Source organism: Oncorhynchus clarkii, chromosome 20, assembly GCF_045791955.1.
Source record: "Oncorhynchus clarkii lewisi isolate Uvic-CL-2024 chromosome 20, UVic_Ocla_1.0, whole genome shotgun sequence".
Lineage (NCBI taxonomy): Eukaryota > Metazoa > Chordata > Actinopteri > Salmoniformes > Salmonidae > Oncorhynchus > Oncorhynchus clarkii.
Window position 1 is genome coordinate 1,674,542 of NC_092166.1, and position 106,021 is coordinate 1,780,562.

The 106,021-nt window shown below is 44.2% G+C and overlaps 2 protein-coding genes across 3 annotated transcripts in view; both read right to left on the reverse strand.

Moving 5' to 3' along the window:
• Window positions 1–2,406: 2,406 nt before the first annotated feature.
• LOC139377205 (macrophage mannose receptor 1-like) lies at window positions 2,407–74,872 on the reverse strand. Its single transcript, XM_071120206.1, has 33 exons — window positions 74,763–74,872; window positions 72,855–73,190; window positions 69,469–69,642; window positions 68,803–68,958; window positions 68,460–68,573; window positions 61,132–61,269; window positions 59,596–59,772; window positions 59,326–59,468; window positions 59,086–59,199; window positions 54,645–54,760; window positions 53,400–53,548; window positions 50,474–50,673; window positions 49,027–49,148; window positions 46,813–46,888; window positions 45,227–45,380; window positions 42,922–42,960; window positions 42,085–42,248; window positions 41,387–41,451; window positions 37,970–38,070; window positions 37,492–37,634; window positions 37,158–37,266; window positions 35,890–36,017; window positions 34,257–34,290; window positions 31,793–31,836; window positions 29,673–29,708; window positions 29,391–29,484; window positions 29,017–29,249; window positions 26,888–27,053; window positions 24,387–24,560; window positions 23,219–23,335; window positions 6,939–7,103; window positions 4,379–4,405; window positions 2,407–3,884 (listed from the first exon to the last, which is right to left on the reverse strand). Exons 1-33 carry the CDS (start codon window positions 74,827–74,829, stop codon window positions 3,610–3,612), a joined length of 4,350 nt encoding a protein of 1,449 aa, XP_070976307.1. The 5' UTR covers window positions 74,830–74,872; the 3' UTR covers window positions 2,407–3,609.
• Window positions 74,873–100,901: 26,029 nt separating this feature from the next.
• The window catches only part of LOC139375771 (E3 ubiquitin-protein ligase RING2-like), a 42,455-nt gene continuing 37,335 nt past the window's right edge, over window positions 100,902–106,021 (reverse strand). The window contains exon 8 of one of the 2 annotated variants that reach the window (XM_071117603.1): window positions 100,902–104,194. In XM_071117603.1, the coding sequence (XP_070973704.1) occupies window positions 104,093–104,194 (102 nt within the window). In that variant the 3' untranslated portion in view covers window positions 100,902–104,092. The remainder of the gene's footprint in view (window positions 104,195–106,021) is intronic. The other variant, XM_071117602.1, reaches the window with a different exon arrangement.

Sequence of the window (106,021 nt, forward strand, 5' to 3'; positions counted from 1 at the left end):
TGACCACTCTGGGACCTACAGTGCCACCAGTCTGACCGCTCTAGGAACTATGGTGCCACCAGTCTAACCACTCTGGGACCTATGGTTTCTCCAGTCTGAGCGCTCTGGGACCGGCCACCAGTCTGACCACTCTGGGACCTATGGTGCCACCAGTCTGACCACTCTGGGACCTGCCACCAGTCTGACCTCTCTGGGACCTATGGTGCCACCAGTCGAACCACTCTGGGACCTATGGTGCCACCAGTCTGACCACTCTGGGACCTGCCACCAGTCTGACCACTCTGGGACCTATGGTGCCACCAGAATGACCACTCTGGGACCTGCCACCAGTCTGACCACTCTGGGACCTATGGTGCCACCAGTCTGACCACTCTGGGACCTGCCACCAGTCTGACCACTCTTGGACCTGCCACCAGTCTGACCTCTCTGGGACCTGCCACCAGTCTGACCTCTCTGGGACCTATGGTTCCACCAGTCTGACCACTCTGGGACCTATGGTGCCACCAGTCTGACCACTCTGTGACCTGCAACCAGTCTGACCGCTCTGGGGCCTATGGTTCCACCAGTCTGACCACTCTGGGACCTATGGTGCCACCAGTCTGACCTCTCTGGGACCTGCCACCAGTCTGACCACTCTGTGACCTATCTCCAGTCTGACCGCTCTGGGACCTGCCACCAGTCTGACTGCTCTTGGACCTGCCACCAGTCTGACCACTCTGGGACCTTTCACCAGTCTGACCACTCTGGGACCTGCCACCAGTCTGACCACTCTGGGACCTATGGTGCCACCAGTCTGACCACTCTGGGACCTATGGTGCCACCAGTCTGACCACTCTGGAGCCTATGGTGCCACCAGTTTGACCACTCTGGGACCTGCCAACAGTCTGACCACTCTGGGACCTGCCACCAGTCTGACCACTCTGGGACCTATGGTGCCACCAGTCTGACCGCTCTGTGACATAGGGTGTCACCAGTCTGACCGCTCTGGAACCTATGGTGCCACCAGTCTGACCACTCTGGGATCTGCCACCAGTCTGACCACTCTGGGACCTATGGTGTCACCAGTCTGACCACTCTGGGACCTGCCACCAGTCTGACCACTCTGGGACCTATGGTGCCACCAGTCTGACCACTCTGGGACCTATGTTGCCACCAGTCTGACCACTCTGGGACCTATGGTGCCACTAGTCTGACCACTCTGGGACCTGCCACCAGTCTGACCACTCTGGGACCTGCCACCAGTCTGACCACTCTGGGACCTGCCACCAGTCTGACCACTCTGGGACCTATGGTGCCACCAGTCTGACCGCTCTGGGACATACGGTGCCACCAGTCTGACCTCTCTGGGACCTGCCACCAGTCTGACCACTCTGGGACCTGCCACCAGTCTGACCACTCTGGGACCTATGGTGCCACCAGTCTGACCACTCTGGGACATATGGTGCCACCAGTCTGACCGCTCTGGGACCTATGGTGCCACCAGTCTGACCGCTCTGGGACCTATGGTGCCACCAGTCTGACCACTCTGGGACATATGGTGCCACCAGTCTGACCACTCTGGGACCTATGGTGTCACCAGTCTGACCACTCTGGGACCTGCCACCAGCCTGACCACTCTGGGACCTGCCACCAGTCTGACCACTCTGGGACCTACGGTGCCACCAGTCTGACCACTCTGGGACCTACAGTGCCACCAGTCTGACCACTCTGGGACCTGCCACCAGTCTGACCTCTCTGGGACCTGCCACCAGTCTGACCACTCTGGGACCTGCCACCAGTCTGACCACTCTGGGACCTATGGTGCCACCAGTCTGACCACTCTGGGACCTATGGTGCCACCAGTCTGACCACTCTGGGACCTATGGTGCCACCAGTCTGACCACTCTGGGACCTGCCACCAGTCTGACCACTCTGGGACCTATAGTGCCACCAGTCTGCTCGCAGTTGTCCGTTATCGTGCACCTGGCTCTCGAGACCAGGTGCACAAGAAGATTTTCTCAAAACCTCAAAAAATGACCAGGGGCACCCCATATTGACTTAGCCCGGGTGTGGGGTGCTCCCTACCCAGTATTGGACCCACTGCACCCCCCTAATTGCATTTGTTAAATCCACGCCTGGTAACCCGTTTAATCACTAGGCGCACGACCAAACGGTTGGGACTCTGCTTTTTTCTGAAGATTTTTCGAAAACCTCCTAAAATGACCAGGGGTGGCCCCCATTGACTTGGCCCTGTAGTGGGTTGCTCCCTACCCAATATTGGACCCACCAGCAACAATGAAATGTAACAATGAAAGCCCTGGAACCCTAGAACGGCAGAGACAAGATACTTTCTATCAGCGACTTGTTCAGAAGGAAAATGTTATTGCAACCTCTCTGCAATAAGGAATTGAGACCAAACGGTCCAGAGAAGTTTCAAGTGTTTAATACCAAGGATACAGTCAGTGCATACATTTAGAAAGCTCACAACACATCATATACTCTTCCCTCCTCTTGTAGGTGTCACCTCACCAGCATTTTATGACCCCAATGAGTTTCCCTCCATTCCCCTGTAGAATGTCCATGGTCCTCTCTTTGTTTAGCTAGATGTCAGAATCACAACCCGTCATTCTTCCATTCTGGGCTTGACCCTGCTCTCTGATCCTAGGCCATTTCCTCTTATATGATTAGGTCATGTTTTTTTAAACTAGCAAACACACAGTTTCATGACCTAAACTCCATTAATACTCTCGGTAATCATTCACTAAAGAGGATACAAACAAACTACAGTTTATTAACTTGAAACATGTTACATTTGAACAGAATCCATCAGATTCAAACAGAAGTGCATTGAACCGGGCCCGGCAGAACGTTCAACTCGTAGTAAACAGCTGATCTTACCGTAGAATATACTACAACATACTGGACAATCTCAATGTTCAGATGACAGCCAGGTTTGACCACCTTCCAATGATGAGATGGATGTTCTTCTTCTCTGGTTTTGTTTTATCATTTCACTGCCTGTGTTCGATCTTGTTCGATCTTGTCTATCCATCGATGGAAATACGTCCCAGACTTTATTGTGTTTTATCCTACGTGATTTCATTCATGCATTTATGGCTTTTTCGAGTTTTATATGTGCTTGTTTTTTAAAATGGTCGAATTAATAATAATTGTACATTTCACCAACAAAGACAAATCACCTAGACAGCTTCTCGGCTTCTTGTTCCAGCCTGACCTGACACACACTGTCCCCAATGCGAGAGAGTTACTGCAGCTGGTCCAATAGAAAGTGCCTAACCGGCCTCAGACCTCACCGCACATCCCCTGATTCCTAGGTGCAATATGTGAAGGTCGAGACATGAGGATTCTAATATCCCAGAAGTCTTTGCATAAATGGGGAAAAATTCAAAACATCAGCGAAGCTAGTTAGCAATGGCGCTGCTCCAATGAATTTGTTGATTATTTTCAAAATCTTGTGCATGTAAATATGACTTTGTCTAACCTGGGTTGGATCTTTAACCTTCCTCCCCCCTGGACTCCCCCCTTGACTCCCCCTTCGACTCCCTCCTTGACTCCCCCCTCGACTTCCCCCTCGACTCCCCCCTCGACTGCCCCCTCGACTCTCTCCAATCACAAAGTGATCATTGGCTGAGTCTCCATATGGTTAACCAGCTGGCTAGTGTCCACCATGCTGGGGTCGACCTTGATGACGGGCTCCGTGTAGAGGGGGTTGTCGAAGGTACTCCGGCCTGCGCTGAAGACCAGGGGGTTGGTGAAGGAGGGCAGGGGACGGCCGGTCTTCTTGTAGAGCATTAAGGCTGTGAGGCCCATCAGACACATGGTAGCCAATACCACCACCACTGCCAGGCCTGAATACACACGCCTCTGACCTGCCTTCAGAGACACTGCAGGATCACAGGAATAAATATTACAGTATGGCTATGGGTTGACTGGTATGACTGATTGGTTAATTGAATGAGTGGTTAATCGACAGAGTGGTTAATTGACCGAGTGGTTAATCGACAGAGTGGTTAATTGACAGAGTGGTTAATTGACAGAGTGGTTAATTGACAGAGTGGTTAATTGACAGAGTGGTTAATTGACCGAGTGGTTTATTGACAGAGTGGTTAATTGACAGAGTGTTTAATTGACAGAGTGGTTAATTGACAGAGTGGTTAATTGACCGAGTGGTTTATTGACAGAGTGGTTAATTGACAGAGTGGTTTATTGACAGAGTGGTTAATTGACAGAGTGGTAATAGACTGATCATTGATTAGTTGATTGAAGGATGGATGATGGGTTGACAGATGGATGGGTGGGCTGGATGATTGATTGATTGATTGATTGAAGGATGGATGATGGGTTGGATGATTGATTGGCTCATTCATTCATGACTCACCATGTGTTGGTGGTGTTTCTGGTAGAACTGGAGGTGGAACAGAGAGGATTAATAACAAGGTATTATTAAGAGGTCCAACGCTGTCTATTTATTTATTTATTTTTTATTTCACCTTTATTTAACAAGTTCTCATTAACAACTGCGACCTGGCCAAGGTAAAGCAAAGCAGTGCAACACAAACAACACAGAGCTACACATGGGATAAACAAGGGCACAGTCAATAACACAATAGAAAAATAAGTCTATATACAGTGTGTGGCGTGAGGAGGAGGCAACAAAAAAAAGCCCATAGTAGTGAAGTAATTACAAGTTAGCAAGTTAGCACTGGAGTGATAGATGAGCAGATGATGATGTGCAAGTTGAAATACTGGTGTGCCAAAGAGCAGAAAAGAAAATAAAAACAATATGGGGATGAGGTAGGTAGATTGGGTGGGCTGTTTACAGATGGGCTATGTACAGCTGCAGCGATTGGTAAACTGCTCAGATAGCTGATGTTTAAAGTTAGTGAGGGAAATATAAGTCTCCAGCTTCAGGGATTTTTGCAATTTGTTCCAGTCTTTGGCAGCAGAGAACAGGAAGGAAAGGCGGCCAAAGGACGTTGGCTTTGGGGATGGCCAGTGAGATATACCTGCTAGAGTGCATGCTACGGGTGGGTGTTGTTATCGAGACCAGTGAGCTGAGATAAGGCGGAACATTACCTAGCATCAACTTATAGATGACCTGGAGCCAGTGTGTCTGGCGACGAATATGTAGCGAGGGCCAGCCGACTAGAGCATACAGGTCGCAGTGGTGGGTGTTATAAGATTATTTGGTGACAAAACGGATGGCACTGTGATAGACTGCATCCAGTTTGCTGAGTAGAGTGTTACTTTCCTTGCTATTTTGTAAATGATATCGCCGAAGTCGAGGATCGGTAGGATAGTCAGTTTTACGAGGGTATGTTTGGTACCGTGAGTGAAGGAGGCTTTTTTGTGAAATAGGGAGCTGATTCTAGATTTAATTTTGGATTGGAGATGCTTAATGTGAGTCTGGAAGGAGAGTTTACAGTCTAACCAGACATCTAGGTATTTGTAGTTGTCCGCATATTCTAAGTGAAGAACCATCCAGAGTAGTGATGCTAGTCGGGTGGGCAGGTGTGGGCAGCGAACGGTGGAAGAGCATGCATTTCGTTTTACTAGCATTTAAGAGTAGTTGGAGGCCACGGAAGGAGTGTTGTATGGCGTTGGAGGTTTGTTAACACAGTGTCCAAAGAAGGGCATCAGATGTATACAGAATGGTGTCGTCTGCGTAGAGGTGGATCAGGGAATCACCAACAGCAAAAGCGACAGAGTCGGCCCGAGAATTGAACCCTGTGGTACCCCCATAGAGATGAAGATGGCTGCACAGTACTATCTTTTATAGATGGCGGTTATGATATTGCTTAGTACTTTGAGCGTGGCCGAGGTGCACCCGTGACCAGCTCGGAAACAGGATTGCACAGCGAAGAAGGTACGGTGGGATTCGAAATTGTCAGTGATCTGTTTATTGACTTGGCTTTTGAAGACTTTACAAAGGCAGGGCAGGATGGATATCGGTCTATAACAGTTTGGGTCTAGAGTGTCACCCCCTTTGAAGCGGCAGCTTTCCAATCATTAGGGATCTCGGATGATACTAAAGAAAGTTTGAACAGACTGGTAATAGGGGTTGCAACAATGGTGGCGGATAATTTTAGAAAGAAAGGGTCCAGATTGTCTTGCCCAGCTGATTTGTATGGGTCCAGGTTTTTTCAGTTCTCAGAACATCTGCTAACTGGATTTGGAGGAAAGGAGAGCAGGGGACGGCCGGTCTTCTTGTAGAGCATTAAGGCTGTGAGGCCCATCAGACACATGGTAGACAATACCACCACCACTGCCAGGCTTGAATACACACGCCTTCAGAGACACTGCAGGATCAAAGGAATAAATATTACAGTATGGCTATGGGTTGACTGGTATGACTGATTGGTTAATTGACCGAGTGGTTAATCGACAGAGTGGTTAATTGGGCAAGTAGCCGCAGGGGGTGTGGAGCTGTTGACCGGTGTTGGGGTAGCCAGGAGGAAAGCAAGGCCAGACGGTGAGAAATGGTTATTGAAATTCTCGATTATCGTGGATTTATCGATGGTGACAGTGTTACCTAGCCTCAGTGCAGTGGGTAGTTGGGAGGAGGTGCTCTTATTCTCCATGGACTTTATAGTGTCCCAAAACTTTTTGGAGTTAGAGCTACAGGATGCAAATTTCTGTTTGAAAAGCTAGTCTTTGCTTTCCCGACTGACTGCGTGTATTGGTTCCCGACTTCCCTGAAAAGTTGCATATCGCGGTGACTATTCGATGCGAGGGCAGTTTGCCACAGGATGTTTTTGTGCTGGTCGATGGCAGTCAGGTCTGGAGTGAACCAAGGGCTAAATCTGTTCTTAGTTCTACATTTTTTGAAAGGGGCATACTTATTTAAGATGGTGAGGAAATTACTCAACCTCGTCTTTCCTACAGATGTATGGTCTGTCTCAACCTCGTCTTTCCTACAGATGTATGGTCTATCTCACCTTTGGGCTTCTTGCAGATGTATGGTTTATAATACCACCTGGGGGCAGTGCTCCAAGTCCCATCGGAGGATAGCATATATCCATAGATATAGGAAGAGTCCTGAGGCTGTCCATCTGCCCAGTTAATGTAGTCCAGCACTGTTTGGTCCAGCCACTTCCACTGGCCTGCAACAGGGTCTGTTGTTAGTCATGTAGTTACCTGCACACTTACAAAAAAAGGTTCTATCTAGAACCTAAAAGAGTTCTCCCATGGTGACAGCCGAAGAACCATTTTGGAACCGTTTTATTATAAAGGTGTAGGTGTGTGTTGTAAAGGCCTATCTATAAGGATTGGTAGTTACCTAGGTGTGTTTTGTAAAGGCCTATCTAGAAGGATTGGTAGTTACCTAGGTGTGTTTTGAACAGGCCTATCTAGAAGGATTTGTAGTTACCTAGGTGTGTTTTGTAAAGGCCTATCTAGAAGGATAGGTAGTTACCTAGGTGTGTTTTGAACAGGCCAATCCAGAAGTATTGGTACTTACCTAGGTGTGTTTTGTAAAGGCCTATCTAGAAGGATTGGTAGTTACCTAGGTGTGTTTTGAACAGGCCAATCCAGAAGTATTGGTAGTTACCTAGGTGTGTTTTGAACAGGCCAATCCAGAAGTATTGGTAGTTACCTAGGTGTGTTTTGTACAGGCCTATCTAGAAGGATTGGTAGTTACCTAGGTGTGTTTGGAACAGGCCTATCTAGAAGGATTGGTAGTTACCTAGGTGTGTTTCTTACAGGCCGATCTAGATGGATATGTAGTTACCTAGGTGGTTAGGTACAGGCCTATCTATAAGGATTGGTAGTTACCTAGGTGTGTTTTGTAAAGGCCTATCTAGAAGGATTGGTAGTTACCTAGGTGTGTTTTGTAAAGGCCTATCTAGAAGGATAGGTAGTTACCTAGGTGTGTTTTGAACAGGCCTATCTAGAAGGATTGGTAGTTACCTAGGTGTGTTTTGTAAAGGCCTATCTAGAAGGATAGGTAGTTACCTAGGTGTGTTTTGAACAGGCCAATCCAGAAGTATTGGTACTTACCTAGGTGTGTTTTGTAAAGGCCTATCTAGAAGGATTGGTAGTTACCTAGGTGTGTTTTGAACAGGCCAATCCAGAAGTATTGGTAGTTACCTAGGTGTGTTTTGAACAGGCCAATCCAGAAGTATTGGTAGTTACCTAGGTGTGTTTTGTACAGGCCTATCTAGAAGGATTGGTAGTTACCTAGGTGTGTTTGGAACAGGCCTATCTAGAAGGATTGGTAGTTACCTAGGTGTGTTTCTTACAGGCCGATCTAGATGGATATGTAGTTACCTAGGTGGTTAGGTACAGGCCTATCTAGAAGGATTGGTAGTTACCTAAGGGTGTTTTGTACAGGCCTATCTAGAACTCTTGGTAGTTACCTAGGTGTGTTTTGAACAGGCCTATCTAGAATGATTGTTTTATGTGTGTGTTGTAAAGGCCTATCTAGAAGGATTGGTAGTTACCTAGGTGTGTTTTGTACAGATCTATCTAGAAGGATTGTTTCTAGGTGTGTGTTGTAAAGGCCTATCTAGAAGGATTGGTAGTTACCTATGTGTGTTTCGTACAGGCCAATTCAGAAGGATTGGTAGTTACCCAGGTGTGTATTGAACAGGACTATCTAGAAGGATTGGTAGTTACCTCGGTGTGTTTTGAACAGGTCTATCTAGAATGATTGGTAGTTACCTAGGTGTGTTTTGAACAGAACTATCTAGAAGGATTGGTAGTTACCTAGGTGTGTTTTGAACAGGCCTATCCAGAAGGATTGGTAGTTACCTAGATGTGTTTTGAACAGGCCTATCTAGAAGGATTGGTAGTTACCTATGTGTGTTTCGTACAGGCCAATCCAGAAGGATTGGTAGTTACCTAGGTGTGTTTCGTACAGAACTATCTAGAAGGATTGGTAGTTACCTAGGTGTGTTTCGTACAGGCCTATCTAGAAGGATTGGTAGTTACCTAAGGGTGTTTTGTACAGGCCTATCAAGAAAGGCTTAGTAGTTACCTAGGTGTGTTTTGAACAGGCCTATCTAGAATTATTGTTTCTATGTGTGTGTTGTAAAGGCCTATCTAGAAGGCTTGGTAGTTACCTAGGTGTGTTTTGAACAGGCCTATCTAGAAGGATTGTTTCTAGGTGTGTGTTGTAAAGGCCTATTTAGAAGGATTGGTAGTTACCTATGTGTGCTTCGTACAGGCCAATCCAGAAGGATTGGTAGTTACCTAGGTGTGTTTCGTACACGCCTATCTACAAGGATATGTAGTTACCTAGGTGTGTTTTGAACAGGCCTATCTAGAAGGATTGATAATTACCTAGGTGTGTTTTGTAAAGGCCTATCTAGAAGGATTGGTAGTTACCTAGGTGTGTTGTGTAAAGGCCTATCTAGAAGGATAGGTAGTTACCTAGGTGTGTTTTGAACAGGCCAATCCAGAAGTATTGGTAGTTACCTAGGTGTGTTTTGAACAGGCCAATCCAGAAGTATTGGTAGTTACCTAGGTGTGTTTTGAACAGGCCTATCTAGAAGTATTGGTAGTTACCTAGGTGTGTTTGGAACAGGCCTATCTAGAAGGATTGGTAGTTACCTAGGTGTGTTTCTTACAGGCCGATCTAGATGGATATGTAGTTACCTAGGTGTGTTAGGTACAGGCCTATCTAGAATGATTGTTTCTATGTGTGTGTTGTAAAGGCCTATCTAGAAGGATTGGTAGTTACCTAGGTGTGTTTTGTACAGACCTATCTAGAAGGATTGTTTCTAGGTGTGTGTTGTAAAGGCCTATCTAGAAGGATTGGTAGTTACCTAGGTGTGTTTTGAACAGGCCAATCCAGAAGGATTGGTAGTTACCTAGGTGTGTTTTGAACAGAACTATCTAGAAGGATTGGTAGTTACCTAAGGGTGTTTTGAACAGGCCTATCTAGAAGGCTTAGTAGTTACCTAGGTGTGTTTTGAACAGGCCTATCTAGAATGATTGTTTCTATGTGTGTGTTGTAAAGGCCTATCTAGAAGGATTGGTAGTTAACTAGGTGTGTTTCTTACAGGCCGATCTAGATGGATATGTAGTTACCTAGGTGGTTAGGTACAGGCCTATCTAGAAGGATTGGTAGTTACCTAAGGGTGTTTTGTACAGGCCTATCTAGAACTCTTGGTAGTTACCTAGGTGTGTTTTGAACAGGCCTATCTAGAATGATTGTTTTATGTGTGTGTTGTAAAGGCCTATCTAGAAGGATTGGTAGTTACCTAGGTGTGTTTTGTACAGACCTATCTAGAAGGATTGTTTCTAGGTGTGTGTTGTAAAGGCCTATCTAGAAGGATTGGTAGTTACCTATGTGTGTTTCGTACAGGCCAATTCAGAAGGATTGGTAGTTACCCAGGTGTGTGTTGAACAGGACTATCTAGAAGGATTGGTGGTTACCTCGGTGTGTTTTGAACAGGTCTATCTAGAATGATTGGTAGTTACCTAGGTGTGTTTTGAACAGAACTATCTAGAAGGATTGGTAGTTACCTAGGTGTGTTTTGAAGAGGCCTATCCAGAAGGATTGGTAGTTACCTAGATGTGTTTTGAACAGGCCAATCTAGAAGGATTGGTAGTTACCTATGTGTGTTTCGTACAGGCCAATCCAGAAGGATTGGTAGTTACCTAGGTGTGTTTCGTAGAGAACTATCTAGAAGGATTGGTAGTTACCTAGGTGTGTTTCGTACAGGCCTATCTAGAAGGATTGGTAGTTACCTAAGGGTGTTTTGTACAGGCCTATCTAGAAGGCTTAGTAGTTACCTAGGTGTGTTTTGAACAGGCCTATCTAGAATTATTGTTTCTATGTGTGTGTTGTAAAGGCCTATCTAGAAGGATTGGTAGTTAACTAGGTGTGTTTTGTACAGGCCTATCTAGAAGGATTGTTTCTAGGTGTGTGTTGTAAAGGCCTATTTAGAAGGATTGGTAGTTACCTATGTGTGCTTCGTACAGGCCAATCCAGAAGGATGTAGTTACCTAGGTGTGTTTTGAACAGGCCTATCTAGAAGGATTGGTAGTTACCTAGGTGTGTTTTGAACAGGACTATCTAGAAGGATTGATAATTACCTAGGTGTGTTTTGTAAAGGCCTATCTAGAAGGATTGGTAGTTACCTAGGTGTGTTGTGTAAAGGCCTATCTAGAAGGATAGGTAGTTACCTAGGTGTGTTTTGAACAGGCCAATCCAGAAGTATTGGTAGTTACCTAGTTGTGTTTTGAACAGGCCAATCCAGAAGTATTGGTAGTTACCTAGGTGTGTTTTGAACAGGCCTATCTAGAAGTATTGGTAGTTACCTAGGTGTGTTTGGAACAGGCCTATCTAGAAGGATTGGTAGTTACCTAGGTGTGTTTCTTACAGGCCGATCTAGATGGAAATGTAGTTACCTAGGTGTGTTAGGTACAGGCCTATCTAGAATGATTGTTTCTATGTGTGTGTTGTAAAGGCCTATCTAGAAGGATTGGTAGTTACCTAGGTGTGTTTTGTACAGACCTATCTAGAAGGATTGTTTCTAGGTGTGTGTTGTAAAGGCCTATCTAGAAGGATTGGTAGTTACCTAGGTGTGTTTTGAACAGGTCTATCTAGAATGATTGGTAGTTACCTAGGTGTGTTTTGAACAGGCCAATCCAGAAGGATTGGTAGTTACCTAGGTGTGTTTTGAACAGAACTATCTAGAAGGATTGGTAGTTACCTAGGTGTGTTTTGAACAGAACTATCTAGAAGGATTGGTAGTTACCTAGGTGTGTTTTGAACAGGCCTATCCAGAAGGATTGGTAGTTACCTAGGTGCGTTTTGAACAGGTCTATCTAGAAGGATATGTAGTTACCTAGGTGTGTTTCGTACAGGCCTATCTAGAAGGATTGGTAGTTACCTAAGGGTGTTTTGTACAGGCCTATCTAGAAGGCTTAGTAGTTACCTAGGTGTGTTTTGAACAGGCCTATCTAGAATGATTGTTTCTATGTGTGTGTTGTAAAGGCCTATTTAGAAGGATTGGTAGTTACCTATGTGTGCTTCGTACAGGCCAATCCAGAAGGATTGGTAGTTACCTAGGTGTGTTTCGTACACAACTATCTAGAAGGATATGTAGTTACCTAGGTGTGTTTTGAACAGGCCTATCTAGAAGGATTGGTAGCTACCTAGGTGTGTTTTGAACAGGACTATCTAGAAGGATTGATAATTACCTAGGTGTGTTTTGAACAGGCCTATCTAGAAGGATTGGTAGTTACCTAGGTGTGTTTTGAACAGGCCTATCTAGAAGGATTGGTAGTTACCTAGGTGTGTTTCGTACAGGCATATCTAGAAGGATATGTAGTTACCTAGGTGTGTTTTGAACAGGACTATGTAGAAGGATTGGTAATTACCTAGGTTTGTTTTGAACAGGCCTATCTAGAAGGATTGGTAGTTACCTAGGTGTGTTTTGAACAGGTCTATCTAGAATGATTGGTAGTTACCTAGGTGTGTTTTGAACAGGCCAATCCAGAAGGATTGGTAGTTACCTAGGTGTGTTTTGAACAGAACTATCTAGAAGGATTGGTAGTTACCTAGGTGTGTTTTGAACAGAACTATCTAGAAGGATTGGTAGTTACCTAGGTGTGTTTTGAACAGGCCTATCCAGAAGGATTGGTAGTTACCTAGGTGCGTTTTGAACAGGTCTATCTAGAAGGATATGTAGTTACCTAGGTGTGTTTCGTACAGGCCTATCTAGAAGGATTGGTAGTTACCTAAGGGTGTTTTGTACAGGCCTATCTAGAAGGCTTAGTAGTTACCTAGGTGTGTTTTGAACAGGCCTATCTAGAATGATTGTTTCTATGTGTGTGTTGTAAAGGCCTATTTAGAAGGATTGGTAGTTACCTATGTGTGCTTCGTACAGGCCAATCCAGAAGGATTGGTAGTTACCTAGGTGTGTTTCGTACACAACTATCTAGAAGGATATGTAGTTACCTAGGTGTGTTTTGAACAGGCCTATCTAGAAGGATTGGTAGCTACCTAGGTGTGTTTTGAACAGGACTATCTAGAAGGATTGATAATTACCTAGGTGTGTTTTGAACAGGCCTATCTAGAAGGATTGGTAGTTACCTAGGTGTGTTTTGAACAGGCCTATCTAGAAGGATTGGTAGTTACCTAGGTGTGTTTCGTACAGGCATATCTAGAAGGATATGTAGTTACCTAGGTGTGTTTTGAACAGGACTATGTAGAAGGATTGGTAATTACCTAGGTTTGTTTTGAACAGGCCTATCTAGAAGGATTGGTAGTTACCTAGGTGTGTTTTGAACAGGTCTATCTAGAAGGATTGTTAGTTACCTAGCTGTGTTTTGAACAGGCCTATCCAGAAGGATTGGTAGTTAGCTAGATGTGTTTTGAACAGGCCTATCCAGAAGGGTTGGTATTTACCTAGGTGTGTTTTGAACAGGTCTATCTAGAAGGATTGGTAGTTACCTAGGTGTGTTTTGTACAGGCCTATCTAGAGGGATTGGTAGTTACCTAGGTGTGTTTTGAACAGGCCTATCTAGAAGGATTGGTAGTTACCTAGGTGTGTTTTGAACAGGCCTATCCAGAAGGGTTGGTAATTACCTAGGTGTGTTTTGAACAGGTCTATCTAGAAGGATTGGTAGTTACCTAGGTGTGTTTTGTACAGGCATATCTAGAAGGATATGTAGTTACCTAGGTGTGTTTTGAACAGGCCTATCTAGATGGATATGTAGTTACCTAAGGGTGTTTTGTAGAGGCCTATCTAGAAGTCTTGGTAGTTACCTAGGTGTGTTTTGAACAGGCCTATCTAGAATGATTGTTTCAATGTGTGTGTTGTAAAGGCCTATCTAGAAGGATTGGTAGTTACCTAGGTGTGTTTTGTACAAGCCTATCTAGAAGGATTGGTAGTTACCTAGGTTTGTTTTGAACAGGCCTATCTAGAAGGATTGGTAGTTACCTAGGTGTGTTTTGAACAGGACTATCCAGAAGGATTGGTAGTTACCTAGGTGTGTTTTGAACAGGCCTATCCAGAAGGGTTGGTAGTTACCTAGGTGTGTTTTGAACAGGTCTATCTAGAAGGATTGGTAGTTACCTAGGTGTGTTTTGTACAGGCCTATCTAGAATGATTGTTTCTATGTGTGTGTTGTAAAAGCCTATCTAGAAGGATTGGTAGTTACCTAGGTGTTTTTTGTACACGCCTATCTAGAAGGATATGTAGTTACCTAGGTGTGTTTTGAACAGGCCTATCTAGAAGGATTGGTAGTTACCTAGGTGTCTTTTGAACAGGTATCTCTAGAAGGATTGGTAGTTACCTAGGTGTGTTTTGAACAGGTCTATCTAGAAGGATTGGTAGTTACCTAGGTGTGTTTTGAACAGGCCTATCCAGAAGGATTGGTAGTTAGCTAGATGTGTTTTGAACAGGCCTATCCAGAAGGGTTGGTATTTACCTAGGTGTGTTTTGAACAGGTCTATCTAGAAGGATTGGTAGTTACCTAGGTGTGTTTTGTACAGGCCTATCTAGAAGGATTGGTAGTTACCTAGGTATTTTTTGTACAGGCCTATCTAGAAGGATTGGTAGTTACCTAGGTGTGTTTTGAACAGGCCTATCTAGAAGGATTGGTAGTTACCTATGTGTGTTTCGTGCAGGCATATCTAGAAGGATATGTAGTTACCTAGGTGTGTTTCATACAGGCCTATCTAGAAGGATTGGTAGTTACCTAGGTGTGTTTTGAACAGGCCTATCTAGAAGGATTGGTAGTTACCTATGTGTGTTTCGTGCAGGCATATCTAGAAGGATATGTAGTTACCTAGGTGTGTTTCATACAGGCCTATCTAGAAGGATTGGTAGTTACCTAAGGGTGTTTTGTACAGGCCTATCCAGAAGGCTTGGTAGTTACCTAGGTGTGTTTTGAACAGGCCTATCTAGAATGATTGTTTCTATGTGTGTGTTGTAAAAGCCTATCTAGAAGGATTGGTAGTTACCTAGGTGTTTTTTGTACACGCCTATCTAGAAGGATATGTAGTTACCTAGGTGTGTTTTGAACAGGCCTATCTAGAAGGATTGGTAGTTACCTAGGTGTGTTTTGAACAGGACTATCTAGAAGGATTGATAATTACCTAGGTGTGTTTTGAACAGGCCTATCTAGAAGGATTGGTAGTTACCTAGGTGTGTTTTGAACAGGCCTATCTAGAAGGATTGGTAGTTGCCTAGGTGTGTTTCGTACAGGCATATCTAGAAGGATATGTAGTTACCTAGGTGTGTTTTGAACAGGACTATGTAGAAGGATTGGTAATTACCTAGGTTTGTTTTGAACAGGCCTATCTAGAAGGATTAGTAGTTACCTAGGTGTGTTTTGAACAGGTCTATCTTGAAGGAATTGTAGTTACCTAGGTGTCTTTTGAACAGGTATATCTAGAAGGATTGGTAGTTACCTAGGTGTGTTTTGAACATGTCTATCTAGAAGGATTGGTAGTTACCTAGGTGTGTTTTGAACAGGCCTATCCAGAAGGATTGGTATTTAGCTAGATGTGTTTTGAACAGGCCTATCCAGAAGGGTTGGTAATTACCTAGGTGTGTTAGGTACAGGCCTATCTAGAATGATTGTTTCTATGTGTGTGTTGTAAAGGCCTATCTAGAAGGATTGGTAGTTACCTAGGTGTGTTTGGAACAGGCCTATCTAGAAGGATTGGTAGTTACCTAGGTGTGTTTCTTACAGGCCGATCTAGATGGAAATGTAGTTACCTAGGTGTGTTAGGTACAGGCCTATCTAGAATGATTGTTTCTATGTGTGTGTTGTAAAGGCCTATCTAGAAGGATTGGTAGTTACCTAGGTGTGTTTTGTACAGACCTATCTAGAAGGATTGTTTCTAGGTGTGTGTTGTAAAGGCCTATCTAGAAGGATTGGTAGTTACCTAGGTGTGTTTTGAACAGGTCTATCTAGAATGATTGGTAGTTACCTAGGTGTGTTTTGAACAGGCCAATCCAGAAGGATTGGTAGTTACCTAGGTGTGTTTTGAACAGAACTATCTAGAAGGATTGGTAGTTACCTAGGTGTGTTTTGAACAGAACTATCTAGAAGGATTGGTAGTTACCTAGGTGTGTTTTGAACAGGCCTATCCAGAAGGATTGGTAGTTACCTAGGTGCGTTTTGAACAGGTCTATCTAGAAGGATATGTAGTTACCTAGGTGTGTTTCGTACAGGCCTATCTAGAAGGATTGGTAGTTACCTAAGGGTGTTTTGTACAGGCCTATCTAGAAGGCTTAGTAGTTACCTAGGTGTGTTTTGAACAGGCCTATCTAGAATGATTGTTTCAATGTGTGTGTTGTAAAGGCCTATCTAGAAGGATTGGTAGTTACCTAGGTGTGTTTTGTACAAGCCTATCTAGAAGGATTGGTAGTTACCTAGGTTTGTTTTGAACAGGCCTATCTAGAAGGATTGGTAGTTACCTAGGTGTGTTTTGAACAGGACTATCCAGAAGGATTGGTAGTTACCTAGGTGTGTTTTGAACAGGCCTATCCAGAAGGGTTGGTAGTTACCTAGGTGTGTTTTGAACAGGTCTATCTAGAAGGATTGGTAGTTACCTAGGTGTGTTTTGTACAGGCCTATCTAGAAGGATTGGTAGTTACCTAGGTGTGTTTTGAACAGGCCTATCTAGAAGGATTGGTAGTTACCTATGTGTGTTTCGTGCAGGCATATCTAGAAGGATATGTAGTTACCTAGGTGTGTTTCTTACAGGCCTATCTAGAAGGATATGTAGTTACCTAGGTGTGTTTCATACAGGCCTATCTAGAAGGATTGGTAGTTACCTAAGGGTGTTTTGTACAGGCATATCCAGAAGGCTTGGTAGTTACCTAGGTGTGTTTTGAACAGGCCTATCTAGAATGATTGTTTCTATGTGTGTGTTGTAAAAGCCTATCTAGAAGGATTGGTAGTTACCTAGGTGTTTTTTGTACACGCCTATCTAGAAGGATATGTAGTTACCTAGGTGTGTTTTGAACAGGCCTATCTAGAAGGATTGGTAGTTACCTAGGTGTCTTTTGAACAGGTATCTCTAGAAGGATTGGTAGTTACCTAGGTGTGTTTTGAACAGGTCTATCTAGAAGGATTGGTAGTTACCTAGGTGTGTTTTGAACAGGCCTATCCAGAAGGATTGGTAGTTAGCTAGATGTGTTTTGAACAGGCCTATCCAGAAGGGTTGGTATTTACCTAGGTGTGTTTTGAACAGGTCTATCTAGAAGGATTGGTAGTTACCTAGGTGTGTTTTGTACAGGCCTATCTAGAAGGATTGGTAGTTACCTAGGTATTTTTTGTACAGGCCTATCTAGAAGGATTGGTAGTTACCTAGGTGTGTTTTGAACAGGCCTATCTAGAAGGATTGGTAGTTACCTATGTGTGTTTCGTGCAGGCATATCTAGAAGGATATGTAGTTACCTAGGTGTGTTTCATACAGGCCTATCTAGAAGGATTGGTAGTTACCTAGGTGTGTTTTGAACAGGCCTATCTAGAAGGATTGGTAGTTACCTATGTGTGTTTCGTGCAGGCATATCTAGAAGGATATGTAGTTACCTAGGTGTGTTTCATACAGGCCTATCTAGAAGGATTGGTAGTTACCTAAGGGTGTTTTGTACAGGCCTATCCAGAAGGCTTGGTAGTTACCTAGGTGTGTTTTGAACAGGCCTATCTAGAATGATTGTTTCTATGTGTGTGTTGTAAAAGCCTATCTAGAAGGATTGGTAGTTACCTAGGTGTTTTTTGTACACGCCTATCTAGAAGGATATGTAGTTACCTAGGTGTGTTTTGAACAGGCCTATCTAGAAGGATTGGTAGTTACCTAGGTGTGTTTTGAACAGGACTATCTAGAAGGATTGATAATTACCTAGGTGTGTTTTGAACAGGCCTATCTAGAAGGATTGGTAGTTACCTAGGTGTGTTTTGAACAGGCCTATCTAGAAGGATTGGTAGTTGCCTAGGTGTGTTTCGTACAGGCATATCTAGAAGGATATGTAGTTACCTAGGTGTGTTTTGAACAGGACTATGTAGAAGGATTGGTAATTACCTAGGTTTGTTTTGAACAGGCCTATCTAGAAGGATTAGTAGTTACCTAGGTGTGTTTTGAACAGGTCTATCTTGAAGGAATTGTAGTTACCTAGGTGTCTTTTGAACAGGTATATCTAGAAGGATTGGTAGTTACCTAGGTGTGTTTTGAACATGTCTATCTAGAAGGATTGGTAGTTACCTAGGTGTGTTTTGAACAGGCCTATCCAGAAGGATTGGTATTTAGCTAGATGTGTTTTGAACAGGCCTATCCAGAAGGGTTGGTAATTACCTAGGTGTGTTAGGTACAGGCCTATCTAGAATGATTGTTTCTATGTGTGTGTTGTAAAGGCCTATCTAGAAGGATTGGTAGTTACCTAGGTGTGTTTGGAACAGGCCTATCTAGAAGGATTGGTAGTTACCTAGGTGTGTTTCTTACAGGCCGATCTAGATGGAAATGTAGTTACCTAGGTGTGTTAGGTACAGGCCTATCTAGAATGATTGTTTCTATGTGTGTGTTGTAAAGGCCTATCTAGAAGGATTGGTAGTTACCTAGGTGTGTTTTGTACAGACCTATCTAGAAGGATTGTTTCTAGGTGTGTGTTGTAAAGGCCTATCTAGAAGGATTGGTAGTTACCTAGGTGTGTTTTGAACAGGTCTATCTAGAATGATTGGTAGTTACCTAGGTGTGTTTTGAACAGGCCAATCCAGAAGGATTGGTAGTTACCTAGGTGTGTTTTGAACAGAACTATCTAGAAGGATTGGTAGTTACCTAGGTGTGTTTTGAACAGAACTATCTAGAAGGATTGGTAGTTACCTAGGTGTGTTTTGAACAGGCCTATCCAGAAGGATTGGTAGTTACCTAGGTGCGTTTTGAACAGGTCTATCTAGAAGGATATGTAGTTACCTAGGTGTGTTTCGTACAGGCCTATCTAGAAGGATTGGTAGTTACCTAAGGGTGTTTTGTACAGGCCTATCTAGAAGGCTTAGTAGTTACCTAGGTGTGTTTTGAACAGGCCTATCTAGAATGATTGTTTCTATGTGTGTGTTGTAAAGGCCTATTTAGAAGGATTGGTAGTTACCTATGTGTGCTTCGTACAGGCCAATCCAGAAGGATTGGTAGTTACCTAGGTGTGTTTCGTACACGCCTATCTAGAAGGATATGTAGTTACCTAGGTGTGTTTTGAACAGGCCTATCTAGAAGGATTGGTAGCTACCTAGGTGTGTTTTGAACAGGACTATCTAGAAGGATTGATAATTACCTAGGTGTGTTTTGAACAGGCCTATCTAGAAGGATTGGTAGTTACCTAGGTGTGTTTTGAACAGGCCTATCTAGAAGGATTGGTAGCTACCTAGGTGTGTTTTGAACAGGACTATCTAGAAGGATTGATAATTACCTAGGTGTGTTTTGAACAGGACTATGTAGAAGGATTGGTAATTACCTAGGTTTGTTTTGAACAGGCCTATCTAGAAGGATTGGTAGTTACCTAGGTGTGTTTTGAACAGGTCTATCTAGAAGGATTGTTAGTTACCTAGCTGTGTTTTGAACAGGCCTATCCAGAAGGATTGGTAGTTAGCTAGATGTGTTTTGAACAGGCCTATCCAGAAGGGTTGGTATTTACCTAGGTGTGTTTTGAACAGGTCTATCTAGAAGGATTGGTAGTTACCTAGGTGTGTTTTGTACAGGCCTATCTAGAAGGATTGGTAGTTACCTAGGTGTGTTTTGAACAGGCCTATCTAGAAGGATTGGTAGTTACCTAGGTGTGTTTTGAACAGGCCTATCCAGAAGGGTTTGTAATTACCTAGGTGTGTTTTGAACAGGTCTATCTAGAAGGATTGGTAGTTACCTAGGTGTGTTTTGTACAGGCATATCTAGAAGGATATGTAGTTACCTAGGTGTGTTTTGAACAGGCCTATCTAGATGGATATGTAGTTACCTAAGGGTGTTTTGTAGAGGCCTATCTAGAAGGCTTGGTAGTTACCTAGGTGTGTTTTGAACAGGCCTATCTAGAATGATTGTTTCAATGTGTGTGTTGTAAAGGCCTATCTAGAAGGATTGGTAGTTACCTAGGTGTGTTTTGTACAAGCCTATCTAGAAGGATTGGTAGTTACCTAGGTTTGTTTTGAACAGGCCTATCTAGAAGGATTGGTAGTTACCTAGGTGTGTTTTGAACAGGACTATCCAGAAGGATTGGTAGTTACCTAGGTGTGTTTTGAACAGGCCTATCCAGAAGGGTTGGTAGTTACCTAGGTGTGTTTTGAACAGGTCTATCTAGAAGGATTGGTAGTTACCTAGGTGTGTTTTGTACAGGCCTATCTAGAAGGATTGGTAATTACCTAGGTGTGTTTTGAACAGGCCTATCTAGAAGGATTGGTAGTTACCTATGTGTGTTTCGTGCAGGCATATCTAGAAGGATATGTAGTTACCTAGGTGTGTTTCTTACAGGCCTATCTAGAAGGATATGTAGTTACCTAGGTGTGTTTCATACAGGCCTATCTAGAAGGATTGGTAGTTACCTAAGGGTGTTTTGTACAGGCATATCCAGAAGGCTTGGTAGTTACCTAGGTGTGTTTTGAACAGGCCTATCTAGAATGATTGTTTCTATGTGTGTGTTGTAAAAGCCTATCTAGAAGGATTGGTAGTTACCTAGGTGTTTTTTGTACACGCCTATCTAGAAGGATATGTAGTTACCTAGGTGTGTTTTGAACAGGCCTATCTAGAAGGATTGGTAGTTACCTAGGTGTCTTTTGAACAGGTATCTCTAGAAGGATTGGTAGTTACCTAGGTGTGTTTTGAACAGGTCTATCTAGAAGGATTGGTAGTTACCTAGGTGTGTTTTGAACAGGCCTATCCAGAAGGATTGGTAGTTAGCTAGATGTGTTTTGAACAGGCCTATCCAGAAGGGTTGGTATTTACCTAGGTGTGTTTTGAACAGGTCTATCTAGAAGGATTGGTAGTTACCTAGGTGTGTTTTGTACAGGCCTATCTAGAAGGATTGGTAGTTACCTAGGTATTTTTTGTACAGGCCTATCTAGAAGGATTGGTAGTTACCTAGGTGTGTTTTGAACAGGCCTATCTAGAAGGATTGGTAGTTACCTATGTGTGTTTCGTGCAGGCATATCTAGAAGGATATGTAGTTACCTAGGTGTGTTTCATACAGGCCTATCTAGAAGGATTGGTAGTTACCTAGGTGTGTTTTGAACAGGCCTATCTAGAAGGATTGGTAGTTACCTAGGTGTGTTTCGTGCAGGCATATCTAGAAGGATATGTAGTTACCTAGGTGTGTTTCATACAGGCCTATCTAGAAGGATTGGTAGTTACCTAAGGGTGTTTTGTACAGGCCTATCCAGAAGGCTTGGTAGTTACCTAGGTGTGTTTTGAACAGGCCTATCTAGAATGATTGTTTCTATGTGTGTGTTGTAAAAGCCTATCTAGAAGGATTGGTAGTTACCTAGGTGTTTTTTGTACACGCCTATCTAGAAGGATATGTAGTTACCTAGGTGTGTTTTGAACAGGCCTATCTAGAAGGATTGGTAGTTACCTAGGTGTGTTTTGAACAGGACTATCTAGAAGGATTGATAATTACCTAGGTGTGTTTTGAACAGGCCTATCTAGAAGGATTGGTAGTTACCTAGGTGTGTTTTGAACAGGCCTATCTAGAAGGATTGGTAGTTGCCTAGGTGTGTTTCGTACAGGCATATCTAGAAGGATATGTAGTTACCTAGGTGTGTTTTGAACAGGACTATGTAGAAGGATTGGTAATTACCTAGGTTTGTTTTGAACAGGCCTATCTAGAGGGATTAGTAGTTACCTAGGTGTGTTTTGAACAGGTCTATCTTGAAGGAATTGTAGTTACCTAGGTGTCTTTTGAACAGGTATATCTAGAAGGATTGGTAGTTACCTAGGTGTGTTTTGAACAGGTCTATCTAGAAGGATTGGTAGTTACCTAGGTGTGTTTTGAACAGGCCTATCCAGAAGGATTGGTATTTAGCTAGATGTGTTTTGAACAGGCCTATCCAGAAGGGTTGGTAATTACCTAGGTGTGTTTTGAACAGGTCTATCTAGAAGGATTGGTAGTTACCTAGGTGTGTTTTGAACAGGCCTATCTAGATGGATATGTAGTTACCTAGGTGTGTTTCGTACAGGCCTATCTAGAAGGATTGGTAGTTACCTAGGTGTGTTTTGAACAGGCCTATCTAGAATGATTGTTTCTATGTGTGTTTTGAACAGGCCTATCTAGAAGGATTGGTAGTTACCTATGTGTGTTTTGTACAGGCCAATCCAGAAGGATTGGTAGTTACCTAGCTATGTTTCGTACAGGCCTATCTAGAAGGATATGTAGTTACCTAGGTGTGTTTTGAACAAGCCTATCTAGAAGGATTGGTAGTTACCTAGGTGTGTTTTGAACAGGCCTATCCAGATGGATTGGTAGTTACCTAGGTGTGTTTTGAACAGGCCTATCCAGAACGGTTGGTAGTTACCTAGGTGTGTTTTGAACAGGTCTATCTAGAAGGATTGGTAGTTACCTAGGTGTGTTTTGTACAGGCCTATCTAGAAGGATTGGAAGTTACCTAGGTGTGTTTTGAACAGGCCTATCTAGAAGGATTGGTAGTTACCTATGTGTGTTTCGTGCAGGCATATCTAGAAGGATATGTAGTTACCTAGGTGTGTTTCATACAGGCCTATCTAGAAGGATTGGTAGTTACCTAGGTGTGTTTTGTACAGGCCTATCTAGAAGGATTGGAAGTTACCTAGGTGTGTTTTGAACAGGCCTATCTAGAAGGATTGGTAGTTACCTATGTGTGTTTCGTGCAGGCATATCTAGAAGGATATGTAGTTACCTACGTGTGTTTTGAACAGGCCTATCTAGAATGATTGTTTCTATGTGTGTGTTGTAAAAGCCTATCTAGAAGGATTGGTAGTTACCTAGGTGTTTTTTGTACAGGCCTATCTAGAAGGATTGGTAGTTACCTATGTGTGTTTCGTACAAGCCAATCCAGAAGGATTGGTAGTTACCTAGGTGTGTTTCGTTCAGGCCTATCTAGAAGGATATGTACTTACCTAGGTGTGTTTTGAACAGGACTATCTAGAAGGATTGGTAATTACCTAGGTGTGTTTTGAACAGGTCTATCTAGAATGATTGATAGTTACCTAGGTGTGTTTTGAACAGGTCTATCTTGAATGATTGGTAGTTACTTAGGTGTGTTTTGAACAGGTCTATCTAGAAGGATTGGTAGTTACCTAGGTGTGTTTTGTACAGGCCAATCCAGAAGGAGGAGTAGCTGTCTTTTAGAAACTCCACGTTGCTCTTTATGAAGCGGAGTTCTTCAGGATCCTCGATGCTCACCAGAGACGCCCCTTCACACACAATATTGGTATTAATGCTTCTCCATTTACTTTCTTTACGGTTTGTTCTACCCAAAGAAATGCACAGTTCATGGAAAACTGGATCCCATTTCCAGTTCTCTCCTTCTCCCTGAAGCGTTCACCATCTCACTCCACGCCAGGATGTAAAAGCATTAGATAGGTGTATCAGTCTGGGTACTAAAGCATTAGATAGGTGTATCAGTCTGGGTACTAAAGCATTAGATAGGTATATCCGTCTGGGTACTAAAGCATTAGATAGGTGTATCAGCCTGTGTCCTAAAGCATTAGATAGGTGTATCCGTCTGGGTCCTAAATCATTAGATAGGTGTATCAGTCTGGGTACTAAAGCATTAGATAGGTGTATCAGTCTGGGTACTAAAGCATTAGATAGGTATATTCGTTTGGGTACTAAAGCATTAGATAGGTGTATCAGCCTGTGTCCTAAAGCATTAGATAGGTGTATCAGTCTGGGTCCTAAAGCATTAGATAGGTGTATCAGTCTGGGTACTAAAGCATTAGATAGGTGTATCAGTCTGTATCATAAAGCATTAGATAGGTGTATCAGTCTGTGTCCTAAAGCATTAGATAGGTGTATCAGTCTGGGTACTAAAGCATTAGATAGGTGTATCAGTCTGGGTACTAAAGCATTAGATAGGTATATCCGTCTGGGTACTAAAGCATTATATAGGTGTATCAGTCTGTGTCCTAAATCATTAGATAGGTGTATCAGTCTGTGTCCAAAAGCATTAGATAGGTGTATCAGTCTGGGTGCCACCTTTCTTCCAACAATTCAGTCAACCAGTCCAGACTTGGAGGAGAATGGGAGATGGGCCCTTTCCAAAAATGCACCATTTTATAACGGCACCCCGTATAAGGCCTGGCATATTGAATATGAACGCATGTACCCTGAAGAGTTCTGAATGTAATGTGTTACATGGCCTCAAATCTCCTCTCTCTCCTGACAAGTCAACTTATCAGAAATCACGGGTATTCAATAGGACGGCAATTTTTGACACACCCTTGGTTTTGAGGCTCCTCCTACCTTTACGTATACAGCTGGTGGAGGCGTCGGCCCACTCTATGTGGTTAATGACGAAGCTGTAGCAGTGCCCTCTGAAAGGCAACCAGAACCAGGGGCTGTTGCTACCACTGATCTCCTCCTGCTCCTCCTGGATACATTCCCCGGTGTACTGGGGTGGGGCCGTGGGCGGGACGGCTGTGGGGGGAACAAGCCAAAAGGATTACAGCACTGCACAGGGATCAACCAATAGGATATCCTCTCTGGGAGAAACTAGCCAATGGTATTACGGAGCTGCATAAGTACCAACCACTAGGATCCTTCCCACCCTGCTGCTTTCACACACTGGGGTAGGTGACTGGCTCACCTGGTGACAACTAACACATTGAGGAAGGTGACTGTCTCACCTGGGGACTACTAACACACTGGGGTAGGTACCTGTCTCACCTGGTGACTACTAACACACTGGGGTAGGTACATGTCTCACCTGGTGACTACTAACACACTGGGGTAGGTGAGTGTCGCACCTGGGAAATAAAAACACAAGGGGGTAGGAGAATGTCTCACCTGGTGACTACTAACACACTGGGGAAGGTACCTGTCTCACCTGGTGACTACTAACACACTGGGGTAGGTACCTGTCTCACCTGGTGACTACTAACACATTGAGGAAGGTGACTGTCTCACCTGGGGACTACTAACACACTGGGGTAGGTACCTGTCTCACCGGGTGACTACTAACACACTGGGGTAGGAGAATGTCTCACCTGGTGACTACTAACACATTGAGGAAGGTGACTGTCTCACCTGGGGACGACTAACACACTGGGGTAGGAGAATGTCTCACCTGGTGACTACTAACACATTGAGGAAGGTGACTGTCTCACCTGGGGACTACTAACACACTGGGGTAGGTACCTTTCTCAACTGGTGACTACTAACACACTGGGGTAGCTACCTGTCTCACTTGGGACTACTAACACAATGGGGTAGGTATCTGTCTCACCTGGTAACTACTAACACACTGGGGTAGGAGAATGTCTCACCTGGTGACTACTAACACATTAAGGAAGGTGACTGTCCCACCTGGGGACGACTAAAACACTGGGGTAGGTAACTGTCTCAACTGGTGACTACTAACACACTGGGGTAGGTACCTGTCTCACCTGGTGACTACTAACACACTGGGGTAGGTACCTGTCTCACCTGGGGACTACTAACACACTGGGGTAGGTACCTGTCTCACCTGGTGACTACTAACACAGTGGGTTAGGTACCTGTCTCATCTGGGGACTACTAACACACTGGGGTAGCAGAATGTCTCACCTGGTGACTACTAACACATTAAGGAAGGTGACTGTCTCACCTGGGGACGACTAAAACACTGGGGTAGGTACCTGTCTCACCTGGTGACTACTAACACACTGGGGTAGGTACCTGTCTCACCTGGTGACTACTAACACACTGGGGTAGGTGACTGTCTCACCTGGAGACTACCAACTCAATGGGGTAGGCACCTGTTTCACCTGGTGACCTAAAACACAAGGGGGTAGGCGAATGTCTCACCTGGTGATTACTAATACACTGGGCTAGGTACCTGTCTCACCTGGTGACTACTATCACACTGGGGTAGAAGAATGTCTCACCTGGTGACTACTAACACAGTGGGATAGGTACCTGTCTCACCTGGTGACTACTAACACAATGGGGTGGGTGACTGTCTCACCTGGTGACTACTAACACAATGGGGTAGGCACCTGTCTCACCTGGGGACTACTAACACACTGGGGTAGGTACCTGTCTCACCTGGTGACTACTAACACAGTGGGTTAGGTACCTGTCTCATCTGGGGACTACTAACACACTGGGGTAGGAGAATGTCTCACCTGGTGACTACTAACACATTAAGGAAGGTGACTGTCTCACCTGGGGACGACTAAAACACTGGGGTAGGTACCTGTCTCACCTGGTGACTACTAACACACTGGGGTAGGTACCTGTCTCACCTGGTGACTACTAACACACTGGGGTAGGTGACTGTCTCACCTGGAGACTACCAACTCAATGGGGTAGGCACCTGTTTCACCTGGTGACTACTAACACACTGGGGTAGGTACCTGTCTCACCTGGTGACTACTAACACTGGGGTAGGTGACTGTCTCACCTGGGGACTACTAACACACTGGGGTAGGTGACTGTCTCACCTGGTGACAACTAACACACTGGGGTAGGTACCCGTCTCACCTGGGGACTACTAACACACTGGGCTGATTGACTGTCTCACCTGGGGACTACTAACACATTGGGGTCAGTGACTGTCTCACCTGGTGACTACTAACACACTGGGGTAGGTATCTGTCTCACCTGGGTGACTGCTAACACACTGGCGTAGGAGACTGTCTTACCTGGCTACTACTAAAACACTGGGGTCAGTGACTGTCTCACCTGGTGACTACTAACACAATGGGGTCAGTGACTGTCTCACATGGTGACTACTAACACAAAGGGGTCAGTGACTGTCTCACCTGGGGACTGCTTACACACACTGGGGTAGGTGTGGTTACAAAGGGCTGTCTTCCAGGTGCCTTCCACATCCAGGTAGACACAGGGCCGGTCTCTGCTGGGCTCGCCTTGGGCCCACCGGTCCATGCTCAAGGGCCAGCCGTCCATCCACCTGAAGTAGCCTTGCGTCTGAAACAACAAACCACTACAGCTGTAGGTCAGTTGGTAGAGCACGGCGCTCCCAACGTCACTCTCATGGGTTTGATTCCTGCTGGCACCGCCCTGACGATCTGAACTCCATGTTATATTACAGTACACTAGCCTTTCCTGACAATCTGAACTCCATGTTATATTACAGTACACTAGCCTTTCCTGACAATCTGAACACCATGTTATATTACAGTACACTAGCCTTTCCTGACAATCTGAACACAGTTTTGTGGTGCTGTAGACGACCCTGTGGTTGAAACCTACCGTATCCCCTACAGCAGTCCCATGACTTCTTCCCATTCACCCAACACATTCCAAGGCCATCTGGATCCTACAGATAACCATTAACTTGTATCAAATGTATCAAATGTATTTATAAAGCCCTTCTTAGATCAGCTGATGTCACACAGCGCTGTACAGAAACCCAGCCTAAAACCCCAAACAGGAAGCAATGCAGGTGTAGAAGCACCTTGTTACATCTGATGTACCAACCAGTCTCTATCACCCCTCAGATACTATAGTACTACTGATGTACCAACCAGTCTCTATCACCCCTCAGATACTATAGTATTACTGATATAACAACCAGTCTCTATCACCCCTCAGATACTATAGTATTACTTATGTACCAACCCGTCTCTATCACCCCTCAGATACTATAGTGTTACTGATGTACCAACCAGTATCTATCACCCCTCAGATACTATATTAATTCTGATGTAACAACCAGTCTCTATCACCACTCAGATACTATAGTATTACTACAACCAGTCTCTATCACCCCTCAGATACTATAGTGTTACTGATGTACCAACCAGTCTCTATCACCCCTCAGATACTATAGTTTTACTGATGTACCAACCAGTCTCTATCACCCCTCAGACACTATAGTATTACTGATGTACCAACCAGTCTCTATCACCCCTCAGATACTATAGTATTACTACAACCAGTCTCCATCACCCCTCAGATACTATAGTATTAGTGATGTACCAACCAGTCTCTATCACCCCTCAGATACTATAGTTTTACTGATGTACCAACCAGTCTCTATCACCCCTCAGATACTATAGTATTACGGATGTACCAACCAGTCTCTATCACTCCTCAGATACTATAATATTACTGGTGTACCAACCAGTCTCTATCACCCCTCAGATACTATAGTATTACTGATCTACCAACCAGTCTCTATCACACCTCAGAAACTATAGTATTACTGATGTACCAACCAGTCTCTATCACCCCTCAGATACTATAGTATTACTACAACCAGTCTCCATCACCCCTCAGATACTATAGTATTAGTGATGTACCAACCAGTCTCTATCACCCCTCAGATACTATAGTATTACGGATGTACCAACCAGTCTCTATCACTCCTCAGATACTATAATATTACTGGTGTACCAACCAGTCTCTATCACCCCTCAGATACTATAGTATTACTGATGTACCAACCAGTCTCTATCACCCCTCAGATACTATAGTATTACTCATGTACCAACCAGTCTCTATCACCCCTCAGATACTATAGTATTACTGATGTACCAATCAGTCTCTATCACACCTCAGAAACTATAGTATTACTGATGTACCAACCAGTCTCTATCACCCCTCAGATACTATAGTATTACTGATGTACCAACCAGTCTCTATCACCCCTCAGATACTATAGTATTACTGATGTACCAATCAGTCTCTATCACCCCTCAGGTACTATAGTATTACTACAACCAGTCTCTATCACACCTCAGAAACTATAGTATTACTGATGTACCAACCAGTCTCTATCACCCCTCAGATACTATAGTATTACTTATGATCCATCATGACTCTAGTATAGAAATGTTCAAAGTTTCACCCAGAATCCAACAGTACCAATAACCTGCCTGTTCTGAGGAGGAGTCCGTTGCACCTGAAGAGACAGCTAGTACTGTACCTCATTCCTATTGAGTCCAATCCACAGTGGTGTCTGCAGCTTCAAAGCCTGCAGCTCCAGGTAGGCTGCTGACAGTTCATCCAGGGTGCTAGCCAGCTGGCCCTCCTCAGCCTCACACTGCATCCGGGCTTCGGGCCATGTCCTGTTCTGGGGCAGCACCTTGTAGGAGTCGTTGGCCAGCTTCACCCAGCCTCTAGGTAACATTGTCGGTGTGGGGACTGGGATGCCTGAGTCTAGGAGGGCAGGGCAACACTTAGTCACATTACAAATCACAGGGCCGAGGATGGAGACAAAAAGGAGGAGGAAGAAGAGGATGAAGAGTAGGAGAGAGAAAGAAGAAGAGAGAGAGAGAAGAGGAGAATGTCTTTTCTCACCAACTTTACGCTGACAGATGAAGCCGTGTGTGTCGTTGCAGGAACTGATTTCCCATTTTCCCAAGATGGAGGAGGAACTGGCCATCACAATACACTGTGAGACAAAGATGATCAATATCGACAACATTCACAGTCACAGACTTAATTCCCTCATATAGTAGAGCTTTGAGCTAAATGTAAGTCTAGCACTTTAAATAATACATTATTAATATGTTATTATATCCGATTTATTGTGTGTAATTCTCATTTTGAATGGTGATAGTTCGTTTAAATGGATCTTACCCGACTAGCCTGAGAGGAAAGCATATCCATGTACCACTACAAATTGAAAACAAAATGGTATACGTTAGTGGTATTTATTAAGAAATTGTTCTAGAGATAGAATAAGCAAAGTAAACGATGGGGATTTAATCAATGTGTTTCAGTATAATATGTAAACGATGGGGATTTAGTCAATGTGTTTCAGTATAATATGTAAACGATGGGGATTTAGTCAATGTGTTTCAGTACAATATCTAAACGATGGGGGATTTAGTCAATGTGTTTCAGTATAATATGTAAACGATATGGATTTAGTCAATGTGTTTCAGTATAATATGTAAAAGATGGGGATTTAATCAATGTGTTTCAGTATAATATGTAAACGATATGGATTTAGTCAATGTGTTTCAGTATAATATGTAAACAATGGGGATTTAGTCAATGTGTTTCAGTATAATATGTAAAAGATGGGGATTTAATCAATGTGTTTCAGTATAATATGTAAACAATGGGGATTTAGTCAATGTGTTTCAGTATAATGTGTAAACGATGGGGATTTAGTCAATGTGTTTCAGTATAATATGTAAACGATAGGGATTTAGTCAATGTGCTTCAGTATAATATGTATTTAAACATATGTACAGTAGGCCTCTCGGTGTGTATACAAAATGTTTAGCTGGTGAATGTATACCCCTTGCAGAGTCTTCACATTTTGCTGCCTTAAAATTTCATCTAATTGTTTTTGTCAAAAATGTTCAAGCACAGTACATTTGGTTGGAAATCTTTGATGGACAGCAATATTCAAACTTTGTTTCAGTTTTTTTAAGCAGATTAAAGTTAGAACTCAGACTGGGCCATTCACTCAACACCTATTGGAAAGCCATTCTGATGTGTCTTTGGCATTCACATGTGTGTAATTAGGATTTCTTGTCCCTGGGATAGTTCAAGAATGTCTTGTCCCTGTGATAGTCCCAGGGCTTTCTTGTCCCTGTGATAGTCCCAGGGCTTTCTTGTCCCTGTGATAGTCCCAGGACTTTCTTGTCCCTGGGAAAGTCCCAGGCTTTCTTGTCCCTGGGATAGTCCCATTCTATCTTGTCCCTGGGATAGTTCCAGGCTATCTTGTCCCTGGGAAAGTCCCAGGGTTTCTTGTCCCTGGGAAAGTCCCAGGCTTTCTTCTCCCTGGGATAGTCCCATACTATCTTGTCCCTGGGATAGTGCCAGGCTATCTTGTCCCTGGGATAGTCCCAGGCTATCTTGTCCCTGGGAAAGTCCCAGGGGTTCTTGTTCCTGGGATAGTCCCAGTGTTTCTTGTCCCTGGATAGTCCCAAGTTTCTTGTCCCTGGAAAGTTCCAGAGTTTTCAGGAGACAGAGGTAATCTTTCCTTTTCTTTTTTACCTGGGCTCTGCTCATGGCACGTTTTTTGATCCTGACACCTTCCCCAAAGAGGCATTGACCAAGTATGACCTCTCGGGTGTTTCCTCCAAGTATAAACTCTGGGTTGTTTCCAACCAGTATGAACTCTGGGGTGTTTCCAACCAGTATGAACTCTGGGGTGTTTCCACCAAGTATGAACTCTGGGGTGTTTCCACCAAGTATGAACTCTGGGGTGTTTACAGCAAGTATGAACTATGGGGTGTTTCCAACAAGTATGAACTCTGGGGTGTTTCCACCAAGTATGAGCTCTGGGGGGTTTTCTACAAGTATGAACTCTGGGGTGTTTCCACCAAGTATGAACTCTGGGGTGTTTCCAACAAGTATGAACTCTGGGGTGTTTCCACCAAGTATGAACTCTGGGGTGTTTCCACCAAGTATGAACTCTGGGGTGTTTCCAACAAGTATGAACTCTGGGGTGTTTCCAACAAGTATTAACTCTGGGTGTTTTCACCAAGTATGAACTCTGGGGTGTTTCCAACCAGTATGAACTCTGGGGTGTGAAGACATACACAATCAATACATTCTTTCACTTTAAATATGTAGAATAGGTTTGTTTAGATCTGTCAGAAAAAAACATAACTTAATTCCTTTTTTACTTCATTTTAAGGCAGCAAAATGTGAAAACCGTGCAAAGCGTGCGTAGACTTTCACTAGGTCCTGTGTGTGTGTGTATGTCTGTGTTTACTTAAAGTTTGAAGGGACTTTACCTGCCTATAGCGATGCCATCGCGATGGGAACATCTGCGACAATTAAGAAACAAAATATTACATATTAGGGGTATTTATTAAGAAACATTATTGGTTTAGGGATAAAATTAGCAAATTAAACTCAAAGTAAACTAACACATCATGTCGAGTGTGCCACACAGTGTTCCAGGCTGTAATGTATGTGTATATTATGTAAACTGTTACCTCAATTTTCACCACTGAGCAAATTTATTAAGGTCTGCTGAGCACAAACTTGAAAGTCGTGAAAATTCTGTGCAACGTCCAGCGCACGTTTACTGTGAACACTGAGGCTGTACCCACTATAAGTTAGTTTTACTTTGAACACTGAGGCTGTACCCACTATAAGTTAGTTTTACTGTGAACACTGAGGCTGGTCCTGCTGTAAGTTACAGTTTTACTGTGAACACTGAGGCTGTACCCACTTTAAGTTACGGTTTTACTGTGAACACTGAGGCTGTACCTGCTTTAAGTTACAGTTTTACTGTGAACACTGAGGCTGTACCTGCTTTAACTTACAGTTTTAACAGTGGACAAGTATGCAAATGTGGCTATTTGATCATAATGTAGGCCTACCAGACAGGCCTACCATCAAAAACAATGGAGAAAATGCATCTCATAACATTTTAACATGGAAATAGCTGTTCTATCATTCAGTCTACAGTAGCATCCAATGTGTGGTGTTCAATTATAGGCCTACATTCCATTAGACTTTTGAAAACACATGCAGGGCTTGACATTCAACTGTTTATCCAAATTTGGTTGGAAATCTTTGATGGAGAAGCAATATTCAAACTTTGTTTCTGTTTTTTAAGCAGATTAAAGTCAGAACTGAGACTGTACCATTCAGGAGCACTAAACACCTATTGGAAAGCCATTCATTCTGGTGTGTCTTTGGCATTCAAATGTGTGTAAATAGGCTTTCTTGTCCCAGGGATTCTTGTCCCCGGGAAAGTCCCAGGGTTTCTTGTCCCTAGATAGTCCCAGGGTTTCTTGTCCCTGGGATAGTCCCAGGGTATCTTGTCCCTGGGATAGTCCCAGGGTATCTTGTCCCTGGGATAGTCCCAGGGTATCTTGTTCCTGGGATAGTCCCAGGGTATCTTGTTCCTGGGATAGTCCCAGGGTATCTTGTCCCTGGGATAGTCCCAGGGTTTCTTGTTCCTGGGATAGTCCCAGGGTTTCTTGTTCCTGTGATAGTCCCAGGGTATCTTGTTCCTGGGATAGTCCCAGGGTATCTTGTTCCTGGGATAGTCCCAGGGTATTTTGTCCCTGGGATAGTCCCAGGGTTTCTTGTCCCTGGATAGTCCCAGGGTTTCTTGTTCCTGGGATAGTCCCAGGGTTTCTTGTTCCTGGGATAGTCCCAGGATTTCTTGTCTCTGGATAGTCCCAGGCTTTCTTGTCCCTGGATAGTCCCAGGCTTTCTTGTCCCTGGGATAGTCCCAGGGTATCTTGTCCCTGGGATAGTCCCAGGGTATCTTGTCCCTGGGATAGTCCCAGGGTATCTTGTCCCTGAGATAGTCCCAGGGTTTCTTGTCCCTGGATAGTCCCAGAGTTTTCAGGAGACAGAGGTAAGTTTTCCTTTTCTTTTTTACCTGGGCTCTGCTCATGGCATGTCTTTTGATCCTGACACCTTCCCCAAAGAGGCATCGACCAAGTATGAACTCTGGGGTGTTTCCACCAAGTATTAACTCTGGGGTGTTTCCACCAAGTATGATCTCTGGGGTGTTTCCACCAAGTATGACCTCTGGGGTATTTCCACCAAGTATGAACCTCGGGGGTGTTTCCAACAAGTATGAACTCTGGGGTGTTTCCAACCAGTATCAACTATGGGGTGTTTCCAGCAAGTATGAACTCTGGGGTGTTTCCAACCAGTAGGAACTCTGGGGTGTTTCCACCAAGTATGAACTCTGGGGTGTTTCCAACAAGTATGAACTCTGGGATGTTTCCAACAAGTATGACTCTGGGGTGTTTCCAACAAGTATGAACTCTGGGGTGTTTCCAACAAGTATGAACTCTGGGGTGTTTCCACCAAGTATGAACTCTGGGGTGTTTCCAACAAGTATGAACTCTGGGGTGTTTCCACCAAGTATGAACTCTGGGGTGTTTCCAACAAGTATGAACTCTGGGGTGTTTCCAACCAGTATGAACTCTGGGGTGTGAAGACATATACAATCAATGCAACACAATCTTTTTTAAATGTTTTATTTATAATTATTATTATTTTTATTCTACAACTTTCTTTCACTTTGAATTTTGCTGCCTAAAAGGTAAGTAATTAATTATATGTTTTTGCCTACTTGGTTTGTGTAGATATGTAGGCAAAGACATATAATTAATTACTTACCTTTTAGGCAGCAAAATGTGAAGACTTTCTAAAGCGGGTGCAGACGTTCACTAGGTCCTGTGTGTGTATGTCTGTGTTTACTTAAAGTTTGAAGGGACTTTACCTGACTATAGTGATGCCATCGCGGTGGGAACATCTGCGACAATTAAGAAACAAAATATTACATATTAGTGGTATTTATTAAAAAACATTATTGGTTTAGGGATAAAATTAGCAAATTAAACTCAAAGTAAACTAACACATCATGTCCAGTGTGCCACACAGTGTTCCAGGCTGTAATGTATGTGTATATTATGTAAAATGTTACCTCAATTTTCACCACTGAGCAAATTTAAGGTCTGCTGAGCACAAACTTGAAAGTTGTGAAAATTCTGTGCAACGTCCAGCGCACGTTTACTGTGAACACTGAGGCTGTACCTGCTTTAAGTTATAGTTTTACTGTGAACACTGAGGCAGTACCTGCTGTAAGTTATAGTTTTAACAGTGGACGAGTAGGCAACTGTGGCTATTTTGATCATAATGTAGGTCTACCAGAGTTGCCAACCATTAAAAACAATGGAGAAAATGCATCCCATAAAATTTAACATGGAAATAGATGTTCTATCATTTGAACTTGTTTGCGTGTGTGTTATAAAGACTGGGTTTGTATTGTGGACTTCAGAACGTTCTGGTGAATAAACTGTACTAGCCTTTTGCATAAGCTGAGTCTAATTATTATTAAACCCACGGGGACTGGTCAAATCTATTGATTGTTTATTATTGGAATTGAAAATTGTTGAACAGACTAGTAATAGGGGTTGCAAAAATGGTGACGGATAATTTGAGGAAGATTCAGGGTCCAGATTTTCCAACCCAGCTGATCTGTAGGGGTCCAAATTTTGCAGCTCTTTCAGAACATCAGCTGTCTGGATGAAGGAGAAGCGGGGGGGGGGGGGGGGGGGGGGGGGGGGGTGCAATTTGCTTTAGGGGGTGCTGAGCTGTTGGCAGGGGTAGGGGTAGCCAGGTGGAAAGCATAGAGAAATACTTCTTAAAATTGTTGACTAGAAAGTAGCTATAACTGGGCTAATAACTAGCTAACTAGCAAAACATACACATGTAGCTCTCACTTTGATCTCAGAACAGAGCATCTACTCCCGACTGCTCCTGCTGTAGCCTAAACACAGTGAACGGCACAGATCCATATATGGCTATGGCTATTTGCATATAGGCCTACTGCAGCTCTGATTGGTTGGTAATGGGGCACCTGTCTGTGTAGAGTACAGACTGAGTCCTGCCTGTCAATAGAATCCTACTCCAATGTGCTCTGCCTACAAGAAAGTCTCTTGCACAGTTAGTTTGCATACTAAGTCTTGCATAGTTAGTTTGCATACTAAGTCTTGCACAGTTAGTTTGCATACTAAGTCTTGCACAGTTAGTTTGCATACTAAGTCTTGCACAGTTAGTTTTGTGTCGATATGTTACATAAAAATGGTCTAACATTGTGTTGATTCGATCCCAATTCCCACAGTAGAGCTTAACATTGTTAACTGAAGGGGAAAACTAGAGAAAGGTGAGTGAAGTTCAATCTCGTGCTTCTCTGCAGTTTAGGCGGGAACATTGATGATGTCTTATGTGAATGTTTTGTTTATGTTTAAATGTCTGCTTGGCCGTCATGTCTACGACCAGCTGTGGTATATTGGCCATGGAAAACAACCCTCGGCCCTCATTGCTTAGGTAAATATTTGTACATGCGTACCTTCTTGAAATCCAAGTTTAAGTATTTGACTGCCTGGCCATCGGTCCAGACAAACGCGTCCCGGTTTAAGTTACTCAGTCCAATCCACAGGTCAGTAGCACCAGAAGTCATCTGGGTCATCAGAAACACTGCAACCATAGAGATAGAAAGAGGACTCATCTTTATATCTGTGTCATTATAGAGTCTGTGACAGCATGGGTAGCTCCATAGAGATAGTTAGAGGACTCATCCTTATATCTGTTCTATTATAGCATCTGTGACAGCATGGGCAGCTCCATTGAGGCTGCAACCCATAGGAATCCCCACCCAGTTGACTACTTAAAAATGGTGGAATCCCTCAATCCATCCAGAGCCCTCTATCTCTATTGCTACAACCCACAGGAGAGAGTGTTGGTCAGGAGAGAACTCATCAACTCATCACTGACTGACTGACATGTGGCTGATGGTACTGTCATTTCCATCTGTAAAACAAGATGGTACTGACACTAATAGTAGCATCCATGGGATGTTTATGTGCATGACTGTCTGTAAAATGTCACTTGATCAGCTGATCAGTTTAGGGTCAGTGGTGTTGTCTGTGGGTGTTAAATACCTGCCAGTCTAAGAGAAGATGACCGTTCATTCAGTATATATATATTTTGCAGTGGTGTAAAGTATTTTAAGTACTTAAGTAGTTTATGTGGGTATCTGTACTTTACTATTTATATTTTTGACAACTTTTACTTTTCCTTCACTACATTCCTAAAGAAAATAATGAACTTTTTACTCCATACATTTTTCCTGACACTCCAAAGTACTTGTTACATTCAGGAAAATGGTCAATTCACACTCTTATCAAGAGAACATCCCTGGTCATCCCTACTGTCTCTCTGTTGAGTTTGTAAATTATGTCTGAGTGTTGGAGCCCCTGGGTATCCATTAATTAAAAAAACTGGAAAATCGTGCCGTCTTGTTTGCTTAATATTTACTTTTGAAACTTAAGTATATTTAAAAAAAACAAATACTTTTAGACTTTTACTCAAGTAGTATTTTACTGGGTGACTTTGAATTTTACTGGAGTCATTTTCTATTAACGCATCTTTACTTTTACTGACGTATAAAAATTGGGTACTTCTTCCACCACTGATTTGTTTATAAAGTATGTTGTATGTTTTAGGATCAATAGAGGTGATAGGTAGGAGAAAGAGCTATGGTCTTACATGTACTCCAGAGGGAGGGTCTTAGACCGCCACAGATGAGGGGTCATTTACAGGTTAAAATAATCTCACCTTGCTCCCGCCTACTGGCGATGGACGCCAGGTTAGCTCCCATGGATTGGCAGTACGATCTGGCCTCGAGCCAGGTACAAGGCACCCGGTATCCAATCAATTTGTAGCACTATAATCAAATCAATAAGCAATAAATCAAGTTGATTCAAGTTGATTGATTATAGGCAAAAACTTTGAGTTTGACTTTCATTCTCAAAGCCTGTTATAAAACTGTATTGTCTGTTTTCACGTGAAAGACATTCAACATATTATTATTACATAATCATTATTTTAACACTCTTCCTGTGTAACCTTTGATCTCTGACCTTAGGATCCATTCTCTCCTCTTACTGACCTTAGACTGGTAGCGGACCCATTCCGGGGGGCAGCCTCCTGTGGGGGGGGCAGTAGGGGGCACGGTGCTGTTCACTGGGGGGGAACCACTCCTCTCACAGATGGACCTCATTTCAGTGCCACAGTTATAGTCATGCCAGAAACCTGGAGACACAGACACATAGTTATAGTCATGCAGAAACCTGAAGACACATAGTTAGATTCATGCCAGAAACCTGAAGACACAGATACATAGTTATAGTCATGCCAGAAACCTGGAGACACAGACACACAGTTATAGTCATGCCAGAAACCTGAACACTCAATCACATAGTTATAGTCAAGCCAGAAACCTGAACACTCAGACACACAGTTATAGTAGACCTAATCATGCCATTGAGTTATGTGGTAACCAGCCCCAAGATTCAGAATGAAAATAACTCAATGGAAGTTCTTATAAGAGAGGAACATTTTTGGGCCTCGACTCATCTTTAGCTCACCCATGGAGCTGGACATGACAACACAGTTCTCATCGTTGTTCTTGAAGTCCGGCTGGTTGTTGTCCCATCTCTGGAATACTACTGGGGAACCGTCCATCCACCTGGACAGAACACAGGACACAATCACTCAGAACACAAGGATTCAAGAACTCAGAACACAGGACACAATAACTAAGAACACAAGGATTCAAGAACTCAGAACACAAGAACATGAGAACTAAGAACACAAGAACATGAGAACTAAGAACACAAATCATAAGATACTGAATATCCCTTTGAGCATGGTGCATAATTACACTTTGGATGGTGTACACCCAGTCACTACAAAGATGCAGGCGCCCATAATTAAGATGCTGGAGGGGAAGGAAACCACTCAGGGAGTTCACCATGAGGTCAATGGTGACATTAAACCAGTGTAATGGCTGTGATAGGAGGAAACTTAGGATGGATCAACAATCACAATACTAACCTGAATGATAGAGTGAAAAGAAGGAAGCCTGTACTGAACAGAAAATAAGGCAACAAGGCACTAAAGTAATTTGGCAAAAGAAAATGGCAAAGCATTTAACTTTTTGTCCTGAATACAAAGTGTTATGTTTGGGGAAAATCCAATACAACACATTACTGAGTACCACTCTTCACATTTTCAATCATAGTGGTGGCTGCATCATGTTATGGGTATGCTTGTCATCGTTAAGGACTGGGGAGGTTTTCAGGATAAAATTAAATGGAATGGAGCGTAGCACAAGCAAAATCCTAGAGGACAACCTGGTTCAGTCTGCTTTCCACCTGACACTAGGAGATGAATTCACCTTTCAGCAGAACAATAACCTAAAACACAAGGCCATATTTACACTGGAGTTGCTTACCAAGAAGACAGCGAATGTTCCTGAGTGGACGATATTAAAGTTTTGACTTAAATCTACTTGAAAATCTATAGCAAGAGCTGAAAATGGTTGTCTAGCAATGATCAACAACCAATTTGACAGAGCTTGAATAATGTTTTAAAGAATAATGGGTAAATGTTGCAGAATCCAGGTGTGGAAAGCTCTTAGAGACTCACCCAGAAAGACTCACAGCTGTAATCGCTGCCAAGGGTGATTCTAACATGTGTTCACTCAGAGGTGGGAATACTTATGTAAATTAGATATGTCTGTATTTCATTTTCAATAAATGTGTAAACATTTCTAAAAACAAGTTTGTACTTTGTCATTATGGGGTATTGTGTGTTGACTATAAAATATACTATTTAACCCATTTTGAATTCAGGCTGTAACAACAAAATGTGGAATAAATCAAGGGGTATGAATCCTTTCTAAATGAACTGTATGTATTACTGATAAGTCAGTAATACTCACACGAAACATGGAACTCAGAACACAAGAACTCAGCAACACACAAGACATGGAACACATAAAGAACACGGACAATACACAGAAAATATGCTATGTTCATGTCATGCCGGAATGTTCGGAAATACAACTTCTAAACAGAGCAATGAGGTGTGCATTCACATGCTTTGAACTGGTTGAGAACGCCAACTGGCTAATGTCTAAGTAGCTACGTCAACCCATGAACAAAAAGCGCAGCCAACACGCTCTCATCCAAATTATAGTGTTAAAACCTTTTCTAACTAGGGGGCAGTATTTTCATTTTTTGATAAAAAAACGTTCCCGTTTTAAACAAGATATTTTGTCACGAAAAGATGCTCGACTATGCATATAATTGACAGCTTTGGATAGAAAACACTCTGACGTTTCCAAAACTGCAAAGATATTGTCTGTGAGTGCAACAGAACTGATGTTACAGGCGAAACCCAGATTCAAATCCAATCAGGAAGTGCCGCATTTTTTGAAACCGCCTCATGCCAATGACTCCTTATATGGCTTTGAATGAGCTACGAATGAGCTTACGTTTTCTACGTATTCCCCAAGGTGACTACAGCATTGTGACGTCTTTTTACGCACTTATGTTGAAGAATAGCCGTAAGGGACCACATTTAGCAAGTGGTCACATGATGTCTCCCGCAGGAAATCTTGCGTAAAGTACTGAGGTAGACATTTTTCCAATCGCTTCTTATGAGAAACCAATTGTCTCGACGGATATATTATCAAATAGATATGTTAAAAACACCTTGAGGATAGATTCTAAACAACGTTTGCCATGTTTCTGTCGATATTATGGAGCTAATTTGGAAAAAAGTTTGGCGTTGTAGTGACTGCATTTTCCGGTCGATTTCTCAGCCAAACCTGACGAACAAACGGGAGCTATTTCGCCTACAAAAATAATATTTTGGGAAAAAAGGAACATTTGCTATCTAACTGGGAGTCTCCTGAGTGAAAACATCCGAAGTTCTTCAAAGGTAAATTATTTAATTTGATTGCTTTTCTTATTTTCGTGAAAATGTTGCCTGATGCTAGCAGAGCCTAGTGTTGGATTCTGTGTTTTACATTATAGCCATTACCATATATATGATTGAATATTATCTGCTGTTGGCTTGTGTGGATGTATGTGTTATGCAACATAGCTGACTTGAAACATTGTTAACAGTTTCAGGGCCATGGGCCTTTCTCATGATGGAAAAATACAGAGAAGCATGAAGACAGGAACTGTTCAATGAGTTGGGAGGGGCACATTCAGAGCGGGGTGTTGCAGAACAAGCGGTCTTTTGTTAGATAACAGGAGCCAGGTGCAGAGATAACGGTATCGAGCATGAGCGCATGGATGTTCTTCACAGCAACAGTTACATCTATCAACAGAAGCGCCAAGAGGCTGAGCAATAGGCTGAGCAAGTTTAAACCACGCCCAGCCTCTACTGTGATAGGCCAACAGACGGGTTGGAACTGTCTATCACAGTATAAAGAATACTGTTTACATACGTCTTGTCAGTTCTCTGTTCTGCCCTGCGTGGTATTACAGTGAGCCCGTATATACAAAAGTTGCACTTGCCATTTATTACTTAGCTAATAAAAAATACATAGTATAAAATCTGTAACTCATTGTTATATTTATCCTGATACCAGATTCGAATTTACGCAACCCTAACACTAGCCATAGCATTATGCCATGATAAACATACACAATGACAGTGTGATTAACAAAACGCTAAGCTGTGTCTCGATATATTTCATTTGTGATTTTCATGAATAGGAGAATTTTCTAGGAAGATTTATGTCCGCTGCGTTATGCTAATTCGTTTGAGGCTACGTTACGCTCCCGCATGCGGGATGGCTAGTATCAAGAAAAAGGTCCTTTCAAACCGATTTCTCCCAGAAAGGAAGCTCGTATTTCAGAGTTTCTAGAAGGTCATGAATGCAGCAATAGAACAGCAGTTTGACACCACTAGTTTAGAAGTGATATAAAAAACGTTTTATTTTTCTCTGTTTGATAATCTTCTTTTACTCATTTTATACTCACCCGAAAGAGCGATCAAGATCAACTGTGAGCCCGATGTAATGGCTTCCTAATTGCTCTTTATTGATCTGAAAAAAAGAGCAATTAGCATTAGGGACCAGCTGTCTTGGAGTCCACATGGGCCAGCGTCCGTTTCAACACCTTGATTCAGTGTATTTCAGTGGTGGAAAAATTACCCAATTGTGATAATTGAGTAAAAGTAAAGATACCTTAATATAAAATGAAAGTCACCCAGTAAAATACTACTTAAGTAAAAGTCTAAAAGTATCTTTTTAAAAACACTTAAGTATCAAAAGTAAATGTCAAAATCCTTATATTAAGCAAATCTTTTTTATATACGGATAGCCAGGGGCACACTCCACACATCATTTACAAATGAAGCCTTTGTGTTCCGTGAGGCCGTGAGTCTGCCAGATGAGAGGCAGAGGATTTGGACCATTGGACTGTCCTGCTAAGCATTCAAAACATTACTTTTGGGTGTCAGGGAAAATGTGTGGAATAAAAAGTACATCATTTCTTTTAGGAATGTAGTGAAGGAAAAGTAAAAGTAGTCAAAAAATATAAATGTGAAGAACAGATACCCAAAAAACGACTTAAGTAGTACTTTAAAGTATGTTTACCTAAGCACTATACACCACTTGTGTATATAGCTCTACCAATGTGTTTGAAGGCAGGACTATAGCGAAACTATAGGTGTTTACCTTTTTCCACAGAAATGTATTTTCTGTTAGTCCGTTGATAACAACAAGGTCCCCATGCCTCTGCTGACAGTAGTGCCTGGCATTCTCCATGGCCAGCACTTCAGTATTAAAGTAATATTGAGAGCCTCCATACTCCAGCCAGCCATCCTCTGTCACATTATACTCTAGACAGGGTTAGAAAATACTCATATAAGTTATGTACAATTAAGTCCCCTCTGGAGACCGAGCAGATTAGTCCTCTCTAGAGAACAAGCAGATTCGTCTCCTCTAGAGACCATTCAGATTAGTCCCCTCTAGAGACCAAGCACATCTAGAGAGGGGACTTATCTGCTTGGTTTGGTCTCCAGAGTGGGGACTTATCTGAATCGGTCTCTAGAGGGAACTTGTCTGCTCGGTCTCTAGAGGGGACTTGTCCGCTCGGTCTCTAGAGGGGACTTGTCCGCTCTGTCTCTAGTGGGGACTTGTCTGCTCGGTCTCTAGAGGGGACTTGTCTGCTCGGTCTCTAGAGGGGACTTGTCTGCTCGGTCTCTAGAGGGGACTTGTCAGCTAGGTCTCTAGAGGGGACTTGTCCGCTAGGTCTCTAGAGGGGACTTGTCTGCTCGGTCTCTTAAGGGGACTTGTCCGCTAGGTCTCTCGACTTGTCAGAGTTCTTTTGGACTGCGTTCCAAAGTTCACACTAGCATTCTGCAATGCGTCCTCAAAATATTTATACTTTTAATGTGGTGAGCTCATTCATTTATTCATTAAATTAAGAGTGATCGACAACTCATCGACACTTGCCAATATTTTCCAGGGAGTCCTGGGAGCTCTGGGATGCGTACTGTCAAGGGGACTTACCAGGGATGGTGTTGTTGGGAGGAGGTAGTGGGGTCACTCCTGTAATGCCACAGAGAAAAGAGGAGGAGAATGTAGAAGACGGGAGGAGAGAGAAGACTGAGTTAGATCACCAAGCTAAAGCCTTCTGGTCCCTGTAAGGTTACTAATCATGCACGTGAGGTCGACTAAAATACTTCCATCCCACAGACAGAGGCGATACATCCTGAATGTCTTCCTTTTCTAGTGTTGCACTTTTGACCACAACCTCATGGGCGGCGCACCTAGTGGCCGGAGACTTTAATGCAGGGAAACAAATCAGTTTTACCTCATTTCTACCAGCATGTTACATGTGCAACCAGAGAAGAAAAAAAACACTAGACCACCTTTACTCCACCCACAGAGACACATACAACGATTTCCCTCGCTCTCCATTTGGCAAATCTGACCATAACTATCCACCTGATTCCTGTTTACAAGCAATAAGCAGGAAGTACCAGTGACTCGCTCAATTTGGAAGTGTTCAGATGACGCAGATGCTAAGCTACAGTACTGTTTTACTAGCAGAGACTGGAATATGTTCAGGGATTCTTCCGATGGCATTGAGTACACCACATCAGTCAATGGCTTCATCAATAAGTGCATCGACGACGTCGTCCCCACAGTACATTCATACCTCAACCAGAAGCTATGGATTACTGGCAACATCTGCACTGAGCTAAAGGGTAGAGCTGCCGCTTTCAAGTAGCGGGACTCTTTCCCGGAAACTTGTAAGAAATACCGCTATGCCCTTCAATGAACCATCAAACAGGCAAAGCATCAATACAGGACAAAGATTGAATTCCACTACACCGGCTCCGATGCTCGTCAGATGTGGCAGGGCTTGCAAACTATTACAGACTACAAAGGGAATCACAGCCGCGAGCTGCCCAATAATGCGAGCCTACCAAACGAGCTAACTGACTTCTATGCGTGCTTTGAGGCAAGCAACACTGAAGCATGCATGAGAGCACCAGCTGTTCTGGATGGCTGTGTGATCATGCTCTCCGTAGCCGATGTGAGAACGACCTTTAAATAGGTCAACATTCACAAGGCCGCAGGGCCGGACGGATTACCAGGATGAAACATGAAACATGTTTCAAGCAGATTACCATAGAGCCTGTGCCCAAGAACACCAAGGTAACCTGCCTAAATGACGACCGACCCGCAGCACTCACATCTATAACCATGAAGTGCTTTGAAAGGCTGGTCATGGCTCACAACACCATTATCCCAGACACCCTAGACCCACTCCAATTTGCATACCGCCCAAACAGATCTACAGATGATGCAATCTCTATTTCACTCGACACTGCCCTTTCCCACCTGGACAAAAGGAACACCTACGTGAAAATGCTATTCATTGACTACAGCTCAGCGTTCAACACCATAGTGTCCTCAAAGCTCATCACTAAGCTAAGGACCCTGGGACTAAACACCCCCCTCTGCAACTGGATCCTGGACTTCCTGACGGGCCACCCCCAGGTGGAAATGGTAAGTAACAACACATCTGCCACGCTGATCCTCAACACAGGGGCCTCTGAGGGGTGCGGGCTCAGTCCCCTCCTGTACTCCCTGTTCACCCGCAACTGCGTGGTCAAGCATGACTCCAACACCATCATTAAGTTTGCTGATGACACAACAGTGGTAGGCCTGATCACAGACAACGATGAGACAGCCTAAAGGGAGGAGGTCAGAGACCTGACCATGTGGTGCAAAGAGAACAACCTCTTCCTCAACGTGATCAAGACAAAGCAGATGATCATGGACTACAGGAAAAGGAGGGCCAAGCACACGCCCCAATTCTCATCGACAGGACTGTAGTGGAGCAGGTTGAGAGCTTCAAGTTCCTTGGTGTCCACATCACCAACAAACTATCATGGTCCAAACACACCAAGACAGTCATGAAGAGAGCACGACAACTGCTATTCCCCTCAGTAGGCTGAAAAGGTGTCTCATGGATCCTCAGATCCTCAAAAAGTTCTACAGATGCACCACTAAGAGCATCCTGACTGGTTGCATCAACGCCTGGTATGGGAACTGAGATGCAGTGCCTTAGACCGCTGCGCCACTCGGTAGCCCCATATAGCCTCGCTACTGTTATTTTATTGATGCTCTTTAATTATTTGTTATTTTTAGATTTTCTTTTTTTCTTCTTTTTCAATTAAATGTTTTCTTTATTCATTTTGAGAGACTCCATACATTACATTAGTTATTGTAGCCATACATTACATTACATTACCTTTAGGGATCTCACACAGCCAGTTATTGTAGCCATACAGTACATTACCTTTCGGGATCTCACACAGCCAGTTGTTGTAGTCCTCACAGTTTACATCGTTCCAGGATCCCTCTTCATCCCAGTAAGAGTTCCTCATCTCAGCACAGGACTCCACACCGTTGTAGTTGTCGGGTTCCCCCTCCATCCAGTGTTGGAAGGACAGCTGAGGACAAACACATTTGTAAGAGAAACTTTCCCATGAGGTAGTAGTAGTAGTAATATTACTATTGCTAGCAGTATTACTATTAGTAGTAGTACTACTATTAGTAGTAGTAGAAGTATTACTATTAGTAGTAGTAATATTACTATTGCTAGCAGTATTACTATTAGTAGTAGTAGTAGTATTACTATTAGTAGTAGTATTACTATTACTAGCAGTATTACTATTAGTTGTAGTATTACTATTAGTAGTAGCAGTGGTAGTAGTAGTATTCGTATTAGTAGCAGTATTACTATTAGTAGCAGTAGTAGTAGTATTACTTTTAGTAGCAGTAGTATTAGTGTTCATTATAAATAGAAGTAGTAGTAGTACTAGTAGTATTACTATTATAAGTAGTAGTAGTAGTAGCATTACTATTAGTAGTAGAAGTAGTAGTATTACTATTAGTTGCAGTAGTAGTAGTATTACTAGTATTAGCAGTAGTGGAAGTATTACTATTAGTAGTAGTAGAAGTATTACTATTAGTAGCAGTAGTAGTACTATTACTAGTAGTAGTAGTAGTATTACTATTAGTCACAGTAGTAGTAGTATTACTAGTAGTGGTAGTAGTATTACTACTAGTATTATAATTAGTAGTAGAATGACTTAGTAGTAAAGGTAGAAGTATTACCATTAGTAGAAGTAATAGTATTACTAGTAGTAGTAGTAGTACTATTAGTATTATAATTAGTAGTTGTACTAGTATTAGTAGTAGTAGTAGTATTACTATTAGTATTATAGATTGTAGTAGAATTACTATTAGTAGTAGTAGTAGCAGTATTACTATTATTAGTAGTGGTAGTATTACTAGTAGTAGTAGTAGTATTAGTATTACTATTATTACTATTAGTATTACTATTAGTAGTACTATATATCATTAGTAGTAGTACTAGTATTAGTAGTAATATTACTATTGGTAGTAGTAGTAGTAGTATTTATGTTAGTAGTAGTAGTAGTAGTATTACTATTATTATTATTATGTTAGAAGTAGTAGTAGTAATAGTAGTATTACTAACATTATTACTATTAGTAGTAGTAGTAGTAATATTACTATTAGTAGCAGTAGTTGTAGTAGTATTACTACTAGTATTATAATTACTAGTAGTAGTAGTATTACTAGTATTACTATTAGTATTACTATTCGTAGTATTGTATATCATTAGTAGTAGTACTAGTATTAGTAGTAGTATTACTATTGGTAGTAGTAGTAGTAGTATTTATGTTAGTAGTAGTAGTATTACTATTATTATTATTATTTTAGAAGAAGTAGTAGTAGTAGTATCACTATTAGTAGCAGTAGTAGTAGTAGTATTACTAGTAGTAGTAGTAGTTGTAGTATTACTATTAGTATTATAATTAGTAGTAGTAGTAGTATTATTATGTGAACATAACTCACTGGCGACCCATCAGTCCAGGCGTAGCCAGTGTTGGGATCCTGAGCACTCAGACCGATCCAGGAAGTCCCACCATGGCTAATGTATACAAAACAATACTATATTATCACCATGGTTACGGTATCCAGAACAATACTACATTATCACATATTATCGAGCAAACAGCTGGAGGCAGGGCTTTCTCCTATAGAGCTCCATTTTTATGGAATGGTCTGCCTACCCATGTGAGAGACGCAGACTCGGTCTCAACCTTTAAGTCTTTATTGAAGACTCATCTCTTCAGTGGGTCATATAATTGAGTGTAGTCTGGGCCAGGAGTATGAAGGTGAACGGAAAGGCTCTGGAGCAACGAACCGCCCTTGCTGTCTCTGCCTGGCCGGTTCCCATCTTTCCACTGGGATTCTCTGCCTAACCCTATTACAGGGGCTGAGTCACTGGCTTACTAGGGCTCTTTCATGCCGTCCCTAGGAGGGGTGCGTCACTTGAGTGGGTTGAGTCACTGATGTGATCTTCCTGTGTGGGTTGGCACCCCCCCCTTGGGTTGTGCAGTGGCGGAGATCTTTGTGGGCTATACTCGGCCTTGTCTCAGGATGGTAAGTTGGTGGTTGAAGTATCCCTCTAGTGGTGTGGGGGCTGTGCTTTGGCAAAGTGGGTGGGGTTATATCCTTCCTGTTTGGCCATGTCCGGGGGTATCAACGGATGGGGCCACAGTGTCTCCTGACCCCTCCTGTCTCAGCCTCCAGTATTTATACTGCAGTAGTTTGTGTCGGGGGGCTAGGGTCAGTTTGTTATATCTGGAGTACTTCTCCTGTCTTATCTGGTGTCCTGTGTGAATTTAAGTATGCTCTCTCTAATTCTCTCTTTCTTTCTCTCTCTCGGAGGACCTGAGCCCTAGGACCATGGCATGATGACTATTTGCTGTCCCCAGTCCACCTGGCCGTGCTGCTGCTCCAGTTTCAACTGTTCTGCCTGTAGCTATGGAATCCTGACCTGTTCACCGAACGTGCTACCTGTCCCAGACCTATTATTTGACCATGCTGCTCATTTATGAACATTTCAGAATCTTGGCCATGTTCTGTTATAATCTCCACCCAGCACAGCCAGAAGAGGACTGGCCACCCCTCATAGCCTGGTTCCTCTCTAGGTTTCTTCCTAGGTTTTGGCCTTTCTAGGGAGTTTTTCCTAGCCAACGTGCTTCAACACCTGCATTGCTTGCTGTTTGGGGTTGTAGGCTGGGTTTCTGTTCAGCACTTAGAGATATCAGCTGATGTAAGAAGGGCTATATAAATACATTTGATTTGGCTACAGTATCCAAAACAAAACTATATTATCACCATGGTTATGATATCCAAAACAATACTATATTATCACGATGGTTACGGGATCCAAAACAATACTATTTGATCACCATGGTTACGGTATCCAGAACAATACTATATTATCACCATGGCTACGGTATCCAAAACATTACTATATTATTATTATTACCTTTTCTACGGTATCCAAAACATTACTATATTATCACCATGGCTACGGTATCCAAAACGTTACTATATTATCACCATGGCTACAGTATCCAAAACATTACTATATTATCACCATGGCAGGGAATACAACTTCTGTCAGTGTGAGTTAGCAGTATTACATTATTGGTATGTCGGGGGTCCCACCTAGTGGACAAGGTTTGAGAAACCTGGAAGAAGGTGGAAATAGAACTGTCACATACTGCATCAAACATGTTATTAAACCTTTACAGGCAACAAACATGTTATTAAACCTGTATAGGAAACAAACATGTTATTAATCCTGTATAGGCAACAAACATGTTATTAAACCTGTATAGGCAACAAACATGTTATTAAACCTGTATAGGAAACAAACATGTTATTAATCCTGTATAGGCAACAAACATGTTATTAAACCTGTATAGGAAACAAACATGTTATTAATCCTGTATAGGAAACAAACATGTTATTAAACCTGTATAGGCAACAAACATGTTATTAAACCTGTATAGGCAACAAACATGTTATTTAACCTGTATAGGCAACAAACATGTTATTAAACCTGTATAGGCAACAAACATGTTATTAAACCTGTATATGTTGACTCTTTGGATCCTAGAATAAGACCTGTCGAAGATTATTGGGGGCTGGAGCCGTTGCTAACCGATAAAGGTGTGAGTTGGAATATCTGAGTGAGGTTGAATAACTTACACATGATGCATAGACTGGAGGTCCGTAGAACTGTGGATGCTGAGTAGGTCTCCTCCAATCACCCTGCAGAAGTCCCGAGCCTCAAACCAGGTCTTCTCATCTTCGCGAGGCCCTGTAAAGAACTGGACCAGACAGACAACCTATTCAGTGCAGACCAGAGCGCTATGGGTAGTGCACTACTTTAGACCAGAGCCCTATGGGTAGTGCACTACTATTGACTAGAGCCCTATGGGTAGTGCACTACTATTGACTAGAGCCCCATGGACACTACACAGGGAAGAGACTGTCATTTAATACACAGACTGTCTCTGGATCATGATCTGTTACCGTTAGGAAGAGATCCTTATATTACAGACTGTCTCTGGATCATGATCTGTTACCGTTAGGAAGAGATCCTTATATCACAGACTGTCTCTGGATCATGATCTGTTACCGTTAGGAAGAGATCCTTATATCACAGACTGTCTCTGGATCATGATCTGTTACCGTTAGGAAGAGATCCTGAAGTAATGACAAACCAGGTCATTGTCCTAAATGACCTATAACCTCTGTAGATCAGGTGGTAGGACATGGTGCTTGCAGACCAGGATAGTGGGTTTGATTCCCGAGACCACCCATACTGTAACATGCATGCATGCATGACTGGATAAAAGCGTCTCCTAAATGTCCGATATTATTAATATGTTGCTATATTGTAGAACCTGGCTGTATAGATTACAAATGAGGAGGAACCACATTCAAACATCTTCTGGATAGGTGTCCCTTCCACGGGACGGTTGAGCTAACGTAGGCTAATGCGATTAGCATGAGGTTGTTAGTAACAAGAACATTTCCCAGGATATAGACATATCTGATATTGTCAGAAAGCTTAAATTCTTGTTAATCATCGAACTGCACTGTCCAATTTACAGGAGCTATTACAGTGAAAGAATACCATGCTATTGTTGTTTGAGGAGAGTGCACAATTTTGAACAAGAAAAGTTATTAATAAACAAATTAGGCACATTAGGGCAGTCTTGAATTTTGAACAGAAATGCAATGGTTCATTGGATCAGTCTAACACTTTGCAATACACTGATGCCATCTAGTGGCTAAAATCTAAATTGTACCTGGGCTGGAATAATAAATTATGGTCATTTCAAAGATGATGGTACAAAACAAATACAAAAGAACGGTTGGTTTTTCTATTATCTTCTACCAGATCTATTGTGTCATATTCTATTACATTCCTTTCACATTTCCATAAACTTGAAAGTGTTTCCTTTCAAATGGTACCAGGAATATGCATATCCTTGCTTCAGGGCCTGAGCAACAGGAAGTTAGACTTGGGTATGTCATTGTAGGAGAAAATAGAAAAAAGGGGGCTAATCCTTAAGAGGTTTTAACTCCTCTAGAGGATGTTACTACACTCATAATACATTATAGTTTCATTCTAAGTTATGTCTACCTTGAAGCAGTAGTTCCGAGACCCCACAGGAAACCAGCCCTCATGGCACCTGGGAGGGACAGGTGTGATTGGTTCTGGTGTTGGCCCCGCTCCTTCTGCCAGGTGTTTACAGATATACTTCTCCTGATTGGTGCAGCTCAGCACATCCCATAATCCAGCTAGAGGCCCTGTTGTCATGGCCACACAACCCTGTCGACTGCCTGAGATCAAAGTTGACGTAAAGAGAGAACACAAATACAGAGCAACATTCAGGTTCACAGCTAAGAGCACCTATTACCATGTTCAATGAGATTCAGTTATATAGTAGAACTGTAGTGAGACTCCTACTACAGAACTGTAGTGAGACTCCTACTATAGAACTGTAGTGAGACTCCTACTATAGAACTGTAGTGAGACTCCTACTATAGAACTGTAGTGAGACTCCTACTATAGAACTGTAGTCAGACTTCTACTATAGAACTGTAGTGAGACTCCTACTATAGAACAGTAGTGAGACTCCTACTATAGAACTGTAGTGAGACTCCTACTATAGAACTGTAGTCAGACTCCTACTATAGAACTGTAGTGAGACTCCTACTATAGAACTGTAGTCAGACTTCTATTATAGAACTGTAGTGAGACTCCTACTATAGAACTGTAGTGAGACTCCTACTATAGAACTGTAGTGAGACTCCTACTATAGAACTGTAGTGAGACTCCTACTATAGAACTGTAGTGAGACTCCTACTATAGAACTGTAGTGAGACTCCTACTATATAACTGTAGTGAGACTCCTACTATAGAACTGTAGTGAGACTCCTACTATAGAACTGTAGTGAGACTCCTACTATAGAACTGTAGTGAGACTCCTACTATAGAACTGTAGTCAGACTCCTACTATAGAACTATATTCAGACTACTACTATAGAACTGTAGTGAGACTCCTACTATAGAACTGTAGTCAGACTCCTACTATAGAACTGTAGTCAGACTCCTACTATAGAACTGTAGTGAGACTCCTACTATAGAACTGTAGTGAGACTCCTACTATAGAACTGTAGTCAGACTCCTACTATAGAACTGTAGTCAGACTCCTACTATAGAACTGTAGTCAGACTCCTACTATAGAACTGTAGTGAGACTCCTACTATAGAACTGTAGTGAGACTCCTACTATAGAACTGTAGTCAGACTCCTACTATAGAACTATATTCAGACTACTACTATAGAACTGTAGTGAGACTCCTACTATAGAACTGTAGTGAGACTATTACTATAGAACTGTAGTGAGACTATTACTATAGAACTGTAGTCAGACTCCTACTATAGAACTGTAGTCAGACTCCTACTATAGAACTGTAGTGAGACTCCTACTATAGAACTGTAGTGAGACTCCTACTATAGAACTGTAGTGAGACTCCTACTATAGAACTGTAGTGAGACTCCTACTATAGAACTGTAGTGAGACTCCTACTATAGAACTGTAGTGAGACTCCTACTATAGAACTGTAGTCAGACTTCTATTATAGAACTGTAGTGAGACTCCTACTATAGAACTGTAGTCAGACTTCTACTATAGAACTGTAGTGAGACTCCTACTATAGAACTGTAGTCAGACTTCTACTATAGAACTGTAGTGAGACTCCTACTATAGAACTGTAGTCAGACTCCTACTATAGAACTGTAGTCAGACTCCTACTATAGAACTGTAGTGAGACTCCTACTATAGAACTGTAGTGAGACTCCTACTATAGAACTGTAGTGAGACTCCTACTATAGAACTGTAGTGAGACTCCTACTATAGAACTGTAGTGAGACTCCTACTATAGAACTGTAGTCAGACTCCTACTATAGAACTGTAGTCAGACTCCTACTATAGAACTGTAGTGAGACTCCTACTATAGAACTGTAGTGAGACTCCTGCTATAGAACTGTAGTGAGACTCCTACTATAGAACTGTAGTCAGACTCCTACTATAGAACTATATTCAGACTACTACTATAGAACTGTAGTGAGACTCCTGGCATCTGTCACTACAATATATAGTATTATTATATATCTCATAGGTTGTCCTATACCTGGCATCTGTCACTACAATATATAGTATTATTATATATCTCTGAGGTTGTTCTATACCTGGCATCTGTCACTACAATATATAGTATTATTATATATCTCTGAGGTTGTCCTATACCTAGCATCTGTCACTACAATATATAGTATTATTATATATCTCTGAGGTTGTCCTATATCTGGTATCTGTTACTACAATATATAGTATTATTATATATCTCTGAGGTTGTCCTATACCTAGCATCTGTCACTACAATATATAGTATTATTATATATCTCTGAGGTTGTCCTATACCTAGCATCTGTCACTACAATATATAGTATTATTATACATCTCTGAGGTTGTCCTATACCTGGCATCTGTCACTACAATATATAGTATTATTATATATCTCTGAGGTTGTCCTATATCTGGTATCTGTTACTACAATATATAGTATTATTATATATCTCTGAGGTTGTCCTATACCTGGCATCTGTTACTACAATATATAGTATTATTATATATCTCTGAGGTTGTCCTATACCTAGCATCTGTCACTACAATATATAGTATTATTATATCTCTCCATCGTTGTCCTATACCTAGCATCTGTCACTACAATATATAGTATTATTATATATCTCTGAGGTTGTCCTATATCTGGTATCTGTCACTACAATATATAGTATTATTATATATCTCTGAGGTTGTCCTATACCTGGCATCTGTCACTACAATATATAGTATTATTATATATCTCTGAGGTTGTCCTATACCTGGCATCTGTCACTACAATATATAGTATTATTATATATCTCTGAGGTTGTCCTTTACCTGGTATCTGTCACTACAATATATAGTATTATTATATATCTCTGAGGTTGTCCTTTACCTGGCATCTGTGCGTTCCAGTGGGTGTACCTGACCCTGTTGCTGTTCGTCCAGCTGAAGAAGTCGATGTGGTTCTGGTTGGAGAGTCCGATCCAGAAGTGTTGCTCTGGCCTGGACCCAACCAGGCTGATCAGGAAAGCATTATCCAACCTGGGCACATTATTATGAAAACATTAGAATTATAACATTATCCACCCTTGACACAGTATTAATTAAAAAATTATCATTATAACACTATGCACCCTGGACACATTATTATGAGGCATTATCATTATAACATTATCCACCCTGGACACATTATTATGAGGCATTATCATTATAGCATTATCCACCCTGGACACATTAGTAGGAAAACATTATCATTATAACATTATCCGCCCTGGACACATTATTATGAGACATTATCATTCTGACATTATCCACCCTGGACACATTATTGTGAGATATTATCATTCTAACATTATCCACCCTGGACACATTATTATGAAAACATTATCATTCTGACATTATCCAACCTGGGCACATTATTATGAAAACATTATTATTGTAACATTATACACCCTGGACACATTTTTATGAAAACATTATCATTATAGCATTATCCACCCTGGTCACATTATTATGAGACATTATCATTCTGACATTATCCACCTTGGACACATTATTATGAAAACATTATTATTATAACATTATACATCCGGAACACATTATTTTTTAAAGTCATTATCGTGTGAGCATTATCATGGAACATTGTCCTGGATTGTTATCGTGGCACATTATCATGTGGCATTATCCACCCTGGACACATTATTTTGAGACATTATCATTGTAGCATTATCCACACTGTACACATTATTTTGAGACTTTACCATTGCAGCATTATCATGGAACATTATCATGGCACGTGATTATAGATCATTATCATGGATCATTATCCACCCTGGACACATTATCATTATAACAATATTGAAACATTATGGTTAAAGGTATATTTTACTCAAAAACTCTATTTTAGCATTTGGTCCTTTAGTCCACTGTTAATACAATGCCCTAAAATGGTGTCAGCAGCCGAGGGAACAAGATGGAGCACTTTCAGTATCGAGCAAAAACTGTGATGACATAACAGTGGACCAAATAAGATATACATTATAATGGAACTCATTATCATTAGACAATGTATTATCTAGCCAAATTCATCTAGCCCAAATTTTTGATATAGAGAAGTATATCCGGGTTTCGTTCTTACCTGCTAGAAACATCTGCCAGATATGACTGTGAGCTCTTGCATGTCTCTTTGGCCTCATCAAAGGTCTTGATCTCTGGTCCCACAAAGTAGCAGAAGGAGCCGTGCCTGGTCCAATGCTTCAGAGAGACAAACAGGGTCAGAAACAGCTGTTAGGCTGTTGAGTTGGTCTTGGTGTAAGGCTGGTCATGTATCACATCAACACCATTATACCAGAAATCCTAGACCGACTCCAATTTGCATACCGACCCAACAGATCCACAGATGATGCAATCTCTATTGCACTCCACACTGCCCTTTCCCACCTGGACAAAAGGAACACCTATGTGAGAATGTTGTTTATTGACTACAGCTCAGCGTTCAACAAAAAGGCTCATCAAAGCTCATCACTAAGCTAAGGACCCTGGGACTAAACACCTCCCTCTGCAACTGGATCCTGGATTTCCTGACGGGCCACGCTGATCCTCAACACGGGGGCCCCTCAGCGGTGTATGCTCAGTCCCCTCCTGTCCTCCCTGTTCACCCATGACTGCACGGCCAGGCACGACACCAACATCCTCATTAAGTTTGCCGACGACACAACAGTGTCGATCGGACAGCCTGATCACCGACAACGATGAGACAGCCTATAGGGAGGAGGTCAGAGACCTGGCCGGGTGGTGCCAGAATAACAACCTATTCCTCAATGTGACCAAGACAAAGGAGATGATTGTGGACTACAGGAAAAAGAGGAGCGAGCACGCCCTCATTCTCATCGACGGGGCTGTAGTGGAGCAGGTTGAGAGCTTCAAGTTCCTTGGTGTCCACATCACCAACAAACTCTCATGGTCCAAGACAATCGTGAAGTGGGCACGACAATGCTTTTGTCATGACATTGGCCTGGGGGGTAGGTTTATGACAGTCATAAATACCTCTTCCCCCCTTTTTCCTCTCTCTACCCTACTGAGGTTACATTTAAAAAACCCTTGATTAACATAGAGATTCTGGGAACATCAGAATGTGGGGGGAAATGAACTATATTCTGGTAATCCGATCAATTGAACATATGCAGTGGTACTTAATGAATATGATGTCAGTTCGGTTGTCATCTGAGACATTCTCATTTATGATAAGATGACATAAACTCTACAGTGGAATGTCTACACATCACAGTTATCGGATTCACATGGAATTGTTGTTCAATTTAAATGTTTGAATATGAAATTATTCGTGATGGGATGAAATGTGGGAAATTTGGGTTTTCATAAGATTAGGGCTCTGCTCAATCAGTGGCCCACCCCTGTGAAGGGACATATGGGCTATAAAACTTTTCAAACACGCCCTCCTCTCCCTTCTTATATAAAGCCTTGACGACAATATAACCTCCTGTTCCGAGGATGTGAGGACGACGGTCCGATGTCAGAATGGTTCAGATAATAACTACAGAACGAAGCCAACATCAGCGTGAGCTTCGGTTGCGAATTGTATGAACTTTGAACTCTTCTTCACTACAAAAGTGATACCTCCTAGCCGTTGAGTTAGCAACAGCAGATGCAAATGAGGGTTAGGAAGGAACAGACAGAGTATCCCGTCTATCACACAACGACGTTACTACAACGTATCCAATTGACCACCAGAGACATTCTTCAAAGGACAGAGGATTCGGTTTGGCAACACGGCCTTCCATCTACCACCAACTTACCGAAATGGGTGGTCATTTAGAATGCATAAGATACTGTATTTACGATAGCACAGCTTCGCCCTTTGTTCCTCAGTCTTCATGCTCTTTCACTCAAACCCAGCCCCTTTTATTTTGTGTAACAAGTTGTCATATCAGTTCCGCCCGCTAGGGACGTTTTCCTTTATGACGTAATTTGTAATCAAGTTATGATTAATTGTGTGTATGTGTAAGCCTGTGTGATTAGTTAGGTATTTAGTAAATAAATAATTAAACCCAATGTTGTATTGCTGATTCAACTTGTTAGCCAGGGTTCGTGACGATAACTAAGAATTTACAACTTTCAGATGAGACTGAAATAAAGTGACAATTAATATTGACTGCTATTGATGTAAAATATTACTAGGTCTTTCAGAGTTTATTCGGAAGATAACAGCTCTATAAATATTATTTTGTGGTGCCCCGACTCTCTAGTTAATTACATTTACATGATTAGCTTAATCAGGTAATATTAATTACGGAGAAATAATTTTATAGAATAGCATGTCATATCACTTAATCCGGCACAGCCAAAGACAAGACACTATTCCCCCTCAGGAGACTGAGAAGATTTGGCATGGTTTTCCTCAATAAGTTCTACAGAAGCACCATCAGCAGCACTGCCTGGTATGGCAACTGCTCGGCCTCCGACCGCAAGGCATTACAGAGGGTAGGGCGTACGGCCCCGCCATCCAGGAACTCTATACCAGGCGGTGCCCTACCCCTACCCGGTGCTACCCGGACTATTTGCATTGACCTACCCCCCCCCCCCTGTTTTACCCCATTTTGACGCTGCTGCTTCCCTCTGCTTATTATCTATGCATAGTCCCTTTACCTCTACCGGCTGTACATATTCCCTCAATTAGCTCGACTAACCTGTACCCACACACATTGACTCTGTATCGGCACCCTCTGTATATAGCCTCATTATTAACCTTTGCCTCCGCACCTTGACTCTGTACCGCACCCCCTGTATATAGCCTCCTTACTGTTATTTTATTGTAGCTCATTGTTTATTTGTTATTTTTTCATTTTCTTTTTTCTTTTTCATTGTATTTATTTATTTATTATTTACTTCAGTTTATTTAGTAAATATTTAACACTTATTTTTCTTAAAACTGCATTTGTTGGTTAAGCATTTTATTGTCTACACCTGTTGTATTCGGCGCATGTGACAAATAACACTTGATTTGATTAGATTTTTTATGTAAATGTTGATTATCTACCTGCTCAGGGACTACAGTTGACAACTAGCTAGCTGACTAAATCTTGCACATTTAGAGAATGTGTTTTTTTCTACTTTATTCAGACAGTTGGAAACAGAGGTGGAGAAGTGGGAGTGACATCAGGAAGGCTTGAATAGAGGCTTGAACCTCACTCTCCGGTGGGGAGAGCCATATATGTGGCTGTTCCTGAGAACATCAGCGCTATAGAGCATGAGCTCTGCTCTCCCTGGCTGACCTCTGCTCTATAGCGCTGACCTCTGCTCTCCCTGGCTGACCTCTGCTCTCCATGGCTGACCTCTGCTCTATAGCGCTGACTTCTGCTCTATAGCGCTGACCTCTGCTATCCCTGGCTGACCTCTGCTCTCCCTGGCTGACCTCTGCTCTATAGCGCTGACCTCTGCTCTCCCTGGCTGACCTCTGCTCTATAGCGCTGACCTCTGCTCTCCCTGGCTGACCTCTGCTCTCCCTGGCTGACCTCTGCTCTCCCTGGCTGACCTCTGCTCTATAGCGCTGACCTCGGCTCTATAGCGCTGACCTCGGCTCTCCCTGGCTGACCTCTGCTCTATAGCGCTGACCTCTGCTCTCCCTGGCTGACCTCTGCTCTATAGCGCTGACCTTTGCTCTCCCTGGCTGACCTCTGCTCTATAGCGCTGACCTCTGCTCTCCCTGGCTGACCTCTGCTCTCCCTGGCTGACCTCTGCTCTCCCTGGCTGACCTCTGCTCTATAGCGCTGATATCTGCTCTCCCTGGCTGACCTCTGCTCTCCCTGGCTGACCTCTGCTCTATAGCGCTGACCTCTGCTCTATAGCGCTGACCTCTGCTCTATAGCGCTGACCTCTGCTCTATAGCGCTGACCTCTGCTCTCCCTGGCTGACCTCTGCTCTCCCTGGCTGACCTCTGCTCTCCCTGGCTGACCTCTGCTCTATAGCACTGACCTCTGCTCTCCCTGGCTGACCTCTGCTCTCCCTGGCTGACCTCTGCTCTCCCTGGCTGACCTCTGCTCTCCCTGGCTGACCTCTGCTCTCCCTGGCTGACCTCTGCTCTATAGCGCTGACCTCTGCTCTCCCTGGCTGACCTCTGCTCTCCCTGGCTGACCTCAGCTCTATAGCGCTGACCTCAGCTCTATAGCGCTGACCTCTGCTCTCCCTGGCTGACCTCTGCTCTCCCTGGCTGACCTCTGCTCTATAGCGCTGACCTCTGCTCTATAGCGCTGACCTCTGCTCTCACGCGCTGACCTCTGCTCTCACGCGCTGACCTCTGCTCTCACGCGCTGACCTCTGCTCTCACGCGCTGACCTCTGCTCTATAGCGCTGACCTCTGCTCTATAGCGCTGACCTCTGCTCTATAGCGCTGACCTCTGCTCTCCCTGGCTGACCTCTGCTCTCCCTGGCTGACCTCTGCTCTCCCTAGCTGACCTCTGCTCTCCCTAGCTGACCTCTGCTCTCCCTGGCTGACCTCTGCTCTCCCTGGCTGACCTCTGCTCTCCCTGGCTGACCTCTGCTCCCCCTGGCTGTCCACTCACCGATTTGCAGCCTGGGTTCGTGTCCACCTGGTCCCCTGAGGGTTGGGAGGTAGATTTCTTCATACAGATGAAGCCACGCTGGTTGTCACACACCTGAGTAGCCCACCTGCCCTGCTGTAAGACAGACACAGTCACACAGGACATCGTCAACGAGGGAGAGGGTTGGTGTGGTTGTAAATGGGTGTTAGGGTTAGGGGGTGTTAGGGTTAGGGGGTGTGGAGGGGTATGATGGTACCATACCTCTCCTCTGACCAGGACACAGTTGCCCTCCATTGGCATGGCTTCCTCCCACCTGGTGAAGGTGACAGGGGATTGGTCACCCCACTCAAACAGTAGTGGCGTCTTGACATCGTTCATCCCGATCCACAGCTCGTCAGCGGCCGCTGGGACAGAGGAAAGGAGGAGAGGAGGAGAGGAGGGGAGGGGAGGAGGAGAGGAGGGAAAGGGGAGAGTTGGAGTTAGCCTTTTCACTGACTGTCTAACGTGTGAGCGTATCTCTGTTTCACTGACCATATCCCAGCTGTGACATCACAAAGCTGTGCTGCTCAATGTTGTGGATGCTGGCCAGGTCGCCTCCGTCCTTCCGACATTCCGTCTGAGCCTCTGTCCAGGTCTTCTTGGTACGCTGGAGGAGGTAGCACCTGGCAGCGTAGGGAATCCACGGACTGGAGCAGTAACCTGTCACTTCTGTGGATCACAAGCACAGGGAAACACATTGTAGAACACAAGAAGTACACCGCCCATAATAAACAATATAATGCAAAAATGAACTAGACTGGACTGGACTAGACTGGACTAGACTGGACTGAAATAATCTGGACTAGACTGGACTGAAATGAACTGGACTAGACTGGACTGGACTAAACTGGACTGGACTAGACTAGAGTAGACTGGACTAGACTGGACTGGACTAGAATGGACTGGAGTAGACTGGACTGAAATTATCTGGACTAGATTGGACTGAAATGAACAGGACTAGACTGGATGAGACTGGACTGAAATGAACTGGACTAGACTGGACTGGACTGGACTAGACTAGACTGGACTGAAATGGACTAGACTGGACTAGACTGGACTAGACTGGACTGAAATTATCTGGCCGAGACTGGACTGAAATGAACTGGACTGGACTAGACTGGACTGAAATGGACTGGACTAGACTGGACTAGACTGGACTGGACTGGACTGGACTGGACTAGACTGGACTGAAATGGACTAGCCTGGACTGGACTGACATGGACTGGACTAGACTAGACTGGACTGAAATGGACTGGAGTAGACTGGACTTGACTGGACTAGACTGGAGTAGACTGGACTAGACTGGACTAGACTAGACTGGAGTAGACTGGACTAGACTGGACTAAAATGATCTGGACTGGACTAGACTGGAGTAGACTGGACTGGACTAGACTGGCCTGGACTGGACTGGACTGAAATTATCTGGACTAGACTGGAGTAGACTGGACTAGACTGAAATTATCTGGACTAGACTAGACTGGACTAGACTGGACTGGACGAGACTGGACTGAAATGAACTGGACTAGATTGGACTGGACTGAAATTATCTGGACTAAACTGAACTGAAATTAACCAAAATGGACTGAGCGTAATTAAAACAAACTGTACAAGATTGAAATGGACTAGACTAGACTGGACTGAAATGAACTGGACTAGACTGAACAAACTGTTCAAGATTCAATTGGACTGGACTAGACTGAAATGAACTGGACTAGACTGGACTAAACAAACTGTTCAAGATTGAAATGGACTAGACTAGACTGGACTAAAATGAACTGGACTAGACTGAACAAACTGTTCAAGATTGAAATGGACTGGATTAAATTGAGCAGAGTAGAACAGAGTGTTGGATCTGGGTGAACGGGGCTTTTAGGGAGGTCTTTCTGACAGATCTACCTGGGTGAACAGGGGTTATAGGGAGGTCTTTCTGACAGACCTACCTGGGTGAACGGGGGATGTAGTTGGGTCTTTCTGACAGACCTACCTGGGGGAACAGGGGATGCAGGTGGGTCATTCTGACAGACCTACCTGGGGGAACGGGGGATGCAGGTGGGTCTTTCTGACAGACGTAGCCATGTTTCTTGGAGCACAGGGAGCTCTGCCAGTAGGACTGCTGACTTGGATCGACTAGTCCACAGATATGACCAGGATCAGTGAGAGGATGACCTACACACAAACAACAACAACAACTATATCACTACAACTGAAGACTAACAACTATATCACTAGATCTGAAGACTAACAACTATATCACTAGATCTGAAGACTAACAACTATATCACTAGATCTGAAGACTAACAACTATATCACTAGATCTGAAGACTAACAACTATATCACTACAGCTGAAGACTAACAGTCTAACTGACCCTGGTCCTTTTCCCCTCTATAGTGTAACTGACCCTGGTCCTTTACCCCTCTATAGTGTAACTAACTGACCCTGGTCCTTTACCCCTCTATAGTGTAACTGACCCTGGTCCTTTACCCCTCTATAGTGTAACTGACCCTGGTCCTTTACCCCTCTATAGTGTAACTAACTGACCCTGGTCCTTTACCCCTCTATAGTGTAACTAACTGACTCTGGTCCTTTACCCCTCTATAGTGTAACTGACCCTGGTCCTTTACCCCTCTATAGTGTAACTAACTGACCCTGGTCCTTTTCCCCTCTATAGTGTAACTGACCCTGGTCCTTTACCCCTCTATAGTGTAACTAACTGACCCTGGTCCTTTTCCCCTCTATAGTGTAACTGACCCTGGTCCTTTACCCCTCTATAGTGTAACTGACCTTGGTCCTTTTCCCCTCTATAGTGTAACTAACTGATCCTGGTCCTTTTCCCCTCTATAGTGTAACTGACCCTGGTCCTTTCCCCCTCTATAGTGTAACTAACTGACCCTGGTCCTTTTCCCCTATATAGTGTAACTGACCCTGGTCCTTTTCCCCTCTATAGTGTAACTAACTGACCCTGGTCCTTTTCCCCTCTATAGTGTAACTGACCCTGGTCCTTTTCCCCTCTATAGTGTAACTAACTGACCCTGGTCCTTTTCCCATCTATAGTGTAACTAACTGACTCTGGTCCTTTCCCCCTATATAGTGTAACTGACCCTGGTCCTTTTCCCCTATATAGTGTAACTAACCCTGGTCCTTTTCCCCTCTATAGTGTAACTAACTGACCCTGGTCCTTTTCCCCTCTATAGTGTAACTAACTGACCCTGGTCCTTTTCCCCTATATAGTGTAACTAACTGACCCTGGTCCTTTTCCCCTATATAGTGTAACTAACTGACCCTGGTCCTTTTCCCCTCTATAGTGTAACTGACCCTGGTCCTTTTCCCCGCTATAGTGTAACTGACCCTGGTCCTTTTCCCCTCTATAGTGTAACTGACCCTGGTCCTTTTCCCCTCTATAGTGTAACTGACCCTGGTCCTTTTCCCCGCTACAGTGTAACTGACCCTGGTCCTTTTCCCCTATACAGTGTAACTAACTGACCCTGGTCCTTTTCCCCTCTATAGTGTAACTAACTGACCCTGGTCCTTTTCCCCTCTATAGTGTAACTGAACCTGGTCCTTTTCCCCTATATAGTGTAACTGACCCTGGTCCTTTACCCCTCTATAGTGTAACTAACTGACCCTGGTCCTTTTCCCCTATATAGTGTAACTAACTGACCCTGGTCCTTTTCCCCTCTATAGTGTAACTGACCCTGGTCCTTTTCCCCTCTATAGTGTAACTAACCCTGGTCCTTTTCCCCCTATATAGTGTTACTGACCCTGGTCCTTTCCCCTCTATAGTGTAACTGACCCTGGTCCTATTCCCCTATATAGTGTTACTGACCCTGGTCCTTTTCCCCTCTATAGTGTAACTGACCCTGGTCCTTTTCCCCTCTATAGTGTAACTGACCCTGGTCCTTTTCCCCTATATAGTGTTACTGACCCTGGTCCTTTTACCCTCTATATTGTAACTGACCCTGGTCCTTTACCCCTCTATAGTGTAACTAACTGACCCTGGTCCTTTTCCCCTATATAGTGTAACTAACTGACCCTGGTCCTTTTCCCCTCTATAGTGTAACTGACCCTGGTCCTTTTCCCCTCTATAGTGTAACTAACCCTGGTCCTTTTCCCCCTATATAGTGTTACTGACCCTGGTCCTTTCCCCTCTATAGTGTAACTGACCCTGGTCCTTTTCCCCTATATAGTGTAACTAACTGACCCTGGTCCTTTTCCCCTCTATAGTGTAACTGACCCTGGTCCTTTTCCCCTATATAGTGTAACCAACTGACTCTGGTCCTTTTCCCCTCTATATTGTAACTGACCCTGGTCCTTTCCCCCTATATAGTGTAACTGACCCTGGTCCTTTTCCCCTATACAGTGTAACTAACTGACCCTGGTCCTTTTCCCCTTTATAGTGTAACTGACCCTGGTCCTTTCCCCCTATATAGTGTAACTGACCCTGGTCCTTTTCCCCTATATAGTGTAACTGACCCTGGTCCTTTTCCCCTCTATAGTGTAACTGACCCTGGTCCTTTTCCCCGCTATAGTGTAACTGACCATGGTCCTTTTCCCCTATACAGTGTAACTAACTGACCCTGGTCCTTTTCCCCTCTATAGTGTAACTAACTGACCCTGGTCCTTTTCCCCTCTATAGTGTAACTGAACCTGGTCCTTTTCCCCTATATAGTGTAACTGACCCTGGTCCTTTACCCCTCTATAGTGTAACTAACTGACCCTGGTCCTTTTCCCCTATATAGTGTAACTAACTGACCCTGGTCCTTTTCCCCTCTATAGTGTAACTGACCCTGGTCCTTTTCCCCTATATAGTGTAACTAACTGACCCTGGTCCTTTTCCCCTCTATAGTGTAACTGACCCTGGTCCTTTTCCCCTCTATAGTGTAACTGACCCTGGTCCTTTCCCCTCTATAGTGTAACTGACCCTGGTCCTTTTCCCCTATATAGTGTTACTGACCCTGGTCCTTTTCCCCTCTATAGTGTAACTAACTGACCCTGGTCCTTTTCCCCTATATAGTGTAACTAACTGACCCTGGTCCTTTTCCCCTATATAGTGTAACTAACTGACCCTGGTCCTTTTCCCCTCTATAGTGTAACTGACCCTGGTCCTTTTCCCCGCTATAGTGTAACTGACCCTGGTCCTTTTCCCCTCTATAGTGTAACTGACCCTGGTCCTTTTCCCCTCTATAGTGTAACTGACCCTGGTCCTTTTCCCCGCTACAGTGTAACTGACCCTGGTCCTTTTCCCCTATACAGTGTAACTAACTGACCCTGGTCCTTTTCCCCTCTATAGTGTAACTAACTGACCCTGGTCCTTTTCCCCTCTATAGTGTAACTGAACCTGGTCCTTTTCCCCTATATAGTGTAACTGACCCTGGTCCTTTACCCCTCTATAGTGTAACTAACTGACCCTGGTCCTTTTCCCCTATATAGTGTAACTAACTGACCCTGGTCCTTTTCCCCTCTATAGTGTAACTGACCCTGGTCCTTTTCCCCTCTATAGTGTAACTAACCCTGGTCCTTTTCCCCCTATATAGTGTTACTGACCCTGGTCCTTTCCCCTCTATAGTGTAACTGACCCTGGTCCTATTCCCCTATATAGTGTTACTGACCCTGGTCCTTTTCCCCTCTATAGTGTAACTGACCCTGGTCCTTTTCCCCTCTATAGTGTAACTGACCCTGGTCCTTTTCCCCTATATAGTGTTACTGACCCTGGTCCTTTTACCCTCTATATTGTAACTGACCCTGGTCCTTTACCCCTCTATAGTGTAACTAACTGACCCTGGTCCTTTTCCCCTATATAGTGTAACTAACTGACCCTGGTCCTTTTCCCCTCTATAGTGTAACTGACCCTGGTCCTTTTCCCCTCTATAGTGTAACTAACCCTGGTCCTTTTCCCCCTATATAGTGTTACTGACCCTGGTCCTTTCCCCTCTATAGTGTAACTGACCCTGGTCCTTTTCCCCTATATAGTGTAACTAACTGACCCTGGTCCTTTTCCCCTCTATAGTGTAACTGACCCTGGTCCTTTTCCCCTATATAGTGTAACCAACTGACTCTGGTCCTTTTCCCCTCTATATTGTAACTGACCCTGGTCCTTTCCCCCTATATAGTGTAACTGACCCTGGTCCTTTTCCCCTATACAGTGTAACTAACTGACCCTGGTCCTTTCCCCCTATATAGTGTAACTGACCCTGGTCCTTTTCCCCTATATAGTGTAACTGACCCTGGTCCTTTTCCCCTCTATAGTGTAACTGACCCTGGTCCTTTTCCCCGCTATAGTGTAACTGACCATGGTCCTTTTCCCCTATACAGTGTAACTAACTGACCCTGGTCCTTTTCCCCTCTATAGTGTAACTAACTGACCCTGGTCCTTTTCCCCTCTATAGTGTAACTGAACCTGGTCCTTTTCCCCTATATAGTGTAACTGACCCTGGTCCTTTACCCCTCTATAGTGTAACTAACTGACCCTGGTCCTTTTCCCCTATATAGTGTAACTAACTGACCCTGGTCCTTTTCCCCTCTATAGTGTAACTGACCCTGGTCCTTTTCCCCTATATAGTGTAACTAACTGACCCTGGTCCTTTTCCCCTCTATAGTGTAACTGACCCTGGTCCTTTTCCCCTCTATAGTGTAACTGACCCTGGTCCTTTCCCCTCTATAGTGTAACTGACCCTGGTCCTTTTCCCCTATATAGTGTTACTGACCCTGGTCCTTTTCCCCTCTATAGTGTAACTGACCCTGGTCCTTTTCCCCTCTATAGTGTAACTGACCCTGGTCCTTTTCCCCTATATAGTGTTACTGACCTTGGTCCTTTTACCCTCTATATTGTAACTGACCCTGGTCCTTTACCCCTCTATAGTGTAACTAACTGACCCTGGTCCTTTTCCCCTATATAGTGTAACTGACCCTGGTCCTTTTCCCCTCTATAGTGTAACTAACCCTGGTCCTTTTCCCCTATATAGTGTAACTAACTGACCCTGGTCCTTTTCCCCTCTATAGTGTAACTGACCCTGGTCCTTTTCCCCTCTATAGTGTAACTAACCCTGGTCCTTTTCCCCCTATATAGTGTTACTGACCCTGGTCCTTTCCCCTCTATAGTGTAACTGACCCTGGTCCTTTTCCCCTATATAGTGTTACTGACCCTGGTCCTTTTACCCTCTATATTGTAACTGACCCTGGTCCTTTTCCCCTCTATAGTGTAACTAACTGACCCTGGTCCTTTTCCCCTCTATAGTGTAACTAACCCTGGTCCTTTTCCCCTCTATAGTGTAACTAACTGACTCTGGTCCTTTTCCCCTATACAGTGTAACTGACCCTGGTCCTTTTCCCCTCTATAGTGTAACTGACCCTGGTCCTTTTCCCCTATACAGTGTAACTGACCCTGGTCCTTTTCCCCTATATAGTGTAACTGACCCTGGTCCTTTTCCCCTATACAGTGTAACTGACCCTGGTCCTTTTCCCCTATATAGTGTTACTGACCCTGGTCCTTTTACCCTCTATATTGTAACTGACCCTGGTCCTTTTCCCCTCTATAGTGTAACTAACTGACCCTGGTCCTTTTCCCCTCTATAGTGTAACTAACCCTGGTCCTTTTCCCCTCTATAGTGTAACTAACTGACTCTGGTCCTTTTCCCCTATACAGTGTAACTGACCCTGGTCCTTTTCCCCTCTATAGTGTAACTGACCCTGGTCCTTTTCCCCTATATAGTGTAACTAACTCTGGTCCTTTCCCCTATATAGTGTAACTAACTGACCCTGGTCCTTTTCCCCTCTATAGTGTAACTAACTGACTCTGGTCCTTTTCCCCTATACAGTGTAACTGACCCTGGTCCTTTTCCCCTATACAGTGTAACTGACCCTGGTCCTTTTCCCCTATATAGTGTAACTAACTCTGGTCCTTTTCCCCTATATAGTGTAACTAACTGACCCTGGTCCTTTTCCCCTATATAGTGTAACTAACTGACCCTGGTCCTTTTCCCCTCTATAGTGTAACTGAACCTGGTCCTTTTCCCCTATATAGTGTAACTGACCCTGGTCCTTTACCCCTCTATAGTGTAACTAACCCTGGTCCTTTTCCCCCTATATAGTGTAACTAACTCTGGTCCTTTTCCCCTATATAGTGTAACTAACTGACCCTGGTCCTTTTCCCCTATATAGTGTAACTAACTGACCCTGGTCCTTTTCCCCTCTATAGTGTAACTGACCCTGGTCCTTTTCCCCTCTATAGTGTAACTAACTGACCCTGGTCCTTTTCCCCTCTATAGTGTAACTGACCCTGGTCCTTTTCCCCTCTATAGTGTAACTAACCCTGGTCCTTTTCCTCTATATAGTGTAACTAACTGACCCTGGTCCTTTTCCCCTCTATAGTGTAACTAACCCTGGTCCTTTTCCCCTCTATAGTGTAACTAACTGACTCTGGTCCTTTTCCCCTATACAGTGTAACTGACCCTGGTCCTTTTCCCCTCTATAGTGTAACTGACCCTGGTCCTTTTCCCCTATACAGTGTAACTGACCCTGGTCCTTTTCCCCTATACAGTGTAACTGACCCTGGTCCTTTTCCCCTCTATAGTGTAACTGACCCTGGTCCTTTTCCCCTATACAGTGTAACTGACCCTGGTCCTTTTCCCCTATATAGTGTAACTAACTCTGGTCCTTTCCCCTATATAGTGTAACTAACTGACCCTGGTCCTTTTCCCCTCTATAGTGTAACTAACTGACTCTGGTCCTTTTCCCCTATACAGTGTAACTGACCCTGGTCCTTTTCCCCTATACAGTGTAACTGACCCTGGTCCTTTTCCCCTATATAGTGTAACTAACTCTGGTCCTTTTCCCCTATATAGTGTAACTAACTGACCCTGGTCCTTTTCCCCTATATAGTGTAACTAACTGACCCTGGTCCTTTTCCCCTCTATAGTGTAACTGAACCTGGTCCTTTTCCCCTATATAGTGTAACTGACCCTGGTCCTTTACCCCTCTATAGTGTAACTAACCCTGGTCCTTTTCCCCCTATATAGTGTAACTAACTCTGGTCCTTTTCCCCTATATAGTGTAACTAACTGACCCTGGTCCTTTTCCCCTATATAGTGTAACTAACTGACCCTGGTCCTTTTCCCCTCTATAGTGTAACTGACCCTGGTCCTTTTCCCCTCTATAGTGTAACTAACTGACCCTGGTCCTTTTCCCCTCTATAGTGTAACTGACCCTGGTCCTTTTCCCCTCTATAGTGTAACTAACCCTGGTCCTTTTCCTCTATATAGTGTAACTAACTGACCCTGGTCCTTTTCCCCTCTATAGTGTAACTGACCCTGGTCCAGAGTAGTGCAGCATGAAGGGAATAGTGTGAAGGTGAGGACTCACCAGAGTCCCAGCGGAAGTAGCGTAGAGGCTTTCCACTGATCCACTGCCACCCACTGTCCTGTTCCAGAGCATTCAGCCCCGTCCACAGCGACATATGCAGCCTACCACACAGGCCTGTGTGTGTGTGTGTGTGTGTGTGTGTGTGTGTGTGTGTGTGTGTGTGTGTGTGTGTGTGTGTGTGTGTGTGTGTGTATAAGATAAGGAGAGAAAGTTGCATATGACATAAATAGTACATGAACAGTACACTAATAAACACACTAGTACATGAACAGTACACTAATAAACACACTACTTGAGTCTGACACGCCTGATATATGTGAGCATGGCCACCGGGTGGCGCTACCTGCTAAGTAGGTCTGCTCGAGGGGTTCGGTGATTGAGGCCAAGTCTGCTCCCTGCTGCTGGCAGCTGGTCCGAGCCTGGTGCCAGGTCAGAGCAGAGTGGAGGTTCACCTGGTAGAATGCATCTGTGACCGGGTTCTTATGCCAATGCTCCGTAGCTGCAGAGGGATGGGGGAGAGATGTTCAGACTCAGAGAGCATAGCCTTGCTATTGAGAAAGGCCGCCGTAGGCAGACCTGGCTCTCAAGAGATGTGCTCACTGCCCACAAAATGAGGTGGAAACTGAGCTGCACTTCCTAACCTCCTGCCAAATGTATAACCATATTAGAGACACGTAGAGAGATTAGAGAGAGAGTAGAGAGAGAGAGTAGAGAGAGAGTAGAGAGAGAGTAGAGAGAGAGTAGAGAGAGAGAGAGTAGAGAGAGTAGAGAGAGAGTAGAGAGAGAGAGTAGAGAGAGTAGAGAGAGAGAGAGAGAGAGAGAGGAGAGAGAGAGAGAGAGAGTAGAGAGAGAGAGAGGGAGAGAGAGAGAGAGAGAGAGAGAGAGAGAGAGAGAGAGAGAGAGAGAGAGAGAGAGAGAGAGAGAGAGAGAGAGAGAGAGAGAGAGAGAGAGAGAGAGAGATCTAACAGCTGCTTATATTGACACAGTAAGCAATAGATGTAATACTCACATTTGGATGGACAGTTGCCCCACAGTTCATTGTCTTGGTAGTTTGTTTCAATGGCACACCAAAGCCGTCTATCAGAGGAGTCTACCAAGGTGCAGTCTCCATACCATTGGTCTTTGTACAGGAAAGGAAACTGACAGGGACGCCCATATGCGTTTCCTTCGATGGTAAAGAGTTCTGAAAAGGGGACAGTGGTTACTGGTTACTGTGTGATCTGTATGTAGTTCAGTGCTCAGTGCAACGTGGGTTTTAGACCCAAAGGGTTTTACTATATTAGTGTGTCTGCCATCTTGCCTCCCTGTGTGACCTTGTTGGGGAACATGGCTTTCTATACTAACACTCTTACGGGACACTGGCTGAGTGTGTCCCTGTGTTACTGTACGTTGTGGATTCATAGGGAAAAAAATCAATATGTCAACATTTCAATAAAATATACTGTCTGATGTAGTTATATTTAACCTGTAATCTATAAAATATACTGTCTGATGTAGTTATATTTAACCTGTAATCTATAAAATATACTGTCTGATGTAGTTATATTTAACCTGTAAAATATAAAATATACTGTCTGATGTAGTTATATTTAACCTGTAAAATATAAAATATACTGTCTGATGTAGTTATATTTAACCTGTAATCTATAAAATATACTGTCTGATGTAGTTATATATAACCTGTAAAATATAAAATATACTGTCTGATGTAGTTATATTTAACCTGTAAAATATAAAATATACTGTCTGATGTAGTTATATTTAACCTGTAATCTATAAAATATACTGTCTGATGTAGTTATATTTAACCTGTAATCTATAAAATATACTGTCTGATGTAGTTATATTTAACCTGTAAAATATAAAATATACTGTCTGATGTAGTTATATTTAACCTGTAATCTATAAAATATACTGTCTGATGTAGTTATATTAAACCTGTAATATATAAAATATACTGTCTGATGTAGTTATATTTAACCTGTAAAATATAAAATATACTGTCTGATGTAGTTATATTTAACCTGTAATCTATAAAATATACTGTCTGATGTAGTTATATTTAACCTGTAATATATAAAATATACTGTCTGATGTAGTTATATTTAACCTGTAATCTATAAAATATACTGTCTGATGTAGTTATATTTAACCTGTAATCTATAAAATATACTGTCTGATGTAGTTATATTTAACCAGTAAAATATAAAATATACTGTCTGATGTAGTTATATTTAACCTGTAATCTATAAAATATACTGTCTGATGTAGTTATATTTAACCTGTAATCTATAAAATATACTGTCTGATGTAGTTATATTTAACCTGTAATCTATAAAATATACTGTCTGATGTAGTTATATTTAACCTGTAATCTATAAAATATACTGTCTGATGTAGTTATATTTAACCTGTAATCTATAAAATATACTGTCTGATGTAGTTATATTTAACCTGTAATCTATAAAATATACTGTCTGATGTAGTTATATTTAACCTGTAATCTATAAAATATACTGTCTGATGTAGTTATATTTAACCTGTAATCTATAAAATATACTGTCTGATGTAGTTATATTTAACCTGTAATCTATAAAATATACTGTCTGATGTAGTTATATTTAACCTGTAAAATATAAAATATACTGTCTGATGTAGTTATATTTAACCTGTAATCTATAAAATATACTGTCTGATGTAGTTATATTTAACCTGTAATCTATAAAATATACTGTCTGATGTAGTTATATTTAACCTGTAATCTATAAAATATACTGTCTGATGTAGTTATATTTAACCTGTAAAATATACTGTCTGATGTAGTTATATTTAACCTGTAAAATATAAAATATACTGTCTGATGTAGTTATATTTAACCTGTAATCTATAAAATATACTGTCTGATGTAGTTATATTTAACCTGTAAAATATAAAATATACTGTCTGATGTAGTTATATTTAACCTGTAATCTATAAAATATACTGTCTGATGTAGTTATATTTAACCTGTAAAATATACTGTCTGATGTAGTTATATGTAACCTGTAATCTATAAAATATACTGTCTGATGTAGTTATATTTAACCTGTAATCTATAAAATATACTGTCTGATGTAGTTATATTTAACCTGTAAAATATACTGTCTGATGTAGTTATATTTAACCTGTAAAATATAAAATATACTGTCTGATGTAGTTATATTTAACCTGTAATCTATAAAATATACTGTCTGATGTAGTTATATTTAACCTGTAAAATATAAAATATACTGTCTGATGTAGTTATATTTAACCTGTAATCTATAAAATATACTGTCTGATGTAGTTATATTTAACCTGTAATCTATAAAATATACTGTCTGATGTAGTTATATTTAACCTGTAATCTATAAAATATACTGTCTGATGTAGTTATATTTAACCTGTAATCTATAAAATATACTGTCTGATGTAGTTATATTTAACCTGTAACCTGTAAAATATACTGTCTGATGTAGTTATATTTAACCTGTAATCTATAAAATATACTGTCTGATGTAGTTATATTTAACCTGTAATCTATAAAATATACTGTCTGATGTAGTTATATTTAACCTGTAATCTATAAAATATACTGTCTGATGTAGTTATATTTAACCTGTAATCTATAAAATATACTGTCTGATGTAGTTATATTTAACCTGTAATCTATAAAATATACTGTCTGATGTAGTTATATTTAACCTGTAATATATAAAATATACTGTCTGATGTAGTTATATTTAACCTGTAATCTATAAAATATACTGTCTGATGTAGTTATATTTAACCTGTAATCTATAAAATATACTGTCTGATGTAGTTATATTTAACCTGTAAAATATAAAATATACTGTCTGATGTAGTTATATTTAACCTGTAATCTATAAAATATACTGTCTGATGTAGTTATATTTAACCTGTAAAATATACTGTCTGATGTAGTTATATGTAACCTGTAATCTATAAAATATACTGTCTGATGTAGTTATATTTAACCTGTAATCTATAAAATATACTGTCTGATGTAGTTATATTTAACCTGTAATCTATAAAATATACTGTCTGATGTAGTTATATTTAACCTGTAATCTATAAAATATACTGTCTGATGTAGTTATATTTAACCTGTAAAATATAAAATATACTGTCTGATGTAGTTATATTTAACCTGTAATCCATAAAATATACTGTCTGATGTAGTTATATTTAACCTGTAAAATATACTGTCTGATGTAGTTATATTTAACCTGTAATCTATAAAATATACTGTCTGATGTAGTGCTTCTTGTGTTGTGTGTCGAGACTTTGTCCATTTTGTCTAAAATTCATTTTAGAATCCTAATAAATGTGAACCGTGTGACTCTAATCCTGTACCTCTGTGGGTCCTTGAGCAGGGGCCGTCCGTTGTTCCAGAGATGGTCCAGCGACTCCGAGGCCCCGTGTCTCTGGACAGCACCAGATCATTGTTGTCGTTGATGTGCAGGTACAGAGTCTGTCCTTTCAGTGTGAGCAGTGTGTTATTACTGCACTCCCACTGCTGGAGGAGGCTCTTCTCATCACAGTCAGAATACACCAGCGTACTACCCTCTGTCTTCCCAGAAACCCCAGCACACTTCCTGTTGTTGGTGTAGTAGAGACGTCCACCTGACACCCAGCGTGCCAGGTCCTGTCTAATGCCACTTTCTGCATTGAAGAGGTTGAAGGGACCGTCTCCAAAGAAAAATTACAACAATCACTAAACAGCATTGACATAATAGGCAACCATTTGAACACTTTAATTGAACCTTCTATCATAAGGACTTTTTAACAGTCGTAGGGCTACATAACACTGTCATAGGGCTACATAACACTGTTATAGAGCTATACACCACTGTCATAGGGCTACATAACACTGTCATAGAGCTATATAAAACACTGCCATAGGGCTACATAACACTGTCATAGAGCTATATAAAACACTGTCATAGGGCTACATAACACTGTCATAGAGCTATATACACCACTGTCATAGGGCTACATAACACTGTCGTAGAGCTATATAAAACACTGTCATGGGGCGACACATTTAAAAATAGATCAGCAAATGGTTATGATATTAAGCTGCCAGTACAAGACAGGACAGGAGTTAGAGATAAAGGTCCTCTGCAGCGTAAACCAATAACCGATGAGATGAACAACATTCCTGTTTCAGGTGTAAACTAATAACCAATGAGATGAACAACATACCTGTTTCAGGTGTAAACTAATAACCAATGAGATGAGCAACATACCTGTTTCAGGTGTAAACCAATAACCAATGAGATGAACAACATACCTGTTTCAGGTGTAAACTAATAACCAATGAGATGAACAACATACCTGTTTCAGGTGTAAACTAATAACCAATGAGATGAACAACATACCTGTTTCAGGTGTAAACTAATAACCAATAAGATGAACAACATACCTGTTTCAGGTGTAAACTAATAACCAATGAGATGAACAACATACCTGTTTCAGGTGTAAACTAATAACCAATGAGATGAACAACATACCTGTTTCAGGTGTAAACTAATAACCAATGAGATGAACAACATACCCGTTTCAGGTGTAAATTCATAACCAATGAGATGAACAACATACCTGTTTCAGGTGTAAACCAATAACCAATGAGATGAACAACATACCTGTTTCAGGTGTAAACCAATAACCAATGAGATGAACAACATACCTGTTTCAGGTGTAAATTAATAACCAATGAGATGAACAACATACCTGTTTCAGGTGTAAACTAATAACCAATGAGATGAGCAACATACCTGTTTCAGGTGTAAACTAATAACCAATGAGATGAACAACATACCTGTTTCAGGTGTAAACCAATAACCAATGAGATGAACAACATACCTGTTTCAGGTGTAAACCAATAACCAATGAGATGAACAACATACCTGTTTCAGGTGTAAATTAATAACCAATGAGATGAACAACATACCTGTTTCAGGTGTAAACTAATAACCAATGAGATGAACAACATACCTGTTTCAGGTGTAAACCAATAACCAATGAGATGAACAACATACCTGTTTCAGGTGTAAACCAATAACCGATGAGATGAACAACATACCTGTTTCAGGTGTAAATTAATAACCAATGAGATGAACAACATACCTGTTTCAGGTGTAAATTAATAACCAATGAGATGAACAACATACCTGTTTCAGGTGTAAACTAATAACCAATGAGATGAACAACATACCTGTTTCAGGTGTAAATTCATAACCAATGAGATGAACAACATACCTGTTTCAGGAGCCCCCAGGGTGGTTTGAATGAAGAGCATCAGTACTGTTATCATGATGGTTGTCATGGTCCCAGTTGGGTTGTGACTGACATACAGACGTCCTACAGCAGAGTGGAGTGTTCTGGGTCTGCTATTTAATAACATGACAGTCTCTGTCACATGACAGCTTTTTTTTCTCTATCAACGATTGGTTTCTCTATCAACGATTTCAACACTTTTCTAGTGAATGGGAGGTGCACTGACACATTCGATCAGCCAACATGTACTCACTATGTCAGGGTTTACAATTCGCAGAAAACACTGTGGTGTTTAAAAAAATATATGTTCTGTGTATTTTCGCGCGAACCACAAGTCATGAGACAATAGTCAATGTCTGAGCCCCAAATAGCATCATATTCCGATATAGAACCCTGTGGGCCCTGGTTAAAAGTAGGGCACCACAAAGGGCCCTGGTTAAAAGTAGGGCACTACAAAGGGCCCTGGTTAACGGCTAGCTGTCAGACTACCTGGCTAACGGCTAGCTGTCAGACTATACCTGGCTAACGGCTAGCTGTCATACTATACCTGGCTAACGGCTGGCTGTCAGACTACCTGGCTAACGGCTAGCTGTCAGACTATACCTGGCTACCGGCTAGCTGTCAGACTATACCTGGCTACCGGCTAGCTGTGAGACTATACCTGGCTAACGGCTAGCTGTCATACTATACCTGGCTAACGGCTGGCTGTCAGACTACCTGGCTAACGGCTAGCTGTCAGATTATACCTGGCTACCGGCTAGCTGTCAGACTATACCTGGCTAACGGCTAGCTGTCAGACTATACCTGGCTAACGGCTGGCTGTCAGACTACCTGGCTAACGGCTAGCTGTCAGACTATACCTGGCTAACGGCTAGCTGTCAGACTATACCTGGCTAACGGCTAGCTGTGAGACTATACCTGGCTAACGGCTAGCTGTCAGACTATACCTGGCTAACGGCTAGCTGTCAGACTATACCTGGCTAACGACTAGCTGTCAGATTATACCTGGCTAACGGTTAGCTGTCAGACTACCTGACTAACGGCTAGCTGTCAGACTATACCTGGCTAACGGCTGGCTGTCAGACTACCTGGCTAACTAACGGCTGGCTGTCAGACTACCTGGCTAACGGCTAGCTGTCAGACTATACCTGGCTAACGGCTAACTGTCTGTTAAATAATTCATACTCTTTCAGGAACACACACTTGACCCTGACCCCAGGGAGTGAATTTAGTCTGCTGTGAAAACACAAATCGAATGCTCTGATTCATCCTTGAGCACACAGAAAGAGAGGGATGTGTGTGTGAGAAAGAAGAAGTGGTACCATGGGGCCCCAGGGAGCTATGGCCTTCACCACCCTGCACCCTTGAAGACGGGAAGGACAGAGGGGACGTGATTCACCAGAACACAGGAAGTACCTGGCTGAGTGCCAAGGAAGACAAAGACCAGCTATGTCTACTATCCTACTGGAACCTATAGACCTACAGCTAGGTCAACTATCCTACTGGTACCTATAGACCTACAGCTAGGTCTACTATCCTACTGGAACCTATAGACCAGCTAGGTCTACTATCCTACTGGTACATATAGACCTACAGCTAGGTCTACTATCCTACTGGAACCTATAGACCAGCTAGGTCTACTATCCTACTGGAACCTATAGACCAGCTAGGTGTACTATCCTACTGGAACATATAGACCAGCTAGGTCTACTATCCTACTGGTACCTATAGACCTACAGCTAGGTCTACTATCCTACTGGAACCTATAGACCTACAGCTAGGTCTACTATCCTACTGGAACCTATAGACCAGCTAGGTCTACTATCCTACTGGAACCTATAGACCAGCTAGGTCTACTATCCTACTGGAACCTATAGACCAGCTAGGTCTACTATCCTACTGGCACTTATAGACCAGCTAGGTCTACTATCCTACTGGCACTTATAGACCAGCTAGGTCTACTATCCTACTGGTAAATATAGACCAGCGAGGTCTACTATCCTACTGGAACCTTCCCAGTAACATAAATAAGATACCTACAGAAAAAGCAGGGTCCAGGGTATTGATAGAGTGATAGATTGGTTTTGATTAATTGATAGAGTGATAGATTGGTACTGATTCATTGATAGAGGGATAGATTGGTTTTGATTAATTGATAGAGTGATAGATTGGTACTGATTCATTGATAGAGGGATAGATTGGTTTTGATTAATTGATAGATTGGTACTGATTCATTGCTTTAATGCCTACGATGCACAAAGACAGAGCTGCATCATTATCAAAACCACAGTTGGGCAATATTCAGGCAGACACAATTCTCAGAACAACCAATAACACAGGGACCCCACCCACCAAGCAGAGAAATTCAGAGGAAATGCATGATTCTCTGTCATCTATCAGAATCACTATCCTGTATGCTTCGTCTGATTTCCCACTGCGTTATAGGTTGTTCTTAGAATTGTGTCTGCCTGAATATGGCCTAACTGTGATATGGACGATGATGCAGCTCTGTCTTTGTGCATCGTAAGCATTGCGGTGGACACATAACATCAGTACTGGAGACACCACATCCTGATATGGGATTGACAGTTGTTGCTGATACCTCTAAGTCAGTAGGTAGAGGACAGCTAACCTGACTGATACATCTAAGTCAGTAGGTAGAGGACAGCTAACCTGACTGATACATCTAAGTAGAGGACAGCTAACCTGACTGATACCTCTAAGTAGAGGACAGCTAACCTGACTGATACCTCTAAGTCAGTAGGTAGAGGACAGCTAACCTGACTGATACATCTAAGTAGAGGACAGCTAACCTGACTGATACATCTAAGTAGAGGACAGCTAACCTGACTGATACCTCTAAGTTAGCTTTGGGAAACAACATTGAGAGTCTGTGTATTGGTTGGACTCCCTGGGTTGTGCATCATTTTGGCAACGGAAAATAACCCTCCCACAACATAGCCGGATAGAGTGATAGATTGGTACTGATTCATTGATAGAGTGATAGATTGGTATTGATTCATTGATAGAGTGATAGATTGGTATTGATTCATTGATAGAGTGATAGATTGGTATTGATTCATTGATAGAGTGATAGATTGGTACTGATTCATTGATAGAGTGATAGATTGGTATTGATTCATTGATAGAGTGATAGATTGGTACTGATTCATTGATAGAGGGATAGATTCGTATTGATTAATTGATAGATTGGTACTGATTCATTGATTAATTGATAGATTGGTACTGATTCATTGCTTTAATGCCTACGATGCACAAAGACAGAGCTGCATTATCATCAAAACCACAGTTGGGCAATATTCAGGCAGACACAATTCTCAGAACAACCAATAACACGGGTTCCCCACCCACCAAGCAGAGAAATTCAGAGGAAATGCATGATGCTCTGTCATCAATCAGAATCACTATCCTGTATGTTTTGTCTGATTTCCCACTGCGTTATAGGTTGTTCTTAGAATTGTGTCTGCCTGAATATTGCCTAACTGTGATATGGACGATGATGCAGCTCTGTCTTTGTGCATCGTAAGCATTGCGGTGGACACGTAACATCAGTACTGGAGACACCACATCCTGATATGGGATTGACAGTTGTTGCTGATACCTCTAAGTCAGTAGGTAGAGGACAGCTAACCTGACTGATACCTCTAAGTTAGCTTTGGGAAACAACAACACAGTCTGTGTATTGGTTGGACTCCCTGGGTTGTGCATCATTCTGGCAACGGAAAATAACCCTCCCACAACATAGCCTCTACAACAATAAAATGTTTCTTGCCAACAAAGGCATATGTATAATCTCCAGGAGCTCTTCTTACCAGATGTAAAGTGAAATGTGTCCATCACTATCAAATCAAACAGATCAAGAGTTATAATTTGCCCGTTATAGCGCCCCCGTGTGGTCGATGTGAATATGTCAGTCAGTCTCTCCTCAACTCTCAGCCAAGAGAGACTGTCAGGCATAGTATTTATATCAGCCCTCTGATTACAATGAAGAGCAAAACGTGTCGCTCTGTTCTGGACCAGCTGCAGCTTAACTAGGTCTTTCCTTGCAGCACTGGACCACACGACTGGACAATAATCAATATTAGACAAAACTAGAGCCTGCTGGACTTGCTTTGTGGAGTGTGGTGTCAAAAAAGCAGAGCATCTCTTTATTACGGCTAGAACCCATCTTTACAACCATTGAATCTAAACTAAAAAGAAATGTCCTCTCACTGTCAATTGTGTTTATTTTCAGCAAACTTAACATGTGTAAATATTACGTTCCTCTGAAGTTCTTGGCTCTTTCCAGAACAACTACCTTGTCCTTGAACCTCAGGAGCTTGACGGCCTGTGACCTGGGCCGGTCTTCCAGTCCTGTGGGCTCCACCTCAATCTTCCTGTGGTCCATCTTCAGTTTCTCCCAGATCATTTCCCTCACTTTGTCCTCAGACTCCATCCAGGTCTCATGTAGAGATTCTGCATTTCCGTCCACAACCATGTTGTTCTGCCTTGGATTGTACCTCGAGATAATCTGATTTCTCCCTCATTGTTATCATGGATTCACACACAGAACTGATGTCCTCTCTCAATGACTTACAGATTGCTGTCATCTTGCCGTTCTCCTGTTTCAACTCGTCGAGCTGACCCTGGGAGAACTGCAAACTGTTCTTCAGGTCCTGGACCTCTCTGGTCAGATCGTCCATTCTTTTATTAGTAGAATCCACAAGTATTTGGACAAAACACTTGAAGCTATTTTATTGTTGTTGTAACTGCTTGTAATATCTATTTTTGTTCGTTTAAAAAGATCCTTCAGGTGTGATAGAGACACACGACTGTCCTCAACAGTACGCCCGCCAGCTTTGGTCTTTGTCATGGTAGCTAGGTAGGTGCATGAAATCTAAGGAAGTCTCTAGATTTTGCCTGAAGTAGAGTATCTCATGATAAGCTGTAAGACCACACTATTTGCCAAGAGAGTTTTCATATATATTTTTCGTGGCTGTTTATTTACCACCACAGACAGATGCTGGCACTAAGACCGCACTCAGTCAGCTGTATGAGGAAATAAGCAAATAGGAAACTGCTCACCCAGAGGCGGCCATTGCCATATATGGATCCCTACCGTTCACTGTGTTCAGGCTACAGTACGAGCGGTCGGGAGTAGATGATCTTGTTCTGAGATCAAAGTTACTTGTAGCAGCCACCTGTGTATGTATTGCTAGTTAGATAGTTATTAGCCCAGTTATAGCTACTTTCTAGTGAACAATGGGGGAGTGGTTGCTTCCTACAAAAGTACAAAAAGTGTACATTTCTAGCCCTCTTTGAAAAGCCAGTCAGGTAAAGAGCTTTTTTATGTTTTAAAGGGGCGGTGTTGTATTTTCAGACCGGCTTGAATAAGCTAAGTAGCCAATAGGCAGAGCGTTGCATAATTTGTCTGATTCTATGTAATAATTGTACGGGAATAATAATGAATTTAAATTTCCTTTTAGTGGTTTCTTGCATCAAACAACACATTCAGTCACCTCCTTGTCTGAAGGACAAGTGGATCAACAGGTTAAAGGTCAAGCCCTGCATGTGTTTTTCATAAGTCTCATGGAATGTAGGCCTATATTGAACACATTGGCTGCTACTGTAGACTGAACGATAGAAAATCTATTTCCATGTTAAAATGTTATGAGATGCATTTTTCTCCATTGTTTTTGATGGAAGGCCACTCTAATAGGCCTACATTATGGGCCACAGGGTCAAATAATAATCACAGTGGTTGTAGAGGGTGCAACAGGTCAGTACCTCAGGAGTAAATGTCAGTTGGCTTTTCACAGCCGAGCATTCAGAGGTTGAGACAGCAGTTGCGGTAGAGAGAGAAAGAGAGTCGAAAACAGCAGGTCTGGGACAAGGCAGCACGTCTGAAACAAGTCAGGGTTCGACAGCCGCAGGCAGAACAGTTGAAACTGGAGCAGCAGCACAACCAGGTGGACTGGGGACAGCAATGAGTCATCAGGCCAGGTAGTCCTGAGGCACGGTCCCAGGGCTTAGGTCCTCCAGGAGGGGAGGGACCATACTTAGAATTCACATAGGACACTGGATAAGACAGGAGAATTACACCAGATATAACAGACAGACTCCAGCCCTCAGGCACATAGACTATTGCAGCATAGATACTGGAGGCTGAGACTGAAGCACAGCGAGAGGACCAGGCCATTGGAGAAGTAATCAGTTTGAAAGTAGACAGCAGGACACTTGACAATGACACACTAGGAACAGCGAACGGGTTTACAAGGAAATTACTACATGAGTAAACTTCACTTGGAAGATGGATTACTGTATTGAAGGACAGGTGAAAAATAACAGCTTGTTCTCCCTGTTAAGGAACAGAAGCATCTACAGCAGGGGTGTCAAAGTCAAATGGACGGAGGGCCAAATAAAAAAATCAGCTACAAGACGAGGGCCGGACTGTTCGAATGTTCATTGAAAAATTTTTAAATGACGCATATAGTCTAGTGAACCTAATTGAACCTACTGAAAACCTAACAAATATATTACAATATGATCAGATAAATAAAGCAATATTTTCTTATGGCTCTGTCAGTAATCTTTAATTTTCAACAGACACAAAAGACAAATTTCCTTTATATAAATATCCCCATAACATGAACATTAAATGAAAGAAACCGGTATTCAAGGCACCATCAGTAGACTATATTTTCTATTTTAGCAAAAGTGGGCTAAATTTACTTCAAAGAAAAAACAATAATAGCAATTTTCTATCATCCACTCAACTGAAATATTTTTAAAATATAATTGGATTGAAATACAAAAAAATAAAGTGCAAAAATCTATTAATCAAAAACAACACTTTGTTTAAGGAGAAGTAACATGCAGTGAAAACAAATATTAAATTTTAACTTTTAAACTTGAACTGAGTAAAAACTCTAAATATGTGATTGCACAGTAATGTTCACTTGTTTGAGGTTGAGGGTGATACTTGGTGGTGTCCCATCTTTTCCACAAGTTCATCAATGTTCGGGGTAAGGCTCTGAGCTGAAGAAATCCTCAGAATTGAGTGGAGGTGTTCAGCAGTAAGTCGACTTCTGTGTGATGTTTTGTTCAGGTTCATCAAAGAAAACAGTTGTTCACACAGGTATGTGCTGCCAAACATAGACAACGTTTGAGCAGCCTGGATGCGCAGCTGGGGCATTGTGCCGGGGAGGAAACGGGCGAACTCCGCAGCACCCACTGCCGCATATTTTGCCCTCAGTGCATCATTGCATTGGAGGTCAATCAACTCCATTTGGAGGTTTGGTGGTGAGCTTTCCACGTCAACAGCAAATGGGTTACCGAGCAGTTCCAACCTGCTTTTTTGTGCTTCAAAGTCAGCAAATCGGCGTCGAAAGTCAGCGGCAAGCATACCTATTTTATCAGCCAACTGTGTGCTCGGGAACGCACTGGTAGAGAGCTTCTCTTTCATGGTCTGGCAGCTGGGAAAGTGGCTCAAATTTTCTTTCCGCATCTGCGTCTCCCACAGAGTCAGTTTGGTTTTAAATGCCTTCACTGTACTGTACATATCAGAGATGACACGATCCCGACCCTGCAGCTGCAAGTTTATTGCATTCAGATGACTCGTAATGTCACACAGAAAAGCCATTTCACACAGAAACATTTCGTCTCGGAGTTGTGTTGTGTCTTTCCCTTTGCTGTCCAAGAACAGACAAATCTCCTCACGAAGCTCGAAACATCTTTGAAGCACCTTTCCCTGGCTTAGCCATCGCACCTCTGTGTGATAAGGCAAATCACCATGCTCCGTTTCTAACTCCGTCAGAAATGCCTTGAACTGGCGGTGATTCAAACCTTTGGCTCTGATAAAGTTAACTGTGCGCGTGATGATGCTCATTACATGCTCCATTTTCAAGGCTTTACCGCACAACGCTTCCTGGTGTATGATACAATGATAAGCTGTCAGCTCACCTGTCGCGTTTTCCTCTTGCATCTTTTCCCGTATCTTCGCCACCAGTCCGCTCCTGTGTCCACACATCGCAGGTGCTCCGTCGGTTGTCAAACCCACGAGTTTTTCCCAAGGCAGCTCCATCTCATTTACACATCTTGACACCTCTTCATACAAATCATGCCCCGTAGTTGTGCCATGCATAGGACGTAAAGCCAAAAACTCCTCTGTCACGCTTAGGTTGGAGTCCACTCCGCGGATGAAAATTGACAACTGGGCAATGTCAGAAATGTCGGTGCTCTCATCCACAGCCAAGGAATATGCAATAAAATATTTTCCCTTTTTCACAAGCTGCTCTTTTAGATTGATGGACAACTGGTCTACTCTCTCGGCAATGGTGTTTCTGCTCAGACTCACATTTAAAAAGAGTTGCCTTTTTTCTGGGCAAACTTCGTCACAAACTTTAATCATGCAGTTTTTGATGAAATCCCCCTCCGTAAATGGCCGGGCTGATTTAGCGATCTCTTCTGCCAAAATAAAACTGGCCTTGACAGCAGCCTGGCCTTGTGATTTGGCTTTTTTGAACAGAGCCTGTCGAGATTTGAGGCCTCGTTTTAATTCCTCTGCCTTTTGTAGCCTTTGTTCCATGTCCATATTCTTGTTTTTGTCCGCGTGTTTCGTTTCATAATGTCGTCTCAGATTATACTCTTTCAGTACCGCCACACTTTCTCCACACAGAAGACACACAGGTTTTCCAGCTACCTTCGTGAACATATACTCCGACTCCCACCTTGTTTGAAACCCCCGGTTCTCAGTATCCACCTTCCGTTTTGCCATTTTTGATGGGTATCTGAAAGTTAATTTTACTGTGATGCTGACGACTGCTGTGCCAATAAATATTGAAATGAAGCAGCCTACTGCTCGGTGCGTCACCTTTGCATTGTGGGAAATGTAGTATTGGTGCGTGTAAAAGATCTGCGGGCTGCCGGCTTGCTGCGGGCCGGTTCTAATAATAAATCAAGATCATCCCAGGGGCCGTAAAAAACCTTCTTGCGGGCCGGATGTGGCCCGCGGGCCTTGACTCTGACATATGTGATCTACAGGATGACGTTTGCTACAGAACGAGTGCTCAACCTCGCGAGGGAATGATTTTACTGGCCATTTACGAGAATAAAGATACAGGAATATGTCACGAGATGTCCTTGTATAAAGCAAAAATAAACCAGTTACCCACATCCAAGCTGTGAAGCATCAAATCCAGCTTTCCCCGAGAGCTTGTCTGTATTGATTACCTGCAACTGGAAACCAGCCGAGGTGGCTATGAGTATATCCTAGTAGTGGTAGATCATTTTACAAGGTTCGCTCAGGCTTACCTCACAAAGAACAAGTCCGGACGGGTCCTTAATGATTTCATCCCGAGGTTTGATTACCCGTCAAAGTTACATCATGACCAAAATGAGCTCTTCCGAACTCTCCAGAAGCTTTCAGGTGTTGGTCATTCTAGAACGTCTCCCTACCCCTCGCAAGGCAACCCTGGTCATTCTAGAACGTCTCCCTACCCATCGCAAGGCAACCCCGGTCATTCTAGAACGTCTCCCTACCCCTCGCAAGGCAACCCCGGTCATTCTAGAACGTCTCCCTACCCCTCGCAAGGCAACCCCGGTCATTCTAGAACGTCTCCCTACCCCTCGCAAGGCAACCCCGGTCATTCTAGAACGTCTCCCTACCCCTCGCAAGGCAACCCCGGTCATTCTAGAACGTCTCCCTACCCCTCGCAAGGCAACCCCGGTCATTCTAGAACATCTCCCTACCCCTCGCAAGGCAACCCAGGTCATTCTAGAACGTCTCCCTACCCCTCGCAAGGCAACCCCGGTCATTCTAGAACGTCTCCCTAGCCCTCGCAAGGCAACCCCGGTCATTCTAGAACGTCTCCCTAGCCCTCGCAAGGCAACCCCGGTCATTCTAGAACGTCTCCCTACCCCTCGCAAGGCAACCCCGGTCATTCTAGAACGTCTCCCTACCCCTCGCAAGGCAACCCCGGTCATTCTAGAACGTCTCCCTACCCCTCGCAAGGCAACCCCGGTCATTCTAGAACGTCTCCCTACCCCTCGCAAGGCAACCCCGGTCATTCTAGAACGTCTCCCTAGCCCTCGCAAGGCAACCCCGGTCATTCTAGAACGTCTCCCTACCCCTCGCAAGGCAACCCCACCGAGAGGTTTAACAGGACATTACAGATGTTAAAGAGAAGGAAAGATGGTGCGTATACAGTGCCGTGCGAAAGTATTCGGCCCCCTTGAACTTTGCGACCTTTTGCCACATTTCAGGCTTCAAACATAAAGATATAAAACTGTATTTTTTTGTGAAGATAATAATTTTGCACGCCCAACTTTTCAGTTTTTGATTTGTTAAAAAAGTTTGAAATATCCAATAAATGTCGTTCCACTTCATGATTGTGTCCCACTTGTTGTTGATTCTTCACAAAAAAATACAGTTTTATATCTTTATGTTTGAAGCCTGATATGTGGCAAAAGGTCGCAAAGTTCAAGGGGGCCGAATACTTTCGCAAGGCACTGTAACTGCACTAGACATGAGTCTACAGGATTCTCTCCAGTCCTTCCGTATCCCTGTTGACCTGCTGTTCGGGTTGATGCTGACCTCATCTCCCTGTTGACCTGCTAAGAGACCTGCTGTTCAGGTTGATACTGACCTCCTCTCCCTGTTGACCTGCTAAGAGACCTGCTGTTCAGGTTGATACTGACCTCCTCTCCCTGTTGACCTGCTAAGAGACCTGCTGTTCAGGTTGATCACAGATGAAGGGACTATACAGAACAAAAATATAAAACTTTTACTGAGTTACAGTTAGGTATGGGGTATGGATCAGAACCAGTCAGTATCTGGTGTGACCATCATGCAGCTCAACATCTCCTTCTCATTGAGTTGATCAGGCTGCTGATTGTGGCCTGTGGAATGTTGTCCCACTCCTCTTCAATGGCTGTGTGAAGTCGCTGGATATTGGTGGGAACTGGAACACGCTGTCGTACACGTTGATCCAGAGCATCCCAAACATGCTTAACACGTGACATATCTGGTAAGTATGCGGATCGTGGAAGAACTGGGACATTTTCAGCTTCCAGGAATGTGAAGTTGATGGATATTTTAAAAATATCTATATATTTAACCTTGATTTAACCAGGCAAGTCAGTTAATTAAGAACAAATTCTTATTTTCAATGACGGACTAAGAACAGTGGGTTAATGCCTTGTTCAGGGGGAGAACAACAGATGTTTACCTTATCAGTTCGGGGAGTCGATCTTGCAACCTTTCGGTTACAAGTCCAACGCTCTAACCACTAGTCTACCTGTCAACCTCCTACCTGCCCAGATTCTGAGGGGAACTGGAACACGCTGCCGTACACCTCAATCCAGAGCATACCAAACATGCTCAATATGTGACATGTCTGGTGAGTACGCTGGCCATGAAAGAACTGGGCCATTTTCAGCTTCCAGTAATTGGGTACAGATCCTTGCGACATGGGGCCGTGCATTATCATGCTGAAACATGAGGTTATGGCGGTGGATGAATGGCACGACAATGGGCCTCAGGATCTCGTCACGGTATCTCTGGGCATTCAAGTTACCATCGATAAAATGCTATTTTGCTTGTTGTCCGTAGCCTATACTTGCCCATATCATAACCCCACCCCCACCACGGGCCACTCTGTTCACAACGTTGACACCAGCAAACCCCTCGCCCACACGACGCCATACACGTTGTCTGCGGTTGTGAGGCCAGTTGGACATAATGCCAAATTCTCTAAAATGATGGTGGAGGTGGCTTATGGTAGAGAAATTAACATTCAATTCTCTGGCAACAGCTCGCAAACAAGGATGTAAACAAACAGCTTTTCGTGCCTATGGAACATTTCTGGGTTCTTTTATTTCAGCTCATGAAACATGGGACCAACAGTTTACCAAAATGTACTATTGTGTACCTTAGTAGCGCTTCCCTTTCTCCTCTTTCTACTAGTTTTCATGTTGTGTTTATATTTTTTGTTCAATTTAGTTCACCGAGAGAAATGGGCAGACCGGATGACTGAAGAATATAAACAGTAATCAGATTCCAGAAACACGGCCTGCTACAACAAGCAAGGGGGGTAGTTCTTCAGTCTGTGAAAGAGGTGGTCTGCGTAAACATACTGGGAGAGGAACAGCTACATAAGTCAGAGAACAAAAGTTGTTGACAACCTGATCTCCCTCTCCGTCAGTTAATAAAATCAGCCCAGAGACCAGCGAAGGCAGATCGAGGACGCTCCATCGAAACCCGTTTCTCCTTGTAAACGACGTACCTCCACGTCAAAGCTGCGCCAACGAAGCAACGTAGAGAACAAAATATTGTCCTCCCTCATTAACTGCACTGACTGCCACACTCCCAAGTCGCACATCACCCCACCGTACTCCAATACATCACCCCACCGTACTCCAATACATCACTCCTCCGTACTCCAATACATCACCCCACCCCACCGTACTCCAATACATCACCCCACCTCACCGTACTCCAATACATCACCCCACCTCACCGTACTCCAATACATCACCCCACCGTACTCCAATACATCACCCCACCCCACCGTACTCCAATACATCACCCCACCTCAACGTACTCCAATACATCACCCCACCGTACTCCAATACATCACCCCACATCACCGTACTCCAATACATCACCCCACCGTACTCCAATACATCACCCCACCTCACCGTACTCCAATACATCACTCCTCCGTACTCCAATACATCACCCCACCTCACCGTACTCCAATACATCACCCCACCGTACTCCAATACATCACCCCACCGTACTCCAATACATCACCCCACCTCACCGTACTCCAATACATTACCCCACCTCACCGTACTCCAATACATTACCCCACCGTACTCCAATACATCACCCCACCGTACTCCAATATATCACCCCACCGTACTCCAATACATCACCCCACCGTACTCCAATACATCACCCCACCTCACCGTACTCCAATACATCACCCCACCGTACTCCAATACATCACCCCACCGTACTCCAATACATCACCCGGCCGTACTCCAATACATCACCCCACCCCACCGTACTCCAATACATCACCCCACCGTACTCCAATACATCACCCCACCTCACCGTACTCCAATACATCACCCCACCCCACCGTACTCCAATACATCACCCCACCTCACCGTACTCCAATACATCACCCCACCGTACTCCAATACATCACTCCTCCGTACTCCAATACATCACCCCACCTCACCGTACTCCAATACATCACTCCTCCGTACTCCAATACATCACCCCACCGTACTCCAATACATCACCCCACCTCACCGTACTCCAATACATCACCCCACCTCACCGTACTCCAATACATCACCCCACCGCACTCCAATACATCACCCCACCGCACTCCAATACATCACCCCACCTCAACGTACTCCAATACATCACCCCACCTCACCGTACTCCAATACATCACCCCACCGTACTCCAATACATCACCCCACCGTACTCCAATACATCACCCCTCCGTACTCCAATACATCACTCCTCCGTACTCCAATACATCACCCCACCTCACCGTACTCCAATACATCACCCCACCGTACTCCAATACATCACCCCACCCCACTCCAATACATCACCCCTCCGTACTCCAATACATCACTCCTCCGTACTCCAATACATCACCCCACCTCACCGTACTCCAATACATCACCCCACCGTACTCCAATACATCACCCCACCGTACTCCAATACATCACCCCACCGTACTCCAATACATCACCCCACCTCACCCCACTCCAATACATCACCCCACCGTACTCCAATACATCACCCCACCGTACTCCAATACATCACCTCACCCCACCGTACTCCAATACATCACTCCTCCGTACTCCAATACATCACCCCACCCAATACATCACCACACCGTAATCCAATACATTACCCCACCGTACTCCAATACATCACCCCACCTCACCGTAATCCAATACATCACCCCACCGTACTCCAATACATCACCCCACCTCACCGTACTCCAATACATCACCCCACCGTACTCCAATACATCACCCAACCTCACCGTACTCCAATACATCACCCCACCGTACTCCAATACATCACCTCACCGTACTCCAATACATCACCCCACCCCACCGTACTCCAATACATCACCCCACCTCACCGTACTCCAATACATCACCCCACCGTACTCCAATACATCACCCCACCTCACCGTACTCCAATACATCACCCCACCCCACCGTACTCCAATACATCACCCACCGTACTCCAATACATCACCCCACCTCACCGTACTCCAATACATCACCCCACCGTACTCCAATACATCACTCCTCCGTACTCCAATACATCACCCCACCTCACCGTACTCCAATACATCACTCCTCCGTACTCCAATACATCACCCCACCGTACTCCAATACATCACCCCACCTCACCGTACTCCAATACATCACCCCACTTCACCGTACTCCAATACTTCACCCCACCGTACTCCAATACATCACCCCACCTCACCGTACTCCAATACATCACCCCACCTCACCGTACTCCAATACATCACCCCACCGTACTCCAATACATCACCCCACCGTACTCCAATACATCACCCCTCCGTACTCCAATACATCACTCCTCCGTACTCCAATACATCACCCCACCTCACCGTACTCCAATACATCACCCCACCGTACTCCAATACATCACCCCACCCCACTCCAATACATCACCCCTCCGTACTCCAATACATCACTCCTCCGTACTCCAATACATCACCCCACCTCACCGTACTCCAATACATCACCCCACCGTACTCCAATACATCACCTCACCGTACTCCAATACATCACCCCACCGTACTCCAATACATCACCCCACCTCACCGTACTCCAATACATCACCCCACCGTACTCCAATACATCACCCCACCTCACCCCACTCCAATACATCACCCCACCGTACTCCAATACATCACCCCACCGTACTCCAATACATCACCTCACACCACCGTACTCCAATACATCACCACACCGTAATCCAATACATTACCCCACCGTACTCCAATACATCACCCCACCTCACCGTACTCCAATACATCACCCCACCTCACCGTACTCCAATACATTACCCCACCGTACTCCAATACATCACCCCACCTCACCGTACTCCAATACATCACCCCACCTCACCGTACTCCAATACATCACCCCACCGTACTCCAATACATCACCTCACCGTACTCCAATACATCACCCCACCTCACCGTACTCCAATACATCACCCCACCCCACCGTACTCCAATACATCAACCCACCTCACCGTACTCCAATACATCACCCCACCGTACTCCAATACATCACCTCACCCCACCGTACTCCAATACATCACCCCACCTCACCGTACTCCAATACATCACCCCACCGTACTCCAATACATCACCCCACCCCACCGTACTCCAATACATCACCCCACCTCACCGTACTCCAATACATCACCCCACCTCACCGTACTCCAATACATCACCCCACCTCACCGTACTCCAATACATCACCTCACCCCACCGTACTCCAATACATCACCACACTGTAATCCAATACATTACCCCACCGTACTCCAATACATCACCCCACCGTACTCCAATACATCACCTCACCGTACTCCAATAAATTAACCCACCTCACCGTACTCCAATACATAACCCCACCTCACCGTACTTCAATACATCACCCCACCGTACTCCAATACATCACCTCACCCCACCGTACTTCAATACATCACCCCACCGTACTCCAATACATCACCCCACCTCACCGTACTTCAATACATCACCCCACCGTACTCCAATACATCACCCCACCCCACCGTACTCCAATACATCACCCCACCTCACCGTACTCCAATACATCACCTCACCCCACCGTACTCCAATACATCACCTCACCGTACTCCAATACATCACCCCACCTCAAGGTACTCCAATACATCACCCCACCTCACCGTACTCCAATACATCACCTCACCCCACCGAACTCAAATACATCACCCCACCGTACTCCAATACATCACCCCACCCCACCGTACTCCAATACATCACCCCACCTCACCGTACTCCAATACATCACCCCAACTCACCGTACTCCAATACATCACCCCACCCCACCGTACTCCAATACATCACCCCACCTCACTACAATACATCACCCCACCGTACTCCAATACATCACCCCACCCCACCGTACTCCAATACATCACCCCACCGTACTCCAATACCCCTCCCCACCGTACTCCAATACATCACCCCACCGTACTCCAATACATCACCTCACCGTACTCCAATACATCACCCCACCTCACCCCACTCCAATACATCACCCCACCTCACCCCACTCCAATACATCACCCCACCTCACCCCACTCCAATACATCACCCCACCTCACCCCACTCCAATACATCACCCCACCTCACCCCACTCCAATACATCACCCCACCTCACCCCACTCCAATACATCACCCCACCTCACCCCACTCCAATACATCACCTCACCGTACTCCAATACATCACCTCACCGTACTCCAATACATCACCCCACCGTACTCCAATACATCACCCCACCCCACCGTACTCCAATACATCACCCCACCGTACTCCAATACATCCCCCCACCCCACCGTACTCAAATACATCACCTCAACCCACCGTACTCCAATACATCACCCCACCGTACTCCAATACATCACCCCACCTCACCGTACTCCAATACATCACCCCACCTCACCGTACTCCAATACATCACCCCACCTCACCCCACTCCAATACATCACCCCACCTCACCCCACTCCAATACATCACCCCACCTCACCCCACTCCAATACATCACCCCACCTCACCGTACTCCAATACATCACCTCACCGTACTCCAATACATCACCTCACCGTACTCCAATACATCACCCCACCGTACTCCAATACATAACCTCACCCCACCATACTCCAATACATCACCCCACCGTACTCCAATACATCACCACACACCACTCCAATACATCACCCCACCCCACCCACTCCAATACATCACCTCACCGTACTCCAATACATCACCTCACCCCACCGAACTCAAATACATCACCCCACCGTACTCCAATACATCACCCCACCCCACCGTACTCCAATACATCACCCCACCTCACCGTACTCCAATACATCACCCCAACTCACCGTACTCCAATACATCACCCCAACTCACCGTACTCCAATACATCACCCCACCTCACCGTACTCCAATACATCACCCCACCCCACCGTACTCCAATACATCACCCCACCTCACTCCAATACATCACCCCACCTCACTACAATACATCACCCCACCTCACTACAATACATCACCCCACCTCACTACAATACATCACCCCACCTCACTACAATACATCACCCCACCTCACTACAATACATCACCCCACCTCACTCCAATACATCACCCCACCTCACCGTACTCCAATACATCACCCCACCGTACTCCAATACATCACCCCACCCCACCGTACTCCAATACATCACCCCATCGTACTCCAATACCCCTCCCCACCGTACTCCAATACATCACCTCACCGTACTCCAATACATCACCTCACCGTACTCCAATACATCACCCCACCTCACCCCACTCCAATACATCACCCCACCTCACCCCACTCCAATACATCACCCCACCTCACCCCACTCCAATACATCACCCCACCTCACCCCACTCCAATACATCACCCCACCTCACCCCACTCCAATACATCACCTCACCGTACTCCAATACATCACCTCACCGTACTCCAATACATCACCCCACCGTACTCCAATACATCACCCCACCCCACCGTACTCCAATACATCACCCCACCGTACTCCAATACATCACCCCACCCCACCGTACTCCAATCCATCACCCCACCCCACCGTACTCCAATACATCACCCCACCGTACTCCAATACCCCACCCCACCGTACTCCAATCCATCACCCCACCCCACTGTACTCCAATACATCACCCCACCCCACCCCAATACATCACCTCACCGTACTCCAATACTCCAATACATCACCCCACCGTACTCAAATACATCACCTCAACCCACCGTACTCCAATACATCACCCCACCGTACTCCAATACATCACCCCACCTCACCGTACTCCAATACATCACCCCACCTCACCGTACTCCAATACATCACCCCACCTCACCCCACTCCAATACATCACCCCACCTCACCCCACTCCAATACATCACCCCACCTCACCCCACTCCAATACATCACCCCACCTCACCGTACTCCAATACATCACCTCACCGTACTCCAATACATCACCCCACCGTACTCCAATACATAACCTCACCCCACAGTACTCCAATACATCACCCCACCGTACTCCAATACATCACCACACACCACTCCAATACATCACCCCACTCCAATACATCACCTCACCGTACTCCAATACATCACCCCACCGTACTCCAATACATCACCCCACACCACTCCAATACATCACCCCACACCACTCCAATACATCACCTCACCGTACTCCAATACATCACCTCACCGTACTCCAATACATCACCCCACCACACCGTACTCCAATACATCACCTCACCCCACCGTACTCCAATACATCACCCCACCCCACTCCAATATATCACCCCACCCCATCCAATACATCATCCCACCCCACCGTACTCCAATACATCACCCCACCACCCCACCGCACTCCAATACATCACCCCACCGTACTCCAATATATCACCCCACCCCACCGTACTCCAATACATCACCCCACCCCACCGCACTCCAATACATCACCCCACCGTACTCCAATATATCACCACACCCCACCGTACTCCAATACATCACCTCACCCCACCGTACTCCAATACATCACCTCACCGCACTCCAATACATCACCCCACCTCACCGTACTCCAATATATCACCACACCCCACCGTACTCCAATACATCACCTCACCCCACCGTACTCCAATACATCACCCCACCCCACTCCAATACATCAGCCCACCCCATCCAATACATCACCCCACCCCACCGTACTCCAATACATCACCCCACCCCACCGTACTCCAATACATCTCCCCACCGTACTCCAATACATCACCCCACCTCAACGTACTCCAATACATCAAGCCACCTCACCGTACTCCAATACATCACCTCACCCCACCGAACTCCAATACATCACCTCACCCCAACGTACTCCAATACATCACCCCACCGTACTCCAATACATCACCCCACCCCACCGTACTCCAATACATCACCCCACCTCACCGTACTCCAATACATCACCCCACCTCACCGTACTCCAATACATCACCCCAACTCACCGTACTCCAATACATCACCCCACCTCACCGTACTCCAATACATCACCCCACCGTACTCCAATACATCACCCCACCTCACTCCAATACATCACCCCACCTCACTACAATACATCACCCCACCTCACTACAATACATCACCCCACCTCACTACAATACATCACCCCACCTCACTACAATACATCACCCCACCTCACTACAATACATCACCCCACCTCACTACAATACATCACCCCACCTCACTACAATACATCACCCCACCTCACTACAATACATCACCCCACCTCACTCCAATACATCACCCCACCTCACCGTACTCCAATACATCACCCCACCGTACTCCAATACATCACCCCACCGTACTCCAATACATCACCCCACCCCACCGTACTCCAATACATCACCCCACCGTACTCCAATACCCCTCCCCACCGTACTCCAATACATCACCTCACCGTACTCCAATACATCACCCCACCTCACCCCACTCCAATACATCACCCCACCTCACCCCACTCCAATACATCACCCCACCTCACCCCACTCCAATACATCACCCCACCTCACCCCACTCCAATACATCACCCCACCTCACCCCACTCCAATACATCACCCCACCTCACCCCACTCCAATACATCACCCCACCTCACCCCACTCCAATACATCACCCCACCTCACCGTACTCCAATACATCACCTCACCGTACTCCAATACATCACCTCACCGTACTCCAATACATCACCCCACCGTACTCCAATACATCACCCCACCCCACCGTACTCCAATACATCACCCCACCGTACTCCAATACATCACCCCACCCCACCGTACTCCAATCCATCACCCCACCGTACTCCAATACATCACCCCACCGTACTCCAATACCCCACCCCACCGTACTCCAATCCATCACCCCACCCCACTGTACTCCAATACATCACCCCACCCCACCCCACCCCAATACATCACCTCACCGTACTCCAATACTCCAATACATCACCCCACCGTACTCAAATACATCACCTCAACCCACCGTACTCCAATACATCACCCCACCGTACTCCAATACATCACCTCACCGTACTCCAATACATCACCCCACCGTACTCCAATACATCACCTCACCGTACTCCAATACATCACCTCACCCCACCGTACTCCAATACATCACCCCACCCCACCGTACTCCAATACATCACCCCACCCCACTCCAATACATCACCCCACCCCATCCAATACATCATCCCACCCCACCGTACTCCAATACATCACCCCACCACCCCACCGCACTCCAATACATCACCCCACCGTACTCCGATACATCACCCCACCCCACCGCACTCCAATACATCACCCCACCGTACTCCGATACATCACCCCACCCCACCGCACTCCAATACATCACCCCACCGTACTCCAATATATCACCACACCCCACCGTACTCCAATACATCACCTCACCCCACCGTACTCCAATACATCACCTCACCCCACCGCACTCCAATACATCACCCCACCTCACCGTACTCCAATATATCACCACACCCCACCGTACTCCAATACATCACCTCACCCCACCGTAATCCAATACATCACCCCACCCCACTCCAATACATCAGCCCACCCCATCCAATACATCACCCCACCCCACCGTACTCCAATACATCACCCCACCGTACTCCAATACATCTCCCCACCGTACTCAAATACATCACCCCACCTCACCGTACTCCAATACATCACCTCACCTCACCCCACCGTACTCCAATACATCACCCCACCCCACTCCAATACATCACCCCACCCCATCCAATACATCCCCCCACCCCAACGTACTCCAATACATCACCCCACCCCACTCCAATACATCACCCCACCCCACCGTACTCCCAATACATCACCTCACCTCACCGTACTCCAATATATAACCCCACCGCACCGTACTTCAATACATCACCCCACCCCATCCAATACATCACCCCACCCCACCGTACTCCAATACATCACCTCACAGTACTCCAATACATCAACCCACCGTACTCCAATACATCACCCCACCGTACTCCAATACATCACCTCACCCCACTCCAATACATCACCCCACCTCACCGTACTCCAATACATCACCTCACCGTACTCCAATACATCACCTCACCGTACTCCAATACATCACCCCACCGTACTCCAATACATCACCCCAACGTACTCCAATACATCACCCCAACGTACTCCAATACATCTACTCACCCCACCGTACTCCAATACATCACCCCACCCCACTCCAATACATCACCCCACCCCACTCCAATACATCACCCCACCTCACCGTACTCCAATACATCACCTCACCGTACTCCAATACATCAACTCACCGTACTCCAATACATCACCCCACCCCACTCCAATACATCACCCCACCCCACCGTACTCCAATACATCCCCCCACCCCACCGTACTCCAATACATCACCCCACCCTACTCCAATACATCACCCCACCGTACTCCAATACATCACCCCACCCCACCCTACTCCAATACATCACCCCACCGTACTCCAATACATCACCCCACCCCACCCTACTCCAATACATCACCCCACCGTACTCCAATACATCACCCCACCCCACCCTACTCCAATACATCACCCCACCCTACTCCAATACATCACCCCACCGTACTCCAATACATCACCTCACCCCACCGTACTCCAATACATCACCCCACCCCACCCTACCTAAATACATCACCCCACCCCACCCTACTCCAATACATCACCCCACCGTACTCCAATACATCACCCCACCTCACCGTACTCCAATACATCACCCCACCCCACCGTACTCCAATACATCACCCCACCGTACTCCAATACATCACCCCACCCCACTCCAATACATCACCCCACCCCACTCCAATACATCACCCCACCCCACCGTACTCCAATACATCACCTCACCCCACCGTACTCCAATACATCACCTCACCCCACCGTACTCCAATACATCACCCCACCCCACCGTACTCCAATACATCACCCCACCGTTCTCCAATACATCACCTCACTCCACCGTACTCCAATACATCACCCCACCGTACTCCAATACATCACCCCACCCCACCGTACTCAAATACATCACCTCACCCCACCGTACTCCAATACATCACCCCACCCCACCGTACTCCAATACATCACCCCACCCCACCGTACTCCAATACATCACCCCACCCCACCGTACTCCAATACATCACCCCACCCCACCGTACTCCAATACATCACCCCACCTCACCGTACTCCAATACATCACCCCACCGTACTCCAATACATCACCTCACCCCACCGTACTCCAATACATCACCCCACCCCACCGTACTCCAATACATCACCTCACCGTACTCCAATACATCACCCCACCGTACTCCAATACATCACCTCACCGTATTCCAATACATCACCTCACCGTACTCCAATACATCACCTCACCGTACTCCAATACATCACCTCACCGTACTCCAATACATCACCCCACCGTACTCCAATACATCACCCCACCGTACTCCAAAACATCACCCCACCCTACTCCAATACATCACCCCACCGTACTCCAATACATCACCCCACCGTACTCCAATACATCACCCCACCCCACCGTACTCCAATACATCACCTCACCGTACTCCAATACATCACCCCACCGTACTCCAATACATCACCCCACCGTACTCCAATACATCACCTCACCGTACTCCAATACATCACCCCACCGTACTCCAATACATCACCTCACCCCACCGTACTCCAATACATCACCCCACCCCACCGTACTCCAATACATCACCTCACCGTACTCCAATACATCACCCCACCGTACTCCAATACATCACCTCACCGTATTCCAATACATCACCTCACCGTACTCCAATACATCACCTCACCGTACTCCAATACATCACCCCACCGTACTCCAATACATCACCCCACCGTACTCCAATACATCACCCCACCGTACTCCAAAACATCACCCCACCCTACTCCAATACATCACCCCACCGTACTCCAATACATCACCCCACCGTACTCCAATACATCACCCCACCGTACTCCAATACATCACCCCACCCCACCGTACTCCAATACATCACCTCACCGTACTCCAATACATCACCCCACCGTACTCCAATACATCACCCCACCGTACTCCAATACATCACCTCACCGTACTCCAATACATCACCTCACCGTACTCCAATACATCACCCCACCGTACTCCAATACATCACCCCACCGTACTCCAATCCATCACCCCACCCCACCGTACTCCAATACATCACCCCACCGTACTCCAATACATCACCCCACCTCACCGTACTCCAATACATCACCCCACCGTACTCCAATCCATCACCCCACCCCACCGTACTCCAATACATCACCCCACCATACTCCAATACATCACCCCACCGTACTCCAATACATCACCCCACCGTACTCCAATCCATCACCCCACCCCACCGTACTCCAATACATCATCCCACCCCACTCCAATACACCACACCTACATACCTTCCAGGATCTTTTGTGTACTAGATTTGAAGATTGTTAAAAAATGAGTTTGTTTGATGGGACGATGTTTAATGATTTTAGGAGCCATTTTATTTTTGTTGGGGGGGGGGGGGGTGACGCAAACATAAAATGTATGGTCAAAGTTTTGTGTAAAAGTACAACAAAATTATTTAAGAGCACCTGTGCACCTCAGTTTTCATAACCTGTACAACTATACATCACCTAGGTTCAAAACTACATGGCTGTAGTCTGGTGCCTTATGGTCAACCCATTCATAACACAGACACCTGCTGCAGGAAGGTGGTGGCTCAGTGCTCCAAAACTGTTCACCTGTTTCTACACCGAACAAAAAAACCCATTAAAAACGCAACATGCAACAATGAATGATTTTACTGAGTGTACAGTTCATAAGAAAATCAGCCAAATGGAAATTAATTCATTAGGCCCTAATCTATGGATTTCACATGACTGGGAATACATTCATTAGGCCCTAATCTATGGATTTCACATGACTGGGAATACATTCATTAGGCCCTAATCTATGGATTTCACATGACTGGGAATACATTCATTAGGCCCTAATCTATGGATGTCACATGACTGGGAATACATTCATTAGGCCCTAATCTATGGATTTCACGACTGGGAATACATTCATTAGGCCCTAATCTATGGATTTCACATGACTGGGAATACATTCATTAGGCCCTAATCTATGGATTTCACGACTGGGAATACATTCATTAGGCCCTAATCTATGGATTTCACGACTGGGAATACATTCATTAGGCCCTAATCTATGGATTTCACATGACTGGGAATACATTCATTAGGCCCTAATCTATGGATTTCACATGACTGGGAATACATTCATTAGGCCCTAATCTATGGATGTCACATGACTGGGAATACATTCATTAGGCCCTAATCTATGGATGTCACATGACTGGGAATACATTCATTAGGCCCTAATCTATGGATTTCACATGACTGGGAATACATTCATTAGGCCCTAATCTATGGATTTCACGACTGGGAATACATTCATTAGGCCCTAATCTATGGATTTCACGACTGGGAATACATTCATTAGGCCCTAATCTATGGATTTCACATGACTGGGAATACATTCATTAGGCCCTAATCTATGGATTTCACGACTGGGAATACATTCATTAGGCCCTAATCTATGGATTTCACGACTGGGAATACATTCATTAGGCCCTAATCTATGGATTTCACGACTGGGAATACATTCATTAGGCCCTAATCTATGGATTTCACGACTGGGAATACATTCATTAGGCCCTAATCTATGGATTTCACGACTGGGAATACATTCATTAGGCCCTAATCTATGGATGTCACGACTGGGAATACATTCATTAGGCCCTAATCTATGGATTTCACGACTGGGAATACATTCATTAGGCCCTAATCTATGGATGTCACATGACTGGGAATACATTCATTAGGCCCTAATCTATGGATTTCACGACTGGGAATACAGATACGCATCTGTTGATCACAGATCTTTTTTTTGTTTTGTTGTAAATGTAGGGGCTTGGATCAGAAAACCAGTCAGTATCTGGTATGCATCGTGCAGCGTGACATCTCCTTCACACAGAGTTGATCAGGCTGTGGATTTTTGTCCCACTCCTCTTCAATGGCTGTGCGAAGTTGGAAATTGGCGGGAACTTGAACATGCTGTCGATCCAGAGCATCCAAAACGAGGGTGACCCTACCAGCTGTCAAATCCTTGCTTCCTCCGTCCTCGTCTCCTCCAATGCTCTTTGAGAGGGAGGTGAGGAATGGGAAATGGAAGAATCAGGACAGAGGATTCAATAATTAAGGCTAGTAATGTTTGCAGATCCAGCCTTAAAAGTACCACAAAGATTTTGGAAACGACCCCCCCCCCCCCCCCCCCCCCCCCCCCCCCCCTGAACGTTTTACCTCTAAACACACCCCTGAAGAGGTGGTGGTGAAAAATGGTGTTGGGTGAAGTTGCTCCATAGATGCTGATCTTGGGTCAGTTTGACATTTTCCCCACTAATGGTTAGGGGAAGGACTGGGGAAGGGAAAGCTGATCCTAGATCAGTACCTAGGGGAAACTTCACACCGGAGCATTGAGATATCATGACTCGTGGGTCCCATGTTTTACACACATTGTTGTTGTTTATTTTCCAAACAAAAACTGATATTTATGCAAAGAAAATTTAAAAAAAATAATAATAACCGAACATGCTTTTAAAAAGTATATTTGCAAATGTTTCTTCCATGGTATCATCATTTTTTTGGGGGGGGGGGGGAGAAAACACCATTTGGGTCCCTGCACACACACACACACACACACACACACACACACAGTGTTCATTAAGCTTGAAGAATAGATGAATAGAGCTGGTTGGTTTATGTACACAGACAGATAACTTGCATACAGTTTAGGTGTGTTGGGGTCAGAGTGATACATTCCTGGTTGAGATGAATGAACGAAGGGTGTTACTACTATACCATGTTGTACTGAACTAGACCTGCTGAGATAAATCACACGTCAGTGTGACACAGGGCTGGGCTCAGTTTCATCCTTACTCATTCCACTCTTAGTTTTATATGAGTGCTTTTGGAAGAACTTCTGGCTTCTTAAAGATGTCCCAGGAGAGGTCCTCCTCACGAGACAGAAGGTACAGAGATTATTCCACAGCCTGAAGAGGACCCCAATCCTGCTGTAAATGATAACCATCTCTAGAACGACAGAATGAGAGCCAACCAGACTAGAGAGAAGGGTAATAATGAGATGAAGTCTGTCTAATAGAATGTCGTTAGGTCATATCAGATGTTTTCCATGACTACAAGATGAGTAAGGTAGCAGCCACATTATTAAATATCCCAAAGGGAAATATTTTCCCTATATAGTGCACTACTATAGACCCTATTCCCTATATAGTGCACTACTATAGACCCTATTCCCTATATAGTGCACTACTTTAGACCAGAGCCCTGTTCCCTATATAGTGCACTATTATAGACCAGAGCCCTATTCCCTATATAGTGCACTATTATAGACCAGAGCCCTATTCCCTATATAGTGCACTATTATAGACCAGGGCCCTATTCCCTATATAGTGCACTACTTTAGACCAGAACCCTATTCCCTATATAGTGCACTACTTTAGACCAGAGCCCTATTCCCTATATAGTGCACTATTATAGACCAGAGCCCTATTCCCTATATAGTGCACTATTATAGACCAGAGCCCTATTCCCTATATAGTGCACTACTTTAGACCAGGGCCCTATTCCCTATATAGTGCACTACTTTAGACCAGAGCCCTGTTCCCTATATAGTGCACTACTTTAGACCAGAGCCCTATTCCCTATATAGTGCACTATTATAGACCAGAGCCCTATTCCCTATATAGTGCACTATTATAGACCAGAGCCCTATTCCCTATATAGTGCACTACTTTAGACCAGGGCCCTATTCCCTATATAGTGCACTACTTTAGACCAGAGCCCTGTTCCCTATATAGTGCACTACTATAGACCAGAGCCCTATTCCCTATATAGTGCACTACTTTAGACCAGAGCCCTGTTCCCTATATAGTGCACTACTATAGACCAGAGCCCTGTTCCCTATTTAGTGCACTACTATAGACCAGAGCCCTGTTCCCTATTTAGTGCACTACTATAGACCAGAGCCCTATTCCCTATATAGTGCACTACTTTAGACCAGAACCCTGTGCATTGCACTTAACAGGGAACAGGCTACCAATTGATACACATCCAATGTCAACAGACACAACAGGATCCCGGGTTAACAGAAAACAAGCTTGTTGATATTCCAAACCATGGTGTCAGTTAACAGATTAAATAACAGAAGCCCTGGTACGTATACCTGTATACAGTGGTAATAGATCTTCCAAAGCCTCCCACCCTGTCCCATCACCAACCCAGCTCCCCGTAAACCCAGATACAAAAAGACAATCCAAGGTCCCAAAAGAAGCCAGTTATCCAGAGCAGGTAGAAGGTAGACAGCCCTGGAACTAGCAGGTACTAACTCAGTAAGAGGACCCGACAACAGGGGCTATGTGACCGGAAAACTGGCTAGCCACAACACCTTCAGACAGCAAGTCAGGTTATCCCAAATGGCCCCCTACTCCATATGCAGTGCACTACTTTAGACCAGGGTCTGTAGGGCTGTGATCCAAGCAGTCCACTACATAGAGAATAAGCAGAAATTTGGGACCTAGTTTCAGAGTTTAGTCAGGTGGTATGAACTGCCACTGGTCAACACCAGGGATGTGTTTAGTAGGGTGCAACACTGAACACCACCCGGGCGCTGCCCTCCTGAACACCACCCGGGCGCTGCCCTCCTGAACACCACCACTGCAGTTACATCCCCAGTAATGCTTATGAAGATGCTGATGGATGAGTCAGGTTTTCCTTGTGTAGGCCCCATATACTAACATGTTACCAACTAATATACACCAGACAAGGTTAAACAGAGGTGGAGATAGCAGAGAAAGATCAGAAAGGGGGAGAGACGGAGAGGGAGAGATCAGAAAAGGGGAGAGACGGAGATCAGAAAAGGGGAGAGACGGAGAGGGAGAGTCCATAGTGTCCATTAGACACCTAGTCCTCCTGGCAGGTCTCGTCCAGAACTGTGATCCAAATGGAAACCTATTCCCTCCGGACACTACCCTGGGACACTACCCTGGGACACTACCCTGGGACCCTGGGACCCTACCCTGGGACACTACCCTGGGACACTACCCTGGGACATAGGAAATACGGTATCATTCGGTCTACCCCCCCAGGTGCACTCCAGGTGGTCTACCCCCCAGGTGTACTCCAGGTGGTCTACCTCCCCCCGGTGTACTCCAGGTGGTCTACCTCCCCCCGGTGTACTCCAGGTGGTCTACCACCCCGGGTGTACTCCAGGTGGTCTACCTCCCCCCGGTTTACTCAAGGTGTACTCCAGGCGGTCTACCTCCCCCCGGTGTACTCCAGGCGGTCTACCTCCCCCGGTGTACTCCAGGCGGTCTACCTCCCCCGGTGTACTCCAGGCGGTCTACCCCCCAGGTGTACTCCAGGCGGTCTACCCCCCAGGTGTACTCCAGGCGGTCTACCCCCCAGGTGTACTCCAGGCGGTCTACCCCCCAGGTGTACTCCAGGCGGTCTACCCCCCAGGTGTACTCCAGGCGGTCTACCCCCCAGGTGTACTCCAGGCGGTCTACCCCCCAGGTGTACTCCAGGCGGTCTACCCCCCAGGTGTACTCCAGGCGGTCTACCCCCCAGGTGTACTCCAGGCGGTCTACCCCCCAGGTGTACTCCAGGCGGTCTACTTGTGCTCCTTGGTGGGGGCGAAGTACAGCTCCATGGGCTTGTTCACCTTCCAGTACTTCTCACTGACAAGCTCCAGAGAAAAAGACCCGTTCAGCACCTAGAAGACCGACAGAGAGCATTGACTGATTTATTGTCTTTCAGGAGGACATTCTTTCCACACTTTATTAGTTGCATTATATACACAAGCTCACCTGGGTGACCAGTGATTAGACGCAACACTAGGCTAAAGCTCACCTGGGTGACCAGTGATTAGACGCAACACTAGGCTAAAGGTCACCTGGGTGACCAGTGATTAGACGCAACACTAGGCTAAAGCTCACCTGGGTGACCAGTGATTAGACGCAACACTAGGCTAAAGGTCACCTGGGTGACCAGTGATTAGACGCAACACTAGGCTAAAGGTCACCTGTGTGACAACTAGGAGTGTGTGCCTATTTGAAGTTCATCTTGTGACCGTCTAATTAGTATAGCATCGTATAGAATTAGCATAACATTGAATTAGTACAGTATAGAATTAGCATAGTATAGAATAAAAGCATTAGTATAGTATAGAATCAGTATAGTATTAGTATAGAATTAGCATAGTATAGAATTAGTATAGCACATAATTAGTATAGTAGTAGTTTAGAATTAGCATAGCATAGTTTTAGCATAGCATTAGCACAGTATAGTATAGAATTCGTAGATTATATAATTAGTAGGTGTACAAGGTGTACTCCAGGCGGTCTACCTCCCCCCGGTGTACTCCAGGCGGTCTACCTCCCCCGGTGTACTCCAGGCGGTCTACCTCCCCCGGTGTACTCCAGGCGGTCTACCCCCCATTTATCCGGAGGCTGCATTCATTGTAGCTGGGGATTTTAACAAGGCTAATCTGAAAACAAGACTCCCCAAATTTTATCAGCATATCGATTGCGCAACCAGGGGTGGAAAGACCTTGGATCATTGTTACTCTAACTTCCGCGACGCATATAAGGCCCTGCCCCGCCCCCCTTTCGGAAAAGCTGACCACGACTCCATTTTGTTGATCCCTGCCTACAGACAGAAACTAAAACAAGAGGCTCCCACGCTGAGGTCTGTCCAACGCTGGTCCGACCAAGCTGACTCCACACTCCAAGACTGCTTCCATCACGTGGACTGGGACATGTTTCGTATTGCGTCAGACAACAACATTGACGAATACGCTGATTCGGTGTGCGAGTTCATTAGAACGTGCGTTGAAGATGTCGTTCCCATAGCAACGATTAAAACATTCCCTAACCAGAAACCGTGGATTGATGGCAGCATTCGTGTGAAACTGAAAGCGCGAACCACTGCTTTTAATCAGGGCAAGGTGTCTGGTAACATGACCGAATACAAACAGTGCAGCTATTCCCTCCGCAAGGCTATCAAACAAGCTAAGCGTCAGTACAGAGACAAAGTAGAATCTCAATTCAACGGCTCAGACACAAGAGGCATGTGGCAGGGTCTACAGTCAATCACGGACTACAGGAAGAAATCCAGCCCAGTCACGGACCAGGATGTCCTGCTCCCAGGCAGACTAAATAACTTTTTTGCCCGCTTTGAGGACAATACAGTGCCACTGACACGGCCTGCAACGAAAACTTGCGGTCTCTCCTTCACTGCAGCCGAGGTGAGTAAGACATTTAAACGTGTTAACCCTCGCAAGGCTGCAGGCCCAGACGGCATCCCCAGCCGCGCCCTCAGAGCATGCGCAGACCAGCTGGCCGGTGTGTTTACGGACATATTCAATCAATCCCTATACCAGTCTGCTGTTCCCACATGCTTCAAGAGGGCCACCATTGTTCCTGTTCCCAAGAAAGCTAAGGTAACTGAGCTAAACGACTACCGCCCCGTAGCACTCACTTCCGTCATCATGAAGTGCTTTGAGAGACTAGTCAAGGACCATATCACCTCCACCCTACCT

Bases quoted from the DNA above. Each gene is read 5' to 3' on its own strand.
- LOC139377205 (XM_071120206.1), bottom strand. From the start codon at position 74,829: ATGACAACCATCATGATAACAGTACTGATGCTCTTCATTCAAACCACC. The intron at 46,889-49,026 runs GTAAGTTATTCA...TGTATACATTAG, and splicing joins CTCCAGTCTATGCATCATGT to CCATGGTGGGACTTCCTGGA. The intron at 37,267-37,491 runs GTCAGTAAGAGG...ATTTGATTATAG, and splicing joins GGGTCCGCTACCAGTCTAAG to TGCTACAAATTGATTGGATA.